At 37.9% G+C, this 144,179-nt stretch overlaps 1 protein-coding gene and 1 long non-coding RNA gene across 4 annotated transcripts; one reads left to right on the top strand and one right to left on the bottom strand.

Moving 5' to 3' along the window:
- Positions 1-35,682: 35,682 nt before the first annotated feature.
- LOC100649815 (tyrosine-protein kinase Drl) lies at positions 35,683-140,658 on the bottom strand. 3 transcript variants are annotated; one of them, XM_048409138.1, is made up of 10 exons: positions 140,069-140,127; positions 128,258-128,303; positions 104,886-105,013; positions 67,213-67,480; positions 57,833-58,007; positions 50,791-50,995; positions 42,608-42,764; positions 41,447-41,714; positions 40,576-40,762; positions 35,683-39,125 (listed from the first exon to the last, which is right to left on the bottom strand). In XM_048409138.1, the coding sequence occupies exons 3-10, from the start codon at positions 104,958-104,960 to the stop codon at positions 38,877-38,879; spliced, it is 1,584 nt and encodes a 527-aa protein (XP_048265095.1). In that variant the 5' UTR covers positions 104,961-105,013; positions 128,258-128,303; positions 140,069-140,127; the 3' UTR covers positions 35,683-38,876. The 3 variants fall into 3 exon arrangements, with proteins under 3 accessions (XP_048265095.1, XP_048265094.1, XP_048265096.1); XM_048409137.1 differs by lacking the exon at positions 128,258-128,303 and having other exon boundaries at positions 140,069-140,658; XM_048409139.1 differs by lacking the exons at positions 104,886-105,013; positions 128,258-128,303 and having other exon boundaries at positions 140,069-140,180.
- LOC125385751 lies at positions 87,631-89,847 on the top strand. Its single transcript, XR_007225335.1, has 2 exons — positions 87,631-87,738; positions 88,499-89,847. It is a non-coding gene; the product is annotated as an uncharacterized LOC125385751 (long non-coding RNA).
- Positions 140,659-144,179: the final 3,521 nt, after the last annotated feature.

Below are 144,179 nucleotides of genomic sequence, written 5' to 3'. Positions count from 1 at the left end.
CAGGGAGCGTAGTAGCGCGTCTAATGGTTGAGCGAGATTTTGTAGAATTTCTTCTGGCTTGAATTCAGTGGAATGGCGCCTCGCGTTAATTGGTAATTGTTCCGACCGAGACTCGACCGCGATACGATAAACGAATAACAACGATAAACGTATCGGCCGATCTTTCGTTACCTTGACTGACACATCGTTAAATCCCACACGCACTTTTTTTTTCCCTTTTTTCTAGACGATCCTGATCTCTCATCTAGTCGTCGAGCACGCCAGACGCGGCATTGCAATGGCATTACAGATCATTATGTAATGTCATAATGTTATGTGAACGTTTTACATTCGATGCCTTGCACCACTGCGGTCTCAAGGTCTTTACATTGTTGTTTGTACAACGAGTTAACACGTCGATGCGATCCAGGGACGTATTTGCCGGAGAAAATTGTACCGGCGCGGGCGCCTCTCTTCGCTTCGGCGTCGACGCTTCTCAAAATTCATTGCGACAGTTTCATTCTCGTACCGTGAATCTTTACATCGGTTAAATTATCTTGGCACGTTATACGATTAGAAGTTGAAAAAATTCAAACTATCATTTCGTATTACGTTATCTTTCGTTAGCGTCGAAGATGGTTTGACTAAATATCGTGGATTATTAGTTTAACGAATAATCGATTGTTTCAAATAAGTTGATTGCCCCTGTCAAGTATACGTCACATTTTCGGTTACTTTTAAATTTGAAGCTCGATGTAATCGTAATAATAATCGTGTTTTATTATTGGTAGTGATAAAAAAAAAATTGTTATATAGTTGGCGTAATATATTCGTGAAATGTTTCTACAAGTGTTCAAGTACAAGTACTTTCGTGGCACGGGATATATCTATAGCCGGAAAATAAAATTTAATTATTGCTAGGAAATGTTTACTGGTACGGTTTAGGGCAGTTATCGTTATCACCGAGCACAGCAAAAAACAACTCTCGGAGAGTCTTAACATTTCTGTAATGATGCAACCTTGAAAGGAAATTTCTGGAAGTGATTTTTCTCGACCTTAAACTCTTTCCTTCGGCCGAATTCGTCGCAACCAGTTCGCAAGCACATAAACGCATCAACGAAGCATGAAAAGCAAGAAACACTCTGTCAAGCAATAATTCCGCCGAGGTTGAAACTGTCCGTCTTCGGTAAACGGGAAACGTCGTAAACGTTAATTATACGAGCAGGTATAAATAAGGGTTAACGACGGATCGACCGTTTCTAGAATAAGCTCGTTTCGTCGCTACGCTCTGGATACAACCCGTTCACAAAAGGGAATTTTCTCAGCGCCGAATGCCACTCTCGAAATCTCTCTTCCTTATTGTCATTTGCAGCTTCGTAAATTATTTTCGAACGTTTTGCTAACCTCCGCCACTCCGCCAGAGCCAGATCTTATCCAGCATTTAAACACCAAAACGCCAATAGAGCTTTAATTGCATTCGACTCTTGTACCGTGATTTGCGAGCAAAATATATCATCGTTAGATCTTTAATTTGCATTGTCGGCTCTGAATAAGAAATTACCCTAATTACGAATATGAATGATATAAAAACGTGCATATGGGCCACACATCGACCGTTTCTTATTGGATAATTTATTCTTTACAATTACGACGCACGGAAACAGGGCAAAATCTCAAAGTTTAATCGATTAATTATTTATTTATTTATTTATTCGTGGGCGAAGACCCCTTGATATCAGGTTTGTGACAAAGTAAAAAAAGGATTAGCAGCAAATGACAATAAATCAGCGGTAATTGTAGGATTGCGCAAATGAGTTATAATAAAGATTCCGAAGGTAGATAAGGATTTATGAAACAAAATCAATGTTTCATTAAATCGGTTACAGATAATCGCTCTTTCTATTTTTCACTGTGAAGTAACGTAGAAAAGGTCGTTGTTTCCGAGAGCTTCTCTCTTGCAGAAAATGAATATTATATAATTGTGTAATACAGTTCATTCGAATGAACTAGATTCTTTAAATATATATATATATATAATAAAATATAAAATATATGTAACGACCTAGTCTATTAATCGCTTCCTCATCGGTGCACCATTTTTTTCCTCCCAACAAAGATAAATATCTAGATTTATGATTCAAGTTGATAATTATTTCCGAGAAACAATTCCATACGATACGAAAATAATCACAGCGAGCTGAATCAGAGCAAGAGAGCCGATTCGACGTTTAGTTGCACAACACCGTGTATCTAATCGATGTCAAAAGCAATAATTTTATAGAATTTGCTAAATATCACGTTATCTTATTACAGATAGCTAGATCGTTACACGATTACGTAAAGTTTCATCGCGTCTGGCATTTTCTCCCCGTGCTTGTCGAAGACACAAAGATATTCGATACGTTTCGACGATAACGAAAGAATTATGTCCATTTTTCTGTGTACCGTAAATACCAAAGGCTGATCGCGCCACAGTATCCACGTTATTTTAATAAACTGGTTTGCAAAGAAGAACGTTGAGCGGAATCGAGCCGAATCTTGCGTCGAGCGTATTTCGACTCACTTCGAAGCGTATTGCTCACATTGCCTGACGATCTTGAGGAAAGGGAGCGAAGAAGGGAGCGAAGAAGGAAACGAGAGCCTCGTTTCAGGATGCTTTCATTCACGCGGTCCGCAGCCTTTACAATCCTTCGTTTCGGTGCGTGGGAAGGGTTCCATCGTGCATGCAGCTGGGTGAGGGTAGAAACTAAAGAGCGCCGACGAAGAAAAGGACATGACATTGAAACACATTGCTGGGATAAGCGCCGAAGAAAGTGGAAATATACCGAAATAGGAGACAAACATTGTCACCCAACGAGTTATCTTTCTTAATTTTTGCTATATTTAGCTGTTTTTGGCGAAAGAACGTTATATTATAATCTTTACGACAAACGATTTCTATTCGATGTTTCGGATATCGTAAAATATAGGTTTTGAAATGATCGTTTCTTCAGTTTGTTCCCGACCCATGTTTGTACGTCTCCTTTTATTCCAGTTAATTTACTAACTAACTATTAGTTTTATCTCTTTTAAATCAAGGTTATCTATTTGCGTCTTTGCTTTCTATAGATAGTAGTGAGTTCCTATGAATTATTTTAGTACGTTTTTCGTATCACGAGAGAACGATAACGCAAGTTATTTATATTTTTATTTTCCAATCCTGTTACCTTTAGTTTGGTCCTCGATTGATTGAACTTTAGAATTCAAGGTTACATTTTTCAATAAAAATTGAGCAAAAGATTATAAGTTTGTCAGATTTACATAAGATCGTACAGAGAAGTCCGGTCTTGACGCCAATACTTTTATTCGTCAGCTGTAAAGATCGATAAAGAATGAAATCTGTTTCGAATACTTCTTTCAAGTAGAAAAAAGCGCTTGGGAACGAGTGGAGGGGTTGAGATCGTAAAAAAAGAGCAAGAGGCAAGAGGCAAGAGGCAAGAGGAAGGAAATACACAGAAGTAAGAATAGGAGAATCGAATATAAAAAAAGAGAGAGAGAGAGAGAGAGAGAGAGGAAAACCGGGGACGGAAACGCAAAGAGAGGCAGGAGGCAGAGGAAAATACGATAGAGGCAAAGTCGCATGCGTACATTCTGATAAGGTCTTATCGTGTGAAAGCACCGTGGCCTACTTATACTTGGTGCGTGGTTATACGCGTCTCTAACGTTTGCGTGATCGCACACACACGCGTGCATCTCATCGTTGGTTACGCACGCAACGGAGTACACACTGACGCAAGCGTGCTGTCGTGCTATTGCAACCACGCGTAAGAGTTTATGCGAGCTACGAGCACGCGTGAACGAACGTGCCGTTACGAGAAAAGCCTGTCTATACACCGATGAAAATAAAGTTTCCTTTCTATTTTACAACTTATTTTTCCTACGCTTTATTTATAGACTTTCAACTTTCGTTCTTTTTAACTGTATTCTTCGAATACTTCCGATCGATAATAATCAAAAGTATTTAGCGACAAAAGCGAATTGTGCATACCGAAGATGTTACGGAGTAGCCACGAAGCGGGAAACGATACAAACGTTTAAACGCCGTTGTGGTGTAATCGGGTGGGATTGCGGCATGCATAATGCAAAACGTTCGAGCCCTAAATACAGGGTGTCTCGTAAGTAACATAATCGGTAAGAGGGTGATTCTACCTTGAATAGATAAGTCAAAGGCATCGAGAAAAGTAGCTTCAAATATTTGCCTTATTAGCCGATCAAAGATTCATGCATCCTTCATCTACGTGTAGAAATATTGCAAGTAGTTATTGCTTTGTCTATACAGATATCGAAGATGCTTTTATACAGACGACATAAATCTCTTTGTATGAAATTTATAGAGATCAGATTTCATCGTAGATGGACAACGGAGAAATTTTGTCGATTACTCGCAATAATAGAAAAACCGTGAATACGAAGGAAACGCATTTTCTAATATAACGCAATAAATACAAACATAGGTAAAGACACGAGCCTGCAGTGAGATATGCATTAATAACACTTACTAGGCGAATATCTAAAGGCAATTCTGTCAAAAATAAAACTACTTTTCCGATTGTATCGTTATTCGTCGGACACTCCGTATAGTACATGTCTTGTTCTCGGCGTGGCAGTAGAAAAACTGTAAGAATTACGGAAACGATTAGCAAACGATACAATTACTTCCTTTCTGACCAATTATCGTCACGAGAGGATAGACAAAAAGATTCTCGTTCGTTAGCTAGACCGAAAGGTCGGTTAGTTGATAATCGATGGACTTGGTCGATAGGCGAAAGCAGCTCCGAAAGGGGAACAATAAAGCGGAGATTCGATAGCTCCTCGTGGCTGACTCGCAACCGCGTGTATATACACGCGAGCCCGTACGTACATACGGCAAATTGCGAAATTGGGTCGGCCAGAAATTGAAGCTGATCCGCCTGTTCTTCGCGTCGATGAGGGCAACTGCGAAGGCGACACGTAAAATTTTACCGATAACGTGCATACTTTGACGAATCGCTCGCCACTATCTCTCTTCAAACAAGCTAAATCAAAAGTCTTTCAAATCTATCTATCAAACTATCAGATTATCTTATAACAGATATACAATATACATATTTTACGTTATTTCGTAAATCAACGCGGCGAAATATCGATTTGTAAATTATAATTATAAGAAATAATAAAACATCTCGAGAATTTAGTTTATCAGCTCACTTTTGATTCCCAATGTTATCAAAGAATTATTTCCTAAATGATTTGGTTTCATAACGCGCATATGTTACATTCGATTAATTTGTTTTCAAACAACAATTTTAAATAATTTCAACTACGATATTACGGATATTAAGAAAAAATACAAAACTGGGGGCCATACCCCTTCTTCCAACACGCGACAATTATGGAATGATCGTAAATTTCATTTTGCGCACTTCAGACATGTTTTTACGCATGTCACATGCGTTAAAGTTTTTAAGGTTACGCTATTTTCCTCGTAATGTACGAACGTTGTTGACGATTTAGAATTTTTTTAGTAGTAGATGGGCGAGATCTAAATGCAAATAACGAGTTCTAACTATAACTAAACATGACTCGAGGTCTTGATAACATACTTTCATTAAAATCCATTAATCGTTCAGCATAAACCGCTTTGCTATCGAAGTATATCAAGAATATCAATAGGGAGAATTTTATTCTCCTCGTTATATAATGCTTTAAATTGTTGCATTTGATCTCATCGCTGAAAGGGTGATACGACATCGTTAAATAATCGTAGAATAATTACTCGAACGTAAACGTGGAATGTCAGCGAACCTTGGAAACAAGAACTGACTGATTAATGAAATAAATTGAACTAATTATTATTATGACTAATTATTATGAATCATTTTTATACATAAATATCTGTTTTGTACAGAAGGAAATCCGTACTTTTAACTCGATGCAAGCATAATACATATTTCTTAATGACGCACCGCGAACATGTGCAATAAAGTTTAACTATGAGTAAGAGCATCGTGCTAAAATTCGTGAATGCATTTAACGCCTGCCTGCTATTTATGTCCGCGATGCTAATACAGATTATGCAATATTGTCGATGACATTCGTTGAAAACGTAATTGCAATGGAATTTGTGTTTTAATTGCCTCGAAATTCAACTGGTATAAATCTCCGAATTTACCGATCCATTTTATACATTTTTTCCGTTTGCGTTCGATTAATTATTCGATGATCAAGACTGGACGGTACGTTATCACCGAATAGTATAAAAATTTATTACTGGATTTATACTCGATCGCACTGACTTATTGTTGTGAAACGTTCGCTGTCAAACGATGCTCTATCGATTGTCACGCAACGTACATAAAGTACAAACATTCTTTGTTGACGCAGTACGATTCCGCTTCGAAGGAATATTTCCTATTTCGTTCGTTACCTATTATCAATTTCTATCCGTAGCTCTTTCCCAATGTACAAGTTCGATATATCGAAACACGAATTCGGTATTTGATTTAATCTACCCCTCTCTTTCGCAGATCCAACATGTCGAAGATCTTCCCATAATTATTTTTACCTATTCCATTTCAAACGGATGATCATTTATACGTAGTAGATATAATTACGTAGGTGCATATTAAAAATTGGTACTGACAATATGGAAGATCAATTAATAGCAAGCAGGTACTTTTCAAAAAATTGGCGATCTTAAATAATGCAGATCGCTCGTAAATATCATTAGACCGTAAAAATCTCCTTAATCGATACATTGGAATTATGTAACCGTGAAACGCAATTGGTTTGACGAGTGGCAATACGGCTTTACCGTCTCGATAGACCGCAAGAACGCAAAAACTGTTGTTCGATGGGAGGGTTAAAGCTCATTGTAAGAATCAGCGCGCGACAAAGTTGCAACCTTGGGCAAGTAGATAGGAGAAACATAGATACCGAAGAACCATCTAAGACTGAAATGCCGTAAAATGTAACCTCGGCCAACTTAGGCATGGCCATAAACGACATCGTGGTAGCCATCGGATACGCTAAACAGGTGAGAAAAGACGAAGAATGAGCGATAAAAAGTAAGAAAGGACGAGAAAATTTTGCCAATTCTATCGTTCGTCGTCGGCGCGCTTGAAGAAATTTTACGTTCGATTTATGGCTCTTCGAGTAAAATTATTTTGAAATATTCGATCGAACGTGCCTCGTATTTGAAGTTGCTATATCACTTTCTCATGGTCACGCTATAAATAATTTTTAATGCGTTAAATGGATAAAATTTGTAACGATGCTAATCCAGTTCGATAACATTCGTAGATCTCATAGAAATGTATCGTAGTAATACGGCTAAATACAAACGTAATACATATACAGAGATATATATACTTTCTAATTATCTTTCTCATTAAGGTAACGTAACTTACGTAAACTTAAGACTCGCTATCGGTAAAAGAAATTCGTGTAAAATAATTAAAATGGGAATTTTTCGTTGAATTAATCTTAGTTTTCGTTATTCCTTATGCGATCAAACGAAGGTTCAAAGTCGAAGCGTTTGTCAGTTGTCCGAGTTTTCAGAAAATTTGATACTGCATACTCGAAAGTCCGAAGATAGTTATAGCAGAAGGTAAAGTCGAAAAAGGCAGTGTCCATTCTTGGAACTAGGAAAAGTGCAAACGAAACTCTTTTTTTCGTAGATCTGTCGAAAGAATGAGGAAAAAGGGCCACGGCCATGGCATTATGAGGCGTTTACGAGGGCATTTACGAGGGCGTTTACTAGCGGCCGGTTGGAAATTATTCGACCCCTTACCAGTCACAATAGCAAGATTATGAGAGTTTTTATAGTCTACGATCCTCTCCTTTGCCTTTTCTCTGTCTGTTTTTGTTTTTATTGCTGCCACTGTCAAAGAGGTTTAAGGAAGTTGCCTGAGTTTTTGTGAAGTTACATCAGACCAGGTCATTTTTTTGTCAGAAGAAACCACCGTGTTATTCAAGACGATTTCCACTCGTTCTCGCTTCTCGAATCTTTTCTTCGCAGAGTTTTTCACCGGACCTTTTTGTCCGGCAAAGTTCGGTCGAAGCAAGGAGCTGCGTTTCTCTTATCCTTGAGTCGCAAAGGGGATTAGAAATTGGCCTTCGACGCGCACGTATTAAGCGTTTAAGGGCACCGTCGGCATCGACACGGAAAAAGGGAGAAACGATTTTACTGCGTTACGAGCTCTCGTTCGTGAGAAACCGTGTCAGTGAAATCGGACTTTCGTTAATTTCGCATCGGATTCCTTGAGAAATCTGGAACGCATCAACGTCGCATCTGTTTCGCTAATAGCGCGGTTCTACATCATCTTTCATTTCGTACTACGCGTTTCTAAACAACCCTTTATTTCCTAATGCACGTGTTGTATCTTTCGAATTAAGAATAAACGTTTTCCCGATATCGCCGTAACAAGATGTATCGCGCTTCGTTTCTATCGTACGCTATTCTGCGTTTCAAAACGACTTTTTATTTCGAAATACACATATATTATATCTTTAGTACTAAAGGTACAAATTTTCCAAACACTCTCTTAACCAAAAGTGCTACTTTTGCGCTTTATTTCTATCGCGCGTTTGCATCTCGATACACTAATATCGTAAATTTTGCGTACGGTCAGGTTTTGTTAAAATAACCGTCTCGAGAGATGCAAATCTATTTAGGCAGTCTCACCTCGACTAGAGAAATGGGAGCAAGGTCCGGAAAGTTAGGAAGAGGCTGCTAAGGTGCAATAGGTGGCTCGAAGCCAACTGCTTGGTCAAGTGACTAACTTCTAGGAAAATAGATCGACTCGAGAAATAGCACGACGTAACTCTTTTATTAGAATGCACGATCCGCGAATATTTGAACAGGTACATTTTTTTTACGTAAAACCCCTTCTAGAGATTTTATATCTGCATCTAGAATCTGTTTCTAGCGAAAGAACGTCGAGTTTTCCAATAATATTCGTATCTCGTATACGGAATAAAAGAAAATGACGCGTCGTGTAAGAGGAATGTGTTTAAAAATAGAACCTATTTGAATTTTGTAATCGATTGTTTATATTTTTATAACCAAATATTCTATTAAAGAGGTCAAAATACGTTGTACAGGCCAAAGATGATAATAAATTCTTTCATATTTGTACTTTGCACTGTATCTGACAAACAGTGTTAATATTCCTAGCGTGAACGTATAAATTATAGAATATGAATATGATCAGAATCTTAATTTAAACGCAAAGCAGAGAATAATTTACACGTTAAAATATCGATAGATTTTATTCTCATATCGAATAATATAAATATAATATAACATAGTCCTAATACATTAATATGATATAGTAGTGAAAAGGATAATTGTAGAATTTGCAAAAGTATGGAAAATCGATTTCATAACTATAATAAATGCATATTCGATTAAAATTAACTAACGTTTTGTCAGACTTTTTTGCGAAACTCGTTATTTCTCATTATAAACTCGTTATATGAAATTTTAAATTAAACAATTTTTTATTGTTTGTTTTCTTGCGATCAACGCACAATAAGCAATGATTTCTACAAAGAAATTGTTGTCCGATATAATCGTATCTATGAAGATAAAATGATATAAATTTTAATGAATCTTGGAAGAAGGTTATCTCGTGGCAAACGATCCGTAAACTTTTTTAATAACGTTAATCTCTACAAATCAAATTCAAATAAGAATATAAGCAAACATTGATAGCGAATATTCACATTTTATTTGCTGATTTCCATTTCTTTCTTTTTACAGCTTGTCTTGAAGTCTCGAACGAACTCTTAACGAAATTACTCTAGTTATATATATCATTAATTACGTTTTATCTTCGGAAGTCCTCGCAATTTGTCAACGGTTTAGCTCGATAATAAGCACTTGTCAACCATGTTTATACCATGAAAAAAGAACATCGCTACCGTTGTTTTTTTTGATTTTCTGAAACCACTGCTTCTTGGGAACAGGAAGCGCTTGCCCCCCTCCCCACAAAGAACATATACGTATAACATGCCCCCTTTCTAGACGTTTTCGTTAGTCTCGGCGTTTCTCTCGTTACTCCCCTTTCCGACTGCCCTTTACTTTCATTGCCGATGTACCTATACATATTCACCGCGGTCAGGCACCGCAGTTATTTCGAAAAACGATTGCGCTCGTTTATTTTGGGCACGCCATTTTTTCCTATTCCGCCTCATTGGGTATTGTAATTTATACAATGCAATAAACATGAATTTGATAGAATAATAACTGGTTCATAGTTTTACGTAGCAAGTTCTACTCCTGGACCATTAAATCCGAGAAAGAGGTGAATTCGTGCGTTCAGATTTTTCTTCCACTCGAAAATGCATACATTATATCGATCGATGGACATTTTTTTAGAAAGTTCTAGTTCTATCGATTTTGCGTGCAAATATTCAGATTGCTACAGAATAAGAAAAATGGATTAAAATTTTTTATCGGATAAGAAATATCGATTTCTACTTTACGTAATTGTTGGTTAAACGATGAGAGTATCGAGAATGAAAAATAACAAGTCGAGTACGACACAGTGGAGCAAGTTTTTAAACGAAATATATCGAAAAACCGAGAACGTTTGCTCTTTTTATCTACAGGAGGAACAGGAAGTTATCATGCACGGAAGAACACATTTACCAAACAAAGATCCCCCTTTCCCGGGCATCCGGCCACCGTCTTTCTATCCTCCTCGACAACGCTAATGGTAGCGGTTCTACGGCCCAAGGAATGTTTGGTTACTTTCATTTTCATTTCGTCGACGTTCGCGGGACGCTGGCGGTCGGGTAAAATTACGTAAGCAGGGAACGCGGCCCGCGCGCCACAGCGTTGCTCGACCTGAGCCATATCAAAATAATAGTGGCCATTCTTATTATGTATTTCGTTCTGCTACCGGCTGTCGCCGCTGCGCCCCCGTCTCAGATCTTTTGCTCTTTACTATCGGGGACACTTGTCCTAACCTGCCAAGAAAAACTACCCGAAATCGGTCGCCAAATATTCGCAGACCGTTCTCCACCGTTACGGGAATCATCGTGTTCCCTACCGAGTGTACAACGCTGAATCACGAACTCGAGTCGAAGAAATCGCTAGAACGCGTTATTTTAATAAATCCTATGGTAATATCATCGTCACTAGTCGCTCTTTCTCGACCAGTTCATTGAAAATCTTTCAACGATATCCTACGGTTACAAACGTAACGTGTAATCAGTTATTGGAAATTCGAACGTGCTCGTAGATTTCGAATACGAGCCCTACGAACGAAACACGATTATCACGATTATCTCGATTATACCGGTGTTTGAAACTAATTTAGAAACGCATATAAAAATTACAAGTTATTTTTCGCAATCATAAGTCTAGTAAAAAGTTAATATACGTTACAAAGCGTGACTGCCGCTGGCGATATAATACGATATAATTAGCGATAAAGATAGTCCCATTAAAAATATCGCGGTTTAATGATGTATCGTTTAACGATATATGACAATCGTTTTAATAATTTCCGGGGAACGCGTGTTTGTAACAAATATTTTCCAACTTCTGCGAACATTTTCAAATTCGTTTGCGATTTGACCAATATAATCGTGATAGTGGCGAAATTTCAAAATGTTTTATATAACAGATAAGACGATACGTTCACAATATGTTTATAAAGGTAGCGTCAGCTGTAAGCGTTATTTGTGTATAAATGTTGAAATATTATCGTTAGCCACTGTATATCTTACGTACCTTTGGCGACACAGTTCGGATTAGTTGGTTCACCGGCGTTATTATGAAATGCAAAATGCAAAGGGCAAAAGAATGAACATAAATTCGTATACATGAAAGTTCGTACGCCACGACGGTAACTGGTTGCACGACTGAAAAACAGAAAAATGGCCACTTCTGCGAATCGAACTGGTCGAGCTATTTTCCTTCTTTTGCCCGTGGAAAATCGACACACGTCGGATTGGCACAATTTTCGCCCCGGCCGGTCTATGAGTGGTAAAACAAGGTTAATTCAGTCCCGACGGTCCGTGGCGTTGCTTGCAATAGAGCTAACGGCTTTCAAAGAGTGTCGCGAACGACGCATTTAGAAACGATGCTCTCGTTTCGAGACTAGAGTTAAGGTCGGCCTCGGATCATCGTGACTCGCCGGCCTCATAGAAACGTAACTCCGAGTACATTCTTTTCGTCAGGTTTGCGTTTCAGGCTAGCGCTTCGCTTTGGAAATTCTGTCGCTTCTCTCGTCCCATTCTACCACGTTCTTGATCCTACTTTCGGCTACATCCGTTTATCGAAGAAGTCTAGTTGGATTCAGTGGTAAAAATAAATTGTAAATAACACCGCTACAAAATGAATTACGGTATCGTTTCTTAATTTCGAAATATTGGGAATGCCTCTGCCCGGATAAAATTACAAGTACAGTTTCAAAACAATTAAAAAGAAAGATTTGAGATAATATCGATAAACTATTTTCTTAAAACCAACGATATATCGTAGAACTAAATGGTCCGACCATTAATTTCCCACGTCTTCGACCTTTAGTTTTTCCACCACCGCCTATCGGTATATCGGTAACTAGTCTTTGCTTACTTAAAAGTAATAAATCAAGTCTTCTTAAATAAATAACGAATTAACTATTCCTTTCCGCGAACAATACACCGTCCGTAATAGTCCGACTAACCGTCATTTAAACAATAATAAATCACCATATACGGTGATAATTATAAGTTGTGAGTTTGTTGTTACGTTAAAATTCACAATCTGCCTCTTTTGAAGCCATACTTTCAAATCGTGAAATGTCATGCGTAACTATGACCGTGTACGATGCTGACATCTTATCTTGCGATACATCGAATCCTTATCTGGTCCGGTTGTATCCAATTATTAGCATCGTAAAAACACGATCAAGCTTGGAATCGATGGAATGTAACACTTGGCTGATAGAAATATTTCTTCCTTTTTTCCAACAACATATTACGATCTCCTTCGTGCGCAATCTCGCGATACATTGTTTCGGTACCTTACTGGTTCTAATCGCGTTCCATTAAATACCAACAATGCGCATCCATCCGTGCGATATATTTTCTCAAACTTGCCGAGCAATTGACAATTTTTCCTACCGTTATTCTACTTAATTCATAATTGATTCATAACCATATAACCATTATAACATGTAATATAATATTGTACGATTTAATCGATCTTTCTTATCGTATATTTTCCTGCAAATAGATCGGAACCGAAATGGAAGGTGAAATTAAAATATTTGTCATCTATCCGAACGATTTATCATTTGACGTTTATCAGTCGACGTAAAAATCTTTTCGCTGTTATTTTTATTATGTACCGAATACGTACAGCGACCACGGTGTCCGATAGCCTTATTTTCTATTTCGAAGCGTTTTTTTATCAGCTTCTGTATCTCATTCTTATAGTATCGAAGTTCTGTTGTTCTGTAGTGGCACAAAAGTATCACTGAACGAATGTACTTTTTGTACTCATCGTATACGATCAATGTGGGAGTGAATGTAATTGAAAAATAATCATAGATATAAGTAGCGATAAACAATCGGTTGCAAATTATAGTTTTATTATATATATTCTACTACCAAATAAATTATTAAGACGGTATGTATCAAAATGTTTGTATTTCAAACAAAAGGTTGTTTTTTCCCATTGTACGATTAGGAGATACGGCGAAATACAATACGTCGGTATTTGTCGATAATTGAGTACTTATCAATATTAGTTACGTTCAATGTTAAATATAAAATATAAATATTTTCATCCGTGTTCAACGAACATCTGTGTTCTATATCGGATATTATGAAAATAATTTCGTGGTGAATAGAGCTCAAATTACTAATCTCGAGGATCACTCGAGAAACTTATATTTCCGAAATATAGATCAACGTAGAAAGATACTGTGTAAGCTCGTGTGTTCAAATTCCAACGCTGTTCGAGATATCTGAAAAGGGGAACGAAACGAGCATTGGAAATTTAATTATCCATTTAACAGCTGTGGACGGTAGCCGTGAAAGGGAGGGAAGCATTTACACGTGGATCATCGATGAAAACATAGCGACGGAGGAAGAGGGTCCCTTCTTCACGCATCGTATCGATCTGTCGCAATCGAGGAACGATGTTGTAACTCGTGGCAAGTCGCATAATCGCGTAGCGGTGCGTCGCGACGAGTGCGTCTCTCTGTACACGCTCTCGGCACGCGTTCGAACGTAACGCGCGCAACACCGTCAGCTATTTATAGGCGAGCAGCCGAAAACGAAGTAGCAGCGAGAAGTCAAGGAAGGTGGAAGGCCACGAAGAAAGCCTCCGGTGACCCGAATTTTTCTCGGCGACGTCACTGGCCTCTGACCTATTTACAGCCGATCTCTCGTATACACACGTACAACGCGTTAACCAGCTGCCTCCGACTCTTCGCAATAACTTTTCCCGCGCGTTTCAAGTGGCTTCGCTTTAGATATAGCTACGTACCGCGGCATGCACGCGGCGTTTATTTATTTTCGATTAAAGACCCTGACGCGTACATTTTACGCGCGTTTCTTCGATCCGGAAATGTGTTCGTACCCGTCTAGTTCCCTGAGAATGACAAATTACCTATACCGTTTAAATAACAACATTTTGTTGTTTGCGATTGAGAGAATGAGGCGATGTTTCTGTTGGAACGTGTCTAGATCACTGCTCGAAAGTTTGATATTTCTTCTAGCAGCCATGGTTCACGAATGAAAATAAAAGAAAAGTTTATACCTCTTCTCGTTGATGCTATCGCGATCATTGAATTTTTATAATTCAATTTTCACAAAAAAAGAATTGTTATGTTGCGAGGATATGTCGAGTATAAAATCGAAGCGATAAATCATTCACGATAAATCATTCTCGAAACTAAAGATACTTTTTCAAGTTAGAGAAATTCGGTTGAAAACGCGTAATATTTTTTTCCCTTTAAATGTAAGAACGGCGTCGTAATATCAACGCCGGAATATTTTAAATTCGTAATAGACGGATAATTGTACAATTTCTACGATGATTGTACGTGCCGACCGAGGATATGTACGTATAAAAGCAGAAACATTCGTTTGTACTTTTTCGATTAAATAACGCAAATAGCTTTTTCGCTAAAACGGTATAGTTCTAAAATACACATCAAACAGCAGTAAGTGTTACACACATATCTATAAGCTTTCAGGTATAATTCGAACTGATATTTAATCGGAGCAGTTGGGGCTCGTTGGATGCGCATAGGCGCCAAGATAAGCGTCACAAAGTTGCGTAGAAAAGCAGTGGTGGGGGGAACAATCTGTTGACATCCAGTTGTGTCGAGCCATTTGTAAACAGGAAGAAAAATCTGAGAATAGTTAAGCGGCATTGGTGATAAAATAAAACAGCCTTATCCACGATAAGGCGTGACCTATTTTACAACGGACAATTGCATAAACGCAATCGCGTAAGCTCATACGTATATTTATAGACGAGGAAGGTCGGGAAGAAAGCGCCTAGACCGTTTGACCATTTGGCAGAGGCAGCTGCCGAGCAATCATCCAGACGGGTCACTAATAATATCATCCGCGCACATTGTGTAACGTTATTCCTTGCAAATAAGGATATGGAGATTTTGTCCTATCCTTTCCTGTCGCGAACGCGAACGAATCGAAAGATTATATACCGTATAGCTCGAGGACTAATAATAATAATAATAATAATAATAATAATAATAATAATACGTTCGTTAGTGTACCATCGTCCAACTGCCCACCAAGTTTACATACTATCGTCGAAAATTGACGATAATAACGCGATTCGCAACTCTTATATATATTACAAAATGTGCGATAAAGGAGAAATAAGACGAAGAAATCCACCAACATTTATAAACACTCGGATACTTTCAACGGTCTGTAGCGATAATACCAATTCATAAAATTGCTTCATAGAAAATGTCTTATAAAAATGTACGATCATCTTCCGAAACGATACTTGTATTAATCGCTATAATCACGTATAAAGTAATTGTTCTTATCGGAAATTAATTCGGATTTTTCATGAAAATTTTATAGAAATATGATGTAAGAAGGACAGACACGATGGACCACGATCGCCATTACAGAGTTCGTTTGGCACACGGTTTGAGAAACACTCGGCTCATTTACCTTTTCTCGTCTCGTCTTAACTTTTCCATCATTTTACTATATACCAGCAAGGATAAATAAACGGAAAAGTTATAAAAGAAGTCACCGTAGATCGACATAATATTCCCGTAAATACCAAAGCTTTAATTAGAACTAAAGAGGCGGCGAAGCTGCAGGGGAAAGGTTGGAAGAAATCCACCGAGGTGGTGATCGAATTTTGGCTCATCGTCGAGCGATGGTTTGTTAACGGCTGCGAGCCGAGTCGAAAGTAAGTACCTAGACTACCGTTCGGCGCCGACCTATATTTCACTTGGAACAATTGTTGCACAAACGATACGCGCTCGTAAGCTCGCACGCACCGTGTCTTTCTAGCGGCGTGCACATACGGCTACACTTATACACGTCCGCTTATTTATAGACTAGGAGGAAGGTCATGAAGAAAGCGCGGCTAGACGAAGCGATTCGTTTCGACATCGTTTCCGGCGCTGACCCATTTCGTCCTCGATTCTTTTCGACATCGATGCTTCCAGCACTCTGACCCAGTTCCTGACAGCGGGCCGAAGATAGTCTCTCACCCGCTTTTGTTTGTCCTTACAACTGCTAATCGCCGTTACGACTATCTTGTTTGTACGCCGAAACAAGTATATATTTCTGCACACGAAATATACCAAATACTCGATTGGCAGATCGCTTGCGACCCAAAGCTCGCGTCTTTCGTATTCGACCTTTTGTACCTGATTCGACGAATCGCGTCATCCGTTTTCCTTGGGAAGTGCTTGAAAATTTCTCGCTGTGTTTACGCTGCTAGCTAATTGTAGATAAGATAAAACTGTTTCGTTATTCCTACATGTGTTTGACTTAGGAATTATTACTACTAGACTAATAAGTGCCTACATAGTTTTGACTATAAATCGTGTTACGCCTACGTCGATCAGATATTTTCCTCGTTTCGTAAGTACGGTTGAAAGGTCAACGAGGGGTTAGGTTTTAGTTTTCGGCGTCGAACCCTATGATTTCAATAAATAGAGAATCGGAGTTTCCAAGCTATGAACATTTGATCGTCTAGGTGTTAAAGCATTCTAGAAGATTCTCGTTCGTTATGCGGTTTCAGAAGTAAGAAAACGAGTCATTGTTAACAACAAATAATTTAGAATTACATTTTTCGATCGAATCGACACGAAACCAACTCGTATTTGTTTAATACCATTACCAGCTTAATATATTTTGCAATAAATTACATAGATTTGACACGCTTTCTATTCGTATGCATATATAGCATCTGTCCCTTCGTACATCGCGGGGGAATCTGTTATCCTTAATGAAAACGCCATGTCTCGGTATCTATCGTTATATATCTATCTTGGTATCTATATTGGTCATCTATCGAACGCACGTTCGAAAGTTTTCGAAACTGACGTCTTTCAATTTGTCCAATTATCAAGTTCAGTTGGTTGTCGGGAATAAAGCAACGGGCAGGAGACAGCAGGCAACCGTAAGTAAGCATGCATTTAAGTACATCATGGAACGCATAGCGAGTCAAGGAAGTCGAACGTTGCTGCTTTAAAACCGCTCGAGCGAGCTATTACGCCCGGGGCAGGTAAACGTTGCTGCTACACTGTACACAGTTCGCGACACCTTCCACGGCGAATGAGAAGGAAAGTGGCTAGCGCGATTCCTTTTTTTCCTTTCTTCAACAGCGTCACGCCGGCGACCTATTTCCGTGACAATCGTGAGCATGCATTTGCACGGCCACGCGGCTCGCTCCTCGTCATTTTCTTTCCACCAACTCGATACTCTTCGTACACCTCTCTTCGATCGAATTCCTCTACGCACCTGACGAAACTAAAATTCGCGGCACAAGAGAAATCAAGGAGATTCTACGATTCAACATAAAACCAAAAATGATAGTAACGAGATTGCTTTGAATGTTTTCGAGAATATCGCGCTTGAAAATGTGTCAAACACTTGTCCTCTCTATTTCACTAATTCTCGATTACATAAAAGCGAACAATCGATGAGAGGTTATTCTACGTACCAAGATAAGTCTATACAGCATACGGAACAAATATTCAAAACCAATTTTCTCAAAAATCAGACTTTAAGCGAGACAATTTTTCTTTTATATTTTTCACTTTATTTCGCACGTGATGAAGCGAGTAATTTCCTGTCAATTTCTCGCTGCTACATAAGCGATAATTAATCAAATACGCGTATACTCGGCAAGTTTTAAAGCTCAATTTTCTCGAGAATGAAGCTTCAAATGGACCTTTGATCCTTGATGATTGAATTCCAATGGACAAATTCGACTTACTTCTCACGCAAGAAGATCAGACCGTTGTTTACATCACGTTCAGTCATAAATTGTAAGGTTCTTTCGAGGGAGATAATATCGTTATTACGGTTACAAGGAAAGTAAAAGAAATGTGAATTTTAATGTTAACGAAAATTATGCTTCTATGATCTTTAATTCACGCAATAATAGTTAATTAATTATTTGTGACGCGTTTCATTTATCGTGGCGCTACTATACGTTTCATATTAATTTATGGGTTCGAAATAAAGGAAATTTCTTCGCGTGCAATGTGAATTCTTTGGTATTTATAAATATATTAAGCTTTATTAGTTGCACATCCAATATCGGTTGAGGGATGTAGGTAAAAGAAAGTATCTTCTATTATTATTCTATTTGTACTAAAATAAAAGTAAAATGGGACCAAAAAAACAAAGATAAGCATTATATACATAAAGATATACTAAACATTTCAAATAATTATTTTGATAATAAACATTGTTATAATCGCAATCGTACTTCAACGTTACATAACTAAGTACATCGATAATATGGCATTCGTTCCCTACTTTAAAAGTTACTTGTAACTCTATTTAAAGTTATAGGTAATTGGTGTCAATTATACAAATTTTCTTACATACTTTTCTACAAATCGCCAAACATTATACAAGGCGTAAGAGACGATAAAATGTCTATTTTCCATGTTTTACATTTAATATGTTTTACATTTTACGAGGTTTGTCTTACGTATATTGTATTACTTAATTCGCTTAACGTTTAACTAAACGATTATCAAGATATAAATTATTATTTAACTTAATTACATAACGTTTATTCTTTAAAACTCGATACGTAATAAAATTGATGTGTACCGAACGGATTCTAATTAGACTTTGCTCGAATATGTTTTCCCGTATATGCATACGCGTAAATTAATACGAATGATACGTTATAAGATTTATTGCTTTCATTTGTCTAATAAACAAACACGAGGCAAATTCAACTATGATAAATTAAAAGCTGGGATTCAATTAAGACGATCGAGAAATATAAATGGCTAAACGTATGAGAGAGAGGTAAATTACAAAGAATGATATCGAAAAGATACTTTCCAATAATTATCGAATCAAACGAAGATAACGATACTAGAAGCGTAATTGTTACAAATCGTAATTAATAACATTTGAGAGATAAAATATGAATTCGATAAAAAATAGCGACTTCTCGTGAATGACAGTAGTTTGTGTGTACAGTCGCGAATGACAACGATACAGCCAAGTTAAGGTAATGCTTCATTATTTTTAGTAATGTTACGTTAATGTTATCGCAGTCTACTCGAAAGCGATTTGATAATCACTGTAAATGACAATCGCTTTTGTTTTATTGCTGTTCCAACAATCTTTATTTCATACGAGCAATCGCTTGTCCTTTATTATTATGGTCTTTTGCGACGCTTCGTTTAATTGATTTTAGTCGCTCGATGAGTAACTTTTAAGTTATTCTTATACCGGTTATTAATATCTCTGACAAGACAACTGTACTTCTTCGTTCTCCTTAGTAACGATAGTTACATATAAAACAATAATACGACAGAAAAGAGATAAGTATGTGTTGATAGCTTTTCTCTAGATATAAACGTTGAAAGCGTAAGGTACGTGATAGTTTGAATATTTCAAATGCCTTCGTATGAATCCTTGAAACAGAAGGAAACAGAATTTCTTTCTCTACTTTTGTATTATGCTTCACGATATGTATAATTTAAGTTGGTTTTACATAAATTGATCGCGTTAACCTGGGTGGTTAATCTCCTCTTTTACCGACATACTGCATGGTCCAGGAGTCACTTGCGATATTGCTTGTGCTTTCTATATCGTCGACGAAATTGTAGGTGGTAATTCAGAAAGAAATAAAATTATTAGAGAATCGGATAATCGAAAAGATACGTATTATTGCATCACCGAATTCGTCTTACGATATAATGTAAGAATACAACAAGAAATACTAAAGGACTTCTCTCTTTTACGAAAAAAATTATATTTCTGAAAGTTTTTCGTAGATCGGTAAATTCCTCTTTCGATACCAGAATGAGCTTCTGTTTGGAATATCTCTCCGTTAAACGGACCTCTAACTATATTTACGGAGCCCGGTGAAGAAGTGAAATTTATATAGAAACACGTTTCATTCATTGAATATTATAACGAATATTTCACTCCGGATACTTTCTACTTACATTTTTTCATATTATCTGCATTTTGTACATTTTCTTGTAGTAAAAAATGAATCAATTTCTTTGACCAATTGTAAGTTTTGTACTTTTCTTGGGATTTCTTACTCTTCGAGCAACTTAGTTTCGAATAGTTTCTTCAGTCGGGAACCCCTACATCGAATCTAACGGAACAATAAATTCCGAGACACGGCAAAGCGTGCATTCTCGCTGCGTTTCTTAAAATTTCAACGAAAAATCGACATTATCGACCTTGTTTTTTTTTTGATAGATCGTTTGCAGAAGTAGAACCTTCTATTCTCTTCTCTGGTCTTGTTCAACCATCTCGTACTGTGTAACGGATCGCATTGGTGAAAATAGAGGTAACGGAGAGACTCGGGGGGTCTCCGTGTCACAAAGTGGAAAGGTTGAAAATAAAATGCAAATCGGTTGTAAATCAGGTCGGACGCGTGGCACCGACGTGGGACCGTGGAACGATGACAATTCCCTGTAAGCTCGACAAAAAGAGAAGAAGCTACGTCTCTCCATAGGGGGTTAATTGTGTTTGGAGCAAACAGGTACCCGGATCCAATCGAGGTTCAGGTGCTCGCCTTACCTTGAGTCGCTACTACCCCCTTCCCTTTCATTTTACCGTTTCCTCTTCTATAAGTTTCTTTTACCACGAGCTTTTTGTACGTGCATTGTCGCTTAGTTGCAAGTTTAATCCAGTTTATCGACGATATTTACAAAATGTATTATTTTTATTAAAAGTAATACATATCGTTAACAAAATATTTCAACGCTTATCATAGAAAAGTTTTATGAACCTGTTATATGCGTTACACAAACAAGGCTTGAAACACTCGCTAGTTGGATCTAGTTTTATTTTATATTTTCGATATATCTTTTCACGATTGCTTGCTTAATTTCATATACATATATTTAATCAAATAATAAAACAGTTCAGCAATACTGCAGAATTTGATCGATAGTAAATCGAACTTTCATAAAAGAACTATTTGCATAACGAATTTATTATCTCTTACAATGCACGAGGAGATATCGAAATCAATTTTATCTCCACTCTATTAGACACATGTTACATTACTGTAACGAAGTTTTCCATGCATATACGTAGAGCACAGAGCAATTCATTCGACGCGACGCGACGTGTTTTCTACCATGTCGTACTTAAATACTTCAACGATATTACAAATTCATGTATGTATAATTGTATAACGTGCCGTAGTTTAACGTTACGGAAGGGCGATTGCTGTTTCCGGGTGTTGTTAATTGCTACAAAGATAAACTCGATCGAGACTCATGTAACTATCTTGGAAATCGCTCGCCAGCTACATTCCATTTGTATTCGATTCGCGAGTTCTTGGAAATTGAAGCGAATATGCCATCGAATTCAACGTTTGATATCAGTAATTTGATATTAAACGTGAACATAGAATTGTGACGTCTTACGCGAGAAAAATAATCGAATATTTCGGATTCAAAGCGTTTCGTAGCGTAGTATGGTGTTACGCGGTATTAATATACTAAAAGTATAATAGATATAACTATCTGCTTGTAATTAATTAGCTATGTACTTCTCCCCCCCTCCCCCTTCCCCCACCGCTCCTTTTTATACAACGACCTATTTACCATTTCTTTTTGCGTTACATTTTTTATTCCTATTTGTAATTTGGATTCTAACGATATAGTAGTTCCCAGTTCAATTTTCAGAAAAATCTCGTTACTTGATGTATTTCATAACGGTATTTAATTTTCGTTATATACGACTAACGACAATAATCGAGTTCACGTTCAGCGTAGGTACCGTAGCTTTTCTTAAAATTTACCTAAAATGTTCGCGCTAATGTAACTTTGGTCCTTAATGGGTTAAAGAATTTTATTCGAAGTATAAATACTTGTGGATGATGCTCTATCTATCGGAGAGACGGTGGATTGATTTGGATTAATTCGTAGAAATATTTCCAAAGAGCCTAATATATGTATGTATGGAGGAAAGGGTGGAAGTAAACAATTAGAGATCGATTTGGATAGCGTTTAATCGAAACTAAAGCGTATCTAAAGGATGTTGCGCTGTCGCGGCAAGCGAAGATAGCATGCCGCGTTCGTACTCGACGATTACGTAAGTTAACGTCGAGGGAGGATTAACCGTGATTTCGTGGCTGTTTCTCGATGCGAGAAAGAAAAGGGAAACGATCCTCGAACAGTTTATTCTTCGCGTTTCGGTAGTACACGTGAATGGTGGTCTCGTTCGCCGGCGGACCTCCGTCTGGTAGATGGTGAAGTAAGAAGCTAGCACGTTTATTTATAACGTTTAAAGAGAAGCGGGCAGACAGTAATGGCCGTGTGTACGTACGTATGCCTACCTACATTTCCCAGGCAGGCTCTCGACAGCTTTCTTCTGACATAACCAAACTGAAGGCGCGGGCCGCCGTTATGCAATTCGAAAGTGCCCGCCTTACTTTACGTATCGCAGCGAGGATACGCGGTATCTTGCGAAGGAGCTTTTACTTGCTCCGGTTGGAAGGGGAAAGAACACGGGAGAAGTGAAAATTGTCGAACGAATTGTGCGTGCGAACCGTTCGCGTTTCCTAGCGAGGGAAATTCTTATTTCCGGCGGAATTTTCAAACGTTTATACAGTCAGCCAGGCAAATGTACAAGGCAGTGTTCGAGCTATCGAATTTCGTGCATCTGACTTCGGAAAGAAATTAAAAACGCACTTTTTCATAAAATTACTTATATATCGATACGACTATTGTTAACGTGTCTCTAAAAGAAACTGTACAAATTAAAACATCTATCTCATAAAAATCGTGGGATAAGATTAGATCGGAAATTACAAAATTTTTTTAACGTCAAAGAGATGCCTAAGCGGGGATGGGGGAAGGAACGGTTCGAGAAATTAACATAATATTAAGTCTACCATGTTTATGAATTTATGTACGCGTAAATAGGTATTCCTTTGCTTCTTCTTCCTTAAAAGTGAAAGTGGATAAATCGTATTACGTTTTAATAATATGTGTCTTAATGTGTCAGTAAAACGTTTTTACTATAATATTTCATATTTAAGGGGCGTATATAGACTTTTGTGATCGATCGTATATAGACATGGAGAATGCGAAATTTTGGAAGTTAAGTTCCATAACTCAAATGCGGTTATTTTGCCTGTTCTTCTATTTCCTTGCTTTTATTTTTTCTTCCGAGTCTTGGAATTCTGATGCTCGATGACTTTTTATATCTTTATTGGGATATAACGAGTACAAAATTTCACGATTAGATCTCCCGTCTTCTCAATTAAAGTGGCAATTTTTCATTTTTTAAGGGACGACGAGGTACTTGAAATTCCCCGTGTATCTTTATCTCCTAGATAAAGTTACGCAGTCTCTTACGAAATAATGATTCGGTATTTCAAAAGAGTATTTCGAAAAAAGGAAAAGAAAATATAGAAGATGACACAAAGAGCCCGACAAAATTTCAATTGTTTTCAGTTTCGACGTAGGACGTTTCAATTAAGGAGGATACAATTCTAGAGGTAATTCTTAAGAAACGATCACACGATCATGTATAAACTGTAATTTATGCGAATTATTAGTCACAGAAGATTATTAGTTTTTTGTTGGTTGCAAGTTTCGAAAACGCGCGATGCCAGCCAGTTAATGTCGTCGAATCGAACTTTATATACGAATAATATCGTAGCATTGTAGTGGCGAGATACGGACTTAAGGGTGCAAGTAATATCGAAGCGGTACGAGGCAAAAGCGAACGTAACGAGAAAGAAATAAAAGGAACCGGACCAAAGAGTATCCAGATAAACGATAAAGCGATAAATTACGTTGGCCAGCGGCATTAAATGTTGGCAACGTGCAGTTTCATCGCGGCCACCGGCAAGAAATGCGCTGATCGTCTTTGCGTATCTTGAAAAGCGCGATTTAAAGATTTTAAATGGAAAGAAAATTTCCGAAGACGAATACACGTCTTCGACGGGAATTACGTAAGATTAGCGGAGTTTCACGGAGTTTGACAGAGTAGTAAAGGATCGTTTTATATGTACATATTAAGCGGCAAAACGAAACTCGACTGTACGAAGAAACGGGCATAAAGAGGCGCACAATGTAAAAGCCTGCGAACCGGTGAAAGTGAGCATTGCTTTCCCCCGTAAGACTCGCGTCTCCTCGATGGTCTCCTTTAAACGCATATATTACACGGTTATGTCATAGCTGAACTGTATACGAACACGAAAACGCAACGAGCGTGTTTGCGCACGTGTTGCAGCCGGCATTCTTATCACCGATCTATTTCTCCTAATGCTAACAACCACTTTTACTTATATTTAGAACCGTGACAACTATTTATAACTGTTTCCAATTCTTCGGAAATTCCTGTCCAAAACGACAGATTTTATTTAAACGGAAATTTTAGAGAAATATCGACGGACCTTACAGTACAGTTTACATCGTAATAACCGAAATTCTCTATTTTTTTTAAATAATATCGCAATTTTTATATTTTTGGACGCGCTAAGAACATAAAACTCGTAGAATTCTCGTAGATTCGAACCTCTGAAAATTTAAATTAGCTTTCGGAATCGATGTTGGAGACTTTAAGTTGAATTGTAAATTGATTTAGAAACATTTGCAACGTTAACGGAATATTCACGTAACTATCGTTTTTATTTTGCATTATAATATCTTCTTTAGATATTCTTTTCTTTTCTCTGTTTCGTGTAGAAAATTTATATAATATTTTGGATAAGAAGGATCTCCCTCAGCCAATGTTTTACACAAGCATAACCGAAATGAGCAGATAAGCGACTATATAACATATTTCGTTCAACCAATACATATAATCAAATTTCGAGTATAAACATCGATATGTCGCGGACTATAGCAAGTATATATTATGTAGTATATATGTATATATATAGTAAGTATCAAAACGCAGAATATAGTAAGGCAAAGAAACAAGGAGTTTGCAGAAATTATGACAACAGTTCGATCGAAGCAAGTTGAATCGATAAATGATTTTTTAACGATCTCGAGTTTTCGTAAAAACAACTACCTATATGTAGAAAATTCAAACTTTATCTTTTGTTTGTTGAAATCATTTCACAATCGTGGTTAGCATAATTCAATATTGATTTAGTTTCTTAATTTAACGCCTAGAATAAGTAGAAGATCGCAATTATGAAATATGGTTGAAGTTAAATTACAAATATACAAGACACAAAAGCGGACAAGAGAATAAAAGCTTACAGCGATCCAAATTCGATAACCTTCCCTATTTTTAAATCCCAGAAAAGTGAAAATTATGCGTGTGTATCGTTGCAGAATACGTTAGCGACACGTGTTAACTATTCACCGTACGATTGAGAACAGTTCAACAAACGATGGATCGTTTGCCTTAAAATAGAATGTTTGCGTTACTCGTCATTGGCAGCGGTATCGTTCGAAATTTTTATTCCTCTCCTTTGCCGATAAAAAATTTGTCGCCGCGTACTTTCACTTAAACACTTGTGCAAGTGAATCACCATTATTAGGCAAATATTGTTCGTTTATTGGTTGCGATGTTGCGGGTATTATGGCAATGGGCAGACAAGTATAGGTAGCAGTCACGTTTCGCAAACCTTTCTGCCGCGACGTTGACGCTGGTAATGGGTGATCGGTTAAACAGTCATCGGCCTTAGAAAGTGAACCAACTACGACCTTTTTCTTAACGTAGACAATATGGAAATCGCGACCGATCGCCGCTATCACGTCGAATGGCAATTACTTTCGACAAAAGTTCTATCGCCAGCACATCGTATTCCAAAGAATTATCTATATCCTCAGGGTCGATTTATTTAATGGATTAATTTCGCACGCTGTTCGGATGCAGCGATATCAAATCGATGTGACGTAATATCAGTGGATAGATGCTGTAAAATTAACCGGTCTGTCGATTTTTAAATCTCAACTAGTACCATTGGATTCTAGTTGACTACAACGCTGTTGGTTCCTTCTCTTATTAATCGTCCGAATTCTACCGCGGCAGAATTTTCCATTGAATCGATCGCTTAAGCATTTTGTCGTCTCTGTGAAATATACAACAGATAATATAATACTTGTACTAAATATCTTGTACGTTTCCATACTTATTGCAAACTTTAACAACGATAATCGGAACGTATTTCATTACTAACGAGGTTTCAAAGTGTTACACGTAATACACAACGGACGTATCGAACATAACAAATGTTAGAAATTACATAATTTGTTACGCATTATTATTATCTACTGTTGAGTATTTTTATTATTATTATTATTATTTATTATCAAATATAGAAACATAACAAATATTGCATATACGTTACACTATATGTATATATACATATAGAAGGTTTCCATAAGCGAATTTCAATATCCCCGTGAGCTATTATCTTGTTGTTCTTCTTGCTGGTATCGCATTTGATTTTCATTGCCACGATCACGATGCTTAAAAGTGAGCAGTGATCCGCTGGTGCGTACGTGGCTTAATGTTACTTTTCATCGTTCGGCACGTCGCACGTCGATCGAGTACGGTTGTTACAGCGACCACGCACCTGCACGCCATTGCGTACACGCCTGACACGCTTCGATGTACATACTTACATAGCTTGCGATGCGTGCAGGTGCCTCTAGAGAGACGTCCGAACGAGCAACGGGACGACGCGAGACGCTATCGGCGTCGACGTTACTCGTAGCTCCGCGACCTTCGTGATATGCGAGCGGTAATCTTAATCAGAATCGAACGTCCCGTGGGGAAATTTATTTCTCCGTGGAAGGTTAAACGGCTTGCATCAGCGCGCAAACATCAGTCTCTATTTTTATTAGACAAATTTCATTTATTAGACGAATCGTAGCTTCGTAGATTATATCGTAGTTCGTTGACGAGCGCGGTCTTGGTACGTTCGAACGACTCTACAAGTACGTATTGCGTTTCGCTTTCCTATCCTATCCGCTTATTTTACTACAAATATACTGAAATATCCTCTTCTAGCTGTTAAATAGCAATTGCAATTAGAAAATCAACAAAAATGGATTTCTCATGCTTTGCCTGCCTGATTTTTATAGCTAAATTAATGATTAATTACTATGATTAGAGCGCGGATTACGGATTTATGTAAAATTTATTTAGATCCTACTTCTTTATCCGCATTCACGACTACACGTAATAAGCCTAATACGAATATTATCTTCTTATGCGGGCAACTCGTTACCAGTTTTAATTATTTATTAATAAGATTCGAGGAAATGAATAATGCAATTAAATTTAACACAGTTTGTGTTCTTATATATCTAATGTTATTTTATCACGTGCTCGTACGTGTATTCTGCTACATGTATAAACTATATATTACGCTACAAATGAGCGAACGCTTTACTTTTGAGCAATACTTGTTGTACCGATGGAGGATGTCGAAATTCGACAAATTCGCGCGATCATCGATCATCGTAGTTGCCCAAAAATAGAAGAATTTTCTGTAACGACGAGGACTAACAGCTATCGGAATATCAAAGCTCATCGTTACCGATGGAGTACAAAATCGAGCCTTGTCGGACCATCGTGAATTGTGTCATACAGTTTCATGTGTATTTTTGCCCCATGTCGACGACACGCAGCATTGCTCGAAGCCTGAATATTAGGCAATCTAACGCGTCCAAGGCTAGCCGAGCCTTGAGCCGCCTTTCCAAGTGTTTCACTAACTCGACCATTCGCTCGATCGCCACGGTTTGATCCGAGTCTCTTAACGATTAGATCTTGGATCGCTCTTCTGTTTGTCCAGGTGTCTCGCCTTCCAGAAACAAAGCGTCTTTCTTTCTTCGGATTACATTTTCGAACTGTCAACGCAAATTACGACACAACATTGATTACCACGCTTCTTATTGAAACGATTTACAAGGAAACGATATGCATATCTACGCTATCGTACAAGAGTTTGAGGCTGGTATCGCTCCTAACGAATATTCGTTATTTCTGGTCTTTAATAACGTTTCTTTCTATTTAATTGCCGAAAGATTTGGATCGTATTTCGTAACCAGGCTTCCTTCTTCTTGAATTGGTTATTTCAACGATTTTCAGCCGATGGTATGGTGTATTATACATTTACGGTTAAACGTTTATTTATCATATTATACTTGTAAGTAAATCGATACTTGCATGGATACGACGATTCGAACAGCACAGGTAATGGTATACCAATAAAATGTGACATTACATCGATCCGATAAGCGAAACAAAGTATTTAAAAGAGATTATTTAATGTCAAAGTCACTCGCCAATGAAGACGAACCTATTAATTACGTAGCGAGGACGCAGCGAGGACGTAGCGTAAAAACGTTGCTCGTCTCCATCGGACCTTATCTATTTTCCTAGACTTAGAAATCAGTTTTCCTACATTATGCCCTAATTTTTACAATACGCAATAGTCTTAGGTAAAACTACAAAGTATCGCGTTATCTTTTCCTGCGCGTTATATTAGATTGTCGTTACTCTTCGAAACTGCATCGCGCTTGTGAAGGAACACAATAGAATATAATAGAAAATAGTGGTTTTTCTAAATCTTATTTGTATGACAAAATGGCGCCTCACTTTTTGCCATTCTTAATGAAATATAAAATAATATTTCGCGAAATTATCACGTTATCTTTTCGCTTATCTCTTTCCTATCGTTTCTCCCCTTGCTTATTTACTTATTTCTTCCTCACCTCGTTATATAGTCTTCACAATATATCGAAGGGATGGGTGGTAGCTGGTCGATCCGTGTTTAACTTTTCTCGATATCAAGGCGACAAAACGTCCGCTCGTATTATTCCTTTCCTGAGTTTGTTCATCGCGATTCCGATCTGCGGCTCTCTGCTCGCGGGACCAGTTTTTCTTTGTCCGGTTAAGGACCGGTCGTCTCATACTCGTTGGTTTATGTAGCTAGAGAGGCTCGATTGTTTTACCTGGTCCAACTGGAAAGCACGATAATTGCTGTTTCGAATGAAAAGGCAAGAAACAAAGAGTTTCGTCAGAGATTCGACGGATGGTCCTCGACCTCGGACACGTTGTCCGGTATTTTGCAAGAAACAACTTCTTCTTCTCCTCTTCTCTATCTATCCGACGCGTTCCCTTTTGCTGCTAGTCCTTTGACTTTCTCGTATCGCGTTCTTCCAAGCATGATTATTCGCGACATGTCACGTTAGGTTCCCTGCCGGTCGAACGGTTTAATTTCCTCAAGGAAGTATGGTAATTGACGATTGTGTTTTTGCAGTTTGAGTGCGCGTTCTCGAGTTTAAATTTTAATTTGTATTTTTCACGGGCAATCGAACGTTTGTTGCTGCACGTTGGAACACGTGTCGCTAGTTTTGTCGTCACATCCGTCGTAAACTGGAAGTTTATTTTTTGAAATTAAGCAAGAGTGACTAATTTGTCGTGATCTATTTTCAGTCGGGAGACTACTATCTATTTTCTTTCTATCGTGTCTTCCGGAAGGTCATTCGCGTCAAAGAAGTTTTTATCTGTTCCGATGGTATAACAAAGTGCAATATTTTAACGTGTTTGCGACTAATACATTAATTTCGGATACGAGGCTAAAGAAAATTGTCGCATAAAGATAATAATTCCAGTTACTAGCAAAATTTGATTTTTACAAGGAGTTTAGAAAAATTAGTACTGACGTGCTAAAGGCTATTCAAAGTATTAAGAGAAAGGGAAAACTTTCAGTTATAGAATTCCGTAGTTGAAAGTTATTGAAATTTACGAATAGATAAATTAAACGTACTACCATATTCTTTGCATAAAGAATTCATTAAGAAAGATAACGCAGTTACGTGGTTGCGGTTTACGGCGACTCGTTAAGTCGATCCAAATATCCAAAATATATAGCGTCGTATAGCTTGAACTGTACCCTCAAGTTGCTACAATCACAATTTAGATTCAATTACTTACTGACAATTTTATACAAATAATATAACGCAAAATCTACAGACGTTCTACTTGAGAGTAAATTCGAACGTATAATACGTACATGGTCGAGATATTATGGAACTTGAAAAATTACAAATTACTCAAAATTATCTCTGTATATAATGTCGATCGATCATGGTGAATATCTTCGAAATCTCAGTGATATCGAGAAATATTTTACATAAAAGCTGAATACTTTCATATTATTACTACAAAAATGTTTACGTTTCTATTAATAGGTTTAAGCTGTGAGAAGAACAGGTGTGAAAATTTAAGTAAATTTATTATTTTTGACGATCCCATTCCACGTACATCCTCAGACGACAACAAGAAACTTCGTTTCTCGAGGAAAAGTACAGAATCGCGAGAAGCAAAGAGCAAGTCGAAAACGGCATTTCGTCCGGTCGACAAAACAATGTAATTAGCTTCGTGCACGATTTCCATCTTCTTTTTCCATAATCGTCGGCAATTCGTTGCCTACCACGCGGTCACGTGGACGAATGTCCCGTGCTCGAATTATGTAACGTCGCACTTTCCTCGGGTGCCTCTTATGTCAGTAGGCTTTCAACGTCACAGCGTGCACTAACGCGTCCATTACATGCATGTATTTTTTCTCTACTCTTCTGGTTTTCAAAGCAAACTTCGTTCCACATAAACGGAACGGTAACCTTGTCGCCGTGGCAATCGCGATGCGAGTAAAACCGGAAATTAGGTAACGAGGAAAGAAACTTTTCTACTTTGTTACCGCTTCTTGGAAGAAAAAATCTAATAGAGTTTCTCGCTGGGTTACCTACCAAATGTTTCTTCGTTTTATTGCCCGTATTTCCACTGTGCTGGTATCGTAACCGCACGATTCTGCAATGGCTGCTTTCGCGTATTGTTTTTGCATGTTTGTTTATCTGGAAATGCCGCAGAAATTGTATTTACTCCGAACTGGTGAACCGTAACCGACTGTGTTCAATAAACGACGATTTCGGTAATTATTTGCGCATTATTGGATGCGCGTAAACGTAGTTCTCGATGATACACGCGTTTGTCTCGAGTCGATGTTGCAAAGTAAAATAAAAGTCTGCTACGATAGAAATTTTCTTTCAAGCTCGTAATAAACGGTAATTTTTCTGTCAGATCTGCGAATACAGACAACAAGAAGTAAACAAGAAGAAACTCGAAGAGATTAAAAAATACCGTACTTGTGTACGTGCGTTCGCAAGAAAAAGATCTTTCCTTAGATCTGCAACGTGACAAAATTGTGCAACATTTGTAACAACAACAATCGATAGAAATTATTCAACTGAGGTAATATGGAGTAATCGATTCTTGCATAGAAAGTTTTCTTCGGTACAATAGCGGTTAATAATCTATTACGATTTATTAACTCAAAGAGAAAGTTTCGAGATATCGCAATACCAATGATCCATAGTGAATGGCGTAACAAGCATAGGGGGGAGAGAGGGGGGGCTCTTGGGGCTTTCACCCTGCCAAATATTCGTAAGACGTTTTTGGTAATGACGATAATATCGATCGACATGAAAGTAAGTTAATAATTTCGAATTTATTGAACGTTATAATAATAGCGAATATCTGAGATTCACTTTGTCGTTACATATTAACTTGTACGATTTTACGCTTTAATAATCGCGTAAATTGATATGTAATTGCTCAACGTTGTGTTAAGACGCGAAGAAAGACGAAGCGTCCAGAAATGTCCAGCTTGACGAATTAAAGAATAAAGAAAATCGATGACTTTACAAACGTTATTTTTGAACATTTACGTTAGAATTTACAATAAATTCGACTGTTCAGGAGACCCCAGGTAATGAATTGAGAAATTATAAAAAATAGAATTGCGATCAGTTTGGCTTCTTAAGAGGCTGAAATATTGACAAACGCAGACAACTTTGGATTCTTTGGTGCTATTTATGAAACGATATAGATATCAGAAAACAGCGATAAATGTAGTACAAAATAGCAAGATGCCGTTTAATCGCAAAATGTCAAAGAAGGCTATCGTGTGAAATGTTAGAAACAAAGATGAATTTCTATTTGACGACAGAATTTCTTTCGGCTCGGAGCAAGCAGTTTCGCAACGACAGTAAACAGAGGTAGTTGATAATTTAGAAATCTCCGGCGTTAGGTGTCCTTGAAGGGTGCCCTTACGCGAAAATCGACCATGGCGGAGTCGGTAGCGAATAAATCGGAAGAAGATAAAGCGCGATTATTACGTGCGCGTGTTTCATGATCGAAAGAAATAGAAAGAAAGGGATACTGTGTTACAAAAATTACGGCTCGATGTTATATCGTTGTTATATTAATATTTTGTAACATCCCTCCGCGTACTGTCCAGCTCGGTGCCTGGTCCCTGCTATTGAAAAATTTATCGTTTGACCAAGATTTCTCCGAATCGAACGATTTAATTTCTTTAATTCCTTTTAGAAATACATTAACGACGATCATATGGACATGCGAGCGTGTAAGTAATCTTTGCGATAAAATGCGTTTCCAGTTTCTTTGTCAAGTCAGATACACAAAATTCGATAGGTATACGTAGACTTTCGTGAATGACTTACGTAGTTGCAGAAAGACATAGAACGCGTGCCTACGCGAATCAAAATTCAAGGAGAATTTCAGAGTCGAGGCATATGTATAACATGGTCGCACGCTGGGCTTACGCTCCGTAACAATGCCCCAACTTTCTCCGTCACTTTCATTTTCGTTGGTCGGTTGGTTGGCTCTCTCGCTTCTCTCTCGCTTGGATTAGGAAATAGCGCGTACCCCTCCACATTTTACCCGGCTCTGGCCCACCTCTTTCTCCTTCGTGTCTGTATCTCGCGCCGTCTTTTTCCTTTCTCCCCCACTGCTCCTATCTCCCACCGCTGGTTTCTCTTTCGGGGCCTTCGTACCGTTTCCGGTCGGCTCCCGCGATTTTAGAAAGGGCCTCCTGCCAACCAGCAGCCCGTATGGTACCTTTACGCTCTTTGGAGAACACCGATCAACGCACCAGCCTCTGTGACCACGGCCTCTTTTTATCCACTACAAAATATATCATTAACTTTCCGTATCGTTACGCGTTCTTTCTTTCTATAATATTTTTAGACGTTTGACGAACGTGTCTCTCGCAGGGATCACGACTGTTGTCCAACTCCAAATTGAGAAAATAACGCTAACGATACGTTACAAGAATTCATGTCCCAGTTTAAACGATTTTCATCGCGAATAATAACCGTTATAAATATAAATGGTTAAAATCTGTATGGTTATTGGTAACCATTATCGATAACGGAAAACAATTTTTAATTGTTATCAATAATGAAACTACCTTTCGATTGTCGACAACAATAATCGTTATCGATGGCGAAAATTTTCTAGTATTACTTTCGGCCATCGTCTAACTTTCTTCTTATTATCCACGACTAAAAGATAGAATCTCCTTTAGACGTGGAATATCCATCGATCGAATTCTCACTTCCAAACATACTACTATACGTATTATAGTTTCAACGTCGCGTCGATAATCAGGTTATTAGCAGCAGGGCCCTGTGTGTTTGGCTTTTAGATATCTATAGCATAGATTTCAGTCGATTAGAAATTTGTCATATAAACTCTATACTTTATTATCCACTATTCGAACAGCGTAGTTGCTTTTTTATTTCAATACGCAACGGGTTTTATACTTTGTGCGTTGAAAGTGAGATTGGAATTAAAAGATTTAACGTAATTAAAAGAGGAAACGCGTAATACGATATCGAGCGTCGAAACGAAACGAAAGATACCTTGAAACCTAATTTGGAATCTTAGTACCTTAACTTAAATTTCCTGGAAAAAGAAGTTGAATCCAGTTACATGGAAGATTCTGATTAGAATCTGAGTTCCAATAAATATATCAAGAAAGAAGATGATAGAAATATCGAGATTTATCGAAACAGTCATCAGGGAACGGAGCGAATGTAGATGAAGGAAAATTTTAATTTAACTCGTATAATTGACGAGATTATTACGATATTACGAGATAACGGATAAATTTGATAATTTCCGATGTTTAATCAGTTTTAATAAAGTATATGTAAGGATAAAGTTATACAACGTTGCCAAGTATTTCAAGTAGTAGGTATTTTTATTTGGTTAGAGATTTAATATATTTGTATATTGAATCGTAAAAGACGATTAACGCGTTACACGTTGACTCGTGAGTTGAGAAAATACGCAACGAACGGGTGAACGGGATAAATAAACAACGAACTAACATTTTTTTTTTAACACGTATATTTCACTTTCCGTTGAAAAATAATGCCGTAAATCGTCGTAGGAAATAATAGAATCTGCACAAATCAACTCACTCGGCGCACCACTATTATTCGCTAGAGATATTTACAGTAACTGGAACTGTCTCATGATCGAGGTCTTTGGTTGCGTTCAGGGGGAGGCGGAATCGAAAGGAGGGCGTTTCGACCTTCTGCTCCGCCGATTTCCTCTTCGAGAACCCTCGTGGAAATTAGAGAAAGAGAGGGTGGACAACATTCACGTGGAGACACGAGGCTTTCTTTTCATTGTACAGAGATAGCGAAAAAGTGTGCAGCGCTAGCCTACCCTGTTCCTCCATTGATAAAATAAGACATCGAGGAAGTTACGATTACCGGATACATCATAGTGACGACGATTTCGTAAAATAAATCGACTTTAGGACGTCGTAATAAATAGTAGCGAGCAATAGTTACTTTAAATAGTAATATTAATTAGTAGTAGTGAAATGCTCGTAGGCAATAGTTACGAAGTGAGACGGTAGATTCAGCTTTTTATAACGCGTCGAAGAGGTATAGTCGAAAAATGGGGCTGGGAGAAAGGGACGAGAAAGAGAGAGTGCGATAAAGTTAATGGTCGTAGTCAGGAACATGCGACATTTACACATCGAGTACATTTAAACGTGTGTGTTACGTCATCTCGCGTCTTATTATGAATTTTTCGCCGCAATTATCGCTGTCGCTTCGATAGTTTTAAAGAAACCCAACAACAACTTTCCTCTTTCCTACGCAGCCAATCAAACATCTTTCTTTTCGCTCTTGCCCATTAACTTATAAACTAAATGTTAACCGTAAATTATTTGATGACTAGACGTCAAGCACAAAAGTGCTACGTCGAATCGACGATGTTAAATTATATTTTTGAAATAAAATGTCTCTTTCGATAAGCTCGTGACTAAGGTTGACATATCGTTAAACAATTAGACTAGTAAAGACTAGAAAATAGCTTTTTATCCTTAAATATATATGTTTGGTATCTTTAGTACCTAAAGATGTACGTATATCTTTCCGCATAAAAATATCCTACTAATTTCTGTTGAAATATCTTACGCTCGAAGAATAGGAGTTGACGGTGATCGATCTACGCAGAGCGTTTCGTCCAATAAACGATTCGTAATTGTATCATAAACGTATTAAACACTAGTTTCGAATAATTCTTTGCGATTTTCCATTTGGATTTACCAGCGCATCGCCTATCGATTCATCCATCGAAATTTATATAAATACTGCTCGAAATTTAATCGAGTAGTAAAACACGAGTCTTCGTACGTAACTTGCCGTTTGTTAAACGCAAAGATGTTTCACCGCGAGATTTACGGTACACTTGTCACGAAGTTGCAACACGCGCGTGTCAAATGATAAAACTAGAGAAAAGTATCGCGGAGACAAACGGTGACAAGTGTCCGCTTCGATTAATATAATAGAACAGAGTGGACGAACGGTGGGAAGAATAAGCCGGACCGCAAACGGTTAAATGCTCAGCGAAAACCACGACATTGCGACTTGTTTGACATGCTGCATAATTTGTGCAATCCGACGCGAGACGTGGATATTTGAAGTGACTTGCGCGGTGTGGCTAATAGGTACATAACTACGAGTACGTATAGTTCGACCGCCCATTTACGTAACAGTATATGCTTATGGAAGGTCAGATACGACAATTTGATTCCTATGTGTCCCGAGCTTCGCTTTTGCTCCCTCCGTCGTTTCGGTTACGATTATATGAAAGTTTCGCAATCGCGATACTTAACGAATAACCATCGAATATAATCGTGATCCAGCGCGCTCGGACGATGCAAGCGCTTCTTCAAAGGAATCGAAAGGATTCATCGAAATCAACGGTTCCGTGTTCCCAGATTGTTTTATCTTATCCATCGAGACACGGAACAGTAGCGATATCCTGCTATTCGGACAAATATCGCTTTATAGAATTAAATTGCGATTAAAAAACATTCCGATAGGATAAAGAGAACACACGAGATAGATCTTTGTTTGATATGTAAGCCGCTTCTTTTCATTCGTCGAGAATCAATGTTGCAACCGATAATAGAATAGCGTAACGTAAATACATTGTAATAAATTCGCACCGATAATCTCTTTGATAAATTATTCTATAACGATGATCGCAACTAAAGATAACGCTGAAACTTCGCAACCAATGCACCGCGAACCTCTCGAGCCTCTTATTAGGCTCAAGGAACGTTAAACGTCCTTGCCCAAATAGAATCGTCTTGATACTGTTTCGTGTCAAAACGGATAATACAAACAATCTCAAATTACATACGAAAATGCATGTAACGTTAGTTTTATAACTCTCCGCGTAATAGGCCTCGATCTTTTTTACGCAATACGACATTCGCATATTTCTGCTTAGATCGTCGCATCATCGAGCTTTTCAGAAAATACATTCGCGATACTGAGTTTATTTCAATTTTTACTAAATTATTCCTATTACGTACTTCGTTCGAGGGAAATTATGTTTACGAGGTTGCGTTTAGGAATCTGAGTGAAATTATTTGTAAATGTTCGCACGTTTGCGAAAGTTTTAATAATCGGAATAATTTCCCGGAAAATGCGTTAGCAAGAGGCAATATACCGTATTCTTGCCTGTGTTCTGTCTCCCCTCTTGCTGCAAACTTTCCCCTTTTCGAGCTCGATGCATTATTTATAAAATCGTTGCAAGCAAATATTTTTCAGGTTAACGATACCACAGAAGTAGCTATACATGCGCAGATAACTTCGTTTATAACTTGCCAAAATTCTAGAGCTGTTTCTCTTATTCCGTACAAAGAGTATATTTTTATGTGATCCAATATCGTAATATCATAGCATAGTCGATATCGCGAATGTACTTGCGAAAAGACACTTGAGAAGAACGCAAGACTTTGTACTCTTTGCTTTGAAATTTGCTAGAAGAATTTTGCACGCGTAGCTGAACAGTCAAATATTGACGCGAATAAAAGCGTTTGAAAATGTCTAAGAAAATAGTCATCCGGTTATTCTCGGCCTTGCGAAGTAGCAGATTCGCACATTTTGATCGAATACAATTTTGATTATAGAGATTTTTGACGCAGTGCTCGAATCGACGAGACCATTTAAGTTTCACGCAACATTTTCTTTCAAGTTTGGCAAGTGAAAATCGTTGTAATCTTTTCTAACATGCTTCGAGATTATGGAAAAGTAGCGACATCGTAAAATTTGCAAAAGAAAGAAAGAAACCAAGGAGAACGTTGCGAAAGCGCGCCTGCGAACCGATGTTGTAACGCGCACAACGGATAGCGGTGACTGCGAGTTCACAGGCGCCGCGTTTTCTGTCACGTTATAAAAAATGTTGCGCGCTTCGAGTCCCTTTTTTTTTAACTGCTATGGACGGATATATCCGCATCGATCTTTCCATCGCCGATCGGGCCGCACTTCGTTCGTTTCTCCGTAATCGAATCATTTTAATCCGCGGAATTGCATCTCAGTCTTGTTCAACCATCATCGCCTGTTTCCATTCACCTGTTTGATTCTCCAAACGGAATTTCGAAAACAACGTGGCCCGCCGATACGCGCCAGAGGGAATGTCGAGTACCGTTGCTGACGATCAATAATATGGGCAGTGATTTTCAATTCTGTACGATTGCAAATGGGCAGTGATCTTCAATTCCATACGATTGCATCTCCGCTTTCGAGTCTCGTCTTTTTTTATCCTTTTTTAAATGAAAAACCACGCCCTTCTGGGCGGTGTTGGTTACTTTCAAAAAATTCGTCATTCATCGCCGAGCTATCTTTATCGTGAGTCTCTCTCTCGATGAGTCTTCGTTTTGATTCCCGCTCACGTTGAATCCTCTTTCTTGCGTTCAGAACTCTCGCGAGGGACGTTGACGGAAAGGTTCCGCGACGTGATTCGAACATATCATTCCAGAATGCTTCGCTGTTTCAAGGAACATCGTGAGACGTTCGAGTATAAATATTTTAAACGAAGCCGCCCAGGGCATCGTGAAAGTCTTGCAGATAGGCGAGAAGTTGAGGCATGGTCGGCCGGTCTCTGGAAAGGCCTAACCAACAGACGGCCATTACAGCGAAAAATTCGTCCGGGCATGGCCTCGGTTGGGCCAGTCGATAACCATCTCGAAGACACGCCATCATTTCGAAAGGATCCACCTCGACGTACGGTTGCTGGCCCATCGTCGCCAATTCCCACAGGAACACTCCGAATGACCACTTGCAAAGAGAAAAGAAAAGAAAAGGAATAATTACTCGTCATCATGTTCGATAAAAGAGTTCACTTACGTTCGTATAATTTTTAGCAAACGAACGATATAGCGTTTATTACTTTCTCGCGGTTTCATCAAATCTGCGATTCTCGATAAAATGTTTCTTTTTATTAAAATTCGAAACTACCGAAACTCCTCGTTATTTAATAATCTTATCCATTTTGTCCATTTGTATGTCTTTATATCCGTAATAGCTTCTTTCAACGTAAAAAAACGCTCTTCGATAATGTCACTTGAAAATGATTTACTTCGTTACAAGTATCTACTTTCATATTTTATGTATCAGTGTGATAATATCGTAACAAAAGTTACAACGTATGTTATATATGTATCTTTCACGATGTATAAGCAAATTTAAATAGGTAACTATTTATGGAGTCGCTTCTCATTTAAATAAATTTCCTTTCTACGTTTTAAAGAATCTTTTTTCCTCGAAGAAGCGATCCATTGGTACGAAATATTTTTTTTTTTTCTGTTTCGTTTAAAAACGCATCATAATTTAACCTATCGCACGGATACAAATTTGGCCAAGTATCTTTTTTCTTTTTTTCTTAAATTGATTATTCAATCAACCTGTGTACAATAGAATTCCGTTTATACGTGTTGGTCGAAACATAACGCGAGAGAGCATATAATTTATATAATTCCAATTCATGTGGTAAAAATCAATCGATTCTCTCCATCAGCTATGATCAGAACATCTACTTTAATACAAATATTTGGATCACCAAACTACAATAATAATTCTATGCTTCGTAATCATCATACTTGCGTATAGTGGGAATATCAAGAACCGATTAAATTAGTTTTTGAGAGGCGATACGCCAGCGATTTTCAACTAGAGTGCGTAGAATGCCGCCAACTATTCGGTTTACCTTTCTGTGTTTAATACAAAAACGACTATCCCGAACCAAATATATTATACTTCTTGTAATTTTAGTTGTCTTTCTGTTGACTTTCGCTAATCAGTTTATAGGTGCCACGAGACGAATACAATTAATATATAATAAGATATAATACGAATAAAATAAAATATAACGCGACGATAAGACTGACATTTGTAATGGTCTATAGACTGGTCTTGTTGCTTGAAACGTTCTTTATGTTCGAATTCTTGATTTCTGAATTAAAAGTCAAATTCAGAAATTAGATTCTTCGAAATTAATAGAAAGGCGTCTGACGTTAATATACGTAATAATATTTCACTTAAAGATGTATACGATAATATACGTATGTATATAGTATATAATAGATAGCAAAAATAATCTTCCAATAGATAATTTAAATGTATATTAGTCTACTGATTTTATTAGAAAATTCAGTCGTTCGTTATCGTTAGGGAGTGGTGGTACAGCTTCAAAAGTTTATTGGAATTCAATGCGAATTATAGTCCGTACCACGTCCGTCGCCGTGCTATACTGATTGTGCTGGAGAGTCTCCAAGGCCATCCAACGAATGGGTCTGTTCTCGTTATCACCGAGACAATGGTAATCCTGAGGGAAGAGATCTCGCGCCAAAGCCGTATCAGCTAATCGCACGCGAAGACTGCTTGGCTCGATCAAACAGTTTCTGGCAGCGATATCCCTGGAAACATATTGTCGGTTATACAGGATGTTCCGAACCTTCTTTCCAGCCAAACTTTGTGTCAGCATGTTCTATAGTATAAATGATACAGATACGAGAAAGCTATTATACAGGATGATTTGGAAGCCGTAACATAGACAGAAAAAATATAGTTACTCGCGTAACTTTTTTTTTGCTTTTTTGCATACGCTCCATTTACAATAGGCTCTTTCTGTACCATGATTTTCAAATCATCTTGTATAAATATATATCAAAGTACGTCATTTTAATTTCTTTGTCTTTTCTTTGTTTACCTAACACGTTTAATTCTTATTCTTTAGTTATTTAATCGAGATAGATAAAAGATTTGGAAAGTCTGCTAAATTGGCCTGCAATTACAATGTCGGCATATAATATATTATAGTTACTATACATACGCTTTATTGCAATTTTTATTCGCGCATTATCTTTCAAGCTTCAAAGATACGATTGATTAACCACAAATATATTTTCGCATTCGTCGATCTTATGAAAACAGTACTTTATAATTCCATTTGAGAAGCAGAACTCATTTACACATTGTTTGCATAATTTACACCTACTGGCAACGAGTGGTATTCGTGTATCTTAGTCACTCTATGTGACAGCAATTCAGTTCACATTCTAGTCAATCTACCGAATAGAGAGATACGTAGACGCAATCACCTGTGCAAGAGCCCTCGACCGTGCAAGAATGCCCCTGCTCTAGCAACCTGCGCGCCAACGTGCACCAAGTCCCTGGTCCCAGGATGATGGTTTCCGTCGGTAAGGTACAACTTCAAATTCAACTCGCCTGGTGAACTCGTGTATGCCAATAACGGACAAGAACTATCCAGGCAGGCGGCGGCGAGCGAAGCTATGTTTGCATGCACTAATCCTGCCAGCTGCGAGCCCTCGACCACCAGCAAAGAGGCTTGATAAGCCGATGCCACTTCTAAAATGATTAACACGATCTCTTATTAATTCCTCTAGTAATTTCTATTATCTTTCATGTTATCGTTAACGCGTTTGAAAATCGTAAAATTTAGGCTATAAGATATTAAACAATTTACGATAATTACGATTTTACGATTATTTTTGTTGTCTTTAACTAACAGGATATATTCATTTTGTAACAGATTTTGTTATTTAAATATTTTCCTCGTTTCGTTTAATCGTTTTCTTTTTTCGTTCCGTTTTACGAATCTGCGGCAGATACATGATTTTCTACCTTATCGCGCGTCGCTAGCCTAGAGTAGTACAACTTGCGTTCAAATTTGAACACCTGTACGCATAATTGAAAATTAAATTATCGAATAATATTTTCAATTTTTCGTACCGATGTTGATAAACTTGTTTAATCTAGCACGTAAACATACGCATATAAATCACATTGCAACATTTTATTCAATTTCAATTAAAATATTAAATATCAAAATATCGTTTAAATACTTTAGCAAATCGTAAGTTACTTAAATATGTATTATAAGGAGTTTTGAAAGTAAAACTTATGTATAAAAAATCTTTGTATAAAAGAAATCTTTCATCATGTTATTATTAATATCGTGTTGGTTGATAGAATGACACATTCTCGAATTTGTCTGATCGTAAAAGAGGTTGGAACATGAAGCTGTTGCAACCTACTTACGTAGTTGCGAAACGTTTCAAGATGTTCTAACGATCAGTAAAGATGTTCCAATTAATTTAAAAAGTTAAGAAGAAGAAATATTTTGTACGATATTGATTTAAAACGTCAACGACTCTCTTACTATTCCTAAAGCGACGAGTCGTTGCTATTGCCAAAGCCCGATATCACGCCTCTCCAACACGATACTAATACATCGATACCTGTGACTGTCTTTATGATGACTTCTTGTTCACGGCCGACCAATTCCAAGGTACCTTTGTAGACGCGTCCGAAGGTGCCCTCCTGTACGAGATTGCGACAGTAGAGCGCAGACCTCGATACCGCGAGTGCCCTAGCCTTCTCGCAAGGATCGGTCGACTATAAATTAACAGACAGGACACGGAGGTATTAAGCCTGATGCGCACAGACACCAAAGAGATTCCTAAACAATTTGCAACCGTTCTCGGCGTCTCTCGATCGCGTCACACGGCGTCTGCATAATTCATCAGAGAACAAAATCCCTTCGCGGGGGAACTCATTAAAAAAGCATTTGTCGCCTGTAACAGGATACGAAAGAGGTCGCGAAGTCCCCGAAGGACAAGAAGAATGGCAAGAAGAAAAAAAGAGAAGGACCGGCTTCCCTTCGCTCCTTCCCCTCTTGCCCCACGTCCGGCCGTGTCATCGTTATATCGTCGTTTCCATCGTAGCCACATTCCCCTTTGTTCCTCAACGGTTTTCCAGCGGTTCCTGCGTTGCGAAGCGTAGGACAGCTCCGACGGGGAGCAAACAGGGCTGCAGGGAGACCGGTTATTCATTAATTTCAATTTTCCGGAGTTTTGCCTTCGGCCCCTCCCATTCCATTTGCACGCGTCTACGCGTGCACCGAGTTTTGTACGTGTACGTGCGAGACCAGCGACACTAGCGAGAAAAAAAGAGGCAGAAGACGATGGAAAACCAGCTGTGAGAAGCATTGGCGGCGTGTAAATTATCGGAGGGCGTGCCCGATTTGAAAAGTAACGCGATCACCAAGTTGAAAAGAAAGATTTCCCGAGCCGGAGAAGGATGTCGCGGTTGAGATCATTCGTCGAAACTTCGAGGACAACGTTCGACGAGAATACGGCTGGCTAATATCACGACTTACCGTGCTCTGTAATTCTTATCCGACGCGACGACAGAAAAAAAATCTACTTCCAGCTAGCTTCTTTCTTCCGCTTTGTCCGCTGGTTTTCATTACCGCGTTTCGTTCCGCTCGTCGGTCTCATTCTCTGTTCTCCTCTCGCCGGTTTCAGTTTCTCCATTTCTAATTTTCTTTATCGCTTTTCTTTTTTTTTCTTCTTCTTCTTTTCGACGCGAGAGAATTCTTGTCCTGCTCGTTTTTCGCTTCTACTTTCTCTCTTTTCCGTTTGTTAATGAAAATGCAATGAGACAATTTAAAATCGGCTAGCGAGCATGCCGAGAGACTTATAAAGGACCGTTGCGGAATTCGAAGCGTGGAATTTGGAACGCGGAATAAGCTTATAAATATAAATAGAAACGAGAAGCGCACCTTTGTTTAACTGATAATCGCAACGCGAAGCGACACGGGCCGGTGCGGTGCGGTATTGAGAGAGAGAGAGAGAGTGAGAGAGAGGGGCGGGGGGGAGGTTTTCCGGTAGTTGACGGGACGCAATAATTTCGTTATTATGGAAAGCAAAGCGGATGCTTCCATGTTGCTTTCGCCATGGTTTAAACGCGATAGCCGGCACCGCTGCTAGGCACTTTTAATTATATTGTTTGCAACCAGTAACGAGGTTTTCTATGGCGAAGTGAATTACGCCCGAATGCGCCGTGTGCTATAAAAATAAGACGCTAATGATGTTATCAAATGCTTCGCTTTATTCGTCTATATAATGCAGCAGTGATTAGATTATTAGAGCACTTTACGCGCAAGTTACGCTTTTGTAGTTTAATGCTATGACGCAGGCTTTATCAAACCGCGTAGGAAATCGGCTATAATGCATGGTCTCTGTTTCAAAATTCTGCTTCGTTTGTTCCACGTTTTTCTTTGTGCGTTTGTAAAAAGTGTCAAATAGATCGATTCGCCAGAGTATTATATCACTGTCATATACATATACATATACATCATATTGACCATAAGTATGGTATATATAATATTAAAGGTATATATAAGTATGGAAACATACTCGTTATGTTTATCGGAAAATTCTAAATTCCAACGATTTTAATCGGTATTTCATATTACAACGCACATATCATGGGAATTAAATAACAGATTTACGATGAAGTAATACTGAAAGTAAAAGCAGTGAAAATAAAAATATCCCACCTGCTTGTACTAGATTATATGTGTAAAACATCAGTAGGTATCCCTCTTCTCCTTTGGAATCTACGAGAAAATAAATGGAAACGACCCGCGCTGTATAAACTTTTTTAACCATCTACGTGTGGCAATGTGATTATTAAACAAATAAGTAATAAATAAGAATAAGATATACGTAGATGACAGGTTATCGTATAATCTTAAGAAGAAGGAAATTGTCGCGTGGAATAACTCGTTAAAGTTCTGTAGGAAAGATGTTTTTCGATTGATATCGCGTTTCGTATATATCACGAGTATACGCTGCTATTACAATTCGATTGCAAATTGGAAGCAAATATCGTGGGCGACAGTGGAAAATGACGCAAACGTGGTAAATGAGATTTCGGAAAACGAGTAATAAATATTATCCCCCAACGTTGATTATTGTTATTTGTTTCGTGCCCGGCCGCATGGCGATTGCTTTGCTCATCGCTGAATTGCTCATCGAAGCAAATCAAATTTTTCAATGCTAACAACTTCGTCCGACGCATAATTAACAAGCGGCTGCTATTAGTTTGAAAAAACGGATTCGTAATTGCCGCGAGAAACGAATGGGAAGAGGAATTGAACCGGCTGCAAACGTATTTTTTTTTTGTAATGAATGTAGACTGACGAGTCGCTTTTATACAATCACAATCGGTCTATTGATTTAACGGCGCCAGCAGCGAACTTTTTGCTGGACGCGTACGATGCAGCAATTCGATTTATTTATCGAGAGGGTCTCGTCAAACGTCGTCGTTTGTTTCCCGTTCGAGTCACTTTGAAAGCATCGTTTTTAGGCGCCGCCTAGCCTCCTCGTCACGAGGGTCGTGTTTGAAACTTTTAATTTCAATCCGGCTAATTAATAATACAGTTTCCGATTTAACTATATTAAACCATCGACCATGGGACGAAAGGCGATATCGTTCGGGTAAACCAGAGAATCGACTTATACAACTTATTCGGCGCGTTTAACGGTGACAAGTTTAAGAGCTGACTACGTTGCTCTTTAATTCTCGGCTAGATAGAATTTTATTCGGCAAAGAAACGACGAAGTAAATCGATAAGAGAGGGGAAAGCGAGAGGATATAGAAATTGAATGACACGTGTATCTGGCTTAATCGAGTTCGATTTTAGGAATTTCGATATCGCTTGTAAGAACCGACAGAATTTATTAACTTGAATAAATGGGAGCACATATTAAAGCTGAAGTATAGAGTAACTTTACAACAAATTTACAATTTACGCCAGTGCGTTTAAGTCGTCGTGTTCGACAACTGACGTTCGTACGATGGTACGATATAGATACTATCAAAGCAATTTGAAGATAAAGCGAAGACACTCGACATTTCCTTCTGGTACCGAAAGTTTTCCAACGTTTCTACGTCGTCCGATTATTTTTAAACGGAATAAAAGTTCTTAGTTACACAGAATCCACCTAGAAGCTTCACGAATAACTACAGGAACTGTTTAAATAATTCAAAGCTTCAATTTCAGTACACGACTTTACATCGAGAAGCTTGATCGAAGATAAAGCGACAAGAACTTCTTGAGGCAACGCTGACCCGAATCGTCGATTCGAGGACCGACATTTACAATTAAGATACAAAACGTTAAATACGGGCTATCAGCCTATGCATGTTAAGCAGTTTTACCGTAGCTTCGTCGTAGTGTAGTTTCGCGCACCATCGACTACGACTATTTTCTTATCTTTCTTTCGATGACGAAAGGATGGTTGTTCTCCGCGTCTATCGGGAAAATCAGGAGGAAAACGCATCTGTTCTGAAACCGAAGGTCCCCGGTAAACAGGAACAGTAATGGCTTCTTCAGCAATGGGATCTCAAGCGTATCGTTTTACAGGAGGGATAAGACGTTGCTGCATTACATGACTGGCTGAGTTTGAAGAGAGCTGGCGAACGAGCGAACGAGCGAGCGAGCGAGTAAGCGAGGGAAAGGGTGCGGAATCAGGGCGGAGGATAAGTTTTCCCTAAGGATCGTGGTTACGTACAAACATATGTTTGTGTGTGTGTGTGTGTGCGCGCGCGCGCGCGCGCGTGTATACTTGTATATTCGCGTCTGAGGTGCGCGTACTTACGTCTGTACGCGTTTGTATAAACGCTCCTCTCTTCGTGGTTCTTCGTGTCGGTGACGCACAGTCGCCGGTATAGCAGGAGGGTGGCGTTTCAGACGAGGACACCGAGGGTTCAGGCATACGCGTATACCCGGTAAATTGATCCAAGATCAAAGCCGAAACAATCACAGGACCCACTTGCAGTTTCTCTCTAGCTTCTCTCCACCTTTCACCCTGATTCACCCCCTTTCTCTGCCTCTCTAACCGCGTGTGTAACCTTCGTCCGTCCCCTTTGCCAACCTCCTCTTTGAATAGCCGAGCACAGGTGGTACCGAGCCGTTTCTTTTTCCCGGCAAATTAATGTAAAACGCTCGTTTCGAGCCGGAAAGTGCCGGCTAGACTTTGTTACGTGAATCGAGCCATGCCCGGCTGCTCTTTCTAAACTCCATTGCATATTTATTCGACATTTGCGCGATCTCTGTTTTTTCCTCCTCCTGCTTCTCCCCGTTCTCTTCCCTTCTATGTTTTCTTTGTTTTCGTTTTAAATACGCACCAAGCGGAAAGGCGAGTCACGTCGAGTCGTTAAAGAGGTTATTATTCTAGCTATTTCGCATTTACGGCATGTCGTGCCCCGTACGTCCAGAGATTTTCATACATACATACGTTATTCGTCGATGAATTTTTATCGTGCTATTTTGTTAAAATTGCGGAAATCATGAAATATTTGTAGAATCTCGTGCAATGTCGTATCACGAAATGTTCAATCACTAGTAACCTTATCTTATGTCTCTCGTTTACAGAAAACTATAATTAGTTCAAGGAATTGGCTACTTTTACCACTGGCACTGAAGTAGTAGTAGTAGTATACACTAGTACAGAAAGAGATAAGAACTACGATAAAATGTACTAAAATGTGAATTTCTTTCCTAACGATAGCACAATTTTTCGATAAGTCGCTCGAAGAGAAGAGTTCTTATCGAACAAAAGTACATCGTCTCCTTTCATCACACATCCTTCGATTTATGTACTTGATTCCATTGAAATTTGAATTCTAAGCGATCAAAGAGATCAGCGACTGAAGCGTGCCTGGTCCGAAAGCAACGGCACAAGCGAATAGAGGGATCGTGTTCTTTAATGGAGAACGCGAGAAGGTGAAAGGGCGAAAAGAAGAAGTCACGACCTCGCAGCACCCGCGCCCCGTCCTCGTCGTTTCACCGCGTCGCCTCTATACGTCTTCTCGAAGCAGGATAAAAATTGTAAATTGTCGATTTATTCGCTTTATTAATTATTCACTCAAGCACCGATGATCGATTACACAGTTACACTCGGTTTCCCTTTGTACTCACGTTGGCATATAACGAGGGTCTTATATTTCCATTTATATGGAATTAAGAATTCAAATTAGGCAACGACGATGATGGTTTTTTAATTAAAAGAATAATATCACAGGAAAGTTGCGTTTCTTTTAATCGTCCGTCAAACCGTCTAACTATATATATGTATATTAATTTCCGGTAGAGATTTATATTTTACCTTCGATCGTCTTTCGTGCCAATTTGCGTCAATCGTGACAAATCGTGTAAAAAGGCAGTGTTTGGATATATAATCTTGTGCCTGAATGTAAAAAATTTCTTTTCCTTAGTTTTAATAAAATTCTTTGCCAAGTTAGCCTTCCACGAGGAAACATATTTTCCACATTCTATAGATAAACTGGATCATTTGTGATGAAATTTAATTTTTCTAATATCATTTTAAGCTCCGGGGAGATCTAAAATACTTATCGATATTAATACGTTAATTAATGCGTTATATAAGTATTTGCTACATAAAGTCGAAACTTTTCGAAATTTCGTATAGATCGTCGACTCGCTGTTCACGGAGAATTAACTACGTATCTTTGCATTATATCGAACTTTGTCTTAAATTCCCTTCATATTCTTCCAAATATCGCTTTTGGGACACGAAGAGAAAAATTTATCCGACCGATAACCTTTGCACACTTCTGCACGGTTCCAAAGAATTCCAGGTATCTATGACCAACGAAATAAGACGAATAAAATGATTCTTCTTCGCGAAAGTCGCGTGGCAAATCAAGTATCGGATTACATGTAGACTCAGGACCAAGAAAAGCAGATCTTACCTTTTCCTCCGGGGGAATTATCTCCCCGAGGAGGACGAAGCAGGAAGCTTGACAGAAGCAACAAGAGGCAACGGGAGCAAAAGGGGGAAAGGATGCGAAGGAAAAGGGTTTTATCACGTGTACCAATTTCTGGTGAACGGTCGTGTGTTCGCTCGGTTAGAAGGAAGTTGTAGGTTGGCAGGTTCGAAGCAGCTGAATAAAGAGCCGAAAGGTTTGAAAGCACTGGGTGGAGAAAGTTGTTGGTAGAAAGTGGCCCCTACGACCACAAATTCGATAAAGTTTTTGAATGCACCTCTCGTCTCGCACGCGAGGCCAGACGAGACCGGCCACGCCGGAAAACAGAATCGCCTCGCAGTCTTCGTTTTCGCTACTGAAAGAACGACGTAGAGAACGAAAAGAGAATGCAAGACGGAGTTCGCGAGGAAGATGCAGCCAGGATAGAAAGAGAAGGGCCGTGAGAAAATCGAATTTCTCTATGAGAGTTCCTCATCTACCCTTCGACTTTGTTTCGCGGACTGCTTCGCCGCTTTTAAAGCCCATTACGCTATTCGAAGAAACACGATAAGCCGACATATTGAATTGTCCAATCGTATACGAGAGTCATAGTTTACGAGTTTGCGAAACATTGTTCTTGATTCATTGACACACTAATTTTTTCGCACTAACACGTTCCTACATACGTATCTCGATAATAATTTCTTTGTCTTTATTGGTCATAGATATCTGGAATTCTTTGAAACGTACAGTGACGCGCGAAAGTTTCCGGTCAGATAAATAAAAAGAAATATCTTTTTAATTACCGTTACAGTAAGAACAAGTAAAATACAGCGCAACAGATAAACACTGTTATGTAATTACATAATATTAATAAATAAAAAAAAAAAATCTTTAAAATGTGGTTTCACTGGAGTTTCGATATCGTTGGTTCACCACATTTGAGAACACGATAATTCGTATTTTCTATTTTTTTTTTTTTTTTTTTTTTTTTTTTTTTTTTTTTTTTTTACAAGAGAAGCAGTTTTAAACTTCGGTACGATCGGTCAATCGATTCGATATTATCAAAATTGCCTCTTTATTTAGCTTTGGAGCTAAACATGGATTTTTCATCCGTTCAAAATTTCTTAAACATTATTTATCGTAATATTAAATAATTTTTGTTTCTGTTTTGATAATTATGATAATTTTCAATTGTCATCAATTTGAAAGGATCGACACGATCGAGAGATTCATCTAAAGAAACAAAAGCATTTCTCGATTCTAGAGAATCAAATTAAAGAAGTAAATATAATTAAAAAATTATTCGAGATGTTTTCTATAGCGAATTGTAGTATTTCTTATTTGTTGCGTCTTATTTGTTATGCGTTGTGTGGAATTCTTCGCCTCTCGCAGTAATGCTTCAACAAGTAGCATGAAACCATCTCTGTTACAAAGAACCTCTTCGAGTATTTTATTTCGTCTCCCTTAAACGATAGAATACGTAAGCATTAAGCTTTTTTTTTTTTTGCCGAACATTTGCCGATCTCTCTTTGCTTGGAGTTGCGTCGTACCTCTTCTCGGAGCGAATATATCGTCTCGATACTTTAACGCGTTTTCAAAAATTTAAACCAACTGCATACGGTCTCCGTAAAATCGTATATCACGTTCAATCAAATATAAAATTGATTAGATCGAAGCAAGGATGTTTCGCGACACGTAAGGCAGGGCTACACTCGGTTAAACTCGGAAACTTTAGAGGCAACTCGGCATAGCATCTCCTGCCTGGAGAGTTTCACATTCCCCCGGTTCGAAACCAACGTATGTAGGTACTTAATGCAATATCTTGCCGAAGTTTCCGTAAAATGATTTTGCACTATACCTGGCTCAGATGCGTCACATGGCTGGAAGCGTAGTAACTCGCTCTGGAACCGCAAGGTCTCGCATAGAGTGGCTCTAGGTCGGCAATGGTTGCGTAACTTCCGGAATTCGCGCTTCCGGGTCGTGGGTCGACTCTAACCAGGACAGAACTTCTGGCTAAGCCGCCGGTGTCTGCCGCCGAATAGCTACAGCAGGGCAGTGTTTTCCTGAAAGAACAGACGATCCTGTAGTCACCGGTTAATGATTATACACGAGGCTAATTATTTCTACGATGCACGACATGCTTTGCACCGGGAGCCGAGTTGCGTGAGTTATAATCGCGAGAGACACTTGCTACCGCTGCGCTGCTGCTAGCTTTTTCTGCCTCGTCGTTACTTTCATTCTAATCCACCGAATTGCCTTTGACACCTCGATGCTTTTAAGCGAATTTCCAAATAACGCTGGAACAAGGATCACAATCTCTCGTCTACGATCAAATATTTTCCATTTCTTTTCGATGTTCTAATGGCGTACTATTAACGTATTATTTAAAAATTTTTTGTTCAAAAGTTTAACCAGAAAGAAGTTATAAGTTGCCGGTGAAATTCATATTATGTAACGAAATTGTTATAGTTCCACATTTTTATTTCGATGTAATGATAATTTATTCTATGAGGTAAAACAGTTCTTTCTTGCGATGTTAATCAGTTTCAGAATCAAGTTTTATGACTTCGTTTATTATTCACATCGAGTTTCACGATGGTCGTTGGTTTTTTCCTGAAATTCGTAACTCGACGTAACAGAAGGTTTGCGAGCACATTCGGCAGCGTATCCGGTATGATCGATCCCGTGAAAAGTTCTCGTAGCGTGTGAAATTACCGCTTAGCCTGCGGGGAAAAATTTTCAAAGAGGGTCTCGTTCCCCTTTGCAGCGAGATATTAGAGCAGAAAGAGGCTCAAAAGCGGCGAGATAGAAGACGAGGAGAACGATAAACGGAGGTACGGATACCGAGAAAACTAAAATACCGGGAGAGAATTCGCGGAGGAACGGTAATTCCGATATTTCGTCGGATTTATTGGCCGTTTTGCGCATGTAAATCCACTACCGCGATTCGCCAAAAAGGTGAACGAAAAAGAGAAACACATTGCGCCAACGATTTCAAATATTCCACGCTCGGTTTTTTTCCCCAATTCTTTGTATTCATGTCCGAGGACGGGCTTATATTTTATGCCGTAGTACGAGTTCGGATTTAGCATGCCCGATTTACTTTATTTCGCTGCTAGTGACACATTCGTGCGCGATAATTTCTGTATAAATACGTAGCAAATACGTAGCCGTAATTTATTGGCGCATTAAATTAAAAAACGCTGTTCAATTTGTAACGTTCACAGTCGACTTTATCGCTACAGGCTACTTTAACGTCGATACATGGATCGTTATGCATGAATCACTGTTTACATCCCGTTCAATTTATTCGAAGTTAATGACATTTCTGGAACTAGTTGCACGTTTCAACGACACGTACATAAAAGCTGCTTTAGTTTTCTTGTAAATTTTCAAACGTATATAATTCTTATAAACGGATGTTAGTTATTCCGTTTAATTATCCGACGTTTAAGATCGATAATAAGATCTTGATATTTTTACTTTAAATATTCCTAACGATAAATATACGTGATATGTGATATTTTATGTCTTTTAATATAGCTGATAATCGACGATAAGAGAACATTTAATGGGTAGTAGTTGCCTATCGTATTAGAACTTCGCGGTATCGATATATTTCGTATGTACCGGTCTAATGAGATCGTAAACTCGATACCGTATTAAAATAAAATGCTATACACATTTGCTGCGTAAAAATATTGCCAAGAGCATCTACTGTACATGGGATATAAGGAACAAGCGCGAAGAAATTTCTTGTCTCCGTTTGTGAATGGAATATTTCGCCGCAAAGGACAACGTTGTCTCGTCCAATATCAAAATCGTGCTTTGCGCGTAGAGTCGAGATCGACATGGTAACGGGAACGAGGGTGCAACGGTGGATGCTGTGTTTACTCGAGCGAACGGATGTAAAATCTGTAGCCTCGCCCCCGAAGGAGACGTATAAGGGCAGGAGAAGAAGGATCCTCGTTTTGCCGCGCGTTATCAGCCTGAAAAGACTCAAAAGAGCTAATATATCCCTCGAGAGACAATTGGCCCATGCCGTGCCGGGACTTCCCCAAAGCGAAAGACGCCGCGGGAAACGAGGTAAGGAGGCATTTTCAGAAGAAGAAGGGCTACTTCTGTCTCCCCTTTCTCCTAAAATTTCCTTTCCATGAAAATATTCCCCATATTCCCTGTCGGGGGACCATGATAAAAGTGCCCACTCGATGTATTAAAATTTCAGATTACAGCCTTAGTGGATGTGGACGTTTGAAGAATGGTCGAAAATTCATCGAAAACTGTTATTGGAACTGCAACTATCGTTACTTCGCGAAATGAAAACGAAACGAAATGTTTCGGTTAAACGTATTCGCAATGTACTTTTTAGTCAAATGTAATATCTTAATAGAAGATACCGTCTTTGCAACTATGTTAGAATCTATGTAAGAATCGATGGTTCACCTAATACTATTTACAAAATATAATACGCGATATTACATATTGTATAAATGTAAGAGTAGAATGTACTTTCGTTAGATACGCGAGTTTTGTACGATTTCAAAAAAAGGTTCAGCAAAAAAGGAATATGAATCGAAGGTATGATAAAACATGGAAAGTTTTTTGTTCGTTCGTAATAATCGAGCTATAAAAGTAAATATCTTTTATGACACGAAAGGCATATCTTCTTCGTTGTGGGAATATCGTAATAGGTAGATAATGCACATTTCTGTGTGTAAAGATTTAACGCCGCCCGCTTCGAAATAAAATTCCGTTTCCCCTACAGATTTTACAGTTACTTTCACGATAAATATACCGCTACCAAGAAGTAGGAGGAAAAGATATTTGCTAGAATATATTGCACTTTTGAAGTTGCGAATTAAGTTTTAATTAGAAATAATTTCAACAAACTATTTTTTGAAAAATCACACTTTCCGCTATTTCGCTGTTGTAGGTCACAACATTTTAACGTATGCTGATAGCGACACAAAGTAGATTCTCCTTATATGAAAATATTCAAGAAATTCGAAAATTCGATCTCAAAAACTATTTACATATCGTTTGCGCGACAGAAGTCTATGATGAATAATTTATCACTTCTCAATTAATATTATTACCTTTCGACCGATATTATTAATTAGTAAATTATTGTACAACAGACTCGTGGTGTAACGTAATGCGATGATTTACCGAATTGTACGATCCAACTACGAATCGTAAACCCTCGTATCTATAGAGGTATTTTATAGAAAAAAAACCGTAATAACCACACAAACAAAAAGTGCATTTCGAACGTGAAATTATCAGATAATTCTGGAAATAATGAATTCATCCTTATTATGATTAATTAATCGTCACGTTGTTATACTACGTTTGTTACAACACTCGTCTTTCTAATCTGTATACTTACGAACAAAAAAAAAGGACATTCGACGTTACTTCAACGCGGAAGTGAAAATTGATATATTTACGAGTCTGACATGAAAAGGATAATACGTTGAATGAATAATACATTTGAACACGACGATGCTCTTGGCCATAAGAGTCAGTAGTAGAAAAGGCAGAAATAGGTACGTATTAAAATTAGCTCGGTAATATTCGTCGTCAAAAGGGGTCTCGAACTATTTGCTTCTTAAGAAAAATCCATGACGAGGAGCTTCAAAAGATTTAATAATGCCCGTCAGGAGACAATTGATCTACTTTGGGGGAAATCGGAAAGGCGACGTACAAAGGAAACGAAGATGAAAGGTCGGTGGAAGTTTTTGCCTTTTGATCTCGTTTTTATAATTTTATCGTGCAATGAGATTCGTTTCGTCGATATCGGGCGATCGAGCAAGAAAGTATTTAATTCGTTAATACCAGATATAACGGAGTTTCAATTGAATGTGTAATTGAAGTACCTACTTACGTAATCTAGAGGCTCTCCTACCTACCTACCGTTAAGTACATTTCTCGTACGCTCGAGCGTTAATACGTGTATTGCAAAGAGCGTCTCTTAATTAAAGTTAGACTTAGTACGGGTTTTAATCTAATAACGTGCTTCGTAGAACATTTATTTATAATACCTCGCAGGATATTTCTGTTAATGAAACTCTTTCGTGCAGCATCTAATTCGAATACATATTTCCAAGGTATTCTACTTGCAGAATCGAGAAGAAGGCGATTTCTAGACTTTAAATTTTCACAATGATCAGGTGACACGTTTGTGGTTTTTCGGGTTTCGATCGAGTTTTTTAATTAGATCAGCGAATTAAAACTTCAGCTTCGGGTTTCAGGTCGGCCTTGAAAAAGCGAACTGGAATGTCCATGACATGTCAGAACGAAGCGCAATGCGCCATTCAGTTTTCATGGATATGTCAAGAAGGTGATTATACACGAAGAAAGAAGTTAAATATACGGAATACGATTTTCTTCGTACGAGACATGTTTTCAAGAAACTTGATTAATTTTGCTTGATTTTTATTCATGCTTAGACACGCGTCAAATCAAACGTACAATTTTGAAGAAATTACAAACGTCGAGCAAATAACGGGAAATATTGTTTCGGTGTTTCGTAAAATAAAGCATGTAGACCTTGAAATATGTTAGTAGAAATTGTACCTCCGTCTTGTTTGGATCTACTTTTGCTCATTGACCTTGCTATTCCACTATGTTATGTGAGTCCTGTAGGAAGGAAACAGATTGCGATATAATTTGTCTATTAATTTATATATTTGAATCATCTGCAAAAATTATAGCGACGAAGTACAAGCAGTTAATTATAACAGAGGAGAGACAAAAATTAGAAACGAATAGAACGGAGTGGATCACGTTGCCGCAAATTTGAACGATACTTTTTTTCTCGTAAGTCGCGTGAAAAATCGCATGCCAAAAGTCTAGGAAGAACTAATATATTCGGAGGAAGTATACGACGAGTCCGTACAAAGAAGAGAGAAGCTGGAGAGGTAGTAGAGAAGCAAGTACAAGGGAGGTAAAAGTTCTGCCTTCTTGAAACTTTGCCTCGGATCTTCTTTTACCGCAATCTTCTTGGATAAGTTGCTTTGCTATATACGTACAGCTAATAATTTATGCATCATGAAATAGGTTATAAAAGTTCGATGGAAAAACTACCTTTATACGATGTTCAGTTAATGTTTGATATCAAACACGTACTTTATCACAACGGTATCTTTCAAAGTTTATAGTAACTTGTCAAGTATACAACATGTATATATCTCAGATATCAAATTTTTCTAACTATCGCTTCTCAACAAACAAATTACTATCTATATAAAAGACAAACGTCTAACGTAAGAGAAGAGTCGAAATAATTTTTACAAGCTAGGCGAATCGGACGCGAAGAAAGAAAAATTGCGGTATAATGACTTCATGAACCCTTCGGAAGCTTTCGTTCTAGACGGATGCGAAGCATTTCAGTCGATCGGTACAAATAAGAGAAGCATTTTCCCATGATGCCAGACTGAGCTAGTTCGTTCCGTACATCTGCAAAAGAGACAAGTGGTTCGCACAGAGGGAAAGACGAGTGGAACGGAAGCGAGATATAGCAGGGGAAAAGGCGAGGAACAGGCGAAGATGGAGAGCGATTCCATCCCTCTGAATTCGCTGCTTACATTCTCTCCCGCAGGAGTCCTCTTTCGAACGGGGGCGTGTAGCCGTGCAATAAAATGTCGGCTGCCGTGGCAAGCGACCGACGTATCACCGGGGCTTATTGAAAGGATATTTCATGCGGACGAGTTCCTATCCAGCTTATCCCATGAATTTCCCGCGGGGGTGTAGAAATCTTTCTCTGCCCTTCTGTCTCTTCCCTGCGGTGAACCGGGCCGAGAGACCAGCCCAACTCGGCAGTTGCCGTATCCAACGGAAAATTCACGACAACCGGCAACGCACGTCGACGACTTTTCACTCTCCGGTTGCTGGTGGGAAATGAGAATGCGCCCGACGCGCGCGACGATACGTGAAAACCTGCCAACCGTGCGAATCTTACGAGCAGTCAGTGGCCTACGCGTCGCCGCGTTTCAGCGTCCCGTTTGCCGCTGATTTTCATTTATTCGCTTGTGTCCGATTCTACTCGTGACATTTGAAATGCCAATCAGTATTTAAAGCATTACTGAAAATATTTATCTACTCTTCGTTTATACAAATATCGTAAGATGACCGCCTCTGCTGCATTTTCCGGTACTGTTCCGATTTCCCGACAGTGGCACTACAAAATTTTCCTGTTTGCGTTTAAAGCATACGTACTTCTCACTTGAGACTACTAATTAAGAAAAACGATCGTTAAACCGAAGGCACACATCGCTTCGTAAGTACGTCAATCCCATAATATTTTTTAATCAGTTCTTTAACGTTTAATTCGAAGGCAATAAATATTCATTAAAGAATAGCGATTTAGCGTAGTACAAAACTGCTTTGTCTTATTCTCCAAAGCGAATGATAAAACAGCATCGTTGTAATGTTTCTTACTTATGTACAAAGGTATCGATAATTTCATCTGCATCGTGACGATTTATTCGATAACAAACATCTTAAATATGAATCTTAAAGGTTAGTTATTAAAACATAAAACGGTGCAGGACACGCGTCTGTTTCATTATCAGCACATGGCTTATACTGCGTAAATGACTTACACAATGCTTACAAATTGAATCTTGACACGAGTTTCCCATATGCTTACTAGTAAAATTTCATTTAAACGTTTAACTATAGAGAACTATATAGAGAGAACGAGAGAAGAAATACTCGTAAAATTTTTTTGTATTCGTAGCTTATTCAAATAACGTCGAAATTCGTAACTTGCAAAGTGTATTTAACCATTACTTTCGTCTAACCCGAGTTAAAAATAAATTTCCTGGGTAATTCGAACGTGAAACCGGAATTCGTAGCAATGTGATAACCGGCATATGGAAATTGTATATACTTACTGGGATTCTTGAATGCGAGCCTTGCTGTTGCGAATGTACAAGGCGCTTGCTACGCTTCCAACGACTAATATCAAAGCGCACGCACATGTTGCGGCGATATAAAGAGCTCCGGCACCATTCACCAAAGGTCCTGGTTCCAAACGTACCGAATCATTTCTGGGAGGTGCTTGCACTCCTGCAACAAAAATCCTAGTAGTTTCGTTTTCGTATCTTTGAGTAATCCGACTTATCGTTTCTATTATATCTAGCTATGTATAATATTTCGTGCTCCGTAACACATGAATCAAAGTGTGGGGAAATTGCGTATGTACATCTCCGCACATAAATATTACAACATTTGCTGAAAATTAGATAAATAACGAGTTAATAATATTTTTAGATACAACGTTAAAAATTTTAAGAATTATTATCTTCTTTAAAATTATAAATTAAGATATATATATATAAAGATAGATTCAAGAGTTCATTTTAACTGAGTAAAATGAAGTTAAAGAGTTCATTCAAGTATTCGATATCATAATACAAATTTTAGCTTTATGATTTTAAATTTTGTTTTCTCGATTACAAATTTTAAAGTTAAAATACTAAAACTTTTGAATAAGACGCGACAAGAAATTTTTCAATAACACATCTGCTATTATTAATATACACACATTATAAAGCTCCATTCTATAGAAAATTATTAGATTTCCATAAATTGATGTAGCGCATCAATAAGAGGCGGGTGTACGCTTTGTTACGCTGCGAGACTTTGGCATGGGTCGCGTTTCTGGCCGTCGCTCGCGGTCCTACGATGTCGCAGGCGGATCGCCTTATCTGCCCGACGAGGGACATACAATGTATCGACGAGCGCATAGTTGCCGCCAAGCAGCGATTTCCAGAAACGTCGATTTCGTTCTGCTGTTTCAAAAGAATGCGGCATATGCGATGATAGGCGCGAACGGTGGCGTGATCCGAGCGTAGCGGGGGTCGTCTCCCCGAGAAGACCAAGAAATGATGTAAGGTCAAGGCAGTCCTCTTTGAAGAATCCAAGAGCACACGTCGAGAGGTCGGGTATATAAAGCCGCTAAATCGAACGAACACCTTGACATTGTTTATCACTGAATATTCTGTCACGCTTTATCATTATATTCATCGCTATATTAAATACACAAGCTATACCAACTTGTTAACAAAAGCATCCTTACTTGTCCTTACTCTAGACCTATTTTAGATACTACATTAATAGTATCAAAAGTTCAAACATATAAGATATATGCAATTTTTAACCTTGGTCATAAGCGCTTTTGTCGATCAACTGATTAAATTTATATACACATTATTAGCGATAACCTATAGTCAAGAAAACACATTACGCGGCGTTGAAATCTCGTTAAAAAATTTGGCCATGCACTTTGACAGCGTAATAACAGAGAAACGCAGCCATTAACATAGATTCGTGAGCGATTTAACGAGCGGACTCTTCCGTAATGGCGTAAAATAATTGTATTACGTTCGCAAAATGTGTTCAAGCCGCATTACGCCGTAGACGATCCATTTTACCGATCGAACCACACCCTCCCTCCTCCCTGGCACGGTGCATTCCGTGGCAAGCAAGACAATTGATTTTATCGAACAATCGTTGACGCGTTGTTCGATCGTCCGTTCTACGTATATCGAACCACTATCGAACAGCGGCATGGAGCAACCGTGGAATAACAGATTAAGTGTGTACTCGAACGCAAGGAACATCTTTTTGAATCGGCCCTCCTACCCTATTGGTTCACCACAAACTACGACGAGTTTTCTACAAGGCACGGTCATCCTAGGAATCTCGTTGTATTTCTTTTCACGTTCGTTCGCGCTTCCCACCCTACATAACTCTTTACCGGTTGCCTCCTTCGAATCATTGCCATCTCGAGTGCTAAAAAATAGAGTCTTGACATTTTCCTCCGGTCGTTTAAATTAAACGATTTGAATTAAATACGTGATTCGTGTGTTTTATGAAAATATGTTTGCCTTATCGACTAGATTTGTATCTCGAAATTTATACCTCGAAATAAAAGACGTTCATATCGTTAGAATTTTATTGGAAATTGATAAGCTTCTATCGCGTTTTCCACGCCCGGTATTCCTTTGATTTAAATTTCCGTTCCTTATCTTTCAGGATCTTTTCTGTTCTACAAACGGGATCGTAAAGGTAGGTTGAACTGTAATAAATTGCACCGGTGCTTCGCTTTGCTTTCGAAACTATACTTTCATTCTTTGAAGACATTCTTCCGTCTGTTCGACGTTTTTAATGAAAGCCCGAGCGCTCCGATTCCTTTAATAAAAGTAGAGTTATACGGGCCACGGCATTAATTTTACCTTTGAACCAGATTTTTCGATGAAATAAGTAACCGAAAATTTGTAGGATCGCAGGAGTAAATGGATGGTTTCAACGTATCGTAGCAGGAAACGTACACATAGTGTAAATAAAAAAGTGGGCGCTACTTGCGGGACCGATTCTAGATATCGAGACAAGGATATCAAGACGTAGTCGTTCGAGACATCCTAAACACGAATAAACCGGATGACGAATTTTTCTCTATTTCACTTATATTTGATGTTTCTCATTCTGAAGCAAACGATAAAGCAAAATGACAGTTTATAATTAATTTTCCTGCTAGCTACGAACTGATAAAACATTACATTAATGTTTTTTTATTAACGGTTGTTTTCCACCGTACCTACTATATTATTACATGTTTCCACTTCCTGGACTTGAATTCTTAGGAAGCTCCATTTACTTATTTAACGGTAAAAGTACGCGGGTCTGTGTATTTGTCTAGATATAAAATACATGAATAGGTACCCTTTAATACGTGGACATAAACCTTTGGAAACTACATGCTGGTAGTTGGCTTTGCAGCCACCCCGCTTGGTTCGCTTTAGAAATTCATTAAGTTGATTTAGGTCATGAGTGTTATCACGCGTATTTTATACAACGATATAACTCGAGTTTTGAGCCAAGTACTATTTTAATCAACGTATTCGAAATATCTTTAGCTGTGTTCAGTTTTACACTTAAAATATTTATATTCAAATATCTGTGTTATTTATTTTCGTTGAATATATTTATATTAGTAATATGATTAATTTTTTTTATAGCAATCTCTTCCTAGCAATCTCTGGCACGTGCTAATTAAACATTTAATTTTAAAAAATAATAAGTTTCGTTTTCGCAAGATCAATCATCATCATCGTACAGGTGTGTAGTTTCTTGAACGATATCAAAGATAAAGAAACTGACGTCGATAACGTAAACCACGCGACGTACAAGTTAAGACTGCAAATACCAAAAAAGATATGTAACGTCTATTTCGTTTAAAATAAAGTCGCGTCGAAATTATTTTCAATTTATTTTCTAAAAATACCGTCATACTTTAAAAAATCATACTTTAGTCTTTCACATAAACTATTTTTACATAATTCATCATCTTCAACTCAACAAGAACGTAGACACGCTTAATAAATTAACTTACCACTTTCATGCGATAAAACAAGCTAACGTATAGCTAGAAAACATATCTATTAAACTTCTCCTTCTTCTTAAATATATTATAAATACACTTGGTACATTAATTTAGTTGACTTTTGCAACTCATTCTCAATAACTTTGCTTCCGAAACATTCGCCCCTGTTCACCGCGCACTTACACGCGCATGTTTTCATTCGATTAAACTACATCGTAATTTAAAAGCGCAGTTTTTTCAAGAACGTATTCTCGCAAAGTGATGTAAAACTTTCTTAAGCATACTACCTGGAACCATGAGCAAGCAATTTCTCGATATTACGAGGATTTCTTACCGAAAGTACAAGCCGCTGAACAACGTAAATTCGTGTCCCGCTTTTAGCGAATCGCATTCTTTTTATCCGCCTGCGCTGTATCTCGTTTTGTTCCAGACAAAGTGGCAGGAAAAACAGGATTCGTGCCGTTGCCAGGATAAATAACGCAAAGCAGACAGACGAGCTTTACACGATAACGACGGAAACGTTCGCGAAACACTCGGACGAGGAAGAATTTGCTGAAGCGCGATGAGATGCGCGCAGAGACGAAGGAAAAGTAAGGAAGAACGAGAGGGGGCGAAGGGAAGGTCGGTGGAAAAAGTTAAATAAATCGCGCGGCCTCGTAGCCGCTTTTCCTGTTACGTCCAACTTCTTAGAGGAATCTTTTCTTATTTATTTGCAGGAACCGACATCTTTTTAAAATGTCCCCTCTTACATGGCACAATACTCACCGAAGCAGACCACGCGAAAAACTTTTTTAAGTAACTTTGCTTTTCGTTCTTTCCGCCGCGCGATCGCAGTTGCAAGTTGCTTTCGCGAGAGGCATTACACTTTTGTTGTTTCATCTTTTCGCTTGCCGCGAAGCTAATTGAATTGTTGATAAGTTTACCCGACCCTTAATTGTTCGTTTGCTTGTTCTGCCTAGTTAGCATACGTCGATTTAAATTATGCCATCATTCGTGGAATCGCTATTTACTGTCGCAGCTAATAAAGAATATTTAACATCCCTTGGTCTTGAGAATTTCCTGCTACAAATCAATTGCATTACAAACACAATTTGCCGTTATTAAGTTGACACTACAGGCTGCTCCAAGTTTTTCCAGCTAAACTTCATCGGTATATTCTACGATGAAACACAAGGCAAAAACGTCATATAAATATAGGTAGTTTAAAGCTACATTAAAAAGTTGTAACAAAAATATCTAGTACAAAGGGAGTGGTAATGCGCTTGTGCGTGTACTATGCCATGAAAAAAGAATAGATGCACGCGGTCAATGTGATTACTACGCGTTAATAATCTATTTCAAAACGTTTACCGTTCGTGCCAAAAGAACACCTTTTTCCCAAAGTTATCAATACATAAAAGCGTGAAATTGGGCAATATTGGAGATGGAAATTGTTTTCCGTTAAGTATTTGAAATCTCACGATAGATTTATTTTAGTTGTATAACTAAAATGAAGTACTGTCTTATTGTCACTCTGCAACGAAGCTTCGAACAATCCAAGTTCATATAACGTTTCTTTCTTATTTTTACCCAAACTGACACAGCTTACCATACTGACAGAGTTTACCTATTTGAAATACAACGTAAAAGGAAAAATATTTTTTCTTTTATCAGCTATATTTTCCATTAATCGTCGATTGTTTCTTTTCTAACGCTTATTTAGTTCGAATAAGTCACAAATGCAACAAGGTTTCGATTGGCGCAAAATTAATTTCGACGGTTTAGACGATGGTTTGACACGTCCAAAGAAACCGCAGCGCTTGATTTTTAATTAAAAACGTCGAAGAAAGAGATTAACGGTCGGTAAAGCACAAAGGAATCAATTTGCTCGTGTTGCTCGCGGACGGCGTAGGATCGATTAAACTTAGTCTTGGTCGACGCACCGACAAGAAACTCACAGGTTTAAGAACAAGTGCAAAGTCGAGAAAGCGCGTTTAGAGGAAAAGAGGTGTATCTCGGTTAAATCCCGGTAGGCGATACCATCCGACACTATCAAACAAACCTTAACCGAGATTTACGAAGGTTCAGAATTAAGTCCCTGCGGGATTAATGGAATGACCCTCTTCGAACGGTGTTCTTCGGTGTTCTTCCGCTCAACCGCTCGGCGTCTGCTCTCTTGAAACAAATTTCATCAGAAATTGCGGCGTTTCCCGCCGAGTGAAAAATCCTTTCAATCTCACCGTGATGAGTAATTTAAAATCTAGTTACCATCCTCCGACAACTACCGTAAATACTACTACGTTCCTATTACGAACTTAAAAATGAGAGAATATTCAGTGATCGAAGACAGCAAAATATAATATTTTACTCGTTGCTCTTTTATAATATCTGTCCTTGTAATTCGGAATTCAACTTCATGTTTCTCCATGTTCGAGTAAATATAACGTAAATACAGCGCAGATCAAAAGATTGTATCGCGGATGACACGATTATAGCTTTACTGTAAACGATAAAATTCGCTTCGTCTTTTTTCACTAATGCTGTTCTTAGTACGTGTAAGCGACTCGCTGCCAAGTATTTCCAAGGAACCAGTTTCTTGAACACCAAGACCTATATATAAGATTTCTGCAATGTTTGAAATACTGTAAATTGCTGTAATATACATGTCGTGTAATAACAATAAACGAAATTTCTTTATAGAATGGTACTGTGGTGCTTTACTGTTTGATACTCTAGACTCTATGGTATGGTTGGTCAAATCAACGTAAATAGTAACGAGACATTGATAATTACTTAAAAAAGAGTGATTTTAACGAGTAAAAAATACGTTAAACGATATACGTTGCGAGAATATTAGGTATGTTAATCTTTGATAAATTTAACGTTCTCGGTCGTTAAATTTATACCATGACTACGTGTACATCGACGAGTACATTTAACGTTAATTTGTCGCGATGAAATTACGAAGAACATTTCGATTTATCGGCGAACATGACTTTGTTAATTTGTACTCCCCTGTCATCCGATTATTGCATAATACATACTGTTCCCCAGTGGTGAATTTAATAATTTTCTAACGTGATAAAATAATATTATAAAATATACGTAATTTTATTTTATATCACTGAAATTGTTTCAGCTGGTACGATTTACCGATATCGTTATCGTAGAGATTAGTAGCAGCGCTTTCGTGTATTCAACGTTCTCGTCGTTATCCTGTACGTCATCTCTTACGTAGGTACTCGTACGATCGAACGACGAATATAAAAAGTTTGCGTAGTTTCTAATGCAACTAAATAAACGAACAAAAAGTATACGACCCTCTTATTTTCCTCTGGTCTTTTCGCTTCTTTCAGAAATTCACGTTGCTTGTTCAATAGCTTAAATTTAAAAGTACGAAGAACCTTCTTCGGCCACCCCATTGGATGCTTTACATCGCATCGCCTTCGCTTTGCCCCTCTGGATTACTGGATTCGAAGAAAAGTTCGCACAATATCGGCATTTAAATCGTTCGCTATACCGACATTTCTCTTTTCATTCGGCGCTTTCGCCTGATATTTGCTGCGAGACCGCTATCCAACGTTTCCAAGCTAACGGTGTATACATAGCCGGAACACGAGCACTCGAGGAGCCAACGCGAGATTCGATTATTTTTGAGTGGTCTCCAAACGATTTCGGATCTCCGTAGGACCTCTTAGAAAGTAAAGAACCTCATCCGTACGACCACGATGGACGGGGGCTACTACTAGAACGAAGAAGAAAACAAATTCTGGCGAGGAAGAAACCTTGGTCTACACGAGCAAGTACTACTCATCGGTCGACGAGTCTCGCCTCGCAGCGCTTGCTTACTTATTTCCCGCCCTTCCTGCTGTCTTACTACCCAACCCCTCGTCACCCCCTCGCCAACCTCTTTTACTCTACTTTTCTACGTGGTCGATCCTCTTCATCTTAGACAGCGAGATCCTTCCTCTCTTCTCTTTCATTAAATACACCGACTCCTGACGAGATTCAATTTTATTCGGTGGATTGCTTTTCGTTGTAGCCTCTTGCACCGGTAACCAGATCCGGATCAGCGTCTGTCAACTCGCTCTTTCTATCTTCTCCTTCGCACTTCTCGTTTTCCGCCTTATCTCGCTTCTCTCCTTTCCACACCTTCTTTTTCAACTCCCGCCGTTTCCCTTCTTCCACTTCGTTTCCTCGGTCTCTCGTTGACCCTCTCCTTTCGCGTTCGTTTCACTCGCTCTGCTGTAAACACGTATAGTTTCTATCAGCAGCCAAGTCCGATTCTATCCACCTGTCTGACGAAATGTTGCTACTACTTCGAGATCCCCGATACTCGATGTTCTCGTCGATTTCCGGACGGGGAATGGGATGTTTCCACGGCTGCTGCCACGAGAATCACGTCTGTACATCATATCGTATCCTTTTTACCACGGGAAACGTTTCGTTCGAAGAACTGGAACAGGAGAAGCACGAGATTTGGAGATCTCGTGTCTCCGGAAGCACTAGAATTGGATTTATAGCGAACTACTATCGCGAATATAAAAAAATAATTCCTATTTCGAACCTAGTTGCTGAGAAATACTTGTTTGTAAAATATAAAGTTTGCTATACAGTTTACAAAAGGTTTCTTTGTTTTGCGCTTTCTTTTCTCTTTCTTCGCATTTTAATTATTCCTCTTTTTATTAATTCCTCTTTTATCATCGACGAAGTCCATGCTGACTTTTAGGTAAATAACAAGTTACGTTAATCAAGCTTGGTTAAATGCTCGTAGACTGAAACTTTCGATATATTTAGTATATTTAATTAAGCTAGTTCGGTATATTTTAGAAAGTACGTTCCTGCAAAACTTTAACACTACTTGGCCAGCTCCACTGCTCGTTGCCAAGCGGATAACGAGTAATTATCTGGCCAGTAATCGGTATCCAGTTGTTAACGTACAAAGGAGTAAACCAAGTTTTACCAGGTCGAATAGGATTAATAAAGTTAGACGACAGGTTACCAGGGTAAAGCAGTATATGGTACACGTGCGATGTAATTAAACGAAATTAGCCAGGCCATCGGCGCGACCAAAGTTTAATCACTCGATTTTCACAGGGTACAGGTATCACGGCGAGCGCGTTCGCATACACGAAATTCTGCTTTCAGAAATTATGCATCGGCGTTGTTGCCGATTGCGTGTTGCACAAAGGGGCATAAATCGTGCATAGAATTCGCGCCCGAAAGGGACTCGGAACGAATGCTCGACTCTCTCTGTTTTAATCGCGAATACGTCGAAATTGCGTTGCTTGTAACGAAGGTATTCAACGATCCCGGTGAACGTACTAATTAAATTTGCGATTGCGTAAGCCGACCAATTATCGACAGTTCGTCACGGTGTTAAAATACTTGTATGTAAACGCGTTGACACGGTTTACACGTTTCGCGCGTGACATACGCACGGCTAGACTTTTATCGGTGTGAAAGCCAGAGATTCTCTTCTATTAACTTGTATATTTATAATACTTCCATTAACATCGTGCTATTCGAAAAATAAGCAGAAAAATTTGGCAAATTCGAGCAATTTCTTCGTGCCGAGCGATTTCTTTGTCTTTTTAATATGTGCGAGTACGAGTAACGTTCTGTTCCTAAGTATTTCTACCATTTGCAAATTATTGCAAGTATGTAAAATATACGTACTCCGAGTGAAAGCCTTTGATCTAACTTGGGTCTCTGGTATCGTCTCAGGTAACCATACGTGTCTTAACAACGTGCTAGAAATTTTCCTAGAGAGTGTATCTTTCAAATTTCATCAAAAAATATATCGTATTGCCGCAACTTTGACGAAAATGAAATATTAACCAGCGGAAATAATGCGAAATGTAGCGCATCAATTTGTAATTCCTGTAAATTAGTTCTGTCACTTACCTTTCAAACAAATCTTGTTTCTCTTGAATACTAAAATGGTATCGTTGTATTTGGTACCAGGTGGGGCTGTGACGTTCAACCTCAAAGCCAAAGGAATTTGCGCACTCACGAGACCCGAGCACGGTAGCCTGATCCTAAAGACTTGCAGCGTGACTGGCACCTCTCCCCTAGCCGACACGTTCACTCTGGGAGGAAGCAGTGCCATCATTCCGGATACACCGCCCGGAACACCGACTACGTCGTAATCCAATTCCATCGAGTACGGTAACTGTAAGTAAACACGGAAATGAAAATAGATCTTTATAAACGCACTGCATGGCACGTTGAGGCGTTATAGTCGCGTTGTAGTCGCTGCGTATAAAATACCATCAGAAATAAATACACACGATCGCGAGAAAAGATGAAATCGAATTGAATTGCACTCAGATTTACAATTTGTTGAGAATGAAACGGCTTTCGATCAGAACAAATAGGACGTAGAAATGGTCGAATAAAAACGGACGTCAAATCGAAGGCATTCCCGTTGTTCCTTGTTTTCATCGAGTACGGCGTTTACGCGAGCTGACCGATTACGGATACCTAATAAAAATAGCTCGAAAATCGTATTTCATTAGGCATACCAACGTGGAAAAACTCTAGCACGAACTTTTAAAGCAACCTACGATTACAGACATGCGATATTTTATGTTTAATCTTCAATTCTTTCGTATCGTAAAGCAATTTGTAGCCTTTAATAACTCTCGAAATTGTTTCAAAGACACTCTCGATGATGTCCGATGTGAAATAAGAGAAACAAAAATTTACAAGACATTATTTTATAATAATTTATCCCTCTTTTCGGAAACAGATTGATAAAATATATATTTTTATAACGTTCCATATATAACACGATTAGGTGCTGTTATAAATAAAGTTTTATCAATTTTCACTTAACGATATCTATGTCTTCCATACGTCTACATTAATCAAATACACGTTCACGTGTATAATAAAAATGCCTTAGTACCTTAGAACCCGTGCGTCGGCGTTGTAACGGCGAGAAAGCCCCTTTTGGCTTGCATATCATTACACGCATGCAATATTTCACACTGGATCCATTCTTATTTTACCTTCATTTGTTGCATGCTTCTTATTTCATGCTCGAAAATTGACGTTGATGCAAACAACTCCATTCTCTTGTTGCTATTTCAAACTACCAAGTTATTCATAAAATTCAATAAACTTCCAATGGAAAATCATCTTGAAATCATTCGCCGACGTGAAACATGTATCTGCCTTTTCTTTAAATCACATATTATTTACTTAACGTTTGAGCAGTTCAATTACCATAATACTTATTACAACAACTCATTTCCCCTTATTATTTATACAAGAATTAATCTTCCTCCCGGAATGAAAAAATCTGATTTTAACGTTAAATAGTGTTATAATATATTCAAAATAATAATATTAAATAATATAGAATTTAATAACGAATTAAATAACGTAGGTTCAGAACAACTAAATGAATTGGCCTTCTCTATATTTTCAACTTCTTTTTATTAAAAATTCCGACATGTTATTAAACGTTATTCATTAATTCCGTGAATTGTATTAAATTACAAAATTTTTATAGCAAAAAAGAGAGAACTAACAATTTTTCACAGATGAAACAAGAGCCCGGTTTGAAAAATTCATCTATAAAACAATTTATTTGTAACGGAGAAATATTAATCTTTTTTTCTCTTCAATTTATTTCGTTGTGTAACTACGCATATGTACATATTACTAAAGCTGATGTCTAGTCACGTTGTTACTTTATATATATATATATATATATATATATATATATATATATAATATCACATATATTCAATATCGTTTTAAACAATTAAAATTTACGTATTATATAATTAAAGAAGAGCGTAGTTTATATTTTTGAAATTACCTATGTATCATTTGCTCTCGATATATTAGGTCATCCCATAAGTTCGTGCCGACTTTTGTGTATACATATCATGTGTCGATTTATAAACATACGGCGATGAGGGACCAATGCAATTGATAAATGGGAAGAAGTTGTACAACGAGAGGGGGATTACATTTTTTCATGAAACCAGAAGGTATGTAAACAATCTTAACATATATAACCGCTCGAAAAACGGAACGAACTTATGGGATGAGCTAATAAAATTTTCGAACCGTGGTAAAATTGTGATATATTTAAATATATCCGTATTGTTTATAATTCTATCGCTAATGTACGATATCATAGTATTATGACTATATATATATATCTATATTATAGTTTTACAGTATTATAAAATATGTGAGCAGAAATAGATATGTAAATAATAATAAATATATTTTTATATTATATCCTCGTCGATGATAAAGTGTATTTTTTCATTCAATATCTCTCTCCTTGGTCAAAACTGGAATTTTGATGTCATGACTCAAGATTGGCGTAAGGATCGCGTAACGTTCAGTCTCGGTTCAACCATCGGTGATACAAGCAATACCAGTGACGCGACGGTCGGAGGTGGTGAACTTCACAAACAAAAGTTGCTGCCCCTCCTCTGATCTGTGTAACTTCCGAGCAAAAGGGGAAGAGTGGTGGGAACGAGTAGTGTGTTTAGGCACGCCACAAGTTTTACGAGGTGGCATAAATAATGTGGTTAGTGCTTCGTGATGCAATGTCAACGGAGGCGATTCCACCCTCTTCAACCCCTCGGGAGCCTCCTGTAATCGTCGTAATCGTCGCGCCGGGGGTTTGCGATGGCGTGACACCTGCCTATCGCATTCGTTCGGCCAAGATCTTGCCAATTCTTTCTCTATGTGCTTTTTCCTTTCTTTTTACTACTACTTGAACACATGCGCTGCGAACCATACACAGACAGTTGATTTGCAATTTGATTTGCAAAAGCCACTTTGTACTTTTTCCTCGCGAAGCTTTCCGTCGGCGAAGAATTATTAACGCACGTTAACCGAGGAACTTAATTATAAGAGAAAATAAGTCAGAGTGAAATCTTTTATAGCTCGATCGTCTTCCATCTTTCGTTGTGAAAAAATGGATTTATTATATCTTTCCCGTATTTTCTTAATTCGTTAATTAGTACTCTCTTACAATGTAAACGATGGATGGAGACTAATTAATCAGAAGAATTAAAGGTTGAAATTTTGTCGAATTCTATGTGTATTATAAAGAGATTTCATGTTGGAAATACGTCTGTTTTTTACTCCCGTTCGAGTCGATGACGAACTCAAACGGGAGTATCTTGCCGAGGGCTGTTACATTTCCTTCTTTAGTGCCCCTTTTCACATAATTATTATAAGGGTCGTGAATGATACGACATCGAGCCATTCGTCTCTATCCGGAGCTGACAACAACCCTGCTGCTATCAACCTACTTAAATCACGACAACGATTCGCTGGGAAGCTTTGGAAGGAAATACAAACCAAGTCCTCAATTCCATTCTTCGCATTCTTCTGTCGAGTTTTATTCTTGTTAAAATTTTCAAACTCCTAAAACATTAAATATCTTAAAGGTACTGTTCAAGTATATTGCTTGAGAAATTCATCGTTGCTACTTTCAAATTAGACAGTGATGTAACATCATCTTGTTTACCAAAATTTTTATAGTCGAACGTTTGTTCGATTTTATTAACCAAGGTTAACGAGCCACTTGATGCTAGGCCAGAGAAATTAACCGTAACTCTGATAAACACGACTGTTCTGCCAGGACAATTGCATCTCTGGATAATCGAGGAAAAGCATCTTTACGTAATGTGCAGTAGCTCCTTTCATCCCTGTAATATGTTTTAATTATACGGCAATTAACGTTTATTACTGCACAATTACTCGATGTTGTTAATCACCAGAACGTTTGGCCATCTATTACGTAAACGAAATATTATACTTTGTACTCGATAAAGTTAGGTGACTTGTTCGCACAAAGTGAGAAAGAATAATCAAGTTCTCAAAATAATAAAAAATTTATCAACAGAAGAAGAAATTAATCTTTTCTTGTTTTATCGAAAAGTACCAGCTTATTAATAATTCACAAAACAAATGGTTTCGTTCGATATTAATATTGGAAATTACACATATCTTATAATTATGCCTGTTATTTTCCTCTTCGATACATGCTTATGAAATATTTACATATTTTATAATTTCCACGATATCACACTCTGATTAATTAATTTATACGCGAATTAATTCTGTCTTAATATCATATTGCTTACTTGTTATTAATATTACACGAAATATTTATATTTTTCGTACATTTAATACATTGATACTAAATACATTTAATATATTCAATATATTAAGTTATTATTTAACGTATTATGCACAGCTTAATATATTATATTTACAAACAAATCTTATTGAAATATAAGATCTAAGATTTTAGTAAAAAGCAATACCGGCCTAACATACAAGAGATTATATTTAATTCCATAATAAATCAACGTTTCGTTTAGGATTCACGGCATACGTATATCGCTCTCAGCTTATAATTTGCAGATCAAATTGGCTTGTCCATTCCATCTATCGAAGAAGACGAGATAAGTTAATCCGACAAATGCTCCAGTAAAATTTCGTTGAGTCAGAGATTCGATGCAATGTCCAGGAATAGGGATCTTGATAGAGACGAGAACGATAGTCGATCGACCGAGTTCAGTTACGTTCGTTTGCTCGATATCCACTTCAGGATCCTCGTAATAACGTAAAAACGTTTACTTAGGAAATGTCTGCTTTCATTCAGGGCCTGTTAAACTCCGGCACGCAGATTTCGAATCAGCTGCCACGAACACTTGAACCGCTTTCCGGCCACGCACGGCTTCGTGTATACTCCATTGTGTACGGAACAAACCTCCGTTCGACGTGAATCCGTACACCGTACATTATACGCATTGTTGGTGGCGACGAAAAGGACGCCGTGTACGCTACACTATCCTGCTCCGTGACAACATCAACAAAACACACGGACCTCCTGATGGATGCGGACTTCTCTATTCGAATATTTCGAAATTGTTTTAGTGATTTCGTTATCGGTGACCGTTCGAACGAAAGAATACACGGTACTTCGCGCGAGAATTCAAACGTTTACAGTGGTATACAAATGTACCTGGCCAGATAGATTTTAAATTTTATATTTCAAAAGCAGTATCTAAAAGGATTTTACAGATAGGATAGAAGAGATAAAAAAGATCGTCAAACATCGAGCGATGGCCAAGCATACGAATAATACGAAATTTTTATTCGAGAATTTAGTTTCGAATAACATATATCTGACTCGTTATATCTCCATTTAGATTTTATCTCCCTTTATCGTTTTCGTCTCTCCTCGTCATTTTGTAGCGTCTGAATATTACATAATTGGCCGATTAGAAATAATTTTAGGCGATAAACTAACTGTGAGAAAAATTTGATCTAAAAATAGGTATAAGAGCATGGAACATAGTATCCACAACAAACAAACATTGTCGCGTGGTTATACATGATATTAGTTAAATTTCTTTGAAATATCGTTTTTGCAACACAAAATGAAAAATCTATCTGATCAAAAACTTTAGCTTAAACTTATCATTGCACGTATGCACCGTATCGATATAAAGACGTATAAAATATATTTGTCTCGTTCTTATATTTATTACACAACGTCCACAATCTCGCGGTATGTTTTTGCATTTTGGGCAGCGAAAAGATGAAATATAACGGAAGGATGTTACGATTCGCCGATCGTGATAAATTTGTGTCAAAAGGATTGCCGAAATGAAAGTTTTAAAATGATATATAATTATTGGAGTAAAATCGATAAAGAATCGAGAAAAGATGATGTAAAACAATTTTTTGTTATAATTTATACGTTTATTCCCTTCGATCTGAAGAAAAGTGTATTTCAAAAGAAAACGTAATACATAATTGTACCAGCGTTATACTTATGAAAAGTTTCATTCAAATACGATATAAGCAATAATACGCTACTACTTTAAGGATTACATGATCGTATTTATGTATAATGGATTGACATCAAAGATTTTAAACGAATCAAAGGTATTATCGACATTTTAAATCGAATTGCTGATTATTCGCGTCCTTTGTGCTATTCCGGTGAACGAAGCGAATTGGTCGATTCCAATGCGATGTATTTACGTGCGTGTCATGGAGTGTGGGTGATGAAAAGTGTGCAACCATGCAAAAACTGCGCTGATAAATGCGGCATGTAACGCGGGGAAAAAGATTACCGATGACTGCTGTTTTGATGATTAATCGGCACGCATGGTTTACAATCTGTATTTCAATATTTTCAGACAGACACCTATAATCAATTATATCATGTTTCCTGAATGTAATGTAACGCTTTGATGCAATTTAAAATAGAATAATTTACAATATAAAGCCATGAAAATCGAACATTCGATCAAAGTGTCATTGATATAATACGGAAAACGATAAATATTTCTATATACATGGTACAAATACATTAGGTTAAGACACTTTACGTAGGATATTAAACATCTATTATCATTTGTAGAACGTTGCGTGAAATATAAATAAAATTGTGTAAAAAGAATAAAACTACGGAGTATTTGACTTGTCTTTATATTTGTCTTTGACAAATCTTGTACATCGTGCGTAACATATTCCCATATGTTTGGAATACAGTTAGACAGGATAAGATAGTACAAGCATTTCGTTTTTATTTCTGTTGTTTCCAACTTGCAGGAACCATCGTCATTGGAAGATAATTTTAAGGAACGGTGCTGGTCATCGAAGACCCTGACACGACGACGATTGGAAAGCGTGCAGCCAATCATCGATAACCTCCAGGACGTAGTACGCGTTAAATTCATAGCAACTGCATCCCGTTTTTTTCTCCTCAAGTACCCGACTCTTTTTCATCTTTGACAAAGGCCTGTACACGCGTGACCTCGATTCGGTCGTGCGCGATCAATTGTCAGATTCACTGAGAATAAGGTACATAAGAAAGAAAGTGGAACGCGATTCGTCACGTAGGAATCGATTCAGAGACAAGCGGCAGAAAAGCCAAGAGCCGCAAGAACGAAAGGGAGAATGAATGAAACGCGACGAAAGACCTTGCGAGGAGCATTTTGTTGTTTTTCCATCTGTTGGCGCAATAACGAAATTCCATTGTTCTTTCCTTGTTTCGGGCTCTCGCGGAGGACAAAGACACGCGTTTACGCTTCGATTCGACTTTCCGTCTTTGCCGTTCGTCCATGTAGCCCGTGAACTTATCCGTCGTAGAGCAGAAATTAAATTGAACTCTTTGACAGAAAGTGCGAAGAGAGAGAGAGAGAGAGAGAGAGACGCTGATAACCAGAGATACTTCTTGCGCGTCGAGAATTTTCAAATACAGATCAGACTTTGCTTCGAAGCTTCGGCACATTCCTCGAGACTTCTCAAAGTAAGAAAACTTTTACTCGTATTTGACATTATGTGTCACTGTCTGCAACTCGAAGAAAGAAATCGAAAAGATATTTCGCGACATAACGACGAACGATCAAGTTTTTAAGGATTTAAATAATTTCAATATTTGATAATATCGTATAATGCACGGTTTCTCGAATCTATAGTGCTCAAGTTGAAAGCGTGATACGTTAAGTGTAATACCAAATAATCGAAAGCTTAGGCATTCGCACATACATGTATATCGCAAAGTAGCTTTTCGTAAGAACCGTATTTAATCTATCATCTTATACCTCAATTTCTCCGACACATTGTTAAATATTATATTTACAGACTAGGCCACACAATTGGGACGCGGACGAGATAAAGGTGTATCTTTAGTTTGGTCAGAAATAGAAAGAATTTTCTTACACGAATACAACGATACGCTTAAAAAGTACAGAATACGCTTCTTTCCAAGAAGAAGAGAATTCTATTTTCTTTTTAAGTAAGAAAAGTTTTTTTTCTCTTTTTAAGTTGCCAGGAAAAGGTATTTTAAATTGTTTACTAAAGATATTTGAATTTACATTTAGATACATCTCATTCGGCTAACTAATTATACATTTAAAACAAAATTTAATCTCTTGGCTTACCATCGAAATTAAATTGTCGATTTTCAGAAAGATCGAATTCACCAAACTAATTCTTTTCCTTAACATACCCGCTTGATCACGATCCTTGCCCTTATAATGCTAAACGAACGTTGTTATAAGTATTTCCTAATTCGCCTTGACCGCGATTACTATGATTGACTTTCTGCATAGCGTATCGAACCAACTTCCACGACCATGGATCACTAACCTCGATATAAACGGTGCACAATTATTGGCCACGCAACTAACGTGATTAAAATTCCTTGGTAGAAAGTATGGAAATAAATCGCAAGATTATTCGCATTAGATTACGTAGTAAATTACGTCAGGTTTGAAAAAAGTATATTAAGTAGAAACTGTAACTCGGATTAATATTCAAGCACAACCCTATTACTTGCTTATAACTGTACCACCGAATTAATTCTATTGTGCTATTTTAGAATATATTATATTTATATTATAATTAATACGTATCATATTAAGAATAATAATAAGCGTAAATACAGGTAAATAATGCTGAAATTTGACGTTGCAAAAATATGCATACATTTTAACGTACCTGTTATGGTAATATTAATATTTTATGGTTTTTTTAAGTATATATATAGCAAAACGTCTAAGCCCATTAAATGCAATTTTTTAAATGGTTTTCTGTAATACATCTCTATTTTTTTAATTATGTGCTCTTTCAATTGTATCGTTCTATTGTGCTTATGGACGTGATATAAAGGCGTTATGATCGACAATCTTATAAATTCTTCGGTGACTAAATGGCAGGTGGTGACTAAATTGATTTTAGATCAATTACATATGTAATAAACATTTTTAGTAGTATTTTGCAAACCAAGTGTCATTTTGTGACTCATGGGGATTAAAATGATATAATAAGTAACAAGTAATGATAGTAATAATAGTGATAGTTTTAAAACTAAAATCAATAATAAATTTATACGTGCTTTTTGTTATCGTTCTGATCAAATTTAAAACTAACATATATCTATATCTATATGAATGGCACATTTCGTTAAAATACTATCAACAAAAACTAATTCATCTGCACCTGCAGTCAAGATGCAATCTCGCCACATTACTCTTCCACCGCCGTATCTCATTGTCGGTTTCAAATTTTTAAATTGAAATTCTTCGTTGACTTTTCGCTACACCGCATCGTTCTTCATCCGTCTGATCCGAAAAGATTAAATTTACCTTCATCTGAAAATATTACATCGTTCCATCACGATTGGTTTTTAGAAATATATTCTTTAGAAAAATTCAGTCTTTTCTTACGTTATCTCTTTCATATGCTGTGGGCCATTAGGGCATAATACGTGATACAGGTAAGCGAAGTTGGAGAGAGATTCTAAGTTTAAAACAAGAATAACGAAATTGCCTCAGACTTGCGAACAAAAAGTTTTATTTTCAAGAAAGTTGAAGAAATTGAAGGATTTCTCGAGTTATAAAAATGTTATACGAATTAAATAAATAAATAAAATTTATGTTCATGCGATAAGTATTTTAACATAATTAAAAGTCAACTAATTCGACGATATTATTACCAACGATCATAGTATAGAGCGATAATCTCTCAAACACCGAATATTAATGCCAGTCGTTACAAATATACTGCATTTATCAAGCGTGGCGTGGCGTGGCGTCGCGTGGCGTCGCGTGCACGGTAGAGCATATCTTTTCTCGTTTGTGTCGTACCAACGGTTCTCTTGTCATCGTTCGGGTATTATTCGGAGACACGCGAATGAGTTTAAATCCTCCGCGATATCTCAATCACATACCTTGATGGTTTTATGTGTAACCCGATAGGAAGAGGATGAATTAGTCGTAAAAGGAATCCCACGTTTCCTTTCTTCCTCTCTATCGGTTTATTTCGGTTAGACAACGTTTATACGTAAGCAATTCGGTGCCAGTTTTAACAACACGATGAATTAATCATTAACCACCCTTCTCTGTAATGTACTTGAAGCCCGCCTCTCAGCGATCTCGCTTACCGGTGCATTCCACGTAAACAGGTTAAAAGCAGAAAAGAGCTTTCGCCACGCGACGCAGCCGATCGAGAAAATCGTTAATCACAGCAATCGACTCGGAACAAATGGTAGAACGTGAAAGATCACCGTTTCTCTTAACTCCAACAGCTTCTTAGATGATTACTTAAAAAAAAAAAGAGAACATTCGATTATCTTTCTAGAGTTCATTCTTCTAGTAAGAATAAGAGAAACGTTTCGACTGTTTATCGAAACAGTCTCTCTTTACTTTATTCGTTCATAAATTGTTTATGATAATATAAACGTAATGATAACATAAATTGTTGTTCTTTATAGGAATTTCAATAACAATAGATACACCTACATTTTTGTAACATTAAATTACAGTGTACATTTATGATATGGTATAACGATATCATATGAGAAGCAGAATTATATGAGAATAATTTCTCATCGTATTTGTAGTAATTACGACATACCAACGCACGGTGTTGTATTACAACACTTAGCATTAGAATGTACATTTACATTTAATATGTACTTAACTATTATAAATGACGGATGAAAGCAATATAAAATAAGTATACCTAGTTTTTTATTTCAATAAAAGACGACATCAACTTTGTCAACAATGATGATACGAACAATTATGAAAACAAAAAATTTGAAAAAATGATGGAATGATTTTGATAGTTCTACCATTGAATCGAATATAACGTAGAAATCTCGATTTCTACTTGCAATGTACTTTATTTTACGTACTTAATTTATGATAGATTCGTAAAACTTTCGTCTTCCTATTTCGAAGGTACAGGATGTAACTTTGATAAGTTAATGCGCAGATTCTGGTCAGTGTCAATTAAGAGGACAAGCGTTACTAATTGCAGACCGAAGAAACGTTCTCGACGATGTAGGGCAGACGCGGTACGATTTAACGAGCGGTTTTAGCGACTTTAATTATTAGCTTGACTGTACTCCAGAGGGTCTTTTAGTTTATGCAAGCGTGACAGAATGCTGAAAAGAAGAAGAGAACGTGAGAGGGAGCGAGCGAGATGGACAAAGGCTGTTTGCACCCTCGGTGTTAACGCAATATGCTCGACTCCGTTGAAGATGGAAGCGTTTATACGAGAACGCTCTGCTTGCCTCTGTCTGCCTGCACTTTGTCTTGTAATCGTTTGGCCACGTTTGTTCCTATTCCCTTTGTTCCTTTTTTCTCCCCCCCCCCCCGTCTCCTCCTCCTACTTACTCTCTCCTGTTTTGTCTATTATTATCCATGCTCTTCAATTTTCCCTCTTAATCCTAAATTCCAACTTAATCTCTTAGACTTAATAGACTTAATAACGTGGGTATTTAAATTATTCGATTATTTTTCTTTTACGAACATTGTTTTTTAATCACGATCATTAAAATTACGTCTGAAGTTTCTTCCGCATCCTCACATCTATACTCTCTTTATTTCAGTCTAATACAAAATATTTTTTTTTTTCGCTTCTTTCATCTTTTTGTCGTATTTTCCTCTTTTTACATTGTTTTCTCCCAGCGATAGAATCTTATCCTATGTTTCTACATTTGTTCGTTCATCTAAAGAGCTTTCATGTTAAATTCCTAAAAATTCGGGGATCGGCGAGAAAAAATTGTTTTTCAACCGTTCTGTCGACGTCATAGCATCTAATCGCTTGCATTTTATATTTTTATCGCTTCGTCGTATCGAGCTCAATTTTCTCACGTGATCTCCATTTTCTGGCGTTTCGTTCTAATACACCAGCGCGAATCTCATTCGTCTCCTGTCGGAATCATCGACGATCTCCCAGACAGTCGCGAAACTATCGAGTGTCTGGCAAACATGGAAACAGAACAGATTCAGTTCGTGATAGCAATAAAGTGTCAAGCTTACGGAGTACCGTTTGGACCGTTTCGAATTCGCGTGTCTGCAGGGCTGAAAACTTTCACCCTCCGGCATTGTCCTGCCAGGATTCTCGGTGTCCCTCGGAAAACTGTCAAGCCGATTGCGTCCGCTACGTGATGAGGCGTTCACTCGGTCGGAAGACGATAATATGCACGAAAGGAAAGCACGTTAAAAGGATGAAACTTGCTGCCGCCAGTGAAAGTTTTTTTTTTTAAATAGAACGACTACGGAGTCACCTGTTTGCGTTACTTATCGACGATCTCGTTGTAATTTTTAATATTTTTACTCATTACCACGTTTGCTATTGGCAAAAATTTCATTTCGTTGCTTGCTTTATCGCATCGAAATGGGACAGCGTAAAGATCTTAGTATCAACAGAGACGAAACGTAGTTAGGAGCCTTAGGACAATGATAATAAAACTAAAACTACGAGCTCGTTGTTGGTTAACTTTATCGAACGTGGTACGAAACGCCGAGAACATTTGCGTCGAGAAAAATATCATCGCTGTTTATTCTTTCACCGCTGTTTCCTCGTATAACTGTTTTATACTCCTCTTTTCTTCCTCGTCGATTCATATCTGTTTCGTCGTGCTATTGCGCGGCATTGTGTGCACGGTTTGCCGGATTCGTCTCCGTTGGAAAACAAAAAACAAGAAGAAAGGAAGACGACGGCGTTGGCCACAGTAATGGAAATCAGAACCGCAAAGAGAAATTAATTTCTTCGACGGTCAAAGGTCGATGAATTGTCTTCGAACGGAACGTTCATCAATAGCGTTTCAAATAAATTACATTTTCCAAAGTACGAAAGAGCCACGACTGTTGCCCCTTCACCATCGATGAGATCTACGACAGTAACGAATTCTACATTCCATACATCTTATATAATTCATATGATATAGTAAAACGGCGAGAAAATATCGTAGATCAAGTTTTGAGCGATTGTTACACAGGGGAGATTTTCCTTCGCAAGACCATCTTAAAACAAATTCGGTAATAAGTTTTTTTTAACTTTGCACGATCGTTTGAATTTGTAAAATCTTCGAAAAGGAAAAGTCTTTTCACTTGCCCGTTCGTTACACGATGTAACAATGTCTCCGGAAGAAAAAGAACGATCAGGGCATTATGAAAGAGGGAGCTTCGAGCTTTAACACGAGCGCAGACAGATCGTCGTACCATCCTTTTTTCACGAAGTTATATTAATTTAAATACGTTTAAGTTCATTGCATTCATAATATAATAACGATAATAAGGATTCAATTACCAAGTCAGAGTTGTACCCGTAACTGTAACTAAATACATAAATTTTTACACTTGTTAATATATCTCCAAAAAAGCTTTCATTTGTTCGGAATATATCCATACATATTCAATTACTAGAGTAACGAATGCAAAATTACGCATCAAATAAAATAAAGGTGTATTGAAACAAGTTTATATATATTTAATTCCATATTTTATTTGTTCTTCGTTTTAATTTTTTAAAAATTAAATCCAACGATAGAAATTATTCAAAATGTTTTACGCGATTCCTTATTTTCATAACGAATTCCATACCCGATAATTTCGTCCGAAGAAACTGACATTGATCTAAAAGAAAAGCCTACATCGAAACCGCAATATATGCATATGTGTGCTCGTTGTATTCTTTTGTTAACTTTCGAGATAAAAGTAACAACAAAAACAGTAAAATTAGTAAATAACGACAGATATTAATAAAACAAAGTAATAAAAGTAACTATATTTCATAAGTAAGTAAGTAGGTAGGTAGTTCATAACATACCAAGCATACAGTAATTTAGAAGGAACGTCAGAATCAGGCAAACTATTTCTCGGTCGATGTGCGTTCACAAAATATATGTTTGCTTTTCATTTAAAGCTAAATTTATCCTACAAGTAAAATCATAGAAACGTGTTTTTTTTATCGCCCGTTATAAACTTTCACAAGCTTCTACGTGTCCTATAAAGCAAGGATTAGAAAGATATAAGGGATCGAATGGACAACTTTTTGCAACGTTGACCTTGCGTCTCATTGATCGATGTAAATCACGTGAGATTAATTCCATTAAAACTAAATTCGATTAATAACGCCCGTAGCGTATAAACTGCAACGCGAGGGTAATACAGCTTTCTCAGGTCAACGACAGGTTGTCCCTTAATGCGAAAACATTGTCTCCCTTCGGTGCTACAAAGCGGGCGAAACTCGAGACCGAAGGAAGAAGTCACGTGGAGGATTGCGAAGAGCAACTCCCAGAGGAGGTTTGTGTAACGTCTAGCTCGCTTAAGAGACCAACGACTTAATGATATTGCAACTAACCTTTTAATACAGCTCGATGCTTATTACGAAATAAAATCAAAGCCAGTGACGAAGTACGAACATCGTCTCGAAGCAGCTGATAAACTACGGTAATGTGAAATATAAATGAAAATTGATACGACGTAAACTTCAACTTCATAGACTGACTGACAACTATACGTTAACGTCAACTGCCAAATCGAAAGACTTTCGAACAAATTTGTCATAAACGAAATAACGTTGTGCGTGCGTAATGTAAATTTTACTTACGCGATCGGTATTACAAATATCTGGCATCTCGTATAAAATCTGGCGTAACGAAGAAAATGCTTTCGATGGTAAGAGAGTGTGGTATCCGATTGGAATGAAAGGGCAAATGTCAAGGCTAAGAAATTTCATGTACAGGTACGCTTCGGTAGGATCGTTTATCGTCGCATTCGTAACACGGCAGTTCGGAATTACCGAAGTCCTGATGAAGGGCGCCACGGGGTGGAGTGCGAGAGGGGGTCGAGGGTACGTAGGGCAATTTTCGCGTAATTCGACGGGGCGTGATCGTCATAGCAACTCCCGATACCCCCGTCCACCCTCTTTGGAAGCCGGAGCCTGTTCAAACAAGCCTCAAACTCCATACCCCAGGTCGTATCTAGCCTCAACCCCTCTCTGTTTCACTCTGTTACTCGTGCTATCTATCTGCCGAGTCTCCTTTCACGTTCCGCCTCAATTCTCTTCCTCTCCCTCCTGTTATTTGTCAGTTTCGCTTCCCGTAACTATCCTCCTCTCTCTTTAGACGATTCCACCACGGATCTGGATACGTCGTTCGCGGAAGTTGCAACAACTCAGATTTCCTCCGCGCCGTGACACCAACGGCTCAATCGTTTCATTGTAATTACACGCTCGTTAGCGGGCCGAGCACCGCGCCACTTGTTTTCCACCATTTTCACCGACAATGAGATACGCACGGTAGACGTTCTCAGACAGCGTATTTTGTATGTCGCGCTAAAATTTTTGCGGTATTAAAGTAACTGTATCTGCGTACGTGTAATAGAGATCCGATAAATACCGCTAGCCTAAACCGTGCCTCATCGATTTCTTCTTATTTAAATATATGCGACTTTTAGTAACAAATGTATCGAACAAATGAGATACGCCAACAAAACGTAATATAAATAGAATAATAAAATTATAAATATCATTTTGATGTAACAGGGGTGTTTAATACGAAGATTTCCTCAACTTGCACAGCTGATAATCGAATCGAATAACCTAAGTTTATTCTATATTTTCACGCTTTTCCAATATAAAAAGGAAATTCGTATTATAGAATATTTTATATTCGTCTTTGTGCTTCTTAAATCGCGCTACCATATAATTTTTAGCTTATATTATTGCGATTAAGTATATCGTGCATAGACGATCTTTATATTTGTCAATGAACAAATATCGCGTGCACTTGTAATTGTTATAACGTCAATCCGCACGAGAGAGATATTACCATGGAGGAATCATTCTGATAAAGTATAATAGAAAGGAAGATATATTATCCGAAGATACATTTCTCAGTAAAATTATCCTGGTTAATTGGAGAAGACCAAGAGCGTGCAAATCCTTTAAAATACTATGTGCGAATGCAAATTCGTGGAAAGCGTTTAGGTCTTCATTTTACGCTCTGAGTTACGAGTTCTAAAATCCCAGGAAGAGTTTTTTTCTTACGTGTCGTTAATTACGAAAGCCATCTTCTTTGCTGTAATTTGAACTCATTTGTCTACGTCTTTTTCGCGGGCGAAAATACATAATTTCGTTTGGGTAATAAATCGAAGACGGTCTATTTGCATACATTTTCAATCGATCGTAATTATACGGACTGGATTTTATACGCTAAAACAGGAGGGCTCCATAACGAAACTCTCTGCATAATTCAGAAATTTTCCCCATTTTACTACTAATTCGTATCCCTTTATAGCTAATTACTTGAAAATTATAGGGATAAGATACGTCAAGAGTCGAAGTTCTTTTCTTTTACGTCTAATAATAGTCTCGTTTAAATGTTTTAGTCGGTTCAACATGCTTTATTTTTAGTATAAAACGCACCTTTGTGTCTTTCAATTATACTACTTCTATTTGTTCAAAATTATGAACATTAGCCGATCCATTAGCCAATGACGATACAAAGTTATTCGAATATCGTACAAAATGAAAGTTGCGTGAATCTGTAACACAAAATACAAATATCAAAGAACGACTATTTTCTTATACGATCGAATGAATTTAACAGCCATTGATAAATTTTATACACTGCAAATTCGTTGCGAGGGCATTAACCGATGAATCGATACTTGAACATCTTTAAATCCCAACCTACTTTTCTTCCATTTTTTGATACATCAACGAACACCGTTGTTTCATCTCGAGATACGTTACTTTCATTAACATCGATCAATCTATTTCGGACAGCAATCGTTCATCACCGATCGCTCAAAAATCATGATCGATGCCTTCGCCGTGCAATACCGGATAACCTTTTAACGCGTTCCAGATGAAACAACAACTCTGCATTTATAATAGCCGTATCTCTCTGCAAGCAACTTTCTTCTCCTCTTTGATTTTAATCAACCATCTTACTTACTAAAATATCTCACGCTGTGTATCGCAACTCCTTTTTCCAAGCGAAGAGAAACTACTCGCTACCTCGTTTCGTTGCCTTTCCTCTCTTCAACCTGTCCGTAGCGGTGTGAATTATCAAAACATTTTCGAGGAGCCCGAATGCGACTGCAAGCAAGGAAGCCGGGAAAAAGAATACGAAATAAGGAAAATCGGGGTGAAAAGCGAGACGGAGCTAGGGATCTTGGGTGCTACGGAAGACATAGGTCTCGCAAGCTAGAACCAGAGATAAAATATGAACGAGTTACTCGTCTGGTATTGCGAACCCGCGCTTAATTATAAAACCGATAAATTCATCCTGTGGGACACGGGAAAGACGCGTGTAATCCCGCACGGTTGATAAACGAGCCCTTGAACCCGACTTTCTACCTTCTGTAGCTATCCGAGCACCTTGCGCGTAGTTTCGCGTCGCTCGCGCGGGTCGCTTAAGTAAGCCAGCTTCCCTTCTTCGCGTTCGGTATCTCGAAAACCGGGGATCGTTCAGGACCCTTCGCACCCTGTATTTTCGTAGCTGCGAGACACGCCGCACACGCCTCGGCCAACTCGCATCATTCGATGCCTCGAACCAAGGCGGCTACGTAATTAGATCCTTGCCTCGTGGAGCTATGTGCGCGTAATTACATTTATGACGCGCCAACATGTGAATATCGATTGAGATGTCCTTGCTCATCGCCACTCTCGATCGTCCGCATGACGAAACGTGCGGCTACCACTCTATGCGTTACCGTTCTGTTGCTATTGATTGACCCGCCAATTCGTTGCTTATACCGCGGCTTCGATCACGCGAAAATGAGCAATATTCGATACGTTTGTCTCTTTATGTACGTTAAATCAGGGTTTAATGCGGATCAAGATCGATATCTTCTTATGGAAGATTGTGTATATTTGCGAAAAATAACTGCAATATTTGCAATAAATAACTCCTATATATTATTCTACATATTATAATCAAATTTTACTATCATAATCGCGATAGTCTTCCTCCATACAGATCATGAATTTCTCTTTCAAATTTTGATAGAAACAGCGATTGATATCGCTTAAAGAGGCGGCTATTTAGATAAATGACGTTTCAATATCGTACGAAGCGTAATAATACAGTTTCGGGGATAACTAGTTAAACAATTTTATTTGGAAAATCAAAGAAACGCGAGGTCACGGTCTTCGAATTAGTGCTTGATATCGTGTACACGCATTCCAACGTTGAATTTATCGTTTGTAACATTTCTGATTTCGACAAAAGTATCTCAAAAAGTAAGAAGTTATTAGCAAGAAGTAATCCAACCTTCGATGAATCCACGATTCGCGACAAATTGTTTTACCCAATTAATTAAAGACGCGTGATTCTGATACGATAGCATTTCTCTAAATTCCAATTACCTTGTCACAAATCTTTGTTATAATTTACGTTATTTTGCACCAAAGTTTTCATTACGATCATTCGTTGCCTTTTTGAATAACACAGACTTCAAACTCGTTTTTACGAAAATCAATTTACAAAATTCGACAACGTTCATCTTTCATGTCGCTATGGACGGTTGACCGGGTTGCACAATGGCGGGACATTTACTGTCTGTACCATATTGTTGCAATTTGGACGAAAATAGAATTACTCCCGAAACTTTATTGTCATAACCCGTGTGTCACATCTGGATGCCGTGTAATTTCTGAAAGTACGGTCAACGTTTTGAAAAATATTGCAGGACGCATACTCTACACGCAGAAATTATTCGATATAACCAAATTCTGTTGCGCATCATCCACGCAAACTCAGGCTTCGTAAAAGTTTGTTAGTTTTTTATTGATATGTTAGTCTATTAGAGATTTATTAGCTGCGGGTTAAGTATAAGACAATAAAAACACGTTTAAATCGTCAGGATTTCCTAGTTATTTTAACTCTGCCCTTTTATGCTCGGTGGTTCCCCTTTGTTATTACATCTAATGGGGAAATAAGTTGTTTCAAAGGTAAGTGTAAGAATAATATGCTGAGAAATTGATCGCGAGAAATATTGCAGCTAACGGACGAAATAAAACTCTAACGAATAATAAAGCTACTAAACTGGTACGCTTGATACGTTGTTCTGAACTATATAGATCATACGTTCCCCGTGCCTATTTCCACTTATGGGTATAACAAAGACAAAATATTGCACATATACATATAGATATGGTAATTTAAAAATAAAATTTAAAAATAATATCGATCTCATGTGTGTGTTTACCGAAAGGGAACAGTTTTATAATTAGTGCAATACCGACAAATTGTTACCTATTAACTTCTTGTGTTCAATCTTTAGATATTCAACGATCCGACTTCTTCGACATAAAATATTAATACAAGTCACGCCATACAATATTTCGATTGCCATCGAAATGATTCCAAAAAATCTAGGTTTTCAATGAAACACAAGTTTTTCGTTCCACCGTCCAACTTAATGACCAATTACGTTTAATAACTAAAACAATAAAAACGTATTTGTAATAAGATGTATAATAATACGAAACGTAACGAATACGAATCTGGAAAAGGGAAATGGAAAAAGGGAAACACGAAAAATCAATTGCTACCACTTTAACATGTTCGCGTCGTTTCACATTAATCCAGACCATTACTCCATTGCTGTAACCAATTAAGTTTTCATAATTAATCAAACTCTCGCTGGCTTCGACACGTTCCGCTCAAAATAGAAGAAACGGCTCTCGGTGAGTCGTCGTGACTACTTAACCCCTTATTGTCGACCTTTATTAATGAGAAACTGATTTTAAAGCCTTCCAAGGTTTTCGATCTTCGATCACGCAGGCAAGAAAAAGAGGATCCCTCGTTAATCACCGACGACAGACGACACGAAGGCAATATCATGCTGGTATCGAAGGACGCGTCAATGTTGGAAGGTGGGCGCTCAATTTGGCGTGGCTCCAGAGCGGACAGATGTCCCTAATTCTTAGTTTGACAAACGATCGTCTGATCTCGATTTTTCTAGCGCATCGCTTCGGTGTTTCTGACGGTTGGATGGTTAGACCGCGGATTTTTCTGCATTTTGAGAAATTCCAAGGTGCAAACATACATAGAATGCGCATAACAAAAATATGTATGAGAAGATGTATTAAAAATACATCAAATATCCAAAGTATAGTCTGGTTCTGTAGCAAGAAGAATACATACAGAAGTATTAAAAAATATATGTATAAAATATCCGGGGTAGTTACGATATCTAACGGATAAGAGCTTTTCTTACAATATCTGACGGATAAAACAATTTTCCAGCTACGTACCATCTCTTAAATTAGATTCACAGAGGTATGGATTTACATAAATATTCGCGGTCTAGCGGTGGTGATTCTTCTTGGTGGAGCTGTTCGAGCCCCACACGCGTGTCATCGTTTCGTGACGCTTTGAAGACAGCTCGGCAGGATGTCGAAATCGGAACGACTGTGTAATTACGCTCGCGATTCTGAGTCTGACACCCGACACACAACGACGCAAGCGCCGCGCCGTCCAATCGAACATGCCGACACGGCAACCACAATTGGTATAACACGTCCTGTTCTACGATTCCCAGTTCCTGTAATAATTCAATCTCGTCGACAGTTCTCAAATGTACCGGAGTTCCCGATGGCTGCACAGTAAGTACCACATAGTCGATAGAGCAGTATTCGCGAACTTCTTCGGGACAGCACGGTTTAAACTTCGCTCATCGTGACATTCGTCGGTATAAAGTAATAATTCGCAATGGCGGAGCACATTTATTCGAAAGTAGCTCCGATTTATTTTCTACAGTGGCATCGCGTTGATGGCCCGACCGAATATCCAAGTCTATTAATATAACGAATAATTAATTGACTATATAAATGCATACATGAATTACATATTTTCAGATATACGTATGTGCAAGACATATGTATGTGAAATTAAGATTTAGAGTTTAGGGTATACGTAAATCTTGTACTGCCGCGGGTTCTATGAACTGTTACGATACGGCGTTTGTGGTTTCAAAAGCAATAGACGCGCCATAAATCCACGACAGCTCGCTAGGAATTCGTGTACACCGAGTCTTCTTCTCCTAGTCCCAACGTTCACCGTACTATTATTTCGTTAGCCTGTCATTTCTCAAATTGTGCATGGTGCTCAAGATCCTAGGAGTACTATCAAGATCAGCGACGTCCACCGATTCGTTAACGATGCCGTATATTTCATACAAATCGATATAAACAGGCATCGCGATTCTACTGTTCATCGTTTCTATGTCTATCGTTTTATCGATATTCATTGACCTAATCGTTTGCATCTGACTTCTATCATTCGTTTCTTTCGTTATATCGCATAATTTTTGTAAACCACAGTGATAATGTGAAATCGTGTCTTGTATCGTTTTTACTGTTTTAGGTTGAAATATTTTGTATTTAGTTATCGATAATTCGGTCTTCGAGACAGTTTCGGACATCGAATCTGTCCAGAAAATTACAAAGGGCATCGTGGATATGGTTAGAAGCGTAGAAAGCAGTGGTGCGGACCGGCCTTTTCCAGAGTTTGCCAACTATGAGTGAACCTATCGCAACGACAAATTTCCTCATCTAACTTTCTACGCCGAGATGAGATGATCGCTCAATGCCACCATCACCGGCGCTGCTATCTTCACTATAACTCCACTCATCCACCAACCTGTTCCCCTCTCCTGTTCTTCTTCTTCCTCTACTACACCTTCGAGAAAATTAATGATGGAATCCGAGAGTTTTCTATAGGGAACTTCAACGTTAGATCCCCTAGCCCGGAAGAAATTCGCAAAGAAGGTGGAATGGAAAGCAACGACAATGGATTTTTCTCGGCGCTCGATCCGTGAATGGGTACCGCTTTTATCCCTTTTCTGGTTCCGTTGCTTTTCCGTACAGCTTACGCCGGGACCAAATATCATGACTCGAGTCGTATAAATTATCTTACGATTGGTCAATCCTTATCCGTTCCTTATGCCAATCTAACACATGTAATGTGTAATAAACGTAAGAAAGCAGCATTAAGTACATATCGTTTGAGGATTCCAGTAGGAAGACAAGCAGTATAGGTACATTTTTCTTGTTTCTCCGACGTTAACGTCACTGTACCTGTACTTAAATTAGGCAATTTTCGCGTGACATAATTGTACATTTTTTTCAAATATCCGATACGTTGACCAAATTTTGAAGAAACTTGCGAAAGGGTATAATTGTTAAACGAGCGTTATTTTACAAATTTCGAATATATTCTCCTATAAAACTAGGTAAAAACAAGCATATAAATAAGAATATTTTCTCTCTATAACTCGTGCGAATCCTCATACGTACTCGTACTTGTTACTACTTATTTTTAAATTTAAAAAATTATATATACGTAATGTAAACAAAAAGGGAATATACAGTTTTGCCACGAAATAAGCAACTCGCCATCTCCTCTTCTTCGTTTGAACTTGCCGACAGAATGAGAGATCGGAAAACGAGCGAAAGGTCCGTGAAATTGAGAAGCCATAAATTTTTACGATCGAACGAGCAGCGTCGTTGTTTGGTAAAAGACGAATAAAGAGCGTATAACGCTTTCTCACTCTAGTATTAGCGATTCCGACGTGTTCTTTATGCTGTATCTCTATGCTGTATATCCGATCCCGAACGTGTTGTTTATTTCGAAACAAAACTGTAGAATTTCATTGAAATTATCGGACGTACTTATTTCCTTTATTTTCAAAATAAAAGAACTTGCAAATTTAATTATCTACCTTTTCGCTGTTTGTATCCTTTTATTATCTTTATCGTCAATTCGAATGTCACGAAGAGACATGTATTGTTCCATCGAGAACAACGGGGATGGGATGAATGGGAGTTAACTATACGGTTGATTTGAGTCGTAAAACAAATAATTTCGATCATCTCGTACAATTCAATGGCCACTTTACCCGCTTCGTTCTTTCTCTTCTCTTTTTATTATCTACAAAGGTGGTGTAGGAAATATGGATACATCGCGCACGTTGCGTAGCCCGATCTACGCTACGGTGCAAGCACCAGCGTTGGGATCGTGCACCGGTTGGCGACAACGAAGCCTACCTGATAAAACAAAGTCTGGCTCGGCAACAAACGTAGCAGAAAATAATTCTGCGATATTCTCTGGAAGATTCGCTCGGCGAGTCGACGCGTCTTACAATTGCAAATCGTATTTGGATATTTCTCACCGTGGAGAGCCTATTCTATTTCCTGAGGGCTTTGTAACGTTGAATAATGTCAGTAGAAACACGTTTGTTTTCTTAAAAGTAAATGAACTTATGGCTATCTGCTTGTTTAAAGTATTTTTCGAAGGGTAAATTAATCATCCTTTCATAGTAGGCGGTGAATGACGCTTCAATTCAATTGTGAAAACTGTCGAATCACTGGCTCTTTTCCGTCCATTCAGAAAGGGGTTAACGCGATAAACAATATTTTTTAGGCTCCTTTGAGACAAGTCAGTCGGTGTAAAATAAGCTTTCAACGGAAATTGAAAAATTAGAAATTTATAAGAACTACTCCTGCCGAAATTGAGAGGTAGGAGCTAAGAGAATCGTCTATCTATCAAATACTCTGCAACGACAAGATCGTCGTGATATTGCACGATTATTAATATTAATTGTAGCGGATTATTAAAAGATACAAAGAAGATCTGAGCGAATTTAAGAAACGAGCAGGATATCTTTCTCATTCACTCATAATCAAATCTTGTACAATTAAATTTTATTGTTACGGCGTAATATTAATAAAATTAACAACGACAATTTCATTCTTTGTTATCGTTGTAAGTTCGTCTCGTACAATGCTATATGACACGATAAAATTTATTTATGAAAGTTAAAGTGCTGCAATGCCTGTAGTAGAATCGAGCTCTGTAAACATCACGGAGTGATCCTGTTTAAAAAATTCTCTAGTTACTCCGTGTACTCTGAATATTTCTTCGACAGCACTTTATCCGTAACTTTCGAAGAAATTAGTAAGCTTACGTGTCGCTATCTCACGAAGATACGCTACTTTAGTCAATTATCGATATATTATATCGATACTATAACATTACGGATTTTCATATAATCGAACGTAATTTTAATGTAACGTATCGCTTTAAACGATACCGACTTTATTGGCTTTAAAAAATGAAGACGGTCTAATTAAACTTCAAATTACACGTAATACGCAAACTATGGCTGTTCTTGAATCTGCTATCTTAATTATGAACTTCATCGTGGTAGACGATAAAATGAATGGAAAACGTACAAGTAACGTTTCTTACAGGAAGCATCGGAAGAAATGAGAAGAAGAAAAGAAGTCGACGAAAGGGAGGCATAAGAGGAAGGGAAAAACGAAACGGAAGAACAAGAAACGAGGGATTTATTCTTTGGTGTAAACGACGGTCTACTTAGCGAAGAACGATTAACGTTTCGCGAATATCCACTTCGTTTTCTATCAGCGTCTCGACGGTAATGAGCTTCACCGAAGCTCCATTTCCGCCACCAGAGCATTTATTCACCTTCGCTTGTTTGTTCGTCGACCTTGTCACGCGACTGAATTACAAACTCTTCGGGTGTAGCCGATGTTTCGCGAGTCTCTCTTCTTCGCCATCGGTCCTTATCCACATCGGAATTAACGAGCTCTTCGAAGAATCGGCTCGGAATTAAATCGTGGCGTTACCGGTGTGCGCTCGCGGGGTGCACGCAATTCCGCAACTTGAAATTGAATATACTCGCGAGAGAAAGAGGGGCGCAGGAGGAAGAAAGAAGAGACGAGAGTGAGCGTAAGCGCGAGCGGATTCAGTGGCTCGGAGAAGAGGCCTCGTCAGGGCCCCTGGAAATGGGGCTCTTGACGCGACGAATGAAATTATTAAAACGTCAACGCCACGTACCTGGCGATGAAGCTATTAGTAGCGCAGGCGCGGGAAAAAGACCAAGTTTGCTCGGGTGAGAGCGAGTTCAAAAATGTGGCTTCAACTTATTCCACGAGACCAGCCAGTCAGCAATTTCCCTGTGAAATTCATTTTAACCTTTCGTCTACGATTCTCGCGGACCGTGTTTAAACCTCCTTTCCTCGCCTCGCTTCAAGTTCAAGCGGTATTTGAATTTTATCGCATGGTTAATAATACTCGGCGCGAGTGAAGAGCTCAACTTGAACCGAAACGACAAATCGACTTACGGAATTTTTCTTTCTCGAGCACTTAATTCGTTTCCCAAATACAGGAGTTTTACGCGTCGATACAAGTTGTACAACGTTTTCTACTCTTTTCACAGACGAACCAACACTTTTACGTTATTCAGTTTCGTGCGTTATTTTTCTAAATTAAAAATAAAGTACACGTTGATCGAAGATATCGAAAAATTGGTTAGCTAAACGGTAGTAATCCTTTCAGTATGGTACGATTTAACGTTTCATAGCAAAAATTGCACTTAACATCGAAGATTAAATCTTATGAAGAAATCTTTTGCAATTTGTGGTAAATTACCGATCGAATTACCTACCGCTACAAGATGCGACGGAAAGAGATACGCAAAAGTAGGTTGGATAAGGAATCGATAAAGGAAGAAAGAGCTTTCGAGATATTTCTGATTGTAAAACAATCAAAATAAGCGTAGTATGGAGAGTATAAGATCGATGAAAATATTGCTTTAATTACCGCAGTTATGGTAAGCGAATCTGTTTCAACTTGCAGTAATTTCAATCTACGTTCGTCACTCGAAATAACAAATTCTACTGGATATGCATGGAAATGACAGCGATCTTCGATTTTTCCCTCCGATGTAGTATATAGAGTGCAAACAGACCGGGAAAGCAAGTGGATCGTTGTTATTGTCGATTGCACGAGCGGATACTACGCGGCAGCCGTCGTTTCCCATCTGCTTCGGGATCGGCAATCGGTCTATGAAGCTCCCGATCAGCGACTGCATTATACATTCACCCTCTAGGACCGGGTCGTAGCCTACCGTATACCTTAACATAATAAGATCGCATTATACAGTATACACAAAATTTCCAGTTTAAACGCGGCCCACGTTCGAGTCTTAAGGTCTTGTCGAGCGGGCGTTTAAGTTTCGCAACTTGGCAGAGTACACGAAAAGTTAAGAAGTACGACGATATCGCGCGTGGTAACGGCACGTGCGTTCAACACCCGCGAAATCGAAAGTTACTCGAATCGCGTAACTCTTCCACGGCGATTCGCTCGGCACCGGTTTCCTTGGAACACCGCTTTCATCCAGTTTGAAATATCGTTATACTTTGTCGCGTGGTCGCGTCGGGTCGTTCAACCTCTGCAGCCACCCTCAGTTCGGTGGTATCGAGTTCAGTTTGGTAACGTTGGATCGGACGAAGCAGTTGCCGAACAAACTGTTCGTTAAGAATTGGCAATCGTGCCTTGCTTATAACAATCTTCTTTTTCCTTCCACTTTACAATTCTCTGCACATTTAGCTTCCTTCTTTTTACGTCTACAGCGTGATAGCGTATCCTTAACGCCATCGTATTGATCTAATACGGTTTTAATGATATTCTTAATGATATTTCGATAAACGATTTCATACTTAGTAATTCGTACAATATCGTATACGTTAATAATTATAAAACATTATCCAAAATAATCGATGACTTACTGAAATATTTGGCTCGAACAACGTCCCGTTCAGGTATTCGACAAGATGTTTATGATTCAACGTTATAACAACTCGTCTGATTCACCTTATGTATCAGATATATTACGTATCGTAAAAATCCAATTACCGATTGAAATTCAGCGTAGAGAGATAGACGGGAATTGTACTATTGCGAATATTCGCTATGACAGAAGCTGTGTCAACCAACCGTATAAAAGATAACAAATTGAATCGAATTACATTTTTCCCGTCTTAATGAGTTTCTTAACAGGCATTCGCTTGTACTATATATAGTACACAGAATAGTCGTGGCAGATCGATCAATCTGGTATCAGATCAACGGAAGTTGCTCAACCGTGCCACGGAAATTACAATGTGCCGCGTTCGTTCAACCGTTGATCGTTGGTCCGCCCGTCGCGTTCGATGGTCGGGTTTCGAGCGATTATGTCGTATAATCCGCAGTGGGTGCGTTTGTCATGAGCCAGGCGGCGTGTAGACCATTGGTATCGGGTGTCCCCGTGGGTGATATTCCCTGTTATCCGAAACGCGAGGTTGTTATCCCACAGGACTTACCACACGGAAGCGGCGCTCCGTGGCGCGAGGCAACGTGGGACGGTGTGTGGCGGCGTGGGGCGGCGCGAGGCGGCGCGAGGCGGCGTGAGGCAGCGCGAAGCGCATCGAGGGGCAAGATTAGCAAAGAGACCCTCTCTTGCCACCCGGCAAGAAGGGGTTGAAAGAGGGGCGGAGGAAAGGGTGCGGCCGGTCTTTGGATTAACAGCCGAGCGGACATTAATCATATCGCGTCGCCGGCCGTGAGCTCAGTGAATTTGCAATTAATTGGAAATTGCTGTCATCGTTGTGTTTCTAAGACGAGCAGTCTGGTTCGTGTCGCGGCGCGCCGTGCGCGCCGCGCTGCGCCAGCGAGAAACACGACGATTCGTGCGGATCTAACAAGCGGCTGTATGTACGCGCACGTGCGGCCACGTTTCCGTGAATACCTATCGCGTGACGTAATAAATTGTTTGCGGTTTCAATTTAATTAATTAGCGGTCGCTCGCATAAGCGAGCCAGCTACATGGGAGGTAGTGATTAAAATGAAAAATGGACGTTCGTCTGATAACGAGGATTCGAGTGGACTTTATATGGAGTTTGTTGGAACAGCAGGGACCCTGCCAGTTCCGGATAATTTGATTTGAAACGCTGTTATTTTCGATCGAGGGGCGGGTGGTCTCTATCCGTGACAACCTACACGATCAGAAATAGACGATGAATTACGAGAGCTAGATAATTCTCTTGTTTGAGAATTTATTAGATATACTTAGAAATATTGGCGGGACGCGATCTGCCGCGGTATTAACGTTCCGCTTGTCTCGTTGATTTAATTAATGGCGAAACGACGTGGAACGTGTTCGATTAAATCGCTCGTAACGTCACTTTGTCTTTTACATTTACCAATTTATGCAGCAGTTTAATGAAGATAATACTATCAGCGATGGGTAACGTTATTCGAGAGAAAAAAGAAAAAAAGAAAATAAATAAAAGAAACCGAAAGGTCATACCGAACTACAGAATTTTCCGAGCATATATTCTCGTTTGCTCGTACATTTCTCCTCCGTTAACGATTAGTTCGCGATATCGAGCAAGATAAATGCTCGAATAATCTGCGTTACAATTAACGTTGATCGATCTTTACGCAATTTGGCAATTACAAATTACGACGATCATTTGCAAAGCGGACGAGGTCACCGATTTCAATGACTTTGAAATACGTTGTCATGGTCACCGTACGGTTACGTCGTACGGTTTTTAGTTGCATCAACATAATCAATGAATTTTACGCATCTATAGATATTACACGCATAGTAAAACGAGCATCGAAATCGACGATGGTTTCTGGTGGATCATCGACTACGTCAAAGAACGATACGACAAGACAAGGGGCGACAGGTCGCGCCCTTCCGGACAATGGAGTGGAGTCGAGTCGATCTAGACTACGGAGTAATATCCTTTTTTCGGCCGAAAGTACGCCCCATCGAGTTCCCATCGGTCCCAGGAGACCGACGGTATTACAAGTAATTGTCGCCCTGGGGTGGTCACGCCGAACTCTCCCTACGTTCATCCCGCCCTGCTATTCGATCCTAGGGTGAGACGGAAGACGAGAACCAGAACGACGGCAACGGCCACGACCAACGGAGTAGAGTACAAAGGGCATTAATAATTTCACGTTGAAATAAAAACAAAGGAACGAGAGAAGATATCGTAGATAAGGGGGAAAGAAATTCCACTATAGGAGAAAAAGGAAGGAAAAAATATGAAAGGGTGAAAAGATATTCGGAATTCGCAAAAAGAACGCTAGACAAGTGGGAAAGGAAGAAGGAAAGAGAATAACTCGCCATAATTTTGCAGCGAAACGTCCTGACGGTACGAGTAGCGAACCCCACTTGCCGTCCAAAGTCCTAGCTCGGGGGAGAAAGTAGCGACGAACTTTCGCCTAACAAGTGGATGATTCACAAATCATCCCCAATTCCGCGTGCGCCATCCCACTCCGATGAGAAACTTCGTTCCAGTCTATAGCCCCGTCCATGCCGACCAATAACTTTCTTTTCGTTCGCCTCGTTGAATTGAAAACAAAAAGAAGAAAAGAACGTCGAGGGCAGAAAGAAAGGAATGAAATAGAAGGAGACGGACAATTTGATTCGCTGTTTCAGGAATCTGCGGCTTAATCGAGAGTGCTATCGTTGGAAATTTAGACCCTCCCTTTTATTTGTTTCACTCCCGATCGCTTTACACGCGCTTCCGTTTTGACTTTCTTCCTCTTCGTTTCTTTCCTACAAATCACAAGACTTTTATAATTGCTTACATTTATTTACGACTTTCACATATATCTACATTATCCTACACACGTTAAATCGCGCTAAACACGTTTACATCTTCATACAGATATAAATAAGGGATTTAAAAAATTTTCGTTTTCTTTGTCGTTGTTTTATTTAATTGCTTTCTCAAAAGAAACGTTTACCTATACACACGTTACGAATTATGTTTGGATTTGTTAGCTACGGGAAAGAAGAGCACTCGGCAAATATATAAAATATGAATTTTACGTTTAAATATTATATTTGAATGAAACGACGATTACGAGGAAAACAATAAATATACGTTCATATACACGTACGAATATAATAATAAACATTTTTTAAAAACATCGTGGCGAATATTTAACATAAACGTTTCAAGGAGTTAAGGAACTGATTAAAATCTGCGACGAGAATAATTTTTTGCAAATTGACCGGTTCTGAAAGGTACAGTCTTAAGCGAGAAACAATTTACAAGGAATCTGCATTTCATCTGCATGAAATGAAATGTCGGCGGTAAACGAGGCCTTGTTATTAATCGCGTTTTCGACGGTGAAACCACGATAAACGGACAAGGAATACATTTAACGATGATGTCGGATAAAGATCGGCGAACCGACGAGCCGATTCAGCCACTGAATCGCAGCGCGCTTGCATCAGGGTTGATCGTTCGCAAGATAAACGAAACAAAGTGTCGTGAGTCACGAGGGCGCGTTCGAACTTTCTGGTCCAGATCGGATCAGATTAGACGATGCGCAATTCCGGAGACTTTTCGTTTGATCGCAGAACAGAGATAAACGAGACTCGATATAACGCGACGAGTCGGATCGGGCAAACCGCGACGGAAATTTTCTCCCAATTCCTACTCGAATCCTATTACGGACGAAGAAGTTACACGAAATGAAACTGAAGCAACCATAAATGCTACGACCGAGTTACGTGTAATCGAGATTGGTCAATTTTCCATGAACACGGTGCAGCGTTGAGATAAGTTTGGATCGTGCTACAAAATCTCGACTGGAATGTAACGTTTCCGTCGTTGATCGAACGAGTTTCGCTTCATCGAGCGAGCAATTTTCTGCGATCGCATTTTGGATTCCATCGCATTTCCCGTTCCGTCGCGTCGTGCCGACCAATTCCAATGTAAATTATCGCTCGTGGCCGCTTACTAGTCTTTCGCTCTCCCTGTTTTCTATTTCACTTATTTTTGCACAAAAGCGACGCTTTTAACTTACTTCAGAGAGATGCGATATTCTCGCTTTGGATCGAACTGTTATTCAGAAAAAATGAAACAAAGTAGTACGTTCAAACAGTCTTTTTGAAAAACAATTTATACGAATTGTTTTTATGATCGAATTTCGTATTATCAAATTCAAGGTATACGTTACCAAACTTTAGGGCATAAATAAAATGATGTCACGTAAATAAAAATAATTAAATAATAAATTATATAACAAACTTAAATGTACATGCACGTGTTCTTAATTCATTAAAATACATATATGTAGTATCGGGGCCAAAAGGCCTAAGGTATCGGCCGAACCGTAAACAAAGTGGCGAGAGCCGCGGCATCGTCGGATACATCAATGTGTCGTTGGGTCTTTTTAAGTGGGTAGTTTCGTGGAAAGAGCCTGCGTGACCCTGGCCACGGGCGTTTCGGGACACGTGTTCCGAAAGACGGGAAAAGGCAAAGAGACGCTAAAGGCAGAGGTAGTTGAGAAGCCGGAGAGGACGGATGCAAAAGGTGTGCAGAGAGTGAGTTGAGAAGCGAGAGCGAGCGAGTGTAGAAGCCGGAGAGTGTGAATCGGGAAGTCGAAAGCTGCCTATGAGAATAAGACGTACGACAGCATTGTAATCATTTCGTTGCTTAAATTAAATCAAAACATCATAACTTGTCCTTTCCTTTAAGACCCATTTAGATACTACATATATTAATCTTAAATGATACAACATCATGATCGATTGATCATTAACATTTCCTCACTTTTTAAATAGTTACATCACTTTGTTTCAAAGTTATTATTATCGCAACTGAATAGAAGATAATAAGTAAGTAATAGTAAGTAGTATATATATAAAGTTATTTTGTATTTCTTGCATTTACTACGTATTTTAGTAGCCATCAGAATTTTCACGTTTTTCGTGGCTTTGATCAAAGTGTAACGATAAAATTGCTTGAACGAAAGCTGATTTTTCATTAGAAATAAGTTTTTAGAAAGTTCCAGCGGAACAAGGTTCATCTATTACGGAAATGGGTCCATAAGGCTAATTCCAATTTTTCTTTATCTGGATTCATAGTTTCGGCCGAAGGGACGTAGGAACTGTCTTCGGGCAAAGAAGATAAGCCGAAACGACGCTTTCGCGACCGTGAGAATGGCGAGATTTTGTGGTTAACCGAGTTACTGGCAAATCCGAGAGATAACGGGACGAAGGGATGGAAAATGCTCCCACGGGGTAAGACGGGTCGTCGCGGTGTTCTCGCAGCGACAATAAAGCTTGTCGAAACCGTGCATTCGTGTATGTACCCCTTTCGTTGACGAGCGTTACGCAACCGAACAATTTTACTCTAGAACAACGCATAATGCCAATCTGGAAATTCAAAATTCAAAAATCAAAATTCAAAATTCAAAATACGAAATTCAAAATTCGAAATTCAAAATTCGAAATTCAAAATTATGAAATTCAAAATTCAAAATTCAAAATTCAAAATTTGAAATTCGAAATATGAAATTCGAAATTCAAAATTCAAAATTCAAAATTTTGAAATTCAAAATTCAAAATTCAAAATTTTGAAATTCAAAATTCAAAATTCAAAATTTGAAATTCGAAATTCAAAATTTTGAAATTCGAAATTCAAAATTCAAAATTCAAAATTTTGAAATTCAAAATTCAAAATTCAAAATTTTGAAATTCAAAATTCAAAATTCAAAATTTGAAATTCGAAATTCAAAATTCAAAATTTTGAAATTCAAAATTCAAAATTCAAAATTTGAAATTCGAAATTCAAAATTCGAAATTTGAAATTCGAAATTCAAAATTCAAAATTCGAAATTCAAAATTTTGAAATTCAAAATTCAAAATTTGAAATTCGAAATTCAAAATTCGAAATTTGAAATTCGAAATTCAAAATTCAAAATTCAAAATACAAAATTTTGAAATTCGAAATTCAAAATTTTGAAATTCGAAATTCAAAATTCAAAATTCAAAATTTTGAAATTCAAAATTCAAAATTCAAAATTTTGAAATTCAAAATTCAAAATTCAAAATTTTGAAATTCAAAATTCAAAATTCAAAATTTTGAAATTCAAAATTCAAAATTCAAAATTTTGAAATTCAAAATTCAAAATTCAAAATTCAAAATTTGAAATTCGAAATTCAAAATTCGAAATTTGAAATTCGAAATTCAAAATTCGAATTTCAAAATTTTGAAATTCAAAATTCAAAATTTTGAAATTCAAAATTCAAAATTTTGAAATTCAAAATTCAAAATTCAAAATTCAAAATTTGAAATTCGAAATTCAAAATTCAAAATTTGAAATTCGAAATTCAAAATTCAAAATTTGAAATTCGAAATTCAAAATTCGAAATTTAAAATTCGAAATTCAAAATTCGAAATTCAAAATTTTGAAATTCAAAATTCAAAATTCAAAATTCAAAATTCAAAATTTGAAATTCGAAATTCAAAATTCAAAATTCAAAATTTTGAAATTCAAAATTCAAAATTCGAAATTCAAAATTTTGAAATTCAAAATTCAAAATTCAAAATTTGAAATTCGAAATTCAAAATTCGAAATTTGAAATTCGAAATTCAAAATTCAAAATTCGAAATTCAAAATTTTGAAATTCAAAATTCAAAATTTGAAATTCGAAATTCAAAATTCAAAATTCAAAATTTGAAATTCGAAATTCAAAATTCGAAATTTGAAATTCGAAATTCAAAATTCAAAATTCAAAATTTGAAATTCGAAATTCAAAATTCGAAATTCAAAATTATGAAATTCAAAATTCAAAATTCAAAATTCAAAATTCAAAATTCAAAATTTTGAAATTCAAAATTCAAAGTTCAAAATTTGAAATTCGAAATTCAAAATTCGAAATTTGAAATTCGATATTCAAAATTCGAAATTTGAAATTCGAAATTCAAAATTCAAAATTCGAAATTCAAAATTTTGAAATTCAAAATTCAAAATTCAAATTTTGAAATTCGAAATTCAAAATTCAAAATTGAAAATTTTGAAATTCAAAATTCGAAATTCAAAATTTTGAAATTCAAAATTCAAAATTCAAAATTTGAAATTCGAAATTCAAAATTCGAAATTTGAAATTCGAAATTCAAAATTCAAAATTCAAAATTTGAAATTCGAAATTCAAAATTCGAAATTCAAAATTATGAAATTCAAAATTCAAAATTCAAAATTCAAAATTCAAAATTCAATATTTTGAAATTCAAAATTCAAAGTTCAAAATATGAAATTCGAAGTTCAAAATTCGAAATTTGAAATTCGATATTCAAAATTCGAAATTTGAAATTCGAAATTCAAAATTCAAAATTCGAAATTCAAAATTTTGAAATTCAAAATTCAAAATTCAAATTTTGAAATTCGAAATTCAAAATTCAAAATTGAAAATTTTGAAATTCAAAATTCGAAATTCAAAATTTTGAAATTCAAAATTCAAAATTCAAAATTTGAAATTCGAAATTCAAAATTCGAAATTTGAAATTCGAAATTCAAAATTCGAAATTCAAAATTCAAAGTTCGAAATTCAAAATTTTGAAATTCAAAATTCAAAATTCAAAATTTGAAATTCGAAATTCAAAATTCAAAATTTGAAATTCGAAATTCAAAATTCAAAATTTGAAATTCGAAATTCAAAATTCGAAATTTGAAATTCGAAATTCAAAATTCAAAATTCAAAATTTGAAATTCGAAATTCAAAATTCGAAATTCAAAATTATGAAATTCAAAATTCAAAATTCAAAATTCAAAATTCAAAATTTGAAATTCGAAATAGGAAATTCGAAATTCAAAATTCAAAATTCAAAATTCGAAATTTGAAATTCGAAGTTCAAAATTCAAAATTCGAAATTCAAAATTTTGAAATTCAAAATTCAAAATTCAAAATTTGAAATTCGAAATTCAAAATTCATAATTCGAAATTCGAAGATTCGGAAAATTTTGCGCTAACGTTACTGTTATTTTAATAAAATATTGTTCCAATCCGAGATAATATTCATAAAGCGTCTGTCTCCTGTTTATGACCAATATGTAATAATTCGAGGTATCATCCGTATCTATTCGATCGTAACGTGTAGACTTATGATTAATTTCAGATTTTGCATTGTGGAGGTAAGTATGGTAGCGATAAAAAGATAGTTGTTTTGTTATATAATCGATCAATATTTTATCAATGTGTACATCGCAACATTCTAATCAATATCGTAGAAATACAGGGGAAATATTTGCTCTGTTATTAAATATATTCGAATACGTGTAACCGCATTTTATTTATAGATTACCAACTTTTTCCTCCACGTAACCGCCGCTATGCCTTTGCTTCCGAGATATTCGAAGAAAACTTCATTTTTTTTTAGTTTCCGTTACGCTTAATTCCGGCATACAGGTGGCCAACATTTTTATATATTCCAATTTAGACTTAACACGTTCGATGCTGATCATCTTTGATATAAATAAAAAAAAGATAAATCAATGGGTTATACGTTGGGTTAAATTAATACCCGGTCACCGCTTCGTGAGGCGGTCGGTAAAGTTAGCACGACCTCATTTTTATTTCATGCGATTTTCTGAATGTATCGTAGATTCGATTACTATCATTTATAAATATATAGCTGAAAAATTAACATCGTGCGTGATTATCGTTAGGATACGCGTGGAGGATATGTATACATATCTGCTGATTCTAGTTACGCTGGTATATACGTGACGAACAGTCAAACAAGACATAGCGCAACATTTCGTATATCAATAGATTCATTGAAAATTATCTCACGCTAGTGCTGCTGGACGGCTACTGTCTACTCCAGAATGAATAAACAGCAGCGTTATGCCGAGTGTATCGCTGAATTTTTATTTCAACGATATTATAACTGAAGTGTTTCCGAATGAATAATAATATATTATAAAACTTCATATAAATGTTATTTTTTTATCCAGTATCTGAACCGAATTTACGTGGCCCAAATTTAAAACCGAATTTGAAATATCTCGAAAATTAAAGTCAGGCGATAGTGGCACGTACAGGGAAAAGTTACTCGGAATATCGTCCTCTGAAATATATAGGATCAGATTTCATTAAAAACTTCGTATTATCTATAGTCAACGGTCTCCACTCTATATACAGTTATTGGTCGAAAAGAATTCGTTGAAGTATTAATCGTAACATGGACGTTAATTAATAGAAATTATTTTTGTTGGCATTATGAAAGCGTTGCCTTCGCTCTTCAACTTGTTTCATAAAATAAGCTATATTTCGTAAGTTCCCCGATGAAACAATAATTTAATTTCTACCAAAGCCGCCCATTACACCAGTCCGCTTATTAAAACACAATGTTTGAAATGAAAACTGCCAGGTAAACACTGGCAAAGGCGTCATCAACGAGGCGATAATCGTCCAACGATTATACGATTCCTATCGTTCGTATAATTGCCTCCTTCATGGAACACGCAACTCCGCGCGGTTAAACAACATCCTGATCAATTAGCATTAATAAGGGCTGCCAACCCGTCTTCGACATTCAAGACGCTAAACCAACAATTACGTCCGGCAATAAAGTCGAGCAACCCCTCGTCAGAAATTAATACGGAATTCACGAGAACCGAACCGCGTAACGATAAGCACGTAGCGTAGGCCCGATTTCCTTGACGTTTAGCGTTCCACGACACAGGGGGTAAGAAAGCAAGGAACGAGAGGAGAGGAGAGGAGAGTAGAGGAGGAGGAGGAAGGTGGAAAGGGAGAGCGCACGACTTTCCGCGTTTTCCTCGATGCTGTTCGTTTCAGAGGGTTTCAGAGGGTTTCGACGGCGCGTTCGGTTTCCTTGGTGACCGAAGGGAATGCAAAACTGAACCGCACGGTTTGTATCAGCCACCCTTTCTCCCACTCCCCTCGAATACTGCCTGTTTGTATTTCATATTGATAGAGTATTGATACAGCCCTCGTGTAGCCCCTCCACTCGACAAACTCACCCCTTCTCTCCTCACCCCTCTGTGAACCATCGTGACGAACCGTTACTACCGGTCCCGGGAACGTAAACGAGCATGCCGTGAGTTACCATTTCGACCGAGTCACGTGTTTACTTTGTTCCGCATTGTTGCACCTAGCTAATGACCGGTGCGAGCATTTTCCTCGGCTGTGCTGGGCTACGTGTACCGTTATGCGTGTCTCTAGTCGTATCCTGAAAGGCAGTTATAACCTGCACCCACAATGGATGGATCTCTTTTAGCGAATAAAGCAAGAGGACCGAGATAAAGCACGAGTGCGCGAGAGGAAGTGGATGAGAAACGGGATACGAGAGAAAGGGTCGCGCGTTAAAACGAATGTGGCGAACTGTCCAAGTCTAGACTCTCAACACACCTAAATATCCTAGTTACCTTTGGACTAACGAAAATTTAGTCCGGTACATTTGGAACGAAAAGCACAGAGAGAAAGAGAGAATTTTATATACGTAGCTTAAGAGATAAACAATGATCGTTACGTACGTCTATTCGCGATCGTAGTACATTAGCAGACACGTTTAATATGCAATAAACGTCCAGAAGAATAAAAATATTAAAAACGGTTGCTAGATATCGAAGTAATATAAATAGAACAGTTTTCAGATAATAATGTTCTAAATAATTTGTTAGTAATTGTTATATACTTTGCGTTCGCTACGTCTACTTAGAAAGTGAACGTCGATCAATATGATTAAAAGAATGAATTTTAATAAAGAATTACTTTACCTAGTAAATGATAAAACAAATATTATGCCTCGGATATTTTTACATTTCTGCGTCTTTAAATCTTCCATAAGCGTATGAAAATCAGCAGCCTACTCGCGATAAAGCGACTTGTAATTTTAAAAGAGCAATAACCGCAATTTTCCCAACGTAAGAAATTACGGTGCGGAGATATTTTATTTATCTTGAAAATGGCATCACGTTATTATCCGCATTGCGAATCTTGTTCGTAAAACGGATATTAGTCCATGTCAACTTTCGGATACGATTTCATGCGTTCGTTCAAAGATCCATGCAAACGTAATACATCGATACAATCCATCGATATAATTATTATCGATATACATACTGGATGTCCGGCAAGACTCTGCCAAGTGAATTCGAGATCCGCGATGTATGCAGGAACAGGCACAACGAAATTCATCGCATACGTATTAACCACTCCTTCCCTGACGTAGTATAACTCAGCTTCGAGCCCTGAAAGCAAAACAGCAACGCATATCGATCGGTTGATCAATTATGAAGAGGCAATACCAACCACACACCAACGATAGAGCGAAAGTTTCCGTTCAAAGTACATTCGTCTCCGTGAATCGACCGATCATAAGACACGTGTAAACCTCCCCTTGTCGAGGACATTGACCAGAATACCGTTTAAAATATACCTCCTATACACGAAGCAAGTTACAAGTACGAGGGAGAACGTTATCAATTTTATAAGTTGTAATAAATTTTAGTTTAAATTGCTTTCCTAGCTTTGTCAAAGTTTTAGGGCTATCTTATTTTCGTTGCATGTACGTTCGGTGTAGATGCGAAACACCTTTTCTTGCAAGTTCGCATTTCACCACTTAATATCATCTGTTTAATTTTACATTACCAATTTTTATGAAAAAGCGGAGAAATTTTTAGTAACGTGTATAATATATCGAAGGCTAATAAGATTTATGACAGAAGTATAATATTATAGAAACTCATTGTCGAAGTTTCACGAATAATCGAAATATTTGTATGTGTAACTGAAAAACTAGCGTTGTTTGTATTCTATAGAAGTAATTTACAGGGAAGTTTGATAATAACAAGATTATTAACTTTAAGGAACCAGTTAACTCCTAAAAACGGTTGATTTTGAAACATATGCCATTATATTCGTCTTACCTAACATAAATTCGTCGTATGCGTTGATAAGGAAATACGAGGCGTGTGTCATGATTAGATAAATGACGTTAGATCATCTTAAGTAGGTTAACGTAAGACGCGACTAGAACAGGACTGGTAATCCGGCACTGTTCTGCGTCCTCCTGCCAGAGGACGTGGGGTCCTACGAAGGTTTCTTCCACGCGTAAAAAAGAAACAAGAAAAAAAGAAGAAAAAAGAGAGCAGAGCTAGTACGAAGACGTATACAGTCTGAGTCGTGTAATTTTACCTTATATTCTCTTATTGAACAGTTTACTCGCCTTAAGCGATAAGGTTTGATCTTGAAAGCCATCCTTATAAAAAAAAACCCCTACAAATATTTCACTTATTAACGTGTTATCGCCCACCTAGAAAAACACGTAAAATACAAATCACGTTTATTATTTCAAGACCATCGCGATCACCGATAAAATACGATTTCGTACCCAAAGCTCGTACAAGCCGAAAGTATTAAACTAATGGCTTCCCGGTATCCATGAAACACGCGTAGTACGAACGTTAATTACAAGGTGTCGTCTAAAAGGCTGTAACAAATCACCTGTAGTTCTGCTATCCAGCCAAGTATAATCTAACACCGTGACGTGTAATTACACGACAAGGGTAAATAATCCATTCAAAAGTTGCGCAGCTCAATTTTCAGTTTCTGAGCGGTAATTATCCAGGCAGAATACCGAGTTACATTTAATCTACGTCTCATTTTATCTCTAAGCCGCGGCAACAACGATCCTGGGCGCTCGAGAGGATTCCAACCCGCGTCCTTGACACTATCACTTCGCAAACAATCCGCTCCTGGTAGAAACTTATCCAGCGATTACCGTCGCTACGTTTGCCACGCGATAAGATCGTATCTCGAGGATATACACTGCGAAATAACCGTGGGTACTTCACAGACGGATTTTGTAACGCGAATCCACCCGAATCCATCCTCTTCTTCTCTCGGTGTTCCACGTTTTTATTTTCTTTTTTCCTTTTTCCTTTTTTTTTCGATTCTCCCGTTCGCCGCGCGTCTTCTGGATTCTGGATCGCGATCTACGAATTTCTGAAGGAAAGCTGGATCGTGCACACGTTTCCCGTCTCGTTCACGGAAAATCTCGTAGACAGAATAGATACACGACGATCTGAATTTCCTCCGGCGATCGGTACGTCATCCGTCTGGCTTCACGTACGACTAAGCAATTCGATATCACGCTCGCGACAAGCCCTTTCGAATAAGTATGCATCTCTATTCGTATACACGCGTACGCGTTCGCACATTGCTGCGCTCATAGGAGAAAAAGGTGAGCGATAAGATACCTTTAAGAGTAGGAAATATTCTGGATCTGGGATACGTGTGCATTCTCAGGGAGAAAGGGATGGACGAAGGAGAAAAACGATTCTAAAATCTGGTCGATGTAAAGCACGTCCCGAATGGACTGTCTTTTCGTAGAATATGAATCAGATGATATTTCTCAGTGAACAGTGTTATCGGATACGCTCCCCGCGGGAATAATTTTAAGCAGTTTAAACGACAGGATTTACGTTGAGTGCAACGATTTATATCGAGCTTACGATACGAATGCAGTTACGAGTCCAGTTTCGAGATTAGCTTCGAAATGTAGGGTTTTGATAAAGTTACTTTTATATATTACTTTTTTAAGTATTCCTTTAACTATTACTTTTTTAAGTATTTTAAGTATTTTAAGTATTCCTGTCTTTCCTTGCCCCGTCTAGAACACGAAGAATACTCTCGAATTTTCAGATCGTTGTTTCCTATGTCCGTCGCATTCTCAATAGCCGAGAGTATCATAAACGCGAGTATTATTAGTGACGCGTTAACGGCCGAGGATCGCTCGAAAGAACTTTCGCGATCCTTACCTAATTGTTCATGTTCGTCTAAGTCTAGGTATCGATTATCCTGCTTCCACCAACGGCTACTACAACGGTACTACACGAGTGATACCCAGCAAACACGCTGACTGGATTTTTCTCGTGTTCGGTGAAAACCAGTCAGGCTGCATGTTTTCGGGAGATTTTCGCTCGGAGCTTGTGAGCTCGGTCGAGTCCGACAAGGCTAGTCTTTTCCATTGGACATATCTCAACAATCACGTTTATGCAGTCGAATATCGGCGAGTAGTCAGTCTGGATAGAGTTTTACATTCGTAAAACGTGTCTCAGCGATCAGAGTGAATAATTCGTTTGTCTCCAAGCAGACGTAAAGCAAAAATCATTTGTTCTTCCGTCGGTCGGTTGAGCGTAGATTTCGTTCGAGGATATAAATTGTTCGTATTGTCTCGGCATTTAGCGATAGCAAATCGCGCGTTCGTTGATTCGTGAACCTTGTCTCAGCAGCTGGAAATAGGAAGCGTTCGGTGCTCTCGCGAATAAGTTACCCAGGGTTAACACGGCGGGTAATAGGTGCAGTGTTATCGTTATCGGCCACATGCATACACATACACACCATAGCTCTTAGGTAACTGTTCTACTTAAATGATCAGCTATTTCTCAGCTACTTACCTATAGCGTGCCGAGAAATTGTCGCGTCTGATAATCGTTGTGTCATCCAGGCACAAAGTGCTGCAGGAAGCGACTTAAACTACAAAATTGTAGACTGTGTCGCGAGTAAACTACTGGTTCGTTAGGAATGAATTGTATTGTATAGGGTGATGATTTGACAGGCTTGGAGGTGCTAATTTGTGGAGTAACACGCAGCGTCGTGACTTTGCGAATTCTGGATCGTAGAATTATTTTGTACCGCAACAATTAGATATCGATAATACATCTTTAATCAAACGTGGGAATTAAACTTTTAGTTTTTACGCGGAATTTGATGGCACAGATAATACATAGAATGCACATAAATACGCGAAAATATTTACAATGTCCAAGTCCTATTTTTTAAATTATATTCATAAAAATATGAACTTGCATAAACATCCGCTGTCTACCGCTACCGAACGATGAATGTTAGAAATTGCTCGATGGAAAAATATACGTAGAGAAATACATTTGACAAGCTGAAACAATTTTAAGCGAAGAAATTGTATATCTTTCAATTACGAACGATACTTCCTACAAACTGCCTTCGAATTTATTTTAAATACTCTCTTTTCCTTTAAAACAATAGTTCATAATATCTTTCTATTCCTATTAAAATATTAATTTATTACTACCGAATATACTATTGTAACAGTATGGTCGATTGTTTGTTACAGATCTAAGAGTAGGTCTGACTTTAAACAGGCTGTTACTACTGCCGTTTCTTCAAAAAGATCACGTTTCATATCCTGCACGTAGTAAATCTAGCTCTGAAGTTTCCGAATCGATATTTCAAGAAGAAAACTTGAAAGAAAGTAACGTTATCTTACAAAAACCTTCATAATGTTCCGTGATTTATTACAGAACGTGAAAACGTAACATGAATGAAGAAAATATCGAACGGAATGGTACATATGTATGCGATATATACAAGATACAACATTCATCGGATACAAGGTGAATGTAGAGGATAATACAATTAATATAACTATTTTAGGAACAACTTCCAAAAAATACATTTGTACAGAAAAATATTTAAGAAATTTTAATTACGCGTAATTTTCGATAGTTTGAACTTTGAATATAGGCATACGTGTAGGTTATCGTTATTCTTTATTTTTTAAAATAAGATCGTTTCTCGTGTGTGTTATATAAAGGTAGTGCGTATATCTTAAATTTAATGCATATACCTGTTAAAATGATCCGATCGAAATCTTCGTAATCTTCATCGAAAAGCTGTATTCCATTAAATTTCGAGCACCACGCTCAATGTATCGTATAACTTGAAACGAGTCGTATTTATAACGCGGTATTCGATGTAATTAGCTTTACATTTTCCGGATATACGAGTACAGCGATTTCGCACTAATATTTATTAATGAGCAGATTTAAGGCGGCACAGTCGAAGGTAAACGTAATAAGAGGATTAAATAACTTTCTACTTCGTGATGCGTCACTTGGTAACAGAAAGACCAACATTGAGATTCCAGGAGAAACCGATGTGACAGTTTGTCGAATATTAAACCGCATCGAGCATCGAGTTGGTCGAATTAATCTGCTAGCGTTTCCATTTCATCCTGACGTATTCGACGATGAATTTTGTTATTTGCAGAATCGGCACAGCACCGTTCGCATCCAACCATTCCTAAATTAATCGTTATTTCTGATATTTACACTTCCAACGTTCACATACGATTACGTGCCTAAATCGATGATCGATATATTCGGCTATTGAGAACGCGATAGACATAGAAAACGAAAAGCCATTGTTGAACAACGCAACGCAACGTACACGACACAGCAAATCGATTCACAGACGTTTTATTCGAACGCTGTTTGTATTGCACGACAAGACAAACGAGGCCTCATAAAAGAAGTTTGCCGTGATCGAAGCTTAAATCTTGGCACACGCGAGATGTCTGAATTTTATAATTTCATTTAGCCTCGAGCGGATTTTACACGACCAAAGTAGCCGCGCCTCGAGATACGCTCGATGCAAAATCGTCGACATATTTACACGTCAGTTTATCAGCTGGATCTGTCCGGAAATACCTGCAGGAATGCAGCACGCGTAAAAGTAAGAACAGGGGTTGGTGCACGTACAGATGCAACGGTGGCGCGAAAGCCAGTTGGGGGAAAAATGTGTGATTGCGTGGCACTGTTCCAGCACCGTGAAACGCGACACCACGTACACCAAAGGGATGCGAAGATTAGCGATGGGATCAAGTTCGATACGTCGAATCCGAATCAAATCCAATGCTTCTTACATATTTCTAAGAAAATGGAAAATTAAAAATGCGAAATAGCACTGAATTGCACGCGTACGGATGTACGATATGAAAAAATACACAAAATATCCATGGTGTATAGTGCTTTTTAAAATACTTGGTAAGTAAAACAATTTTCTACCGGGACTCTACTATTTTAATTATATCTCCATTAATTTTATATATATATAAATATGAATTATTCGATGTATCTACCAAGTATTCGATCTTCGTAACCTGTTTCCGAACTCCGAACGTCACAGTGGGTACTTGCAAGTTTCGAAAATCTGCTTACAAGTACCTCGATACTAAAAGAGTCATAAGAATCTGAAAAGCGGTACATATTCTAGTGGATATAGTCGATTATTGAACGAGGCTATAGAATTGGATAATGCGTGAAAATTTAGTGGCTTTCGATGATGCCAAGAGAAATGATTTTAAGAGAAATCTCTTTTTCGAAATGCTTATACAAGTTCGAACCTAGACGGCCAATGTTTGAACCTACCTGCGACGTACTTGAGCCCATCGCTAGCGAGGATGTGTTCGTGCGGCCAAGAAAATATTTCAACAAGATATATCTTAGGTGATCCCTCGAGGAACACGTGCAGCTAACTCAGGTGGATTAAGTTCCACAATGGCGGCTTCGAGCGAGCAACAAATGGACACAATCAAGCCCCGGTCCTCTTATGAAACGTTCGCTCGCGTTAAGTTACCGAGATTATGGCAACTTCTTGTTCAACCTTCCATTCGTATGCTTTTATCTTGGAAGGATCCGTTTGTCTTTGCCAGGAATAAGAATTGGCCGTTGCGAGAGTAGCGCGGCGCCTGAGCAGCTTAATAGAGATGGGGTGGATGTTCTTATCTGGTAAGATTAGCAGACAAAGTAAGATTGCACCCTCGTCATCGTAATTGGTTGCCGTAGTAGAGATATCCACTAACCAGGATTACCACTAATTACCGTGCGTTGTGTGTGATTAGTTACTAGTTCAACGATACCTTTAATTAATGATTGTTAAAAATAACTCGCACAGTAATTAATTCTAGATCGAAAATATACGTATACATACATAATTTTCAAACACATCCGTGATGGATTCATCTATTAACTAATGTATATTCTCGAATTACTTTTTGCTTTTGTAGAATGTTCGCGTAACTTCTTTCCAGCGACTTTCAATAACGTTCAAATACAGCAAACGTGCAGAGAAACGATCGCCAACATCTTTTCCACATCGCGGAACTGTAAATGATGCGATAAGTTTGTTTATTGCTCTGCTATTTAGTATATTTATAAAACACATAAACGCTTGCGAACATTCTGCGCGATTTGATAAACGTAGTGATCTAAATCCAAAGTAAAATCCAAAGAGTGAATGTAGATAGATGCATTCGATATGATTGCAGAAATACAAAGATTTAAAAGCGTGAAAACAGTGATTAAACGGTATGAGAAGTGAATACAAAACAGCTCGTTTCAATTCTATTATAGTAAGACGGTTTCCTTTCTTTGGATCTGTTTAGTAATTGAATTCGTAAGTTCACCGGTTACCTCATAAATCAGCCGCTACGATAGAGCTCATTATTCCTTACGAACCGACACTCTGCGGCCCCCCCCCCCCCCCGCGTTTGATCACCGATTCGATAATTGCTTCCTTCTACTTGTACCAAAAATAACTCGAGCAATAACATTTTCCTTACACTCTCTTTACGCTGATCATGCGTAAATATTATATCAATTCCGATTTGTAACTTTATAACTGTAGAAATGCAAAAAACAAAGCGCAAAGGATTGATCGTATACGATGCACATTGCACATTGTTGCAAATAAGAAACTCTATCTTTTGATACATCATTTTGGTATCAAAGAGAGAAATTTTTAAGCCGTCTATCTACAGGGTTTTCCGTGGCGCGTCTTTGTTCTCCGATGTAATAGTATCGGAGTCAAATCCATCAAACGCAAGTTTTACGCAAATTCCTCGCAAGTACGTACCGATCGGGCTTCAGAGTGGGTCACGAAGCGATCTATCAATTTAGGTCCGAGATCGCGAAAGGAAAAATGCGGAAAAACGGTGGCCGTGTTCTCCTCCCGCGGGACTCGAGACGGCATATGGGCAAGAGGGTAGGAAACAAGAAGATAGGTTATGGGTTCCACTCGGGGAGGCGTCGATGGCTGCCTCTTCTGCCAGTGCTAAGTAGAAAATCATGTCTGCCGTATGAACAGGCAGCCACTACTGGCACTCACTGTGGACTACTAATGTCGAGGGAGTGGATGCATCTTAAATGCTCAGACCAAGTTAGACGATCCCGATGCATTTGGCAAAGTTACATCAAGGTAACGCCAACACCAACGGTTTAATTCGAATTAGCAATTCTGGTTGACGCTGCTCCATGGTTGAAACATTCCGAAGTATTACCGCGTATTACTTAGGTTCATATCGATATTCTTTCTCATACTGTTTCTTGTTTTCGAAATTGCAAGTACGTTAGAACTTACTACCTAATTTCGACTGATTGCGTTTATTTCAGTTTGACACAAACTCATTGTTATCATTATCCTCATCTCATATTACCATACATCTTAAATACTACCTTCGGATTGTAATACTAACGTCTCTTTAACGCTTCCTGACACCATGACAGCATCAAAGTTTCAATGCGTTATTAAATTACACGATATTCGAGGGAACATATTTTCTCATATTAATATCATCACAAATATAAACGAAGCCACAATTAATCTTCCATCGTGTTTAATATATTACAGAAAGATTTATACAATTTTTGATAAGTGGTTTCATTGCTCGTTTCATCTCTGCTATTTTTAAGCAGCGTTTTGCCAATTTGCATTTCACGTAAAATATCAGCTTAGGTTACGAAACATTTGATATAAATTTCAATTGAAATTTCGTTGTACAAGAGATACTGGAAATCTGATTCTGGCAATGCACAGTGTGTTAAATTAAATCAGCGCAGCATACAGATCGACGTTACATCGCAGCCTGATGCAACGTCAAAATGAGTTTGAAACATACGGATATGACTACATGTACATTCGCGTGGCGCCTGTCTTTACGAACACTACACGTTGCATTAATTTAATGGAAACGCACATGTATCTTACACGATCTACGTAAAATTATGTTACACTGTATAACGTGTACGTATAAATTGATGCTTCGTTCGAATTGATAGTTGTAATGGTTCTTACAGAGCCTTATTCTTTCCTTTGTATTTACAGAACGAATAAAAATTTCATAACAATTTACCTGTTTAATTAGGAAATGCATTACTACTACCTTCTATTTGCCAGAGGACTGTCTTCAGAAAGTGCCTCGATCCTTCTTTCGAACTGGCTGCATGTATATTCGCTGCGTTCGGATTTTCAATTGTTTCGATTGTCCTTTTACTGTTGTACAGGATATACAACAAAGCTCTCGTTTCGGAAAACTTGGCTTCCGATATTTATCTGGCAAGCATTAACACATTTTCGAATACACGATTTTGCCCTATATCGAATTTCAATTAAATAAAATTCCTTTCGTAATAAGCAAATAAAATCTATCATGTTATTTCTCCGCATCGTATCGGTACTGTCAAATTGCAGCGTATAATATTCCAGCTGGTAGGTACGATACGCGGCAGTCACAGAAGACACTCGCAAACAGTCCACAGATTAAAATACATAATTTAGCCAGCGATTAAAACCGTATTCATATTCAACTAAGACAACTAATCAAGCAAGACGTTAAGTCCTATTTTTTTTTTTTTTTTTTTTTTTTTTTTTTTTTTTTTTTTTTTTTTTTTTTTTTTTTTTTTTTTTTTTTTATTAATTTGCCCCTATTCGTACAGCAAAGAAAATCTATTGGTAAACGAAATAAAATTAAACCACCTAAAAATTGCTGAAATAAACGATGAATACATTTTTTTAATTTCTGAATATATATTTCAGGAAATATACATACGCGTAGATACTTAATATGTCTGAACGATAAATTAACATCAGTTAATAAAGTACATAGCCGTATCCGTTTCTGTTTCGTGGGATGCAAAGCAATCAAAAGGACGGGTAAACACCTTTACATTTTGGCGTGTATTCGAAAAGCGAAAGCGGAAAGCGGTTCAAGCCGGGTCAGGAGCCAAGGTAAACACATTAAGGACACAACATCCTTGGTAGAAAACGTATCTCGGCCAATAGGGGAGCTCGATGCGATACGCTCGATTACGACGGAAATTCGAAGCGTCTTGAGAATCGAGGGTGAAAAAATCTACGGAGGGTTTAGCACAGTCGCAGTGTCCCGGAATTAATCTAGCCTCTGTAAATTCTGTTTCCTTTCCGGTAGTTCCCTTCTGTTTATCCATTCGTAAGTGGAGACAATCGTTTCCTTCGATAGCAACGGGGGATCAAAACATTACGTTCTCCGTGTGTTTGTACGAAAATCTCGGAGAAGTTTGTCGATAAAGGCAAATGGTCAATTTCGGCCGAAAGAAAATTAACTAGATCGTAGCATTTACGCAGGATTTATAAGAACAAATTATTGCCTTACTAGAAAATACAAATATTATGTCGATAAATGTACATTTACTTTTTTTTTTTTTTTTTAATAGAACAAAGTTCTTAATTTTAAAAAGTTGCAGCGCATCGTGCAGTCGCCGATGATAGGGTGTAATTAAAAATTGAATAAAATGAAAAATTTTCGAAATGTAAAGGGTTAAAAAATATCAATACAAAAGTTTATAAGGATGTTAAAAAGAAATAGGAAAAAATAAATTGTAAGATTGGTTATTTCTATTTCGCTTAAATATAACTGATATGTATATAACTCTGGGACGGAGCTTTCTAAAACGTTATCTCTGTCGTCAGTAAGATAATGTATTCCTTTCCTCTTATAATGCGACCAATCGGTGCACTGAGAAGCCTCGAGGTTCGATATACACTGCTCTTGTTCGCAGACATTTATGCGATCGCGAGCCGTGATCTCGAAACTTTTCCGGAATTCCTCGATTCGCTCAACGACGATCGACAACGGGCGAAAAGTTTCGTTGATTCGATGAAATTTAGTTACAGCAGACAAAGTTTCGAGAAAACTATCGGAGTTTCCGTAACTGTTCGCCGTTACATTTTCATGAGTCAACGAAACTCCTCGTCGCGTGTAATCGATAGATGTTAATTTCATTCCGGCCGATTCTGGAAAATTTCGTTATCGCGGCAATCGCTGGAACAGCAGGAGTTTGGTCGTTTATCTTGTTATGGTTGTCAACTTCGTTTTCGACAACGAGCAAGTTCTCTGCGCGGTATGCACAGGTTTCTGCGTTACATAGCATCGTTATCGAATTTGTGGAAAATCAAACGTGTCAAAAGATGTTGATAGTTAATACCGGTAGTACTTTTAGCTCGCAGTTAATATTAGTCAGTAGGTTTACGCGTCGATAAATTTCTCCAAGTATCAGTTTTCAAGCGATACACGTTCAATAAGCAATTAAAAATAGGGAAACGAATAAACGCGTAATTTGCCTAAACATCTTTCGATTCTGCACTAATGACTCGTTATCTCCTTCGTCGTTATTTCCTTGACGTTAAAAAATATCGTCAGTTTCGATAAAATATAAAGAAAAAAGCGTTATTGAATTTTCATTTTACTTCTATGTTAAAGGTTTTCTTAAAACACTGAAATATAAAAAAATTCCGTGAAATTGCCAAGATAGAACGGGATTAAGAGAATTTTATAACACGTAACAGATACCCAACGCGATGTATAACGAGCAGTTTCTCGGGAAACTATCGTAATTCACGGTGATAGAAATCGTTATTATCGATCATATTCGTCAAGTAAAGTACAACAGAACGAGGAAAAGCTAATACAGCATAACGCTAGAGCGTAATAACAATTACGGGTGAAACATGCTTTAATAATTTAGCCCTCAACAACTCACCAACCAAGCTTATTTTATCCGAGTCATTTATCGCGTCGCGATTTACGTTTTCGCGTTTCCACTGGCGTCGAATGGAATTCCAGGGTACTCATTTGTCGTAACTTGGCGCCCAGAGTATGGCGTCACGTTGACTGGTCGAATTTGCAATAAAGAAGATAGATGAAACGTGGGGGATATCACCGACTAATCTTTTACTCCTCCGTTTCTCATCGTTTCCCTCTTTCATTCGTTACTCATTAATGTTCATTTTGTTTCGCTAACTAAGCCACGCATCACGTTACTTCTGAACTTAAGTTATATATATCTTTGCTTTCGAGCGGTAGTCTCCTCGTAGCGGTACCTTAAGAAATCTGTTTACACCGTTCGAAGCACTGTTCAAGACCGATAAACTAACAGTGCGGCATATCGAACGGTTACAAGGAAAATATATTTCTCTATACGTATACGCAAGTTAAAATTATAATTCGCTAAACTATGATGAACTATGACAAATATCTGTTTCATAAATTATAATAATCGTCATAAATTACCCGATGTAAACGATATCGACGTACGTTTAATTATTTTATCAACATAAATTACCTATCGAGACTCCAATTAAATAATCCTTCGTTTTTAACATTTTGTCTCTTTAATAAGATGCAAACAACGTTCTCTCGGCAAGAAATGACCTTGAATTTCCGTGCAACGTTAGGTCTACGTTAGGTCCAGAAAATCTATAGCCGTACGGCGCGGTGGCGCGGCAGCGCGGCGTCTCGACGAAGGAGATCCGCGTGCACTCGATATTCTTCTCCGGCGTTATCCCTTCACGAAATTCCTTTAACCCTCCATTATCGCGGCATGATATTTTCATAATCCCCCTCAAACTTTTACGGGCTGGCCGGTCTATTTTGACGTCGAGCGTACTCTCAAAGTGGCCCATTTGGAAGCTTGTATCTACCCTTAACGTCGAACGTAGCCAGAGAGAATCCGGATGAGAATGGTGGGACAAAGATGGAAGATCATTTCAGCAAGCTGGCGTTACTCTTCGCAAATTATCTCGCCAATGAGAGCCCGGAGCATTTGGTCTGAAAATCATCTACGTTCATCCAACATTGGCTCTTGTCTCTCTTCCTCTATCCCTCTCTTTCCTCCTTCTTGTCGCTTTCGCGTTCGAAAGGGTTACACGGCGCAGGCTACAGTTACGTCGGATCGTTTGTGGAAAAAGTGAGAAAAGAAGTGCCGTGAGAAATCGGGCAAACTCGAGGAGACGAGGCTCGGAAAGGAGAGACAAAGGGAGAAAATCGAAGGGAACGAGAGCGAAAGAACAAGCTGCCCTGCCGAAGGGAGAACCATTGTTTCCCCGAGTGGGCCGCAAAAGAGCGTCGTCGAGTTAGAGGGATGTTTGTCTTTAATTAAAATCAGTCACAACCCGTTTCACGTGCTCTGACAATCCTCCCTTTTCTCCAGCGGCCGTCGTTTCAACCCTCTATCTCACTCAGCCACTTACCGGTTTGTCAAGCAGAATTCTTAATATTCAATTATTCCATGCTGCTTTTAATTAGTTGCGCATCCGGCTTTCCGTGTTTAGCTGTTTTCGATTGCGATTCGTTGAAAACCGAACAGATCCTGTGGGACGAGAATTTTCGTAAATAATGCCACGAATCTCTTATGGATTTTAACATCCACTCTTTCGATAGAACAACGAAATATCGTAAAAATGTCTAATAAAGACTCGAAAAAAGATACTCGAATGTATTTCAAAATAACTTTTCGAAACTTGTTTAGCGTCGATAGAGGCAGAAATTAGCACAATTTCTCATATCGTATCGTAATCAGAGTTTTAGGAATTGGAAAATCCGTTCTAACGAAAGAGCTGTAGACGCGACTGTGGCCCTTGCAAAATCGATAACCAACTAAATAACAAATAACGTATGTCAATAGCATGTCAGTAGCAGCATGTCATAAAACACGTAGTTGTTAAACGTTCGGAAAAGAGCATTCCCGTGTAGAAAACCACTCCGCGTGGAGTTGGTGACTCGGGTCGAGGAAATCCGCTTTGTTGCCTATTCTTCACGGCCGCCTTGCATTTGTGAAACATTTCCTGATAAGGGTAGAAGGGGAAGCTAACGAAGGGTAGCATCTTCAGAAACCCGAGAAGAAAAAGATCACGTTTTACTCAACCTCGGAAGAGAAAGGTGGAGCTCGAAGAAACTCGGAGAAGATAGATCGGTCGCATTGACGCGACTCGTATTACGCCTCGTAGATCCTATCTCGTACAATTTTCGTATGAAATAAGTCTACGTCTGAATTGAAATTTGACGACTCAAACTCTTAAATCCCACGCGACGAAGTTTGCATTAATTCTGACTCTTTTCTGTAACAATCCTCTATTACTATTGAGTTATGAAATGAAAAACTGGTTATTCATCTAAACAGATATTTCGCAATGTGAGCAGTATCGCAAGGATCGACTTATCGCATGCTGATAGACTTATCTCGGTTCAAATCGTAATAATTACGTATTCTCTAAATCTCATAAACGCTCTCTTTCTCATTATTTCAAACACCCACGATCGTTATATTTATAACAAAGGCTAAACGATTCTTTTATCGTAGCCACGTTTGATCTATTTTCGGTTGAAGCTCAGTGCCTTGGCGTATTTACAGGCAAGACTATTTAACGGTAACCGATTGTCAGGGACAACAATGAACCAGCATGTTTTATCATACACCTGCGCGCGCGACGAGAAAGGTCCTCCCATATGGAAAATGCGACTCGAGCACAGCGTCGTGCATTAAAGCTGCCTGCAGGCGATGAACGTGACTAATTGAGAAACTTGAGGGAAGCGTTCCACAATAAGGAACCTCCTTTGTAATAGGATTGCTTTCTGTCGTACGTTACTGTTATTTAGCGGCACTAATGTAAGGGAAAATTTCATGGCCCTTCGTGGCTATGAGAATATCGTTGTACTCGTTGAATAGAACACCGAATGAAAGACGGCAACATGCGACAAAGATCTCTTACAAGCGACAACTTGACGATGTTTCGATATTTTATATTCGAGGAACCGGGTGTATCGTCTCAGATTTCTATGCGAAATTTTGAGATATCCATGTTTTTAATTCGTTCTTAATTCGCGCAGCATCGATCCGTTACACTCGAATATCTTTCGTTATAGGAAAGTAACAACTCGAAGCTGTTTCGATAAAGTAGAAAGTAAACTAGAAGTATATAGACTATGTAGAGATTATATATTAAATACCGAGTATATGACAGATTTCGTTCAATACGTAGACGCATATATTCTCATCGGATACATATTCTCTTCGTTATACAGAATATATCGCTGTGCTTACAGATTACCTTTAATTAAAAGGGATCACGTATTTCTAGCATTATTGGATTTTTAATGAAGTATCTAGTACATATAGGATGAATCAGTTTTCTCATAATGAGATGTTTCGTATTATTCTAGAAAAATTGGTTTCAACAGATATATTTTCTCCGTTAATGAGTAATTCGTCAAATGGTTTTCGCAATTCTGCAGCATTCTGTTTTATCAGATTATACAGATACCGCAACTTGCGAATACGAAAAAATAAATGATCAGAAAGCAAGTATCGGTAGCAATTTCTTTACCTTGTGGAAACCACGCACATATGTTTACGTATAAAATGTACCAAGATAAGATTATAATAATAAGTTGGTTCTCGCTTACCACGATCCAGCACACGTATTTTACTTTTAAAGGCTATCGACGAAGAAAATCACGTTGCGCGTTCATAGGCGAAAGTTCTATCTATTTTAAAAATCAGCGAGTCGATCGAATACTCGAGTGCTTTATTGCGTTAATACCGAAGAACAAATGGAACAGTTATCCTTTGTAAAATAATTTGACCAATTTGTAATTTCAAGTAGAAATTTTGTAGAAAATTCTCTAATTTAATTCTGTGCAAAAGCACGTCGAGAGACTGTCAGAGCGGTATAAGATCGAGACACAGCAAATGGATAAAAAAGCCTTCGATCAAATGCTCAACCACCAATTCCGATCGTTACCACTTCTTCTTCGTCATCGTGGAGCGTACGTAGCTGGCTTTCAAGAGTCAGCTACACAACGTACCCAAGCATCAACGAAAACATTCATTAAACCGGTCTCTGCTGTCCTGTTCAAATAACTATGTCGAACCGTCGCGTCGACGAGAAACGAAGAAAACAGTGAAATTCGTTTAAACGTCTCTATAGAAGCAACGTTCGACGACCGATTCGATTGCTCTTCCAACGAACACCGGCCAGATACGAGTGGTTTCGGTAAGTGCAAGTCGTGAAACACAATCAACACGACGACACCGATGCTAGATCGATCCAAGCACAACCGGATGAACAGAAACTCCGATCGCTGGTTAGAAGGAGCGCGTTAACGAGCCTCGTTATTCGAAGGAGGGGAAAAACACGATTGCGGTCCTCGGCCGGCTTAAAAGTGACACACGAAGCGTAATTAGCGACAATTATCGTCGCCCGTGGTTCGTTCGGATTTTCCTGCAACGCGATGATACATCGATTCCACCGGGCTGATCCACTCACGTATTAAAATCTCCACTCGCGCGTATTCACGGTCTATTAAAGCTCTGACGAGCAACGAAACTAGAAACGAGATCGTATTAACCCTTTTCTCGCAATTCTTTTGTTCGACAGTTTTACGCTTTCTTCGATAGTAGCATCGAACGCGAAACGACGAGGAATTTTTAAGCCGGATTTAGATCAAATATGCCGCACTACGTCGCTTCAAGCGTTGAAAAATCGCACGTGATTGTACAAGACGGTGTAAAAATTTGGTTCGTGTTCGCCATTTTTCTATACTACGCAAAGAAAGAAAGAAAGAAAGAAAGAAAGATCGTGTAATGTTCAACTAACTAAACCGAATGTCAGCAAACGCGCGGTTCTCTTTCATGTTATAATGTGCATCGAACACGGCAGTACAGTTATATATAACTAGACATTTGACGATACATTTACGGGAAATTTGACCGATAACGATCGTGTAAGAAGTAATAATATATAAAGTAAATCACAAACATATATAATTCACGACAGAATTATTTACAGGTCAATTTTTTTATTTTATATTTCGTTATTTTAAAAAATATTTCGTTACTTGAAATACGTAGCAGGGTTAAACGACGATACTTGGTGAACGCGTCCATTGCAGATATATCCCACCTAAAACTCAATAACCTCCACGATGTTCCGATATTTCTATCATCCTTTGTTCAGATAGAACGATATTAGAAACGGAACAAGATATTATCCTTGACTAGCGCGAAATAACATACGAAAGGATGCGCGTTTCAAAACCAAACAAATAAAGTGCGAGGGTGAAGCACGAAGGAAAAAGCGAGAACAATTATCAATTTAGCTGGAGGAAATAGCCGTCAATAGGCAACAGACAGAGAGCGGCTTTAGTGAAACCATCTTTGCTTTCTTCTTTTACCTTCCTACTCTTACCGATTCACGTGGAAGAAGAAAGTAAAAGGAAAACGGAAAAATGGTACAAAGAAAGTTGATGGTCGATGGATAAAAAAACAATGAGGCAGCGGTAAGCGTCCGTACAAAAGCTTCCTTTTTCAGACGGTTCGCTTAGTTCTCGAAACTCGTCGGTGATTACCACGGTTTCTTAATTAACCGTCGCTGATCGAGAAACCCGTCATACCGTTCGTGGCACCGGCGATAATTAGGGAAACTCGGCAGCCAGTCGGAATTTTTAATTGACGAATACTGCTGGAACAATTTCTTTTCGCCCGAATCGAAGGAACGCGGAAACAACGAAATCAAGAACTTTCTTCTGCCGAGAAAGTTAAATTGTCGACGGAAACGGAATTGGACGGCATTTTCGTTGTCGCTAACTCTGTCGATCGAAATATTATTTCTCTTCCTGCTATATAGGATGGTTTAAAAAATGGTTAGATAAAAAAGGGAATCTTATCTACTTGCGAAATGAAGAAAGAACATTTATCCGGATATAAAAATTTATACTTTTAAATTTTTCGAGGCATTCCGTAAGTAGTACGGTTTTCCCGGTGTTTAAGCTAACTTCAAACACAAAGTATGTAATATTATTTTTAATAGAAACACGACAAATTTACATAATCGTAGGAACAGTGGAAATAAGTTACCATACACGTTATATAACGGCATAATTAGATATACGTTGGATATTACCGCAGAATTTACAGAACGAAATACCATTTGAAAATTACAGCCGTCGTTCTTGCGACGTTCACGCGTTACACGACGTTCACTACATTTTGGAATATCTTATGACAAATTTACCATAGATGGTCATGCACTTTAAACAAACATTTCGTCATAAATTGATCGTACGTAAATTTTACGTGATTTAAAATTCGATAAAATATTTATTTTATAATGCGTATTTAAGAAATTACGTCGAACTAGGAAACCTGATTTTGAAACGTTAGAAAAGATACATATCGCTTTATACGTTCCATTTAGAAAACAATCGAAAGGATAAATTTACGTAAAGGAAGTCATATGATTTTAATTGTGCTTTGTAAGTACGCGGATACACCTTATGCCATAACGTAGCAGAACTTGGTCACAAGTACGAAACTTTATATAGTCTGACCTAGTTGCTAAAATTATTCTCTATAAAGGTATGTAGATAGATACTTGCAAGTTTTCCAGCTACGTTTTTTTATGCTTTTCGCATAGCTTAATCGTAAGTTATAATATGTGGCGTCGTTTCTACGTACGTAGAGATGCGTTGCATTATCCGAGTAACATCGTCAACGTCTACAGCTTTTATAAAGTTCAAGACTCGAGTAGTTCACTTCGAAATATCTTTGCTTTATCCTTCTGTTTCTATCGAGCATCAAGTAGAAAGTAAAATAATGCATTCGTAAACGAAATATTCCATGTCCAAGTTGTCAAATATATTTGTTATATCTGTTATGTCTGTTTTGCTCTGAAAGCTCATGCTCTAACAATATGCTCGTACAGTGATTAATCAAACAAAATCTTGTACCACGAATTAAACAAAATATCGAGAACAAAAATGGATTACAGCATATCCTTTTCGAATGTGAGTTTATCGCATCGATTCACTGCAATAAATTGTATTACACGTCGTAAAAAGTACAAAATCATCGTGCAATCGTACAAAAGCGGAGTAGTAATTTTGTAAAGTAAAACTATTCTTTCTAAATCGGAATTAGGTCGTACCGAATATTTTACGTTCGTATTTATTTTAGATAGCGAGTTATTCGGTTAATCCACCTTCACTCTCGATGCCTCTGATATTTTATCGCAAATTCGATCGTTACCCTCCCCTTAACGAATCTACGATCGTTCGCTTCGAATATGTTGTTCAGCTTGATTTAGCCTCGGAACGTGACTTGTACAGTATCCCCTCGTACAAAACTCTAACAATAGCTACAAATCTTAGACATAACCAAGCGAAGAATAAACTTTCGTCAATTTCTCCATGGCAGCAAATCGAACGTTTCCCTTCCTTTGTGCTTTCTGCATTAACGACGATAGATGCTTTCTCATAAGTCTCGGCAAGTTGCCGCCTGTTCTAAGCGGAATCCTGCTTTAGACACTCGTCACTGGATTTATTTCCTTGACGACGCGTTGCAGGTTACGTACGAGGCTTGTCGAATTGGATTTGCGTCGAAAGGATCCTCGCGCAGACGTCAAGAACTTCTCGCTTTCCTTCCCCTCTTCCTACACCGTTATCCTGCCAACTGCAGCCGACGATGCACCTACCACTTCTACGATTCTCTCCACGATTCCCTTCTATTCCGTATCTCTGACTCTTGACGCCGGATTTATCGCACGGCAACACCCTGCTCGCTTATTGATACATCTGCCCAATCCACGCGCGAATACCTTCGCCGCATACAATTTCCCACTTTTGTCAGTATCGCCTACTACCTATGTACGTAATGAAGATTCATAAGCCTAATGTTAACTTCTAATAAATAAAATTTCTAATATCTCGTAGTAGTCACATACGGATTATCGATTATCGTAACCAATACAGAAAATCGATATCGTGGACGATCTGCGTGTCAGCAATAAACGGTAAACACGAGTCGCCTATTGAATATTCATTCGAAGCGCTCAATTATTTATTTTCCCAGACGTGTCGAGCTTTTCCACGATGCATTTTCGATCAGCAAAAATGCGCTGCAGAGGCCTGTTTCAAACTGGCGATTTATAGAAAGTCATCGAGTTGCCAGAAATTATAATTAACACCCGCGCCGTTCGTTTTAAATTGCATTCGACATGGTATGGTGTATCAACGCGTATATTCATCGCATCGTTGCTTCGCACAACTAATGACAGTATTTATTAGCTACCTACCAGAGAAACTGTAATAAATTTTCAATCTCTTTTAATGCAATTATACCGCAAAATTCTACCAAAAATGTTATTAACAAGATACCAAAATATCAAAATTTATAACGTTGCGTTATAAATAATATTACAAATAAAAATAATAATAATAATAACAAGGAAATTTGTATTAATAACTCGTTTACGTGTGATATGTATGAGAAATTTGATGTTTAATACAGCGTGTCACTTGTTATTTTGTTTCCGATATAACTCAGAAAACAGTCACGAATAGAATGATGAAGGGCTCGTTCGCTACCGCATTTCCATCGCACTCTAGCTTAACAAAAACTACGCTAATGTTAGTGAAATAATGGTTTTGTACCCTTGGTCAACATCACCGCACGTACTGTCTGTATAAAACTGCATTAGAAATACCGCATGCAGATTTCGATGTTAGAAACTAGTCAGCTACAATGATTCGAAACCCAATAATATTGCATCGATACAGTAATATGTATAATTAGAGAATCAATACGCGTCAGATATAAAGAGAATAGACAGTTATCGATAGAGAACGATTAACTTATTAACAGTATACCCTGAGAGATACTCGAACGTGCCATTAAATGACGCAATCGTTATGTACGTATTATTTGTATCCGGTATGAAAAATATACAGCAAACGGATGGGTAAAGAGGTAATTATTTTCAAAATTCTACGTTCTAAATTTTCGATCGTTTTGTTACAGAGCCAAAAGGTTAAACGATTGGTATCGTTTCAAAAACGACGATATACTTTGTTTCTAAAAACCAGAATTATTTTTAACGGACTATCAAAAGTTCATTTGTTCTACGAGAATCACCCGCGCTACGAGTGAAATAAAAAGCAAAACGGGCGCGTTATCCACCTAATGAATTTTTTAGTGAACCAGCTACATCGGTAGTAGCTCAACTGAAAACGATAAAGTACATGGTATTAGACGGAAGATTCTCGCGAAACGACAGAAAAAGACAACGGCAGCGAAGAAAAAAGCCAGAACGAACGAGCGAGTGTAGAGGGGTGGAAACATAAAAAGTGTCGGAGGATCACGAGCAATTTCCACTGGATGCAACGGAACGGGTATTACGCCTGCAGGCCGATTTTATGCGACGATAGAGTTCGACAGGTACGACCGTTTTGCAATATGACGCAGGCGCACGCCGCATGGCCATACGACGATTTTCTACGCATTCTGATTTCCATTCGTCCCAGGAAACACACGGTTCTTTTTCGAAACACGACATTTCCCTGTCATCGTCATTATCCTCTAGGCCCACCACCGTCCTTGTTTGTACGAGCATTATAGCTCGACCACTTTGCGAGCGCGGCAAGTCTAATATTTTACCAACCAGAGTACTTCGTCGCTCCATTTGTATAGGCGCGCTAGTTTGCATCGTGCACGTTGAAATACTTCACGTGCGCGACCGAGCAAACGTAACGTTGCGTGAAAAAATGTTCCAGGTAAAAATTGCGCGCGTCGAAACGTCATGAATGCGAACGAACGCTATTTGCTCGGCACAACGCATCCCTTTTTTAACCGGTATTTTTTACTTACTTACGTTCCGTTTACGACTGGCACGAGAAGCATTTACAGTTTTCTCCCGTTATTATTACAGAGATCGATGAATAACGGAAAATATTTTATGCTCTGCGTACATATTACTCCCTTCTCTCGACCGAATAGTTTGGAGAATTTTTAATACCGGGAAAGCTTCGTTTTTATACATTTTTGATTTCGTTTTTATCGTAGAAAAGGGTTCTTGGAGTAAGCTTGGAGCAGTTTGTGACACAATGATTTCAAACTTTTTTCATTTCGGTAACTTTAATAAAAATTAATAACCTGAACGAATATTCTGAATTGTTTTGTGACAATGTAATGATGCAATGACAGAGAACAGTACAGTATAAAAGTAAACAAGTAAGTAAGTTAATATATAAGACATACACATAAATCCTTACATAAATATCATTGGGTACTTGCGAAAAAAATAGGTTAAATCGACAAATTTCTTAAAAATTATTACTCTCTTTAAAACTATATATTTTATGTTATAAAATACCGTTTATCGACTTTCGTTAAGGATTCTTTACCAACTTTCTTTTGATTTTAATCGAATATAACAACGTAAAATAGGCTATATGAAAATTATTATATCTGAAATAGGTAAATCTATGCCGTACATGTATACGTGTACGTATCGTATAGAAATAGGAGAAGTTCTATCTGTGTCATGGAAATAGATTTCAATCCTAACTGCAAATCCTATTCAAGACGTTTCACACACGCGTGTACTTTGTACACTCGTACATAGCCACGTTGCACAAATGTGCTATATTGTAGCCAATCTGTATTAGGTACACAAAGGATATCCAATCATAATTGCAATATGTACATACGTATACTTAACGATACATGTATCGATATTAGCACACGTCGTATCGATGCAATATCGGTGGTTCCCTATCGCCTTGTTAATACTATCTCACGCGGCGCTATTATCATTATTTTGTACATAAAATTGGTCGACAATATACGCTGCCGACAATAAGTATAAAGATATAAGCATATCTTCCGATATTTAGTATAAATTCAATGCTTTCCACTGCTTTCATTTTCTGGTTGTTTTATTATATGTCCGTCGTTTCATTTGCTTCTTATTTTGTCCTATAACGTAAAGTACATATTACCAAATAAAGTAAAATTTGTTAAGTCTCCGATAAGTAAAGCGAGTAGGTGGTCTAATACGTATGATCTGCGTAATACATCTTACGATACCGTAGAAATGAACAGTTTATGCAATGTCGAAGTAAATTTCTGAAAGTAAATTATCAACTGTAATTAAATGGCCGAATGCTTACAAACGAGGAACGCGTCAAACAGGTTAAATTGAATCTAAACACTGACGAACTTAATTGCCAAAGCTGCGACGATTAATTAGTTCGATAATTAATCGGATTAATCTGTTAATCGATTAATTAGAGATAGGTGGGAAAATGTTGTAGGATTAAATGGAAAATATGCAGATACATGGGAGACAAACGACGATATTAAAAGCATCTTCCTAGATTTGAAATGTTCACGATGATCGGTTGACGTGTTTCTGATTCTTCGGATTTCCATCGTTTTATTACGTAAAACCAACAGAATTTTCTCACTCGTCTAGTATTTTATGTTTTTTTTTTTTTTTTTTTAGGGAAATATAAGTTTGATAAGCTTGTATCGATGTATCGTTCTAAGATACTAGAGCATTCCGTGATAGCAATTTTCATAATCCTTTTCACTATACGCTTAAAATTTATCTAAATCCGTCTGCCTTTTCCTTTTATTTTCTCATTGCTATATCGCTAATACGCACATACCTACATATTTATGTGCAAACGTGCTAAACCACTATGGACGTTATTCGTGCACCATGCATTTGGCACGTACCATATGTCACATGTAAACCGACGGCACCTCGGTTCGATCGATGGTCCTAAAAATGTCGAGTAAGCTTGATGTTATTCGATTGCGAATAATGCGTATTATAGTAGGATATTAATGTCGAAAATTTGAAATCAAACTTTGTCTTTTGGGAAAGATATAATCGGGTAAGCGTAGGAAAAGTAGGAAAAGCTATGTACTATTATAATTATAATTGATACAATTTGCGAAATTAACGGTATCGGATGAAACAATTAAGGAAAGTATTTCAGACTATTAGGAGAAAACTATGCGCTGTTGGCTAGACGTTTTAACAGCGACGAGGTCAGGCTTGCGGATTAAAGGAAAATCCCTAATACCATTTTGCTCGCCATTAGGGGGTTTATTGATCCTCCGGTTCCTAATGTATTCGAACGGGAACGATGCAACTACTCAAGAGTAATGCGAACAGTTAGTTGGATTGGAATGCCTCTGCGAATCAGATAAATCGTATTTTTCCGCACAAACGCGTCGGCTAGACGCGTCCACCGTGAATTCCTCGCGATATATCTACATGCTTCGAGGGAGAATAATATTTTGAACGATTAAAATAACTTGGATAATTTTCGTGTTTGCTCGTGTCGACATCCGTATAGTTTATATTCGCCGAGATTTATATTATTCTCGTGTTCGCGCATCTCCGCGCGATATTCCCGAAACGGCGCGGAACTGGATGGCGCCGCGCGATGCGGCGCGGCGTGGCTGTGGGCATGGTTGGTAGCGAGGTGAAACGACTGCACTTCACAAATATAACCCGTTCGTACTCCGGACAACGAAATTGTCCCGGCAAACAGAGAAACGGCTGATGAACATATATTAATTTGCCGTGCAAATAGGCGATCGCGAGGCTTAACTCGTTTCATCGACGGATCGATGATCCGAGGGGAGAATAAATTTTGACGCGTCTTCCGTTCTCGCGAGTGTTTGCGTAAATCACGCGCGCTCGTCGATGCGAGACACGTGTAAATATGTACGGAATCACGGATATGGAAGCTCGTGTATCGCGAACGCGTTCGTGTTTGTCCGTATATAAATTTCCCATGTAAACCAGCCCGATGGCGGCCGATGGTCGACGTTCGTCGATTGGATTGCAAATCACCTGCATACTTGCCGGTCGACGTATTAATCGCGACGCATCCTCTTACACGCGCAACCACTGCATTCAGCGTCAAGTGGACAGCGCGGAGGAAGCTTCGTCACGTTCGTTGCCCATCGATCATCGTATATTTCGTGAAATCCAGCCTCCTTGCCACCCATTACCATTATATACCTGCAAATCCGCCTGTCCTTTCATTCATATCGGCACAATTGCAACTCTCTTTTTTCACTGTTCGGTTTTGTACACCGTTTTCTTCAGTCTTGCGGACCAATGCAGAAAACGAACGTTTCGACCAAGCTACGCGCGTTCTATCGCGTTATTTACGGCGCGAGTACATCACGCGATGAAATTCGTCGAAGAACGACGACGAGATAAAGAACGACGTTGCGCTGTCAAATTAATTCTTCCCATTCCGCGTCCGACACTGTAAGACAATAGTGAAATAACGCTCGCCGATTACAAATCGGTACATTCTTGCAAAATATTTTCTTCTTTCTACGAATTATTTATGTTTCTCGGCTTCTCTACCGGCTACAAAGTCATAACGATGCTTGTCAATGGTGTTTGTATAAATCTCGAAAAGGACGAATCAAAGTTAGAGATTCGAGTTAACGATTTGAAGTTGTACAATCGATGCCAGGAATTTCAAAGAAGCTACTTTTTGATACTATCAAATCGATGTCAATTATTTGTATAACATTTTCAATAAATAAATAAATAAATAAATAAATAAATAAATTCAAAGAATTTGTAACAATTAGATCCCCATTAAATATTCCCCAAAGTGGACGCCCGATTCTACGATTCTTTTAATCAAAATATTGACAATCTCCTAAATATAAACAAAGTAAAACAGTATATATATATATATAGATAGATAGATAGGTAATTCTTGTAAAAAGAACTTTCAAAATTGACGAAGAATTTAAAAAGGTTACAAAAAATTAATATTTTTAGTAGATGGTTTCTTTGCTTCGTTAAAAAAAAAACATAAGCTATAATTACAATAAACTATTCAATTTAAAATTTTATTTTAAACTTAACGCGATAAACAATAATAATATATGGGAACCTACTATTAACACAGACTCTATGAAATTTTATCTCCTCCAACAAAGATTCCATTTTTATGCTGCAACTGTCAGAGAATATTTGTACTTAATTGTACATATTACGTTTAATGGCACTTTGGGATGCCACTTTACGACAGACAATTAATTAGAAATCTGGTATTATTACATGAATTATTCCGAATACATGTAAACGTGACAATATCGTAGATTAAATCCGATATAATTGTGATTGAATAACGGTAATAAATAACTACATTAATATGATTGAACTTAATAGGATTAAATTATTTATCCCAAGTAGTTGTTTGATAACCGAAACGAATTATCGGAAGTGCGGAAATTACATGTTCTTTGCTTCATTTTCAGTCAATTACCAACTATCATACACGCGTAATACAATATCCATATAAATAGTTATTTAAATATTTTCGTTTATTATACCGCATACAGTGTACAATGATACCAAAACAAGGTACCGATGTACGATATACTTAGTAACGATAATTCCTAGTCGACCGCAGTGTGCTCGGGATAAACTGTAAATCTTTACCTGCAGATTCCTCGTAGCTTATTTAAGACGACAACGTATCCCGTGTGTAAGCGTATCAATCGCGCGGCTTCACCGAGCCAGCGGCTGTATCAATACATAATGTATTTGCACTTGTGTCTACGTATGTCCTGTATTTATGCACATATCGACGGAATATGTGAATCTACAGGTACAAACGCGTATTCGCACGCATTCAACCGTGCGTGTGCACAAACACGAGACACGGCAGATCGCTCAGCCATAAACCATGGCGGTTTACGTTATCGTCTGGCCGGATCTACCCGTCGGCAAACTGCTGCAATTTGGCTAACGTTCCTTGCAGCTCTGTGTACTCGTGGAAATTGATAGGGCCGAAACGTCGCGCTTCTATCCACCTCCCCGCACTCACTCATCCACCGACGAGGAAAGCTTTTTACCAATATTTTTTTTAACACACCGAATGATTAATCATCCCTCCGACACATCTACGTCGTCGATCGAGAATCGAATTCCTAAGCCTATCGTTCGTCTAGCATCGTTCAAGAACGATAGGTACGGACAACCTGATGTTCGGGTCCTTCTCTCAAACTCCATCGATCGACATTTATCTCGATCACGGCGAACGAAATGGACATTGGGAAGACACCGCGGAGGTGACGCAAAAAGGTAATTGCTCCTGGAATCGAGTATATCGTCTATCGTTGGTCACTTGTACGCGAAAACCATGCGACGAAACATGGCACAGATGCGATATAGAAACATTAGTAGTTTATTCTTAGTCGATTCTCAATTGTTGCGTAGTAAATACGGGACAAACGTCCATATATATTCTCTTTACAGATTGCCTGATAAAATTACAATTTACCTGTTAACAGTAAGTTGTTGGAGTAAGTAGTCAGATTCTGTTTTTACGTGATTTCTAATAAGGGCGTCCTGAATTTAGGTAAAGGTAGGTAAAGGTAGTGAAAATCAAGTTACTGGATTTCAAAGAATTGTTCGGCACATAAACTCGGGACAAAAATATTAAACCTTATAAGAAACTATCAATCGGAATACTTTGAACATTTTTCCAAATACTTGTACTCGAAATACTAGATGAAATGAAGTTTAATGCTCGAGTCTGAGAAATTCAAAATTGACCACACGTGCAAACGATTTGACAAACTTTTACCATAACGAACTTTTTCATCATTTACCCCTTTAACGCTGTAACAGAACGTAAATACGTTTAACATAAACAAATGAAATATCGGAAAATAAAACGAGTATAAAAGCTGTATTAATTTCCATTGTGTTTTGCGATTGAATTCTTAATCCCTTGGCATCGAGCCGCATATTTCATATGGACTATTGAACACGTAAGTTTTCATCGAGCTTTGTTTCAATCACAAATACGCAGAAGAAAAGACTTTTTCGTTTTTCAATTTTTCGTTTAATATTAATCGCAGTTTCCACATGGCGCAAAGATTTTGTAAGTTGTTTAAATCTTCCGATATCAAAAGTGACATCAATGGCAAGTGTAAGTTACGCGTAGATGATTTACAACTGTATGGACAATTGAAAAGGTAAAAGTTCTTCGTGCTTTATGTTTACTTTAATTAAATGGACGTTACAATTATATAGCGATGTTAATTTATTCAGGAGTGCCTTGATATTTCTTGACCACCGCTGTATAAATCAGTCACTTGTATAGAAAGCGACATCATAGGTGGCTTTCCATTTAATGTTCCGTCTACTGTTCAAAGGGGTTAAACTTGCCGAGTTTGGAATAGCAGCGAAACTACGTGTACATTCTACAGAAAGTTGGTCAATTCGGTATAAAATTGACACGGTATGCCTCGCATAGTTAATAATATTCGATAGTAAGAAAATTCAGTTTTGTTCCAAATTTGACGATACACCAGAAAAAAACAACTTACGTTTTACCATTAAAATAGAGTCACGCGTACTCGAACAAAAACATTAAAATAATCGAACAAACTCGTCGTTTACAAGATATTGCAAAACTTTATTCTATTAATTGTCAGGCGGCATCATGTTTATTTCTCTTATTCTCAATCTAAAATAATATTGTATCGTTAGAAACACTATGGAAGGGACAAAGGGTGTAACATTTTATTTTAATAACTACGTTTCTCGAAACACGTTGCTACATTCCGAACGTGTGACACGAATAGAAAATCATACGAAAGGAATAAGACGAAATAGCACGTATGCAAACTTATTTTTAAGAACAATATGTACAATTTTTTCTTCTCCCTTTACTTTTAACGATCAATAAGTAAATACGCACGATAAATTTATTATTATCGGTACAAAAATCCGTGTCAATCGGTCGTTAATAACCCTAGAATACTAATTTATACGTTACATTTGAGATAATGAAATAAGAAAATTGACTTCCTTAATTTCCGTAAAAAAAAAAAATCACATTTAAAATTAGAAAATGACTTTGGAAAAGCGGAATAATGTTCGCGTATAGGAGCTTGCGGAACATTTTCAAAGAGTAAGAACTGTCGCACGATTTTCCATCAAACGCGTTCTTCTGGAATAAGTGATTTTCCCCTTGTCGTTTCCACTGACAGAGGTCGTAGCGAAATATCAACGGGAGTTGTTTTACGAGCTTGGCCCGACAGTCAACGAGAATGAACACGTTGCCGACTGTTTGTCGGTCGGTTTGTTTCGCGGTCCAGACGAAGCAAACACACTGAAACCGATTGCGCTGCACGCACCGCCGTGTCTGGCAGCAAATTAAAAATCAATTCCAGGACCCGGTAATTTGAAAGTGTTCGACCGGCTGTTTCTCCGGACGCGTAGCGAGCTTTAGTCGGCGAATAATTTGCCAAAAGGTTGAATGCCGCGCGCAAGTCGACCGTCACAGAGGTTGTACCGTCTGGGAAAATATTTCTGCCGGGCATAAACGGGTATATACCTTCGCGGCGGCTTAATCCACGTCGGTGATTTAATTAAAAATTGTTTGACCACGAATTTTAAACGCGACCATAAAATTTCGCTATTGCGTTGTCTCTATGCGCAATATTTTTTATTCGCGGCTGGCTTATCTTCACGGTGGACGTTCAACCGCGTGCGCCATCCGAATATACCATACACGTAGGAATCCCTTTTGTCCAGTTTCGATTAATCGCTGAAAAATATTTATTCGATCGGTAACCGATGAAATGCGTTCAAAGTGTTTGATACACTTTAATGTGTAATATATATTTACGAAATTACAAACATAAAAGATATTTCAAGAGCATGCGTATATTGTCAAATATTTAATCAATACACGATATGTCCTTTTTTTGCAATAATATTTGTTAAATGCATAAATCAACCTGTGTGCGATCACACGTGTGAACGTACGTACGTTTAAAATGGGAATCAAAAATTTAAAAAGAAAATTCTTCCGATAGAAGCGTTATTACTCGTTTTTACGATTAATTAAAAACTAATCTTGTGATCGTGTTAACGAATACTTGAGAAATTCCAACTACTCGTCGATTTTACTCACCATATTCGTGTAGAAACTAATTCAAATAAATATTTATAATAACGTTATATCAACTTGTGTTATATACGTTATGTCAGGTTATTTCGTAATTTCTTTTGGAAATACTACCGATCAAGAATACCGATTACTTGTTTGTTTATTAATTTTATTTAGAAAATTTCTGCCACAAGTATCTAATTGACAAAGAACAGGCAAATAGTTTTTCATTAAAATACGTATTTTTAGCCGATTACAGAAAAGATTTTATGACACAATCTATGTACATAAACGCATATTACGTATGTATGTAAATGCAATTTTAGTTTGTAAAGGCATATTATTATTCATCGAAAATGAAATGTAGTTATCGGTCAACGATATGATATTCGATCGATCGATATTATAAAAAGCATGTAAAAGTTTGATATTAAGAAGCACGTTATAGAATATGTGCAAAGTAATTCACTACTAACTTATTTGCAATGGCTAGTTATTGCGTAAGTTATCGCAGAAGTTATTGCATAAATAGAAGAAAGCAGCATAAAACTCTAAACGGATTTGAAAATGCTATTCAGATATAGCAATTATTATTAAGTATTTCATTTACTACGTTATTGCTTTATTATATTATTTGGGAAGCCACGCGTTTAAAGGTTATCTATTCGTTTCAAGTAGCGATAAATGCAAATTTCATCTCCATCGACAAAAAATAAAGAAGGTATTGCCAATCAATCGGAAAAATACCCTACCCATGTATCTGTGATAACATGGTACTATTACATGCAGCGATAGTAATGTAAAAAAGATATTGGAATCGCAGGGGAACATAATTTCCCGTCCGCCGTATTCGCTGGGTTTGCCACTGATAGATTTCAACTTCATTCATTACAATGTAGTTTAGATGAGAAAAGTTTGAATAATTTTCAAATCGTGGAAACGGCAGTGCATTCTTTTTTTTAACGACACCAGAAACTTCTTATCGAGAAAACATTAGGTATCTTGTTAATAAATAAGAAATTGTTATAAATTACAAATACATAGATGAAAACGCGTATAATTTAAAACACGTAAAATGCGTAAAACATGCGTAATTTGAAAGGCTATTACGAAGGCTATCACGAAGGCTACTACCAAGGCTACTACGAAGACTATCACGAAGCATCGGTTCGACCATGAACAAAATCTGTATATTAAATCTGTGCATTAAGAGTTTCAAAATATTTAAAAAATATTTCGCTGCTTCTGCGATATTATAATTTTACCTGAAAATATTTAAAGAGTATAATGTATTATAATAATATACGTTTAATAAGTTCCTCGTGATCGTATTAAAAAATGTAGAATCTCCGCGTTCTTAAGTAGCAAAGATCTCGTTTCATCGTCGTAGTTCAGTTCACCTTAAAATTTCGTTCAGTTTCGTTCACCTTAAAGTAAGTGTGAAATACCTGTAATAAGGTATCCGTTTAACACGGAACATCCGGCGAGTAACTTTCAATTCGGTGGCGTTTCCACGCTTGTGCCCGTTTCACAGTTGAAAACTTACTTTTTCGATTCTCTAACTAGCTTCGCTGAAACGCAGAGCAGCTTCGCAATAGTCCTTGTGCTCCATCTGTATAACCACAGTACGCTGCGAGTCCTCCATCGAACGGCAGGCGTACCCTGTATAAATGTTTGAAACTTTCTCCGGAATACGTGCCGAGTTCGCACGATGAGAGGCGTCAGCCAATGATGTACTTGTATTTCCGTGCTCGAGCAGGGCTGTCTGCTTCAGGCTAGAGCGAATCTTCTGTCTGCGCACGTCTGTCTCTCTTCCACTTGCGCTTTGTTCGTCGATGCTACTACTTCGCCGCCCTCTCTCCAGTTACCTTTCGCTCTCTGTCACCGTGCATTCTTGCTCGTCTTCGCTTTTACCTCCTTTTTTCGGTGCTTTCGAGCAATGCTCCGCCAGCGAAACGAAGTTTTCCGGGGAAACTAAAGTCATTTCGTTCGTGCAATCTAAGTTAAGTGACTTTCGAGAGCCCGGGCGACTAAACGCGCCCCCGGTGGGTCGCAACTCGCACGACGCGATCAACCCTTTCTCTTTCTTCTCCCCGCAGCTTGCACGTTTACGGAGGTCAAGTGGAAGCGGGGACGAGGGCCGGAAGGATTCAAGATCTGACGAGGATTACGTCGTCCGTTAGGTTCCACGGGTGCTTAGCTGGCTGAGAAATCGACTCTAAAGCCACCATTCTTTCCGACGACGTAGCGGCACCATGGTTACACGTCGTTTCGTTCGGCGATGTTTCGAGATCCTTGCACCACGGCTAGCCAGCCGACGAAGACTAACGGTTTAAAGTTGCATCGTCCCGTATCAGACATTTTTCAAGATGACAGCCCACGGTTTTATGCTCCGTAGGAGCCGTGGTGCGGCCGTACTTTTGTCGAGCCGACGACTGATAAGTTTGAGCCAAGTATTTGCGACACCTGAATACCTTGGTCGATGCCAACGTAGCTTCGAACAACTTGAGACGTTCAACGTCGTAGATTCGAGTAAGAGGCGACTTTCCTTTTTTTCTTTCAAGGGAAATTGTTTCGAGGAGACGAAGACTTGGCGAGGCTCGACAAATTTTATAACTACGAAGGATGAAATAACAGTTTCTCTTGCCTCGGTTATTTTCCTGATTTTCGACAACGTAATACGGACTTTGTGCTAAACGACTATATTTCAGGAACAATGACGTTATCGAATAAAAAAGAATATCTTTATCAACGTGCTTTGTGAAGTATGGAGATGTTATTTTCATTTTTAATTCAAAACTTAAATATGAAAGAAGCCGAAGAAGTTGGGAACAATTTTGTATAATTTACCTGATATGGCTCAACGATATCAGTCAGACACGCTCAAATTCGTAGCACTCGCTTCGATTTACATCCAACTGCCTCTATTAACCGTTGGATAACGACGTATCGGTGTTAACGCAAAACCGTGGAAAAGCACACAGATATCCGACCGTAAGACCATTGACACCAGAAATGAGCGATGGAGCCATTTTGAGCGACGCGACGCGACACTGGGATTGGCTCGATTTTCGAAGAGTCACGAACGGCTGCTCGCTCGTAAATACAGCTATTCCACTTTTTCCTCTTTTCCGCTAGCAGAAAAGTGACGCGTCCAAGCTGTGTGTACATAGGCTCGCTACGTTCAGCCAGATAGAGGCGTATGAATCATGGAACCGTAAAGTGATATCGAATGGAATAGAGACTAAGTACGTACGGCACGGTACACAGGTCTCTGCTGTGTGTGCGTAGCTGACCATCAAAAACGAACGCCTCCTACCGCAGATTCCACCGTGTATTCCACGCAGCTCACCGACTCCTAGTGTGATTTACCTGCACTTCGAAGAAAGCGTGGGAAACGAGGTTTGGAATGGTCTTAAATTGAAGGAAAATGGCTGGAACGTATGTTCTACGACCGGCGTCGTAAATCAAACTGCCGCAGAAAAATGAGGAAACGAGAAATTCTCTAATTCAAATGCAATTTAACGCTTGACATTTAAACGACGTCACAATGAAACGTTACGTAACGATGATTCGTTACGAACAAAGTTAACTTTCGGCAAATTATTTAGAAAAAAATGTTTTAACTGTCTTATTCTCATCGTCGGATCGTTTCGTAATAAATTTTTCTTTCGATAGAAGTAGGATCGCGAAATAACTTTAACAAATTACTTTATCGTCTTTCCTCGGGATCACCAGATACCGTGTTATTCTCTCGCGTTATAAAAATATAGTTTGTTTTAAATAGAAATTAAAGCATCCGATCATAGTAAGAAATAACTCGATCGATATATTTCTTTCTTCTACAGTTTCATTGATTTCAGTTTCGTAATAGTAATGAACATCATCAAAATGTATTTATAATTATTTATATTTCTATATAAGTATTAGATACAACGATAACATTGATTTAAAAGAGAAAACCCATTTTTTATCGAATAGAAACTATTTAGAATTCCGTTAGAATTAAAAATTGGGTTTCCGCATCTGGATTCATTTACCAAGATTTTAATTAAGATCCGCGGCGAAAATATCAAAAGTATTATTACGACATCACGTTTCAAATCGATGTATTATAATCTAGGCTAAACTATTTTTTAAAAAGATACAGTTATACGATAAAAGCCTGCAAGGCGAACTCAATCCCATAATTTCAATTTAGTCTTTCATACAGGATTATTTCACTCCTGATTGTAATACAATTTTCATTACGCTTTCTCTGATAAACGAGTTTATGACAGTTTTCCCGACGCTGCTTGGCATTCCATTAAAAATGCCGGACCAGGAGGAGTCGATGTGATTAAAGCAATGTTAAATTCGCGCACTGCTAAATTCAACATCGTTCATCAAGGTTATCGTTAATTCGATAATCATACGCGGTCGTGACTCGTTACCGAACGGTCGGACAACGATTCTAATTAAAAGTTCACGATACATAATACCCATTGCGAGCGTAGTTTTAGTTTATCTCTATAGATTTTGCCGAAGCAGCATCGATGGCAAGTTAATTGAGAGTTCGCGGTTCTTTTGACCATATGGTCGCCGCTACGTCGATAGAATGCTTGCATTTAATTCGCTCATCTCCTCGTCCATTCCGCTCTTTCTTTCGCTTTCGACGATGACAAAACGTTACAATTGTAACGAGATCCGTTAACGGCCGCCGCGAACGCAAGATTTCTTCAAACTACCATCGAGTCCTCTCGTATTTTTAAATTCGTCCCATAACGAGCAGGGACACTGTTGTCACTTTCGTCTTAATTGAAAGTTCTAATTTGGACATTTAATCTAATAGGACATTTGTAGAAAATAACTTTTCGAGAGGACTTTTCATCCTCCGCTTACGGCATAAGATATTTCTATGTTCATATTTCTTTATTCGTTTCTTGTGTAACTCTTGCACAATAGTGCACAGAATGGACGTAATATAAAAAAATACATAAATAGATATAATAGTGCTTTCTATAATAATTGCCAGGTAAAACGATATTTTACCGACATTTTACTCTACATTTTAAATTATATTTTCAAAACTATCTATTTAAATAAAAATACGCAGTTTGAACGTATACTACTCAAATATATCGTTGCTAGGTTTTCAGCTAACGTAACGATAAGACAATTGAAAATTATAATGAAGTTAATGTGACATGTAGTTGTGATATATAGCTTACATCTTAAGTTTTAAGGACATTATGACATATTTATTTAAAGGCGGTTAAGATTTATTTCAAATGTTAAATAATTAAAATCTTGCGCGAAAAAGAAGCTTCTCAGCTTTGAAATGATATACGATAATATATATCATTATAATAAGAGAAAAATATTTATTGGGGGAAAAAAAGAAAAAGAAACATTTCAAGAAGAGATAGAATAAAATTGAGTATTTCACGTATCATAACCTAATAAGTGGAATCGAATAGCAAGCGTACGAAGTAAATTTTCAAAGAGAAATTTAAATAAAAGGAAGCGTTATCCTCTGTTTCTTTGCCTTTCCAAAGTAACCGATTTTTCAACGAACTGTGTAAATTAAAAATAGGTGGCTACTTACCCAACAGTTTCATAACCTGAGCCTGGCTGATAAAAATGTTCAAGTATCCATCGCTGCAGCCAACGAGAACCAAAAGAACGAAAAACTTGCATCGCAACAGATCGCACGATCCATCACCCCACCGCATTGTCTCACATAATAACATCACGCACCGACTTAATCATACGCGCAAAACGTACCACTTTTATTCCGTTTTTTATTTCCTTTCACGTTATACACGTGACAGCAAGCGTGGAAAAATTCTGTTCATCTTTTTCGCAAACGACGACAAACATCATCCATATTTTTTCTATGCACAAAATCATCGTTCCATGTAACGTTTTGACTCGTTTTTGACTCGAAAGTTTTTCAAACTCTTTTACGAACATCTATATTATTTTTAAAATTGCATTTCTCCTAAGCTACTGAGCTTTAGACTTTGTAAGCCATTAAAATGTATTATATAGCAAAGAGATGTTACGCTCGATTATTATGGATCATCCATGGTCGAATGAATATCGAGGAGAACGACGGTCACATGGTTACGTGATCGACGAGACACGAAGGAGAAGTATCAAAGCACAGTAGAAACGATCACAGCGTCGTCGGCGTCGGAGCGCAACTGACGGACGTCGCTCGGTAAATTGAAGGCGCCGCGAGACTCGCGCCTGCGCCCGCTTAGGGGTGCGACGCCGAATACGCAAACGGCCAACGCATACGCAGACGAATCACTGGGTAATACACGACGCGCGTACGCCCTGCAAATCGCGGTAAGTGTAAATCACACGTTTGGATGGCCAACCGGCCGTGATGCGCTATCAGAATCGCCAAAGTATCAGAATAGGGGAACGTACAATTGCCTGCGTTTTAATTGTGTTTTTGATATATGCTTTGATATATGGGGAGACACGAAGAACGGGTTATCTATCTGGTTAAAACTAAGGTCTCTTCTGCTATTCCTTTTAAAATGGTTGAAAAGAAAGTTTTGAACGGTAAAAACATCGATGAAATAAATGTCGATAAAGTACACATATAGAAGTACTATAAAGATATACATACATACATACATTTATTAACTTTCGCATAGCATATATAACTATAGCATATGCAAGTTGTCTCAGAATAAGTAGGCATTGTTTTGGCAACGGTCTCTGCACATCTAAATAATAAAAAAGGTTCCTATAGACGTGTGTCCTGCTCAATTTTGCTTTCGAGTTACAGCGGATTTTAGTTAATAGAAAGTTAATGTATCTCAGGCTAAATAGGCTAAATAGGCTAAATAATAGTAAATTAGGCTATGATACAGCATTTTGTGATACAACATTTTTTTTTAGTCAGAAGAACTCGCTTTTTGTTTAATTTTTTAATTGAAAAGCTGAGATTAAAACGCACTCAACGATCTTGAAATGACTTGGGGCGAAAATTTCGCAAGTAAACGACGGAGGTGGAAGCTGACGGTAGATGAATTACAAGAACAAAATAAACATCGTAATCGGATCATCCAGGCATGATGTAAGATTTTTGGATTATAGCCAAATATGTTATTACGAGACGCATTTTGTTCTCAATTAGATACGTCCGTAACTATCGGTAGGGAAATGGATTTTTTCTCACAATGCTTTCATCGAATCTTCGATTTTCTATCGACGTTTCGATGAGAAACGCATAGCAGTTTGAGAATGGTAGAATGGTAGAATTTAATTAAAGATCTTTTCTCTCTCTATAGCCATTAAATCTCCTTCTCCCTCGACCTTCCCTCTGTCCTTCGCTGTTTCCCTTTTCTGTCTTCCTCTCTTCCATCCTTTGCCTTTATCCGACCGTCTCTCTCTCTTTTCTTCCCTCACTTTCTCTCTCACTGTACGACTGCACGGGCACCATGCACAGTTTGCAACTAGGATTCACGATTTGATCTTCGTCAGTTTAACTTTCATGGTGTAGCAACGCTCCCTGCCGACGAAACGGGACTTTAATTATACCACGGGGTTAATTAATTCCGTCAAATCCTGCGAAGCGCGTCTCAGTATCCTCTTTGCTTTTTCCCCCCTTTTCTGTTCATTCTGCCGAGCTTCGAACCTGAAATTTATCCTCTAGCACGATATAACCGCAGAAAATATCCTGATTTTTCATCTATCGCTACCGGATGCGTGGATAAACTTCTCTCTCGTTATTCTACGGATTATAGTAGAAACGACTGATGGAAATTTCTTTGCTTGCCGTGTACTTGATCCATATATTAAGTTGCAGGCATGTTATCTATTTTCTTCCATGTATGTGTAATGTTTCTAACCCCTTTGTGTTACGAATGTATTATTCAAAATGTGAACATAGTACAGAAACGAATGTGACTAAATGATCGACAAATTGAGATTATCAAATTGAGATTACTCTCGTCTTACGTTATTACGAAACTATATAACAGATCATTTTCAAATGTAATTACATATAAGAGAATAAGATTACGTATTCGATGAAAGATTCGTTGTATTGTAGTAATTACTAAGTATGGGATAATCAGTTTTATATTACTCGCTATTCTTATTAGTATATGTAATTTTTATTAATTTCGTCGATTTTTATCGTTATTACGATAACAATGGCAATTACGACGACATTTAAAAGTGATAAAATACATACATTACTATAGCACGATTACATATTACTCGTTATCATATTTGTTCCATTTCCTCCATGCGTTCATAAAAATATAAACTTTCATAAACAACCGCAGTCTAGTTGTAAGTTAAAAATTTCAATCATCAAGATTACAGAATTTTATTCCTATCAGCAATATTTTCCAATAATGAAACTCGATTTATTCATACAATAACAAAGAACAAACGTGTTTAACAGGATGTTAACAATTATTTAAAAAAATATCGGGAATATAAAAAATTTTCACGTGGCGGAATAAATACTTCATATACGACATTTTATAGCGATATACGAAGGATTCAGTAATTTTTCATTCTAATTCGCGTACGACAATTAATTAATGCTCGTTTTGCAAAGTGTTTCTTCGCACGGACGATTGCGAATGTTAAATTGCTATCGAATTCAGGTGTCTTCTTATTTATTCGAACTGAGGGGAACACGTGTGCAGCGAGACGGAAGTTTAATTATACAGGCGAAATTAATTAACTGCGTGAAATCTCGCGGAACACATCCAGAGGTTGATCAACGTCGATCGACAACTAATTAATGGTCAATCTATTTTTTCCTTATCGGGTTCTATGGCTTCGCTTCGGTTTCAATTCGCGCGTCAAACTGTCGTATCTATCGTTGCCACGAAGAGAAGCTATTTTCTTTATACTATCAATTCTTACTTGGAAATTTTTTCAAAATATAACATTTCACGTTGTATCAGTTAAATGCGTCATACGTTATTTGAAAATTAACACGAACTGTTAATACCAAATTATCGTACGACATGCTTGTACGCTATTAGATCCGCTTGTTCTTCTCATAAGGAAGATTCGTAAAAGATATAGGAAAAAGAGAGTTTTCGCCATCTTTTGGATTTTTCGAGTCATTTGTGGTTTAACGACGAGATTATGAATATTTTTAAATCGATAAGTATAATTTCTGCCACATTATTATACGAAAGCAATTGCTGTATCGAGTTCAGCGAACGGCGTACAATAATCATCAAATATTGAAATACGAGATTTCAGCTGCTCGGTTTTAGCACCTTTCAGCGCATATGAAAGAAATGTTGAAACGTAGTTTCTAATCATATCGAAGAGTACAAAGGATATAATGTATTAACTATTATCGTCTCGTCATGACTCGAAGATTATGACAAGTTAAATAGATCTATTCAAGGGCCACGTTACAAGGTGCGGCAGTACAACCTCCCAGATTTCGTTTAGCTATTGTTTTTAAGTCGCAATGAAGTTTTTCGATAGCATATGACTCACGATTTTTAACCCCTACTATTATATATCTGAATGGGTACGAACGGGTATCCGTTATTGAAGCGTTTATAAAAAAAAAAAAAAATAACGACACTGCGATCGCCACACAGAAAGCTTCTCGTACCTATTTCGTGATCGGCTGTTATTATGGATCGAAAGAAACCATATTGCTATAGTTTGAAAAGTTCAGGGCCACAGGTTTCAGCGTTGAAAAGAAA

The sequence above is a fragment of the Bombus terrestris genome, chromosome 10 (genome assembly GCF_910591885.1).
Source record: "Bombus terrestris chromosome 10, iyBomTerr1.2, whole genome shotgun sequence".
NCBI lineage: Eukaryota > Metazoa > Arthropoda > Insecta > Hymenoptera > Apidae > Bombus > Bombus terrestris.
Note: the sequence above shows the minus strand (reverse complement) of the source record. Positions and strands in the feature narration are given on the sequence as shown.

Excerpts from the sequence above, each read along its gene's own strand:
- LOC100649815 (XM_048409137.1), bottom strand. The coding sequence starts at position 140,213 with ATGTTATTATGTGAGACAATGCGGTGGGGTGATGGATCGTGCGATCTG. Across the intron at positions 67,481-104,885 it reads AGAGTCTTGCCGGACATCCA|TTACCGTACTCGATGGAATT; the intron begins GTATGTATATCG and ends GTTTACTTACAG. Across the intron at positions 50,996-57,832 it reads GCTCGCATTCAAGAATCCCA|GAAAACACTGCCCTGCTGTA; the intron begins GTAAGTATATAC and ends CTGTTCTTTCAG.